Source organism: Pristiophorus japonicus, chromosome 10, assembly GCF_044704955.1.
Source record: "Pristiophorus japonicus isolate sPriJap1 chromosome 10, sPriJap1.hap1, whole genome shotgun sequence".
NCBI classification, from domain to species: Eukaryota; Metazoa; Chordata; class Chondrichthyes; family Pristiophoridae; genus Pristiophorus; species Pristiophorus japonicus.
In genome coordinates, this window is record NC_091986.1 from 121931148 (window position 1) to 122075326 (window position 144179).

Below are 144179 nucleotides of genomic sequence, written 5' to 3' on the forward strand. Positions count from 1 at the left end.
ACCAGTGGTCTACTCCTCCAGGATACTCACGGACGTGGAGAAGGGCTACTCCAACTATGAGAGGCACCTCCTAGCCACTCACTGGGCTGTGAAAAGATCATTGACCTTTACAGGCGGGGTCCCCTATCACACTCCTTACCCACCATATGCCCACCCAAATGCTCCTGGAAGGGAGAATCAAGGACGGGACAGTGAGCAGTGCCTGCATTGCTCGCTGGACCCTATGCCTCCCAGATGGACCTAATGGTAAAAGGTCTCTGCGAGCCAAGGCTCGCAGCCAACATGATCTATCCAGGGACAGCCCACCGGTGTTCCGTAGAATAGGTATGGGAAGTTAACATAGGCTTTCGGGCTGGGTTACATCCCACAGGCTGAGACATCTATGTAGATGGTTCAAGCACAGTATCTGCAGGTGAACGACTCACAGGCTGCGGAGTTTATGACCCAGAGGCAGGCATTGCCCTGGCAATTAAACTCCCCAGTACCATGAGTGCCCAGCATGCTGAACTGTCGGCGGTGGTGTACATGGTCACACACCCCGAAGAATTCCCTACCCCGTACACAATTTGCTCAGATAGTATGTTCACATAAAATTTGTGTACGGAATACCTGGCTATCTGGTCCTGTCGTGGATACACATCTGCAGACGGGAGACCCCTGGCAATTAAGCCTTGACTGGAAAAGATCATGGCAGCCGTAGGGGAGGAAGGGAAGGTCTATATAGACAAAGTGAAGGCACATTCAACCACCGAACCCTGTAGCGAGGGAAACCAACAGGCTGACATGTTGGCCAAGCAAGGTGCTCACACGGGCAAGCTCTGGGACCTGTACAGCCCAAGCCCCATTGCAGCGGTTAGAGGTGGGATTGGGATGACGGAGGGCAGGGGTAGCATTGCCCCCGGACCTGAAAACGGTTCAGACCCAAGACCCCGTCCTCAAAACTGTCCTGAACACGCTGGCTAAAGGGGAAAAGGTAGACGGCCCGTACGGCACCGCAGCAATTGCCATTAAAGAAGGCATGCTGTTCAGTGGGGAGCAATGGGTAGTACTGCAACAACACCGGAGAGACTTCCTCCAGCTGGCCCATGAGAGTCCAGGAGCAGGACACCCGGGACCTGAAACCACCTTGCAATGGGTTGAACAGGCAGGGTGGTGACCGGGACTCAGGGAAGATGTCTGCGAGTTCTGCGCCGGCTGTCTGGTGTGCACTGTCAACAACCCTGACCCCCAGAAAAGGATGATGTCTATGGAACATATCAGGAGGGCAGAGGGACCCTGGCAGTCGATCCAGGTCGATTACATCAGGCCCCTATCCACTGCCCAAGGAGGCTACAAGTACTGCCTAGTGTTGGTGGATGTGTTCACTAAGTGGGTGGAAGCCTTCACATGCCGTACAGCTACTGCATTGGGAACAGCTAGGATCTTGGTCAGGGAAGTGTTCTCCAGATGGGGTCCAACCAAGCTAGTCACTTCACTGGGCAGGTGATGCAGGAGACCCTTAAGGTGTTCGGCATCAAGGGGAAAATGACATGCCGCCCACAACCCGCAGTCATCCGGGCCTGTGGAGCGTTTAAACCGCACTATTAAAGAAAGGTTACGAAAAGAGATGGAAGTGGGTGGAAGTCTTGCCATTGGTCCTCATGGGGATCCGGGCCAGCCAGTCAAAGAGCACGGGGTACTCCCCGTACGAGCTCATGACCGGCTGAGCTATGCGTACCTCCACCCATATACTAGCCCCTGTGCTCACAGAAAGTCAGCTCAGGGAAGCGAGCCGGGACAGCTTTGTCAGGAATCTGTTTGAACACCTTAAACAGATTCACTGGCAGGCCGCTAACAGCATCGGAGCAACCGACTGCTGCTAGATCCCCGCAAACACCACGAGTGGGAGATAGGGGACAAGGTTATGGTACGGCACTACGCTCAAGTAGGAGCTTTTGAGGCATTGTACATGGGACTGTACCACATTGTCATCAAGGCAAGCCCCATGGTCTATGCCATAAAGATGCCCCACCATACAAAGTGGTTCCACAGAAACCAGTGTAAACTGTTTAACCCCAGGATAGCTGCTAAGTGCAAGAGGCAGCCAGGAACAGTGAATCATTCTAGGAACAGGGATCCTCAGCCAGCAGTCTCTGACTGTGGAAAGCCCATAGGGGATGTTGCAGACTCACAGATTGTACCGATAGGGGCGGTGAACTGTATTACTAGAGCATCTAGCCCCTCAATCATTTGGGACTTGGATGCACCCCCAGTAGCCAGAGCCTTAAGAAGAACTTCCCGCACACCATGGCCTAAGACACCGTGGTTACCAGCATCCCAGTTTCAGTGGTTCAGCCCCGGGAGGTTTGCCATCGGTAAAAGAATGCCCAAGATGAGGGATCAGTCAATGGACAGGGACCCCAGCCAGCAGTCTTCGGCGGTGAGGGACTCACGGGAGAGGCAGTGGTGGACCAGCCACCAACTGAGAATCCCGAGCCGTCAGTCTCCGGTTGCGCAGAACCCACAGAAAATGAAATGAACTCAGCAGCTACACCTAAAGGGGCAGTGTACTGTAGTACCGGAGGGGCCATTCCCCCGATACTGTGGGACTCAGACACATCTCCGGTTAGAACACTCCGGGTCCTGCGGTACAGGCCGCCTTGCCATCAGCCATTCAAGCAGCCCAGAGGCCGCAAAAGGAAGGAGAAGAACAGGGATTAACCTGGCCACCCGGAGATGGGTGGCAGATGTATATAACGGTACGATACGAGTTTAAGAATGTTTCAGGTTTGATTATCTTTAAGAGTTTTCGTTTAAGTTAAAATTTTAGGAATTTCAGGTCACCACGACCTCAAGAAGAAACCATGTGTAAAGAAATAGTGAGACGAATAAAAATCGGTATGAGGATGTTTTGGCCGGCAGCTGATGTTCAACTGGTGACCTGGACCTGGTAGTATTTGGGGGTATGAAAGAACCCATCTTTGCAGTTATTAGAGGAGGCACTACAAAGACGAAAAAATTGCTATGCCATACTCTATTAAAATTCTGGACAAAGCTACAGTGCCGATTATGAAGCTAACTGACCAAGAGACAGAAGTTAAAACAGACATCAGTTCCAATGTAGAAACTGGGATGAAGACAGCTCAGTTCATTAAAGACTTTATTAAGTTTCCATGAAGAAATCATGGGCTTTTTATGAAATAAGCTTAAGTTGGAACTCGATCACCTTTTGTCGAGCCGGAGAGCTTTTCTCAGGGTTGGGCTATCTGTTTTACATGTCCCTACAGGAAAGAAATCGACATGAAAAGGGTCCTGCGCTTGCTCGCCCTGATGGGGGTGAACATCAGTGACCAAGGTGACGTGGAAGAATCTCTCATTTATGGGTGCTCGGGAGAGAGAGCACCGATTGTAACTGCAGTGGGTGGCACACCGGGTGTGGAAGAGCTTGCCGTTTATTTCCACAAGGAAAGGTGGCCAGGGTAGCTGGGGTCTAACTCCACTCGATACTCCAGCCAGGAAGGGTTTACCTACAGGGAAGCTTCCATCCCATGCCCCAGGATGTGGATCGTTGCTGCGCGGGTCAGTGTTACGGAAGGAAAACGTGTGTGTTTGACTTGTAAAGGATAGATTCCCCTGGATAGATGGTGGTGGCTCAGGAAGCTGAGCAAGGACACGGGGGACCAAGGAACTGACTGGGAACGACTTGGTAATGATACTTACTGGACCATCACGGGAACACAGGGAGGAGTGAGGGTGTGTTGGAACAAGTGGTGGGACTTACGTATGCATGTGGGGATCAGAGAGGATCTATCCCGCAGGCATATTGATCGCCTTTGCCAGGCAATGGCAAGATGTCGGGAAGGAGATGGGGTGGAATTCCAACCGACACACGTGTCCGGTCCCACATTCCCCGCTCCCAATCAATGCCACCGAACTTGTAGCACGCATTAAAAAACCCCTGCCCACGACCCCGACAGTACAGACAGTAATAGAGACATGTCCTACCACCACCAAGGGACCAGGGAATGGATTAGTATTGGTACCGATCGAAAAGGTGTTATATCAGGGGGTACACTATCCAGTAGCTTCAGCTATTTTAAACCTTACCGAGGTGCACTTACCTGACTTGTGCCTGAAGGAAACAGAGCAGCTATATCAGGCCCTACTCAGAGAAATGTTCAAGAAATTTTACGAGTTAGATTTCGGCAACGTAGACAAAGCAGATTTATACACCCTATATGCTGGGAACACTATGGGCACGGGGAGACAAAGAAGGGGAACCTGGAACGACATTTTTACTGCATATAATACAGGATCCTCTGTGATAAATAGTATGGACGATATAGAAATGCAAACGCAAATAAATGGTCTAAAGAATCAACTATGAAAGATGCTAAAAGAGGAAAACACAGTGGTAGGCTAAGAGCTACATGAGGACCAGGCTATGATGGTCCATTTAAAAGAGATTATTGCTGAGCTGGAAAGGCACGCCCAAACGGTGAATGCACTCATATGGGAGGATAGGAATGCTTCAGACCAGACTGCACAGAATGAGGTGTGTGTGCTGTACGGGGCATGGTTGTTGGGCAAGGACCTTAACAACCTGGAGGATTTAAAACAAGGTTTAGTCCCCTCCTGGATCAGCAACAAGCACATCACAGCTCCTCGTATAGTCATTCACTAAGCCCGTGTCAGCTCCGTCTCGCTTCTGAAGCCTACCCTATCCCAGTGGATTGCAGGCGTTCTAACCACACCATCATGGGGATAGTACAAAAGATGCCGGTCATGGGTGGGACAGCCCGACCCGCACCAGTATACAGGGTGGAGAACATTGGAGTTATTCAAGGGGGTGCACATGTTTGTTTCACAGCGGTCCCATCCTATGTCATAAAGTGGGAGCACGCTGTGACGGGTACTGACCTCTCCGGGTGCCAGAGCCAGGGTGCACACACAATACTGTGTCCCCAGCACTTGAATGCCTATTCTAAACCACAGTGTGGGTTTAAAGCTGCTGGTGCACAGTCTATCAACTGTACCATGGAGGTAATGACACAAGACCAAGTCCCTCCACAGGTAGCACACAGGGGGTGGGACATATTGTGTCACCACCAGTGCACCCCACTACCAGCATGGACAACACATTTGGTGTCCGGTGAGTGACAGTAGTTTCTGTTTTAAACCTGAGGCAGAAGTTCAAGTGGCCCAGGAACGGATTGTCCCCATTCCCAAACACTCCACTGTTCACCTTTACTGTAAGTGAAAACATCACAAACCTGCAAGATTATGCTGCACATTTTGGCTACGAAATCCCCCCTCTACCCAAACATCTTACCATTCTACTGAAAGCTGTAGTAATCTCACAGAAATATTTCTACACTCTAGAACAGAAAGCAATTGAGATAGGGAGGAAAATTCACTGTGGTGGGACATTTTCAGAAACATAGAAGTCCCAACCGGGGTCAGAATAGCTTTCCATATTTTAATTGTCTGTCAACTCGCGATTATTCTTTACTTGTGGTGTTTCACTTGGCAATTGAGAGGCTGAGGCCATCGGTACTGGCATCAAAGGGTGCTAAACGTTCCCTTGCTAAACTTGGGATCGCATCAGGAAGGGAAACACCATATTGTAATGTCTGTTGTGTTTTTCTGTGAATTTACCTGCTGTAAAAATGCAGAGATCAAGTGTTGTAAGAGTTTTACTTGTGTGTTTTGACAGTGTACTTTATTTTTCTGTAAAACCAGAATAATGGAGGGGTGTTGGGCCCCCTCCATGCTGTAATGTAATTGTAATGACTCTATTTGCCTGTAAACTGCATTACATTGCAAAAGGGGAATGTATGTTAAGTTTTAGCTAGGTAAATACAGGGGAAGGTTGGCTCTCGGGAATGAAGAATTTTGCTCACTTAACATGACACTCTACCATGTAGAGTATCACAGGGGGACTGTAAACCTTGAAGTTTTCTCAAAATTCGAAGTTTCCCCCTCTGTAAGAAGAAACCCTAAGGAAGGGTCATTTTGGACTCGCTTAAGATGAACTTTGGGATTTTAAAAGATACATGGGTCTGCAAGGGAAAAGGGCTGTAAAACCAGGGGACTACTAACCCCTGAAAAGACCAGTTTTTGGGTATTGGAGCTGTCTGGGATATTAGAGCTAAACAAATTGTCGGGAACTGTGTAAACTAAAAAACTCTGCTCCTTAGGAGACATTAATACTTCAACAATTGACCCAGAGATAGCCAGCTATAGCTCTAAGCATGAAACCCATCCAGCACATGCATAATGTTAATCACTTTTCCGGCCTGCATGGAAAATCCAGGCCTAGGCAGACAACGTAAACATCAAAACTAATTTTTACAATTATAACTTGAATCCAACAGATCGACATATCCTAAACAAGTTATCGTTAAGGAGCCCGCCAAAATTTAACAAAGAATTTTCAAGCCCGCCAAAACTAAGACAAAGAATCGGGTTTGAGTTGGCGTGCAGATTAGAAAGGCTCTCAAAGTATAGTTGAGGCCCTGTTTTACGGGTTAATCAGCCTTCTGATGAGCCTTCTGAGCAACTAGAGCCTTCACTGCACTATCGGCTCCATCAGCGTCTTCGGCCTCGACGGCACTCCTGGGTTACACTGCTCTGTTACCGAAAGAAGAAGGAAGAACATCATCAAAGCGGCAGAAAAAAGCAGTTCCCAGTGACTTCGGACATCACCAACTCATCGCGGCAACAACTGGCCAAAGCCAACATGGTATCATCGAACCACCGCAATCGACGAATCCTAAGAAAGAAACTACTCGAGAAGAAACCGAAGATTTGAATATTTTCCACTCTACAATCTTCCTGTCTTACAATTGGTGAAACATTACCTAAAGTAACCCAAAGCCCTACTCCTACAAGAAGAAAGTGGGTACTCACCCCATAAATCAAAACCGTACCTTACCGCATTAGCGGACTCAACCCAACTGAAGACTATGCAGCAAGAAATCTTCCACGACATTCGGGGTACGGCAAGCAGAACCTACGGAGTCCAGAAAATCCCAAAACTGCAAACCACAGCTAATTGTCAATAAGAGGATTGGTGAGCATTATCTCTGTTGCCTTAGAATTTAACCTAGTCAGATTTATGCATTGGGAGGTGGGAGGTGTATTATTTTCTGTAACCCCTTTTGTATGTGTAATAAAGTTTTCATTATTCTAGAGATTGTAAGTTTTGACATTGTACTTTTCTTTTCCTGAATAAAATCAAAGTTTCTTGCACTAATACCAGTTGTCTGCTGCACTTTGTCACATCCCCAAATAAATCCAAAGTCTAGAACCCAGGGAGAGGGAGCGATTCGAACCGCTCAGAAGGTCAGAAGTGAACCTGACCTCCACAACACTCCCGACACACTCTTCACATGCACGTGGAAGGTGGTAGCCTCCCCATTCCCTCTCATTCATAGAAACAAAGAAACATAGAAAATAGGTGCAGGAGTAGGCCATTCGGCCTCTCAAGCCTGCACCACCATTCAATAAGATCATGGCTGATCATTCACCTCAGTACCTCTTTCCTGCTTTCTCTCCATACCCCTTGATCCCTTTAGCCGTAATGGCCATATCTAACTCTCTCTTGAATATATCCAACGAACTGGCATCAACAACTCTCTGCGGTATGGAATTCCACAGGTTAACAACTCTCTGAGTGAAGAAGTTCCTCCTCATCTCAGTCCTAAATGGCTTACCTCTTATCCTTAGACTGTGTCGCCTGGTTCTGGACTTCCTCAACATCGGGAACATTCTTCCTGCCTCTAACTTGTCCAGTCCTGGCAGAATTTTATATGTTTTTATGAGATCCCCTCTCATTCTTCTGAACTCCAGTGAATACAGGCCCAGTCGATCCAGTCTCTCCTCATATGTCGGACCTGCCATCCCGGGAATCAGTCTGGTGAACCTTCGCTGTGTTCCCTCAATAGCAAGAACATCAAGCATTGGCAAACTAAGGACATGCAGCTAATCTAAGTTTCTTTTACCTCTGAAGACTCTCATACTTTAACATGTACTCAACTATATGACACTTGGGACAGACTGATAGAAGAACACTAACTCTGATGTTCTCTTTAATCTTGCAGGCCAAGTTCGTCTACAATCAAAGGGAGCAGATGAGGACCTGACCTCCAGCCCATTGAAGGAACGCATCTCGGCCCTGATGGGCGCACATGTTGGTGCGATGTGGGTGGGCGAGGTCGAAACCCCTTGGAACAGTGACGGGTATGTTGAGTTCCTTTGCAATGTTTAGCAGGCCATTTCGCCTTGACACCACAATCCTTCAGCTCTTTCCATGAGACTGGCATTTCCAAATGGCTTTCCCGGTCCTGGCCCCGTCTCCTGCAGGTAACCACACTTCTCTGGCTTTGTGCTTTCAGATGATCAACCAGATGGACCAGAGCCTGCACGTCAGCCTTCAACTGTGAGAGATGTTGCACAGGAGGAGGAGGCCACCTCTATGGAGGTCACACAGGAGACAGTGGCCTCAGAGTGTGGGGCCAGCAGCTTTTGGGAGGAAGGCATGGTTGGGGAGCTGGAGGTGGATGATGTTCCGGGATCCAGTGACCTGCAGCAATGCCATGGAGGAGGGGAAGTCCAGGGGCCAGCTCCCTGAAGGGAGAGTGCGTGCCTGTGTGATGCTCAGCAGCACTCTGATGATGAGGTTGAATTATGGGTTGTCGCAAGACAATCATTGCTGTTGCACCACGATCTGCTTGGTGCACTGGCAAGGGTGCCCGAGAGTCTCGGTGCACAAATTGTGAGGATGGAGGAGTCTGCCTCAAGTTTTGCTCCTGCCTCTCAGCAACCCACCAAACCCATCCTTCACAGAGACCAACGGATGTTGGATGCAACAAGTGACCATGGGGTCTCCAATTGCACGAACTATGGCTGACGCAGCAGTCACTGAGCACCAGGCCGATGCTATTGGAAACTTGCATAATGTAATGTCATCAGTGCGAGGTGGCATCAATCAGCTCTGTGGTGTGCTGCTGTGTTAATGTAGAGGCAAATTGATGCCACGGCACTTTGACCATTGCCATCGTGTCTGGGGCCCTATCAGTTCAATGAGGACTGTTGCCATTTTGGGCAGATCAGCAGTGCGATTGTTGCCTGTGCTTGCTAGAAAAATGGTAATGAAGCAGATCGTGACATCAATTAGTGTGCAATGCTGATTTGACGCACGAGCTGCCATTTTGGAAGTCACCGCTCCATTCAACGTTCTCTCCAAAACATGAACAGCTGAATGTGTGTTCAGCTGCACAAGGGATCAGCAACAACTTACAGGTAACTTGCTTTTTGATTTCTACTGGCTCTGTGTAAGTTTGTGCATGGGTTTGGTGCTTTCTACAGTTATTTAAAGTTGGTGAGGTGACAGGGCATGATGCCGCATTTGGAGAAGGCCTTGCTTCTGATTTCAAGGGTTCTGTTCACACCACTTGCTCCCAGTCATGGGGGCTCTACTTGCAGCCCCATTGTGCTGGAGCATGGCAGGGAAATGGAGCAGAGGCATCAAAGTAGAGGATAAGCTGCTCGCAGAGGGAGGAGGAGGAGGAGGGGCAGGACGGATCTCAGCAGGAGGCCTTACCCACCTAAGGTCTTCCGAGAGCACTTTTCCGACCTGCACTTAAGCCAGTGTATTAGGAAGCTCTGCTTCACCAAGGAGGTGCTCACAGAACTCTGCCACCTCCTGCAATCAGCCATGCATAATTAGAGCAGGACGATGATGGCACTGCCAGTGGCCCTCAAGGTGACCGTGACCTTCAATTTCTTTGCCACGGACCCTTCCAGGCTAGCAACAGGATAGAGAACTAACATCTCCCAGTTCCCATCCATTGCTGCTGACAGGAGGTCACAGAGGCTCTGTACTCCAGGAGAAGGGACTTCATTGTCTTCTCTCTGAACTGAAAGAACCTCATAGAGTAGAACATTGGGGTGCTAACGCAATGGTTCTGTTGCCTTGACCGCACGGGAGGAGCCTTCCAGTACATGCTGGAGCAGGTGTCCCAATTTGTAGTGGTCTACTTCATCCTCCACAACTTGGCCATCATGATGGTGCAGCGCTTGCTTCCATGGGTTCTGCAACCACCTTAGGAGGAGGAGGAAGGGAGGAGGAAGAAGGGAGGAGGCAGGCATCAGATTCCCATCCGGACGGACTGTCCATGAGCACCTTATCAGAATCCGGTTCCCCTGAAGGAAACCGCGGATCCCTGATGGTCAGCATTTCCCCACCTTACCATTCCTCTGTCACAGAACATTACAGTGTTCTCTTGGGCACAAAGCTGAAATGAGAGCTACCACAAAACAAACATTCCAAACATAAGTCATCAATGAATTAATGGAAAACTACGCAACAATGTCAACTAATCACCCTCAGCATTTGTCTTTTGTGTTCCTTTGCCTACTCTAGTGCCCCTATGCAGTGCTACCCCAGTGTATGAGGGCAGTCTGAGCAGTCTGCTACAGGCAGAGGATGAGCTTCCTCAACATGACTGAGCAGCAGTGCTTCAGGAGGCTCAGGATATCACGCCAGGTCATCGCAGACATTTGTAGCTTCCTGGAACAAGACCTGCTGCCCAGAAGTCCTGGTAGACACTCCTTACCAGTGCCTGTCAAAATCACTACCGCCCTCAACCTCTTTGCCTCAGGCTCTTTCCAGTGATCTGCCGCAGACATTTGCAGGAACTCGCAGTCATCTGTCCACAGATGCATCACCCAGATGATCGATGCCATGTTTTACAAGTCAGCCAATTATATCAACTTTGCCACTGATGAAGCCAATGTTACTGAGCGGGGACTCAGCTATGCGGTTCTGGCTGGCTTCCTACACATGTAGGGTATCATCGACTGCACACATGTGGCCATCAAAGGCACCCAGGTCACCCAGGAGTGTTTATGAACCACAACGGCTTCCACTCCTTCCATGTGCAGCTGGTCTGCAACATACTAAGATGATTATGCACGTGTGCGCCAGATTTCCTGGCAGCTGTCAATACTCTTTCGTGATGGCCAGTCCACGCCTCTCAGCTGTTCGCCCCTTCAAATGGATTTACCAGCTGGCTGCTTGGAGACAAATCATCATCATAGGCAGTCCCTCGGAATCGAGGAAGACTTGCTTCCACTCCTAATGTGAGTTCTTTGGTGGCTGAACAGTCCTATACGAGAGCCACAGACCCTGTCACAGGTGGGACAGACATTTGTCGGGGGAAGGGGGTGGGGTGGGACTGATTTGCTGCACGCTTCTTCCGCTGCCTGCGCCTGACATGTTCACGCTTACAGCGTTGCGATTCGAAGAGCTCAACGCCCTCCCGGCTGCACTTTCTCCACCTAGGGCGGTCTTTGGCCAGGGACTCCCAGGTGTCAGTGGCGATGTCGCACTTTATCAGGGAGGCTTTGAGGGTGTCCTTGTAACGTTTCCGCTGCCCATCATTGGCTCGTTTGCCGGGAAGGAGTTCCGCATAGAGCAATTGCTTACGGAGTCTCGTGTCAGGCATGCGAACTATGTGGCCTGCCCAGCGATGCTGATCGAGTGTGGTCAGTGCTTCAATGCTGGGGATGTTAGCCTGCACGAGGACACTGATGTTGGTGCGCCTGTCCTCACAGGGGAGTTGCAGGATCTTGCGGAGACATCATTAGAGATATATCTCCAGTGACTTGAGGTGTCTTCTGTACAACATCCATGCCTCTGATCCATACAGGAGGGCGGTTATTACTACAGCCCTGTAGACCATGAGCTTGGTAGTATATTTGAGGGCCTGGTCTTCGAACTGAAGATGTGGCTCGTGACACCGCAGAGGAGATCAAGCACTGAGGCCGAGGAGCAATATGAGGGCCACATCTTCAACAGATGTATCATAGAACAAGTATTATGTATGCTGAAGATGCACTTCAGATGCCTTGACAGATCTGGAGGAGCACTTTAGTACGCACCAGCCAGGGTCTCCAGGATCATAGTCGTCTGCTGTGTGATGCACAATATAACGCACCAGCAAGGTTTGGAGCTGCTATAGGAGCAAGACGCAGAGTGCACAGCCTCTTCAGAGGAGGAGAAGCAGGGAGAAGAGATGGAAGATGAGCAGGAGGAGGAGGAGTGACCTGAGATGTAGATGGCAGCAGCAGCGGCGCATATTGCTGTCTTGGAGGCCTAGGATGGCCTCATCCTGACCAGATTTATTTAACTTTATTTTACCAATGCAGCCACATTTCTGCCACATGCTGTACTAAGTCCCCCCCATCCACCCGCCACCAACAACACCATAAGGTATCCCTATAATGACCAAGTCATTCCTCTCACCGAGATGTTGTACAGCTTTCTTACTCTTTTCGCTTCGTTGCTTTAAACGTCGAATTATACACATACTCAGATGTAGTAATAGCAGGGTCAGGTCTTTTATTTAGACATTCATATTAAACAAACCCAGTATGAATGCTACTGAGACATAAACACTTCACAAGCCAACTTTCTGCTTGTTCCAATTTCCACTGGCTGCTTGTGAGGCACACACCTTCCGAATGTCCAGTGTCTAATGTGTGTGTGTCAAACTCTCATCTTTTTACCAAAAAAGCCTTTGACTTCTTATTTCCTTGCACAGTGCATTTAGACAATTAACATGCAGACAATGTAGAATCAAAATGGCATTATCCTGAAATCACGACTAACTGCTTTTTGAACTACTATACACAAACCAGATCATTTCCTCGCATAGTAACAAAGGTACATTCAAATACTTAACATACAGATAAATGACCAGCTACTCATTATCCTGAAGTCAAGTCTCACTACCATAAATCGACTCCACCATGAAGTACTGTAAACACACAGATGATCAGATAGACACATTTCAATGCTTTGAGAATTAACTAACAGAGAACAGAGAGTGAGGATAAATGGTTCATTCTCTGGTTGGCAACCAGTAACTAGTGGGGTGCCGCAGGGATCAGTGTTGGGATCCCAACTATTTACAATCAAAATTAACGACTTGGAAGAAGGGATTGAGTGTAACGTAGCCAAATTTGCTGACAATACAAAGATGGGAGGAAAAGCAATGTGTGAGGAGGGCACAAAAAAATCTGCAAAAGGACATAGACAGGCTAAGTGAGTGGGCAAAAATTTGGTAGATGGAGTATAATGTTGGAAGGTGTAAGGTCATGCACTTTGGCAGAAAAAAATCAACGAGCATGTTATTATTTAAATGGAGAAAAATTGCAAAGTGCCGCAGTGCAGCGGGACTGTGATAAAACACCAAGGGACAGCAAGTGATCAGGAAGACCAATGGTATCTTGGCCTTTATTGCAAAGGAGATTGTTTTGGATCGATAATAATAGATCCAGGTTCGGGATCTGGATGAATGTTAAATAAGAGACAAGACAAATGAAGTAAAGAATAAAATACCGTTTACTGAGAGAAAAGAAACATAATAATAGTTTACGAAGAAAAGAGAAGTGTGATAAGATGCAACAATGCTCACGCCCTTCAACCCGTCGGGAACTCCACAACGACGGCTGGTCTGGAGTATTGGGAGTCCCGGCACCGCTCGCGAATCACGGTCCAAGGTGAAGTTCAAAGAGCTACGGGACAGTGCTGCTCCTTTATACTATTAAACAAACATACTATTGAACAAAACATGGGTGCATGTGGCTTAAGGCCAATTCCTAATCTGTAAGGCCCCAGCTGTTTGTCCACAAATCATGAGATCTCGAGGCGCCGACCGTCTCATAACAAGCTGATGTGCGTCCCAAGGTCACTTCCCTCTCTCTCTATAGCAACAACATTCTACGGGGCATGGGACAGAGACACACTGTAAATGACTAAATATCATAATTAACAGTATGTGATTAACCCCATACAATACAACCCACCCTTGATATTTAGACATTCTAAGTAATACAATCAAATTGAAGGCGTAATGCATCAGTTACACGTTGAGTATGTGCAAGCAACGCCCGCAATCTACACCAAAGAATACATACAAGCAGTAATATCAGTAATAACGCGACGAGTAAAACAACAATAGGATGTATTAACAGCTTCAAAGCGGCGGATGTTTTTGGGGATCATCTGTAAAAGATGTCCCACCAATGGTGTACCGTAAGGTCGGTGACTGTTGTCACAACTCGGACCAAGGCGCCTTCACTGTAACTCGTAGCAACATGCAGAGTATGAAGAGTACGCTCTTGTTTGCTCAATTTATCAGTGACCTTTTGATTAGCTTTTAGAAATTGAGCTAAACGAGTTAGGTCTACAGTGGGAGGAAGGTTAGTAATACCTAGGACGGTGCGATGGCGCACAACATTTTTCCATTGTCCCAATCGATATGACCTTTTCGAATGTGGTGTACACATCTTTAAAAGCAAGCATTTAGAGGAGGATCTTTACGGGCGCCGTCAAGATAAATGGGACAGACACGAGTAATACAAACATGATTCTGTCCGATTTCATGTAAAATTGTATCATTGTATGGTGCAAGTGTCCAAATACATGTTCCCGCTGTACGCTGTACAGGTGTGTGTAAAGGACATACCATACCGAAAGGCCATAATTTGACAATCTTGAGCTTGGTGAGTTCTATTGCTAGCATCAATCCATCCACCCTTGAACTCGGGTACCCACAGATTTTGGCCATACAGGTAGGGAAGCACTATAAACTGGCACCAAATGTTGGTTTTTGTGATATTGACTATTCTCATAGTAAAGTTACACACCTGGTCATCACAAAGTGTATGTTTCATATCAGGTTTTACCCCTAGATTTCTATTGCCGAAGTGGAATATTTTGCTCCAACTATCTGCATGCCCTGACATGGCAATATGTTCAAATCGGCCGGGTTACTTCTTCAAACATGCATTGTGTGTGATGACCTAATTCTTGTTTTCACCCGGTGACACTCCCTATCTCTTGAGTAGTTTTATCCATGTGTTCCCATTGCATTACGTCCGACAGCCAACTCGAAAACATCTGTTCTGTGAGACCTCTGTCCCATGCATTTCGCAATCGAATTGCATCTCCAGTGAGTCTCCCTACCTTTTGTATTTTGTTTTGTAAGGTCTCGATATCCATAGAGTTTAATGCTCCTATCCCTGTTCCTACGCCTCCTAATATTGTGGCTAATATATCACGCCTTTGTCTCACTAACTTTTTCAGATTTGATTTAATTGTTGTTATATTACAAGTCCGCATACCGGACTTGGAGTGTGAGATTTAGTATGGGTGGGGATGTAAGCACAGGTGTACATGTAGACTGTAGTCATTGCAAATCATCCATGGAGCTCTTAGAATGCTTAGCTACACGCATTGACCAAAAGTGGCCCATAATCCCCCTACCAGTGATTACGGAGGCATTTGTACATCCATACCATAGAGATGCATTGAACTTAATTTTGCCTGATATAGTGTCTGTCATTGCTTGACGGAACGCTGCGGGCCCAACTCCTTAACCACGTGACGTTGTGCAATAACGACACAATGGGGTGCACATTGCATAATCATTGTTACATCTTTTTGCCACTTGATTGATAACGTGATGCTGGCCCCCGTGCTTACTGTTAATAGCACCTGTCCTGGGCCTCCCCAGTACCCGCATGCATCACAAGTGACGCTCCAGTGTCCTGTAGTGCAGGCTTGCCCGGAAGGACAGGTAAAATTGTCTTGCGTACGATCAGTGTTAGCTAACCGCCACCCTATACGGCCATCCCATGCTGTGTTTGGGGATGGAAGTAGCACAGTCACAGATAACGAGACACAGAGACTGGCCAGCATGAGTTGGTAAGTCGCCATTATGGGCAGAATTCCTGTGGGAGGAAACATAAGTATATTAATTTCAGCCTTGTTTAGTCAATTTACACTTGTCAACACAGAGAGGAATATCTTGACCAGTCAGTAGCACACAATAAGTGTTTCCTTCTCCTTTCGCTAAGATTTCCCCTGCTTGTAATGGTTTCTGGGGGTACTGCACCCACACTTTGCCTCCTTCACAAACTGTGTCCTGAGTCTGATTTTCTTTTTCAATAGTAGGGACACTAACTTTGCCTAACATGTGGCTTATGGGAGTTCCCCCCCGCAATGGTCGGTGATTCAGATTGCGCACTGCTTGTGGTAAGACCTTTAACCACCCTTGCAATGTGTTAGTGGGAGTTAATATTTTAATCTGTTGCTTAAGTAGTCCATTCATGCGTTCTATTAACCCTGCAGCTTGCGGATAGTAAGGTATGTGAAACATCCAATAGATCCCGTTGTCTACTGCCCACTGTTGCACTGTTTGACCTGTGAATTACGACCCATTATCGGACTGTACTTCTGCTGGCTCACCGTAGTATGTGATTAAATTCTCTAGTCCTTTAATCGTATTTTGTTGATTCACTTTAGTCACTGGATAAGCTATCAAAAGTCCAGAATAGGTATCAACAGCAGTGAGCAAATATTGGAACCGTTGTTGCAATGGTAAAGGTCCTACATAATCAACTTGCCATATTTGTGCTGGTTGAGTCCCTCTCTTAATATGGGCACCGGTTTGTCATTGTAGGGGAAAATACTTCACCTTTTAACAAATTTCATAGGTGTTTATGATATGTTTAACACCGTCTGTAGTCAAATGTAACCCATTATTTTGTGCCCATTGTACTCTGAATGCCCAAATGTCCAGATTTGTGGTGGGCCCAATTGCCTATGCCATATTCTTCCTCTTCCGCCTCTTTGACAGCCCGTACCCAGGTTCTATTATCAATGGTGTTATTATATTCAGAGGTCTTTGAAGTGTTTTTCATGTGAGCGTCCACATGATATACAGTTATTTTCATCTTCTGGGCTTTGGACCATATTTGTTCCCATAGGTGCTTTCCCCACAAATCTTTCCCAGTTATTTACCAGTTATGTTCATGCCAGTTTCGCATCCAGTTCACCATGCAATTAGCTACTGCCCATGAATCAGTATATATGTGTACTTGTTGCTGTTCCTCTTCTAACGCAAGGACTACAGCTGCTAGTTCTGCTAGCTGGCTGGAGCCTCCCACGCCCTCATCATGCACAATTGTCTGGGTTTTTGGATTTAAGGCAGCGGCTCGCTATCGCCGAAGGCCGTTTTACCAGACCGCTGAGCCACCTGTGAACCAGGCATGGCTTCGTTCTTCAGGTGTTAACTGTTCAAAAGACACGCCCCAGAGATCGGTGACTCCTGGGTTAAACTGACAGATGACTGCGTAAGTTCACTCTCAGCTTTTTGTGGGTATTCAGCCACATGCTCATGTAGTTGGGTGATTCCTTCTTTTCATTTACTTGCTCTGTCTGCGATATACCATTTGCAGCGCACAATGGAGCTTTGCTGCGCTCGCCCGACCTTTTGTGTCTCATTTTCTGAGAGAACCCAGGGTAATATGGGTAGGTCTGGTCTTAAACTGACTTTGTCGTCCCCTGTCTGTCCTTCTGCTTCTGTTAGGGCCCAATAACATGCTAATAATTGTTTCTCAAATGGAGTGTAACGAGTAGCAGCATCTGTCAATTTTCTAGACTAGAACCCTAACAGTATACGAGTGCCATGTTGAACCTGCCACAAACTCCATACTGCAGTATCATTGGTAATGGATACCTGTAGCTCAAAAGGCTGCCCAGGCAGTCGCGGGGCTAGGGGTAAAGCTTGAGCTGCGGCTTCTTTGGCTGCATCAAAAGCCACCTGCTGTTCCTTTCCTCACTCAAAGTGGGCCTTTTTTTGTGTTACGGCATACAGTGGTTTTAATAACATCGTGAGGTGAGGTATGTGTCTCCTCCAGTAACCCAATAGTCCCACGAACCGTTGTGTCTCAGTTTTATTCGTGGGGGTAGCCATTTCTTGAATTTTATTCTTCACCGGCTCGGGTCTGATGCGCTCATCCCGAGACCATTGGATCCCCAGAAACTGGACAGTCTGGCTATGGCCCTGCACCTCCTTCGGATTTATCTCCCAGCCCATATCTCGCATGTATTGGACTAAAGTAGCTAGGGCTTCTGACACCACTGCCTTGGTGGGATCCCTTATTAGTAGTGTGCCAGTGAGACATTAGGAGCCAACATGCACATGTCCAGGTCCCGGGCCACCAATCCGTGGCATAGGGTAGGGCTATGTAGGCAACCTTGAGGTCGGCGTTTAAACGTGTATTGCCTCCCTTCCCAAGTGAATGCAAACTGGTCCTGGGATTCTTCCGCTATTGGAATGGAGAAAAAGGCATTGGCCAGGTCGATTACCGCATACCACTCCGCACCTTCTTCAGACAGCCGCTCTGTTATATTTACTACATCTGGGACAGCGGTTGCTAGGGGAGGGGCAAATTTGTTCAGTTGTCGGTAGTCCACAGTCATCCTCCAACTTTCGTCGGGTTTAGAAACATAGAAACATAGAAAATAGGTGCAGCAGTAGGCCATTCAGCCCTTCTAGCCTGCACCGCCATTCAATGAGTTCATGGCTGAACATGCAACTTCAGTACATCCTTCCTGGTTTCTCACCATACCCCTTGATCCCCCTAGTAGTAAGGACTTCATCTAACTCCCTTTTGAATATATTTAGTGAATTGGCCTCAACTAATTTCTGTGGTAGAGAATTCCACAGGTTCACCACTCTCTGGGTGAAGAAGTTTCTCCTCATCTCGGTCCTAAGTGGCTTACCCCTTATTTTTAGACTGTGACCCCTGGTTCTGGACTTCCCCAACATTGGGAACATTCTTCCTGCATCTAACCTGTCTAAACCCGTCAGAATTTTAAACATTCTTCTGAACTCCAGTGAATACAAGCCCAGTTGATCCAGTCTTTCTTGATAGGTCAGTCCCACCATCCCGGGAATCAGTCTGGTGGATCTTCGCTGCACTCCCTCAGTAGCAAGAATGTCCTTCCTCAAGTTAGGGGACCAAAACTGTACACAATACTCCAGGTGTGGCCTCACCAAGGCCCTGTACAACTGTAGCAACACCTCCCTGCCCCTGTACTCAAATCCCCTCACTATGAAGGCCAACATGCCATTTGCTTTCTTAACCGCCTGCTGTACCTGCATGCCAACCTTCAATGACTGATGTACCATGACACCCAGGTCTCGTTGCACCTCCCCTTTTCCTAATCTGTCACCATTCAGATAATAGTCTGTCTCTCTGTTTTTACCACCAAAGTGGATAACCTCACATTTATCCAGATTATACTTCATCGGCCATGCATTTACCCACTCACCAAACCGATCCAAGTCACTCTGCAGCCTCATAGCATCCTCCTCACAGCTCACACTGCCACCCAACTTAGTGTTATCCGCAAATTTGGAGATACTACATTTAATCCCCTCATCTAAATCATTAATGTACAATGTAAACAGCTGGGGCCCCAGCACAGAACCTTGCGGTACGCCACTAGTCACTGCCTGCCATTCTGAAAAGTACCCATTTACTCCTACTCTTTGCTTCCTGTCTGACAACCAGTTCTCAATCCACGTCAGCACACTAGCCCCAATCCCATGTGCTTTAACTTTGCACATTAATCTCTTGTGTGGGACCTTGTCGAAAGCCTTCTGAAAGTCCAAATATACCACATCAACTGGTTCTCCCTTGTCCACTTTACTGGAAACATCCTCAAAAAATTCCAGAAGATTTGTCAAGCATGATTTCCCTTTCACAAATCCATGCTGACTTGGACCTATCATGTTTTCCAAATGCGCTGCTATGACATCCTTAATAATTGATTCCATCATTTTACCCACTACTGAGGTCAGGCTGACCGGTCTATAATTCCCTGTTTTCTCTCTCCCTCCTTTTTTAAAAAGTGGGGTTACATTGGCTACCCTCCACTCGATAGGAACTGATCCAGAATCAATGGAATGTTGGAAAATGACTGTTAATGCATCCACTATTTCCAAGGCCACCTCCTTAAGTACTCTGGGATGCAGTCCATCAGGCCCTGGGGATTTATCGGCCTTCAATCCCACAGGCCAAACAGGGCTATTGTAGGGGGACATTGCATGTCGAATGATAGCCGCCTCCAAGAGCCCTTGTATGGTTTCCCCTATTTCTTTGTGCCCCCAGGTATTCGGTACTGTTTCATAGTCACTATACGCGATGGCCGTGGTATTACCACTGGTTCCCACTTTGCTTCCCCTGCAATTACAGTGATCGCCCGTATCCCAAATGAGAATCGCCCGCACGAGGTGTTGTGTGTGGTTCCCTTTAAAAGGTCCATCCCAATAATATGTTCCTTTACTGCCGATATTAAGACCATTACCCAGCGCGGAGGCCCATTTCCCAACACGTTTCTGCCCCTCCGAACTCATTAACCATCATACGGGTCCCTGTGTGTTTCCTAGGATTTCCATGGATAATAGTAACTTCTGCCCCTGTGTCTAGTAAAGCCACATCTCTTTGTATGTTCCCTCCACCGCCAATGTATCATAATCGGAATGTGTGGCCTCAGATCCCTGGGAGCTTGGGTTGATGTGGTTCTAACAGGGGGTACTCCCGGAACCCGGCCACACCCCTAGTCGAGGGGATTACTAGCCTTCCACAGCTCTTCTACGTTGGGGTATAGGCTAGCGGGAGGTGGTTTCTCCGCATCCACAGACTTATCACTATCCGACTTACTCTCTCTTACCTCCCTCCTTTCACTCTTCCCTGTTCCCGGGACGCAGTGTTGCTTCCACATAGAATACATTGCTCCTGTTGGGATTCCATCAATTTTTCCCTTGGAGACCCCTGCCTTTAGTAAAGCCGCGAACATCTCCCTCCGCGTAATTCTTTTTTTTGTCTTTCCTGACCCTGTACCTTTCCCAGAGGTCGAACCTTGTTGCTGTTCCCGATCCCCCTCCACATTAGCCGTTCTCGACTCTCGCACACTATCTTCTGCATCCTCTAACTGTCCTAACAATAGGCAGGGGTGCCCCATCCACTGCCCTTGGGCTGGTCCCAATAATGCGAGTAGCGCACCCCTCATCATAGGAGGGCCACTCTTCATCAGCCTGCTCCACATTCCTGCCGTAAAGAGCTCCTGATCTGGCCCCCCATATGGTTGGTGATATATTCCTCCCTGTGTTGCCATGTTGCGCAACTGTATCGCACCCTCTGCCATAGTATTCCAAGGTTTTACCTCCCCTTCCCAATCAACGGCAGAGGGATATTTTTGCCGGACCCCTATAGTAACCATGTCCCAAAGCGAACTTGTGCCCTGGACATTCCGTAGCACTGCTGTGATATGGTGGTCCATAGTCATAGTCCCCATTTTTGTTAACTCTTTGGGGTTAAGTATTACGCCTCTGATGCTCCCTGGTCCCAAATCCAGGTTAGCCATTCTGACATTGATTCCCCGGGTTTTTGACGAAATCGAGACCCTATTTCTTGTAACTCACTTGTGGTGAAGTCACACATCCCTCTCGTGGTTACCAACTGTTCCCCATCTTGCTGTTTCATCTTATTTGTCATAAGGGGTCTAGCTTCTGTGCTCGGAGCGTATGGGGGAGGGTTTTTAATTTCCTCCCGTTCTGCCCCCTCTCCATCTGTCCACTCATATTCTGAGTCAGAGGAGTACCAGATGTCTCCGTCCCAACGAGCCGGATCCCAAGTGGGTCCAGCTACCAATGCAAGTACCTTTGACCGATCTATCTGTAATTTCCGTCGTCTGGCTTTCTTTTTATTTTGTACTGTCGCCAGACGGCATATTAAAGTTTCTGATTGTTCATTGACCTTGTCCGCCCGCTCTTGTGCAGTGCGGACCGCTTCAGTCAGGGTCGAGTTTTGACTTTCCAAAACCTTAACAGCTGTTTTTAACTGTCGGTTTTCTGCCTCACTTTCCTTAAGTTGTTTACACATCGCCCTTAAGGCTGTCAACAAAATCCATCCCATTTGTGGGAGACTATTTTTCTCCTGTGGGAAGCCCGTTTCCTCCAGGAGAGACAGTACCGCGTGGGGTACGGCTCTATCTTTGTTCTGTTCCAATAACGGCATATCCCCATGTTGCGAGTGTTCAATCCGGGCCAGCACATTGGCAAGAGAACCAAAACCCTTATCCCTCGTGCTCCACCCTGGTATTCTATACTTCTCTTCCGCAGGAGAAGACTGCTTCTTGTCTTTTCTCTTAAACATTTTACCAGATCCTGTTCGTGACGCCAAAATGTTTTGGATCGATAATAATAGACCCAGGTTCGGGATCTGGATGAATGTTAAATAAGAGACAAGACAAATGAAGTAAGGAATAAAACACCATTTACTGAGAGAAAAGAAACATAATAATACAGTTTACGAAGAAAAAAGAAGTATGATAAGATGCAACAAACCTCACGGCCTCCAGCACGTCGGGAACTACACAACGACGGCTGGTCTGGAGCATTGGGGGTCCCGGCACCGCTCGCGAATCACGGTCCAAGGTGAAGTTCAAAGAGCTACGGGACAGTGCCGCTCCTTTATGCTATTAAACAAACATACTATTGAACAAAACATGGGTGCGTGTGGCTTATGGCCAACTCCTAATCTGTAAGGCCCCAGCTGCTCGTCCACAAAGCATGAGATCTCGAGGCGCCGACCGTCTCATAACAAGCTGGTGTGCGTCCCAAGGTCGCTTCCCTCTCTCTCTCTCTCTCTAGCAACAACATTCCACAGGGCATGGGACAGAGACACATTGTAAATATCTAAATATCATAATTAACCCTATGTGATTAACCCCATACAATACAGAGATGGAGTATAAAAGCAGGGAAGTCTTACTACAGTTAGATAAGGTGAGGCCACACCTGGAATATTGCGTGCAGTTTTGTTTTCCATATTTACGAAGGATATACTTGCTTTGGAGGCTGTTCAGAGAAGGTTCACGAGGTTGATTCCGAGGATGAGGGGGTTGACTTATGAGGAAAGGTTGAGTAGGTTCGGCTTCTATTCATTGGAATTCAGAAGAATGAGAGGTGATCTTATCGAAATGTATACGATTATGAGGGGGCGTGACCAGGATGTTCCAACTGATGGAGGAGACTAGAACTAGAGGGCACGATCTTAGAATAAGGGGCCGCCCATTTAAAAGAGAGATGAGGAGAAATTTCTTCTCTCAGATGGTTGTAAATCTGTGGAATTCGCTGCCTCAGAGAGCTGTGGAAGCTGGGACATTCAATAAATCTAAGACAGAAATAGACAGTTTTCTAAACGATAAAGGGTTATGGGGAACAGGCGGGGAAGTGGAGCTAAGTCCATGATCAGATCAGCCATGATCTTATTGAATGGCGGGGCAGGCTCGAGGGGCCATATGGCCTACTCCTGTTCCTATTTCTTATGTTCTTATGTTCTTATTAAGAGCCCTTACTTCCATGTCCCCTCTCACCATCATCCCTCTCATGGGCCACCTGCACTATCCTGCTAGCAAGGAGCTGGCGAGTACCTTGCTGCACTGCAGTGGGGCGATGAAGGCCCATGTCAACGTTTACATCCTTCCTTGGGAGGTAGTCTATGTGCGCCTGCCAACTGTTGTCCACAGATAGCTTGTGTTCATGTGAGTGGTGCATTCGGTGTTCCATACAGATGGCCATCATTTCCATGGATGAGTCCACAGTCATCAACGTCTTTGACATGGTGGTGCTCATGTTGGAGATGGACTCCTCCATTCTCTGAACATGTGCAGACATACTGGCTGCAAAAAATGCCAAAGACTCATGCAATTGTTGCTGCCCCGCCAAGATCAACCTCTTTCTCGATGGCCCCTGAAGGTTCAGTGCCTGCATGCAGCTCTGCAGAGCTTGGAGTGTCCTGTGCCCTCCAGCAAGGAGTCGCCACTGCTGTTCCTGTCGACTCCACCTGCTCTTGCTCATTTGTGAATTGTGAGACACCAGGTGACAACTCTATCTCCCACAAGACCAACTGAGATGTGAGTATCTGCGCTGGCACCGGGTGCACATGGTTCTGCTGACGATGCACCTTCAGAGACTGGAGCTTCCTCTGAGGAGTCGTCTTCCTCCTCCAGCTGGACAGTGGGGAGGGGATAGTTGATGCATCTGTGGAAGAGTAAAGAGATGAATTCAAACTGCTGTGATGAGAATGGGTAATGTTATCATTATGCACATGATGGCATTTCACTGGCTGTTGACATCGATCACCATATGGGTGACTGTTGTATGTCATGTGGCTACATGACATGTGATTCTGTTCGCATGTTGCTGGGCTGTCCTCCTCTCTCCATCTCCCACCGCCAGCGTCTCTCAAAGTCTCAACATTTCCAGAGCTGTCTCCTCTACTGCTGTAAGATGTGCAATTACTGGAGTGCCACCTCTGGTTCTCTGATTCTTCCTGTTGTTGTGGGCTTTCTTCTCCTGCAAGGTGGGAAAGAAGAGAAGTTTGAATGAGAGTGATGGAATGAGTGTAAGGAATGGATGGGTTAGATCTGTTGAGGGTGACTATGAGACAGTGGGGTGCCAATGCTGTAATGCCTGTAGCTCCACACTGTGGATGTGGACGTATTGTGTCACTTCAACCAAAGAGAATAAACAATCAACTTACAAGAACCAGGAAGTTCCGGAGACTTCTGAAGCTGCATCCATTTTAGAAAGACCTGTGTGTGCAGTGCTCTGTGAATATATCACATTTGGTGGCGAGAAGGGATTTTGAAGCTGAAATTTTGTTGGTGAAGGATTCAGCCAGCCGACAGAGAGACTTTGGAAGCTTCTCTGTCTTTGGAAATAACTACAAAATCAGAGGTAAAAAAACAAGCACATTAGTTTAAACTGCAGAGTCAAAAATAGCTGCACCCAGAGCAGTAATGGGACACTTAGATGAATATAAACGTGACCAGGAAAGGTTGAAAGCGTATGTGGATTGGCTAGAAATGTATTTCACTGCAAATAACATAATCGAAGTTCCAGAGAATACTGATTAGAACTGGGCTGTGTTGGAACAGAAGCGAGCTGTCTTCTTATCGGAAGCAGGTCCTGAATTGTATGAAACCCTGGTAAATCTGCTTATGCCTGACAAGCCAAAGGACACAACGCTTAAAGAGATTTTAATGAAGCTGGAGCAGCACTACAATCCGGTAATGTTAGAAATTGCTGAAAGCAATCATTTCGGTATACAAAATCAAAAGACTGATGAAAATATCAGTGAGTACATTGTAGCATTAAAAAAGCTATCTATTCACTGTAATTTTGGAACTTTTCAAAACCGAGCATTGTGGGACCATTTTGTTTGTGAGGTGAAAAATGATGCAATCAGAAGAAAGTTATTGATGACGGATGACTTGACTTTTGATATCGCTTGTCAGACAGCGAGGTCGATGGGCATGGCCGACCAATATTTCCGAGAATTTCCTAATAATTACAGCCTGCAGACAACCAAGGTGAATTGCCTGCAGTTTCAAAGTAAAAGGCGGTGGGGGCCCAAAGTCTGAGAAACTGGAAATTCTAACAGAGCATTGAAGTTGTGCTATAGGTGCTTGGGACAACACATTGCGCAAAGTTGTCCATATGTGAAAGCAGAGTGTTTCTTTTGCAGAAAGACTGGGCATCTTGCGAAGGCATGCCGACTGAAGGGTAAACCAGCTTTCAAAGCTATGAGATCAGCTTTAAAAGCTATGAGTAGAAATCCCCAGAGACTACATTGCATGGAAGAACAACAGGATGAGGAGATGTTAGAGTTACACGTCATCAGGAGCACGCGGTTAACGGACAGGGATTCGAAAAGTATCAAAATCCATACAGAGGTTATGGGATTCAAGATACCAATGGAAATTGACACTAGTGCATCCGTGAGTGTAGTACCAGAGTCGCTGTACCTCGACAAATTGCGTGATTTCCCATTGGAGAAATCCAAGATGGAGCTGCGAGGCTGCTTGGGAGAGAAAATTCCTGTGGTAGATCGTATCACCATACCGGTGAAATACAAGGATCAATTTCAGAAGTTGCCTCTAATAGTAGTGGCAGGAGACAAGCCTGCCTTACTAGGAAGAAATTGGTTGAGATGACTGAAGCTGGATTGGAGTGATATTTTTCGTGTTGGAACGAGATTTGCATCAAAGAATGATGTTATCAAGAGTTATCTGAAGGTGTTCTACGAAACGGGCAGTCCGATCCAAGGCTTCAAGGCGAGTGTCAGGGTATAGAAGGATACTAGATCGGTTTACTGCAAGCCACGTTTCATACCATATGCACTCAAGGAGAAAGTTGAGCAAGAACTCAAAAGAGTAGAGACTGAGAACATTATTTCTAAGATAGATCGATGTAATTGGGCTACACCCATTGTTGTTTTACCTAAGTCCGATGTAAAGTAAGATTGTGTGGTGATTATAAAGTAACCGTAAACCAGATTCTCGAGGGTAATGTCCCCAATACATTGCCAAATATGGAAGATTTGTTCACAACACTGACAGGTGGTCAGATTTTCTGAAAACTGGATCTTACGAATGCCTAGTTACAGCTTGAACTAGATGAGGAGTCCAAGTCATGTTTGACTATAAATACTCATCCAGGCCTATATCAATTTAATAGGCTACTGTTAGGAATGTCTTCTGTTCCTGCCATATTCCAAGGAGTGATGAACCAGATTTTGCAAGGTATTGAAGGGGTAGTATGTTATTTAGATGACATACTAATTTCAGCACCAAATTCATAATAACATGTTGAATGAGGTCCTCAAATGGCTAGAGAAGCACAGAGTATGAGTGTCTCATAAGTCTGAGTTATTTTAAAACTCAGTGGAGTACTTAGGGTACAGAGTAGACAAAGATGGTTTACATCCAACCATGGGAAAGCTGGATGCGATCAGAAATGTACCCACTCCCAGGAATGTCACTGAACTTCGTTCATTCTTGGGTCTTTTGAACTATTATGGGAAGTTCATAGCAAATTTGGCTACAGTATTACATCCACTGAATGAACTATTGAAAAAACAGGTCCATTGGAAGTGGTCAAAAGAATGCGATACAGCATTCAAGGAGTGTAAAAGCAAATTGGTAGAGAGCACCATGTTAGTCCACTATGACGTATCTAAGGAGATTAAGCTAGCATGTGATGCCTCTCCGTGTGAAGTTGGGGCAGTACTCTCTCATGTATTACGTAGTGAGGAGGAGAGACCAATTATTTTTGCTTCACACACTCTCAGTGCCAGTGAGAGTAATTATGCACAAATCGAAAGAGAAGATTTGGCATTAATTTTTGGGGTCAATTTTTGTATGGTCATAAGTTTAATATCATTACGGACCATAAGCCTTGCAGCAATCTTATAGAAACATTTAAAATAATGAAAGGGATAGACAAGATAGAGGCAGGGAGGTTGTTTCCACTGGTCGGGGAGACTAGAACTAGGGGGCACAGCCTCAAAATACGGGGGAGCCAATTTAAAGCCGAGTTGAGAAGGAATTTATTTTCCCAGAGGGTTGTGAATCTGTGGAATTCTCTGACCAAGGAAGCAGTTGAGGCGAGCTCATTGAATGTATTCAAATCACAGATAGATAGATTTTTTAACCAATAAGGGAATTAAGGGTTACGGGGAGCGGGCGGGTAAGTGGAGCTGAGTCCACAGCCAGATCAGCCATGATCTTGTTGAATGGCGGAGCAGGCTTGAGGGGCTAGATGGCCTACCCCTGTTCCTATTTCTTATGTTCTTATGTTCTAATCCTCCATCCAAAGTCTCCAGTTCCAACATTAGCTGCAGCCCGAATGCAAAGATGGGCTTTGATTTTGTCAGCATATACATATGATATTGAATACAGATGATCAGCTGATCACAGTAATGCTGATGCAATGTCTAGATTGCCTTCCCCATCACAAGTGTTCTATTTTTCATACATTGATGAGCTGCCAGTCACAGCTGAAAATTGGTAGTGCAACCAAACATGACCGAGTGATGTCAAAGGTGTATGATTATATTGCAAATGGATGGCCAAACCATGTAACAGACAAAGATATTCATCCATTCTTCATTCGAAGGAATGAATTATCAGTCGATAAAGGTTGTATCATGTGGGGTGCAAGATTGGTTACACCAAATAAATTCAGGTGCAACTTATTAGCACACCTCCATGACCAGCACCTGGGAATGTGCTTGACCAAGAGCTGTAAATATATCACAAGTGCCAAATAACCTCCTTCTGTGGTGTTACTTGCTATGATTGCATCAGGATGAGGGTGAGTGTGAGGGGTGGTTCGACAGATGGAAATGTGAGAAATAACATAGAGAGGGATGGGTGGATGTACAAGGTATGTTGGTGTGAGGAATGATGTGTAGGAGTAGGCTTGGGAAGGCAGAGTGATGGGGTTGTGTTGCTAGCCACTTCAGGATGAGGGTAAGTGTGGCATTGCACTCAGCTTTTCTGACATCATGAAAATATTGAAGCATTTCCTGCACTGTATCCTGGTCCTCCTGACCACATCCCTGCTACCGACTTTCTCAGCTGCATCCAGCCCGGCGCTCTTTGTTGCTTGTGATGGTCTCCTTTGACTATTAGCAGGGAAGAGGACCTCCCTGCATGTTCCGACAGCCTTCACCAGCGAATACAGCAATGAATCATAGAAGTATGGTGCAGCCCTCTGCCTTTGGCTGTACATTTTTCCAAAGTTATAATAGTACTGTGGCCTTTCTTTGTCACCTTCCAATTTCCTCTGGCAACCTTCAAATGAGTTGATTGCAACGCTGCTTTAAATATGTGCGCTGGAAACGAGTCATCGATGATGTCATCAGACCTGCACTATTTAATAGGGCTGGGAAACACGCATGAGTCTTTCAATTGGGGCCATTAAGTGAAAGTCACTCGGAACATCCGCTTTGCTCAGAACATCGCATTTCTGAACCGCTGCACGCACCCAACCTGACGCAAAGGTAAAAATTTTGGCCTTAGGTTACAAAAGCAAGGAAGTTATGCTAAACATTTATAAAACACTGGTTAGGCTGGAATATTGTGGCGAGTTCTGGGCACCACACTATAAGAAGGTTGTCAAAGTGTTGGAGAGGCTGAGGAGGAGATTTACTAAAGGAGATACCAGGGATGAAGGACTTCAGTTACGTGGAGACACTCGGTAAACTGTGGCTGTTCTCCTTAGAGCAGAGAATGTTAAGGGAAGATTTGATATCGGTATTCAAAATCTTGAAGGGTTTTGACAGAGTAAATAGGGAGGTACTGTTTCCAATGGCAGTAGGGTCGTTAACCAGACAACACAGGTTTAAGGTCATTGGCAAAAGAATTCGAAGCAACATGAGGAAAAACATTTTTACGCAGTGAGCTGTATGATCTGGAGTGCACTGCCTGAAAGGATGGAGGAAGTAGATTCAATAATAAATTTCAAAAGGGAACTGGATAAGTATTTCAAAAGGAAAAATTTGCACTGCTATGGGGAAGGAGCAGGCGATTGGGACTAATTGTTATTTTTCTCAAAGAGCCAGCTCAGTCACAATGGTGCTCCATCAAAGAAGAAGCACAGGCACAATGGGCCGAATGGTCTCCTTCTGTGCTGTATCATTCAATGATTCTATGAATGTGGAGGCTGGTGGGGTTGAAAGATGATGACAGGATTGACCTTATCGTGGTTCTGGGAGAGAGGGGAACAGGTGAGGCCAGAAATATGGGAAACCTAGCTCAATAAAAGTGCAGGCTTGGGGACTAAATATTCCTGGATATAAGGTGCTCAGGAAAGAAAGGAGGTGGGGTGACAGTATTGATTAAGGAGAATGTTACAGTGCTGGAGAGAAAGGATAGAAACATAGAAACATAGAAAATAGGTGCAAGAGTAGGCCATTCGCCCCTTCGAGCCTGCACCGCCATTCAATGAGTTCATGGCTGAACATGCAACTTCAGTACCCCATTCCTGCTTTCTCGCCATACCCCTTGATCCCACTAGTAGTAAGGACTATATCGAATTCCTTTTTGAATATATTTAGTGAATTGGCCTCAACAACTTCCTGTGGCAGAGAATTCCACAGGTTCACAATACTCTGAGTGAAGAAGTTTCTCCTCATCTCGGTACTAAATGGCTTACCCCTTATCCTTAGACTGTGACCCCTGGTTCTGGACTTCCCCAACATTGGGAACATTCTTCCTGCAAGTAATCTGTCTAAACCCGTCAGAATTTTAAATGTTTCTATAAGATCCCCTCTCATTCTTCTGAACTCCAGTGAATACAAGCCCAGTTGATCCAGTCTTTCTTGATATGTCAGTCCCGCCATCCCGGGAATCAGTCTGGTGAACCTTCGCTGCACTCCCTCAATAGCAAGAATGTCCTTCCTCAAGTTAGGAGACCAAAACTGTACACAATACTCCAGGTGTGGCCTCACCAAGGCCCTGTACAACTGTAGCAACACCTCCCTGCCCCTGTACTCAAATCCCCTCGCTATGAAAGCCAACATGCCATTTGCTTTCTTAACCGCCTGCTGTACCTGCATGCCAACCTTCAATGACTGATGTATCATGACATCCAGGTCTCGTTGCATCTCCCCTTTTCCTAACCTGTCACCATTCAGATAATAGTCTGTCTCTCTGTTTTTACCACCAAAGTGGATAACCTCACATTTATCCACATTATACTTCATCTGCCATGCATTTGCCCACTCACCTAACCTATCCAAGTCACTCTGCAGCCTCATAGCATCCTCCTTGCAGCTCACACTGCCACCCAACTTAGTGTCATCCGCAAATTTGGAGATACTACATTTAATCCCCTTGTCTAAATCATTAATGTCAAGGACAGAATCTATTTGGTTAGAGTTAAGAAACAATAGAGGTGCCATTATACTACTGAGTGTATTCTATAAGCCACCAACTTGTGGGAAGGATATAGAAGAGCAAATTTGCTGGGAAATTACAGAGAGCTGCAAGAACTACAGAGTAGTGATCATGGTGGACTTTAATTATCTTAATATGGACTGGAATCGTACTAGTGTAAAGGGAAGAGAGAGGGGTAGAATTTCTGAAATGTATTCAGGAGAATTTTCTTGATCAGTATGTTTACGGCCCAATGCGGAAAGAGGCATTGCTGGATCAGGTTCTGGGAAATGAGGTGGATCACGTGGAGCAAGTGCCAATAGGGGAACATTTAGGGAAAAGTGATTATAGCATCATAAGGTTTCAATAAACTACAGAAAAGGACAAGGAACAATCGAGAGTAAAACTACTTAATTGGAGGAGGGACAATTTCAGTGGGTTGAGAACAGATCTGGGGAGCATAACGGAGATCTACACATGGAGGCAGAGGGTGTGGCTGAGGTACTAAGTAAGTACTTCGCATCTGTCGTTAACAAGGAAGAAGATGCTGCCAAAGTCATACTAAAAGAGGAGGCAATTGAGATACTAGATGGGATAAAAATTGATAAAGGGGAGATACTAGAAAGGGTGGCTGTACTTAAAGAAATTAAGTCACCAGAATCAGATGGGATGCATACTTGGATGCTGAGGGAGGTAAGGCTGGAAATTGCGGAGGTACTGACCATAATCTTCCAATCCTCCTTAGATATGGGGGTGATGCCAGAGGACTGGAAAATTGCTAATGTTACACCCTTATTCAAAAAAGGATGTAAGGATAAATCCAGCAACCACAGACCAATCAGTTTAACCTTAGCAGTGGGGATGCTTATAGAAACGATAATGCGGGACAAAATTAACAGTTACTTGAACAAGTGTGAATTCATTAAGGAAAGCCAGCATGGATTTGTCAAAGGCAAATCATGTTTAACTAACTTGATCTAGTTTTTTGAAGAGGTAACAGAGCGGATTGATGAGGGCAATGCGATTGCTGTGGTGTACATGGACTTCCAAAAGGCGTTTGATAAAGTGCCACATAATAGGTTTTCCAGCAAAGTTGAAGCCCATGGAATAAAAGGGACAGTGGCAGCATGGATAAGAAATTGGCTAAGTGACAGGAAACAGAGAGTAGTGGTGAACGGTTGTTTTTCGGACTGGAGGAAGGTATACAGTGGTGTTCCCCAGGGGTCGGTACTAGGACCACTGCTTTTCCTGATATATATTAATGACTTGGATTTGGTTGTGCAGGGCACAATTTCAAATTTTCCAGATGACACAAACCTTCAAATTATAGTGAAAAGTGAGGAGGATAGTGATAGACTTAAAGAGGACATAGACAGTCTGGTGGAATGGGCAGACACAGAGCAGATGAAATTTAATGCAGAAAAGTGCAAAGTGATACATTTTGGTCGGACGAACGAGGAGGGGCATTATAAACTGAAGGGTATAATTCTAAAGAAGATGCAGGAACAGAGAGATCTGGAGGTATATGTGCACAAATCGTTTAAGGTGACAGGACAGGTTGACAAAGTGGTTACAAAAGCATACGAGATCCTGGGCTTCATTAATAGAGGCACAGAGTACAAAAGCAAGGAAGTTATGATGAACTTTTACAAAATACTGGTTCGGCCCCAACTGGAGCGCTGTATCCAATTCTGTGCACCGCACTTTAGGAAGAATTTGAAGGCCTTAGAGAGGGTGCAGAAAAGATTTATATGAAAATTCCAGGGATGAGGGACTTCAGTTACGTGGATAGACTGGAGAAGCTGAGATTGTTCTTCTTAGAGCAGAGAAGGTTGAGAGGAGATTTGATAAAGGTGTTCAAAATCACGAGGAGTCTAGATGGAGTAAATAGAGAGAAACTGTTTCCATTGGTGGAAGGGTCAGGAACCAAAGGACACAGATTTAAGGTGATTGGTAGAAGAACCAAAGGCGACATGAAGAAAAGCTTTTTTTACGCAGCGAGTGTTTATGATCAAGGTTGCATTGCTTGAAAGGTTGGTGGAGGCAGATTCAATCGTGGCTTTCAAAAGGGAATTGGATAAGTATCTGAAGGAAATACATTTTCAGGATCAGGATAAAGGGCAGGGGAGTGGGACTAGCTGAAGTACTCTTGCAGAGAGCCAGCCTGGGCTTAATGCGCCAAATAGCCTCCTTCTGCGCTGCAACCATTCTAAGATTCGATGAAATGGGATGTACATGGTCGAGGGCTCTGTCAACCACAGTAGGGGGGAATCCTCAGTTGAGTAAAAAGGATGACCTATCGGAAGCACTAATGTGGAAGGTGGCATTGTGGAACAGACACGATGGAGACTAAGAAACTGGGAGAATGGAATAGAGTCCTTACAGAAATTGGGGTGGAGGAAGTGTAATTGAGGTAGCTGTGGGAGTTAGTGGGCTAATAGTAGATATTGGTGGAGAGCCTATCACCAGAAATGGAGATAGAGAATTCGCAAAGAGAAGGGAAGAGTTGGAGTTGGATCATGTGAAGGTGAAGGAGGGGCACTTAGTATTGTTAGCTGCAAACCTCTCTGTCCCTTTCGAACTGATTGTCTGTTTCTTTACTATCTTTTAAAAAAAGAAGGATTTAATTAATGCTTATGGTAAGTAAGGAATCTAAGTACAAGTATTACATATGAGGAAGGGAAAAAAGTAGACCATGTTGATGTTCACAATCTACTCCTTAATGAAACAGAATTACAAGATAATAGAATTATAGGAATGGCGAGTCACCAGGGTCTCATTAGTAAAACTGGTGTAACTATTCATTAATATTATAGAAATCCTTACCCTTCACCCTCCTCGTCAGTTAAAAAAAAACTGAGAAATCAATTGATTTGACTTTCAGATTAACACTAAACGAACTTCAAAACCTTTGGGAGCTCTATAGAATATAGGTTGAGATTGTGATGAGCTGAATTCAGTGATTGTAGCCACACAAGAGATATCCAATGGAAAATGGAGAGATGAGTAGCAGGAATTTTTAAGTGGAGCTGCAAGAGATAAAAATATATCAACAACCATCAAGAAGAAAAAGGCCCAGTAATTATATTGTTGGATACTAGCAGATGAATGGTTAATGTGATTGTCTGAAATTTATCTCTCCACTATTTTAGAAGATGTGCTAACCTATTTATTTTAAATCTACTAACATATTGCAATAATAAGTCAGTCACCCACCTGACCTTTACTGCATTGACTATACTTTAATTTGACAAGTGCTGTTCTCCAGGGATCTGGGGCCTCATTTTTTCACAATATTTATTAATGACTTGGATGAATGAATAGGGAGTTGAAAATTCAAGTTTCCAGATAACACTAAGTTAGGAGAGTCAGTAAGTAGTGCATATTGGAGCAGGGAGTTGCAAAGGGACGTAAGCAAATTAAGTGAGTGTGCAAAACTATGGGAAATGGAGTTCAATGTGAAAAAATATGAAGACCAAAGAAAGATAATTTGGAGAATTTTCTAAATAATGAGAAACTCAGAAATGTAGAGGAACAAAGCGATTTGGGAGTTGAGGAACAAAAAGCATTTAAAGCTCGTAGACAGGTATAAAAAGTAACCATAAAGGCTAATGGAATGCTGGCCTTTATCTCAGGGGGGCTGGAATACTAAAGGGAGGTAGTTGTGTAGAGCCTTGGTCAGGTCCCATTTGGAGTACTGTTTACAGGTTTGGGCATCACAGCTCAGCAGGGATATTGGAGAGAGTGCAGCGCAGACTTATCAGAATCGTATTGGATCTTAAAAAAGAAAATAATAAATACTTGCATTTATACAAAAGCAAAATACTGCAGAAACTGGAATCTGGAATAAAAACAGAAAATGCTGGAAATCTCAGCAGGTCAGGCAGCATCTGTGGAGAGGAAGCAGAGTAAACATTTCAGGTCGATGACCCTTCGTCAGAACTGGAGACTGTTCGTAAAGAATAGATTTGTAACAAGCACTGAAAGGGGGAGAGGAAGAAAGAACAAAAGGGAAGGTCTGTGATAGATTGGAAGACAGGAGAGATTAGAGAAACAAAAGGGATGATGGCCTCAATTCAAATAGTAATGACAGGAATTAAAAAATCATTAGTCAAGATAGGGTGTGAATGGCGGGATAATGACCAACTGCCATTAAAGACAAGGAGAAAAAAAGAAAGAAAGAAACAGGCTCGGGGGGGGGGGGGGGGGGGCGGAAAGGGAGCCAAAGATTGGAAGTGGTTACGCTCTGAAATTTTTGAACTCGATGTTGAGTCCAGAAGGCTATAAAGTGCCTAAACGAAAGATGAGATGCTGTTCCTCGAGCTTGTGTTGAGCTTCGTCGGAACAGCGCAGGAGACCGAGGTCAGTGAGGTCAGAGTGGGAATACAGTAGAGAATTAAAGTGACAGGTGACCAGAAGCTCAGGGTCACGCTTGCGGACTGAACGGAGGTGCTCCACAAAGCGGTCACCCAATCTTCGCTTGGTCTCCCCAGTGTAGAGGAGACCACATCGTGAGCAGCCAATACAGTATACCAAATTGAAAGAAGTACAAATAAATTGCTGTTTCACCTGGAAGGAGTATTTTGGGCCCTGGATAGTGGGAAGGGAGGAGGTAAAAGGGCAGGTGTTGCACTTGCACGGAAAGGTGCCGTGGGAAGGGGATGTGGTGCTCGGGGTGAGTGCGAAATGAACCAGGATTACGTGGAGGGAGCGGTCCCTGCAGAATGCTGGGAGGGGAGGGGAAGGGAAGATGCAATTGGTGGTGGGATCATGCTGGAGGTGGCGGAAATGGCGGAGGATGATCCCTTGGACGTGGAGGCTGGTGGGGTGAAAGATGAGGACAAGGGGAACCCTGTCATGGTTCTGAGAAGGAACGGAAGGGGTGAGAGCAGAGGTGCGGGAAATAGAACAAACATGGTCGAGGGCCATGTTAACCACGGTGGAGGGGTATCCTCTGTTGAGGAAAAGGAAGACATGTCAGAGGCACTTGTATGAAAGGTGGCGGGGTCAGAGCAGATGCGACGGAGACGCAGAAACTGGAAGAATGGAATGGAGTCCTTACAGGATGCGGGGTGGGAGGAAGTGTAGTCCAGATAGCTGTGGGAATCAGTGGGCATATAGTGGATACTGGTCAAAAGCCCAGAGAGGAAGAAGTCGAGGAAGGGAAGGGAAGAGTCGGAGATGGAGAAGGTGAGGGAAGGGTGGTAATTGGATGCAAAATAAATGAAATTTTCGAGTTCAAGGTGAGAGCAGGAAACTGCACCGATACAGTTATTACTGTACTGGAAAAAAGAGGTGAGGGAGGGGACCCAAGTAGGACTGGAACAAAGAATGTTCCACATATCCCACGAAAAGGCAGGACCCATGTGGGTTCCCATAGCAACACCTTTAATTTGGAGGAAGTGAGTGGAATTAAAGGAGAAATTGTTCAATGTGAGAACAAGTTCAGCCAGGTGGAGGAGGGTGATGGTGGATGGGGACAGGTTGGGTCTCTGCTCAAGGAAGGAACGGAGCGCCCTCCAGCCATCCTGGTGGGGGATAGAAGTGTAGAGGGATTGGATGTCCATGGTGAAAAGGAGACGGTTGGGGCCGGGAAACTGGAAACTGTTAAAGTGACGGAGGGCGTCGGAGGAGTCATGGATGTAGGTGGGAAGAGAGTGGACAACGGGAGAAAAAATAGAGTTGAGATAGGAAGAAATAAGTTCTGTGGGGCAAGAACAGGCTGAAACGATGGGTCTACCGGGGCAGTCCTGTTTGTGGATTTTGGGAAGGAGGTAGAAGCAGGCTGTGCGGGGTTGGGGAACTATGAGGTTAGTGGCTGTGGAGTGAAGATCTCCAGAGGAGATGAGGTCAGTGACGGTCTGGGAAATTATGGCTTGATGTTCAGTATATAAAGGCATTTATATAGTGCCTTTTACAACCTCAGGACATCCCAAAGTGTTTTACAGCCAGTGCAGTTCTAATGCAGGAAATATGACAGCCAATTAGTGCACAGCAAACTCCCACAAACAGAATTGTGATAATGACCAGATAATCTGTTTTCTTTCTTAAAGGGTTAAATTATGAGGACAGGTTGCGTAAACTTGACTTGTATTCCCTTGAGTTTGGAGATTGCGCGGTAATCTGATTGAAGTGATTAAAATGTTAAAAGGATTTAATAGGGTAAATATGGAGAAACTATTTCCTCTGGTGAGGGAATCAAGATCAAAGGGAGATAATCTTAAAGTTAGAGCTGGGCCGTTCAGGAGTGAAACCAGGAAATACTTTTTCACACAAAGGAAAGTGGAAATGTGGATCTCTCTACCCCAAAAGGCTATGGATTTTAGGACAATTTGAGCTTTCAAGACTGACATAGATAGATTTTTGTCAGGTAAGAGTATCAAGAGATATAGAGTAAAGGCAGTAAAATAAATTTGAGGTGCAGATGATCTAATTGAATAGCGGAGAGAAGTTAAATGGCCTACTCCTGTTCCTAATGTTCATATTTCACGGCAATCTTCAATAACATAATGGAGATGAGATCTCATCACTGTGAGCGCCAGTTGCATTGTCGAATATAAGATTCTTAAAGGGGCAGCCCGCAGAGTTTGTGACTTTACTAGGCAACAAGTTTCTTCAGTGGTTCTCAATACCTGCAAGAATTTCAAGTTGATACCTTGCTTACCATAATAATTAATAACTGTTTTGTCCTTTTTCAGAAAGCAGATGAAACAGACCATTTGGTCTGAGGCTAGCTGCTTGAGGACACGAGGCTCATGACACCTGTCAGGGACAGCGTGCAGATGCAGAGTAGCGATAACATCAGAATCACGCCTCTACGTGAACTCTGATTGAGCAAACCATCAGCATCCTGAAAGAGAAGATCACTGCTTGGATCGGTCTGGAGGTGTCCTGCAATATAGCCATAGTTTGCTGCATACTCCATAAGTTTGCCCTCCAAAGGGGCCAGCCCTGGAGACCCCCGTGGATAAAGATGCAGGAACAGGATGATTAGCAGGGCATCGAGGATGCTGAGGAGAAGCAATTGCCACTAATCTAGCCGGCTACTGGACTGATAAGCCAACAGATCATTGAAGAAAGCTTTGACTGAATCATCCATTCTGTCCCTGCACCAATAACCTCCCACCAGTCCCAGCCCTCCCACCCTCCAAATGAATGCCCTCAACTTAAACAACAGGATGCATATTTTTATCATATCACGTGGCATAGTCAATAAACACCAGTCTAAAGAAACAAGAATTTAGTGCAGAACAGTTTAACTTGAGTCGGGGGGTATGTTGCATTCGCATCTTATAAACCCTAGATGTACATGATATAAATCTGATCTAGTCTGTACGTATGCGGGAAGAGAAAGAACAAAGATTAGTCCAACCCAATATCAGAAGTTCTGATAGTATATTTCATATGCACCTTTACTTATAATCATGGATTGTACAATTACAACTGAAAAAGCATTGCAATAAATGTTTTACTATTTTCTATACAACAAAGTTAACGGATTTTGAAATAAAAATGTATTTTCCTTTCTTACATATATATCGCGCAAGAGTATAGAAGCTGCTGGATAACAAATAGTTGAATATCGAATTGTGTCCGATAATAGTTGTGCATCACCTGTTTTAAATTGTGATATTCTGCCGTTCTTCTTATACCAAACTGCAATATATATATATATATATATATATGTTAATTATGTTCACGTCATTTGTTGTCTTGTTATGTGCATTCTTTATTCCTCTGTTGATTTTTCTTTCATCTGCTGCTTGAAAAGCAAATGCTTTTATATATTGTCTCCCAACGAACTGGAAAATGGAACACACCAAATGTATGTCATACTCTGTGGGCGTAACTTTCAACTTCAGCTGGGGTGTAAAACGAGCAGAGGCGGATCAGTTGCTCATTAGACAGCCATCTCAAATTTCCTTTCCATTTGTAAGATTCTTGGACTCGACACCAATCTTGGTTGCAAATCATCTTTATTGAGTTCGACCGAGTCTTGACATATTCAATGCGTTGAGCAATAATCCCACAGAGAAATGAATTATATTACCCGCTTTTACTCTGGATATAGATTTGTAACTATCGTCAATTCTTTCATTCTTGTCTCTCTCTATGAATTGTAGAGCAAAGCTTAAGATTTTTATAGGGCTCTAGTCAAGTACATCCATTCCTTGTAACCTTGATCATGATGACGTGTTAAGAGTTGTTTTTCAGTTTTCGTAACTAATCTGTTGCTCATTGTCTTGTTTTTTGTGATATCGGCTACCTTCTTATCTGGAAGACCATTGACCCCTTATTTAAATATTCCTTGCTAACAAAAGACCTCTCCTCGCTGACAAAGTGTTTTTCTTGCTAAATTTCATCCATACCCTGAAGCATTCTGTGAATGAGCAAATTGACCATTTTATTATTTCTAACTACAGTAAAAGTCCACAGCTATTTATAAATGAAAAGAAAGCAAAAATCTTAATCTTACGAGATTAAACCAAATCCTAATCTTGCGTACATATGTATATAATCGGGTATCTTACACATTGATGTCGATGGAAAGTGAAATCGGGCAGGACATATAATGGGTGGCCATTCAACAACTGCCCGTTTTATACCCCCACCATGGTTAAAATTTCTGCTCTGTGTCACTCTTTATCAAAACAATGATAATCTTGAGGAATTTTGGTCAGTTGCGTAATGAGAATATATGCTCACTAATTTCTCAGCAGTTATTCTTTCCTTATGCAGCAAAGAAATCACTTTGGTTGTTTTTTGTATGTCGTGTTTTGGTGAGGAATGGGTTCATTTCTGCATCGGCCATAATTTCTTTTGTTTTACATAGTTAAAAGATAAGAGCATAGGAATGTACAGGACCGAAAAAGACCATCACAACCCATCTCGCTGGTCCAATACCAAGGAATATCATATCCCATCATATGCCTCATACCCACCTCATCAAAGTTATTTCCAGGGAATTACCCAATTCTCTCTCGAATTTTTTGATACAATCAGCCCCCACTGACTTACTCAGCAATTCAGTCCAAATATTCACCACCTTTTGCATGAAGTAAATCTAAGCTGTCTTTTCACATAATTTTAACACTTCTATTCAATCTTTTATCCTTCTCTGCTCTAATGAAAAGAGTCCTGATTTGTCTGCAGATCCCTTCCTCCTTTTATTCATGGTTCCTGTGGAGTGTAGGATATGGTGAGAGAAAAAAACAAGCAGCAGATAACAAGATACAACACCATAATTCTATCGTGTGTAGCATCCGGCCTACAATTAAAATCTTAAAACTGCACCAAATTATAGGCATATATTCCAGGACTATAGTACAGCAAACTGCACACAAGTTCTTCGAAGTCTAGGAAAAGATACAGAAAGGAAGAGATAGAAAGAATCAGCTCTTAAAAGAATAGTGTCAAAATGCAACATGGACAAGAGGTTTACTGTGTTTCTACAGTTGTACGAGGAGGTTGCCAACCAAAGGTCACTGAGTGGTACTGCCTACCAGGCACAATACCAGTCTCCCAGGAGCCCCTGCATCCTATATGTAATTTCTCTGCCTTGTTTATGTTCCAAACTCCCATTATAATAGCCCATGTAACCACCTATTATATTGATAGCCAGGCTGTTTCTTGCTTACCAATTGTTTTTACTGGGAATATTCTATTCCCAGGTGCAAAGCAGAGGAAAAATTGGAGAAAGACTGATGCTGGCTCTTTAAATAACCTGGGGCTAGACTTTCCTCTTTATTTTTGATGGTTTTCTCGGCGGTACCGCTCGTTTTCAGCAGAAAACCACCCAGCCAAAGTTTCCACTTCATTTTTTAAAGAGTTCCGCCTGCATTTTCAAAATACCACTGGGGAGCAGACTGCCCACGTGCACCTGCGTGCACACCGAGAAACTGCCACCGCCCAAGTATTGGCTCAGCGGTGACCCGAAGGAAAGATCGAAAAAAACGGTCACGAAAAGCAGCCGGAGCTAGCCGGTAGGTAAATACCCCTGCAAAGAAAAGTAGTTAAAGTTTTTTTTTATAATTCTTTTACAATGATTAAGTTAAAAAGGGTCTTAAGAATGTATTCAGAATTTTTATTTTTTGTTTCATTGAAAAAATATTTTTTGAGTGTACCCCTGCTCAACCGCAGCCTCAGTCTAAATTTGAGTACTTACTGCCCATTTTGGTTAAGAACCGTCGAATTTGCCCAGGATCACGTTTAACCGCTGAGAATCTACGTGTAAGATCCATTTTCTCGCCGGGCAGTATTTTTTCCCTTTTTTATGCAAATATTCACCAGCATTATTTGAAGAATCTTAGCGGTCTTTTTGGGTGGCAATCTAGCAGTGGGGGGCTTTAGGGAAAGTCTAGCCCTGGGTGTTCCAGGGTTTGTGCCAAGGGAGTTGATCGCTTACAGGAAATGAGAACAGATTGGCCGAACTGCACCTCTCACCTTGGTTTCCTCGGGGAACACAAGTTGGATGCCTGTTCTGATGGGTGTGTGAAGAAACTGTTGCTAGCTCTTGCACCTGGCCACTCTCAAATTGGAGCATCTGAAAAGGGCAGGCAGCAAACTGAAGAAGATTTAAATAAGCAAGCAGTCTTTTCTTCCCACAGGGACCAATTAAATCCTCAGGATTGGAGGATTCCACTGCAATTTTGGCCAGTAGCCACAAAACCCTGCAGGCAGCAGCCATTGCTCTCAACCCTGCAGCAGAAGCTGGCTTTCTGCCTCAATTCTAATCTTAGGCCATTGTCATACGATGGGCCTATGCAGGGAGCACATTTGGCAAAGCTAATGATCTAAACCCACAATTACATGGAGGTCCAGCCCAGGTCAGGTGCAGAATAATTCAGGTTTGCTAGAATTGCGGCATTTATCTTGTTTTGTAAGTAAAGTAAAGCATAAGCTGGTTCCATAGAAACATAGAAACATAGAAAATAGGTGCAGGAGTAGGCCATTCGGCCCTTCGAGCCTGCACCACAATTCAATAAGATCATGGCTGATCATTCCCTCAGTACCCCTTTTCTGTTTTCTCTCCATACCCCTTTATCCTCTGCACCATAAGGGCCATATCTAACTCGCTCTTGAATATATCCAACAAACTGGCATCAACAACTCTCTGCGGCAGGGAATTCCACAGGTTAACAACTCTCTGAGTGAAGAAGTTTCTCCTCATCTCAGTCCTAAATGGTCTACCCCTTATCCTAAGACTGTGTCCCCTGGTTCTGGACTTCCCCAACATCGGAAACATTCTACCCGCATCGAACCTGTCCCGTCCCGTCAGAATCCTATATGTTTCTATGAGATCCCCTCTCATCCTTCTAAACTCCAGGTATAAAGGCCCAGTTGATCCAGTCTCTCCTCATATGTCAGTCCAGCCATCCCAGGAATCAGTCTGGTGAACCTTCGCTGCACTCCCTCAATAGCAAGAACATCCGTCCTCAGATTAGGAGACCAAACTGAACATAATATTCCAGGTGAGGCCTCACCAAGGCCCTGCACAACGGCAGTAAAACCTCCCTGCTCCGATACTCAAATCCCCTAATGATGAAGGCTAACATACCATTTGCCTTATTCACCGCTTGCTGTACCTGTATGCCAACTTTCAATGACTAATGAACCATGCCACCCAGGTCTCGTTGCACCTCCCCTTTTCCTAATATGCCGCCATTCAGATAATATTCTGTTTTCATGTTTTTACCCCAAAGTGGATAACCTCACATTTATCCACATTATACTGCATCTGCCATGTATTTGCCCACTCACCTAACCTGTCCACATCACCCTGCAGCCTCTTAGCATCCCCCTCGCAGCTCACACCACCACCCAGTTTAGTGTCATCTGCAAACTTGGAGATATTACACTCAATTCCTTCATCTAAATCATTGATGTATATTGTAAAGAGCTGCGGTCCCAGCACTGAGCCCTGCAGCACTCCACTAGTCACTGCCTGCCATTCTGAAAAGGACCCGATTATCCCGACTCTCTGCTTCCTGTCTGCCAACCAGTTCTCTATCCACATCAGTACATTACCCCCAATACAATGTGCTTTGATTTTGCACACCAATCTCTTGTGTGGGACCTTGTAAAAAGCCTTTTGAAAGTCCAAATACACCACATCCACTGGTTCTCCCTTGTCCACTCTACCAGTTACATCCTCAAAAAATTCCAGAAGATTTGTCAAGCATGATTTCCCTTTCATAAATCCATGCTGACTTGGACCGATCCTCTCATTGCTTTCCAAATGTACTGCGATTTCATCCTTAATAATTGATTCTAACATTTTTCCCACTACTGATGTCAGGCTAACCGGTCTATAATTATCTGCTTTCTTTCTCCCTCCCTTTTTAAAAAGTGGTGTTACATTAGCTACCCTCCAGTCCATAGGAACTGATCCAGAGTCGATAGACTGTTGGAAAATGATCACCAATGCATCCACTATTTTTAGGGCCACTTCGTAAGTACTCTGGGATGCAGACTATCAGGCCACGGGGATTAATCGGGCTTCAATCTCATCAATTTCCCTAACACAATTTCCCGCCTAATAAGGATATCCTTCAGTTCCTCCTTCTCACTAGACCCTCCGTCCCCTCGTACTTCCGGAAGGTTATTTGTGTCTGTCTTCGTGAAGACAGAACCAAAGTATTTGTTTAATTGGTCTGCCATTTCTTTGTTCCCCATCATAAATCCACCTGAATCCGACTGCAAGGGACCTACGTTTGTCTTCACTAATCTTTTTCTCTTCACATATCAATGGAAGCTTTTGCAGTCAGTTTTTATGTTCCCGGCAAGCTTCTTCTTGTACTCTATTTTTCCCCTCTTAATTAAACTCTTTGTCCTCCTCTGCTGAATTCTAAATTTCTCCCAGTCCTCAGGCTTGCTGCTTTTTCTGGCCAATTTGTATGCCTCTTCCTTGGATTTAACACTATCCTTAACTTCCCTTGTTCGCCACGGTTGAGCCACCTTCCCCATTTTATTTTTACTCCAGACAAGGATGTACAATTGCTGAATTCATCCATGCGTTCGTTAAATGTTTGCCATTGCTTTTCCATTGTCAACCCTTTAAGTATCATTTGCCAGTCTATTCTAGCCAATTCACATCTCAAACCATCGAAGTTACCTTTCCTTAAGTTCAGGACCCTAGTTTCTGAATTAACTGTGTCACTCTCCATCTTAATAAAGAATTCTACCATGTTATGGTCACTCTTCCCCAAGGGGCCTCGCACAACAAGATTGCTAATTAGTCCTTTCTCATTACACACCACCCAGTCGAGGATGGCCAGCTCCCTAATTGGTTCCTTGAGATATTGGTCTGGAAAACCATCCCTAATACACTCCAGGAAATCCTCCTCCACCGCATTGCTACTAGTTTGGTTTGCCCAATCAATATGCAGATTAAAGTCACCCATGATAACTGCTGTACCTTTATTGCATGCATCCCTAATTTCTTGTTTGATGCTGTCCCCAACCTCACTACTACTGTTTGGTGGTCTGTACACAACTCTCACTAGCGTTTTCTGCCCCTTGGTATTCTGTAGCTCCACCCATACCGATTCTACATCATCCAAGCTAATGTCCTTTCTTACTATTGCATTAATTTCCTCTTGAACCAGCAATGCCACCCCACCTCCTTTTCCTTTCTGTCTATCCTTCCTAAATGTTGAATACCCCTGGATGTTGAGTTCCCTGCCTTGGTCACCCTGGAGACATGTCTCTGTGATGCCAATTACATCATACCTGTTAACTGCTATCTGCACAGTTAATTCGTCCACCTTATTGCAAATACTCCTCGCATTGAGGCACAGACCCTTCAGGCTTGTCTTTCTAACACACTTTGCCTCTTTAGAATTTGGCTGTAATGTGGCCCTTTTTGCTTTTTGCCTTAGGATTCTCTGCCCTCCACTTTTCCTTTTCTTCTTCCTATCTTTTGCTTTTGCCCCCATTCTACTTCCCTCTGTCTCCCTGCATAGGTTCCCATTCCCCTGCCATATTAGTTTAACTCCTCCCCAACAGCACTAGAAAACACTCCCCCTAGGACATTTGTTCCTGCCCTGCTCAGGTGCAGACTGTTCGGTTTGTACTGGTCCCACCACCCCCAGAACCGATTCCAATGTCCCAGCAATTTGAATCTCTCCCTTCTGCACCACTCCTCAAGCCACATATTCATCTGATCTATCCTGCGATTCCTACTCTGACTAGCACTTGGCACTGGGAGCAATCCTGAGATTACTACTTTTGAGGTCCTACTTTTTAATTTAGCTCCTAGCTCCCTAAATTCATCTTGTAGGACCTCTTCCAGTTTTTTACCTATATCGTTGGTACCTATATGCACCACGACAGCTGGCTGTTCACCCTCCCTTTCCAGAATGCCCTGCACCAGCTCCGAGACATCCTTGACCCTTGCACTAGGGAGACAACATACCATCCTGGAGTCTCGGTTGCGGCCGCAGAAACATCTATCTATTCCCCTTACAATTGAATCCCCTATCACTTAGCTCTCCCACTCTTTTTCCTGCCCTCCTGTGCAGCAGAGCCTCCCACGGTGCCATGAACTTGGCTGCTGTTGCCCTCCCCTGATGAGTCATCCCCCCCAACAGTACCCAAAGTGATGTATCTGTTTTGCAGGTGGATGAGCGCAGGGGACCCCTGCACTACCTTCCTTGCACTGCTCTTCCTGTTGGTCACCCATTCCCTATCTGGCTGTGTACCCTTTACCTGCAGTAAGACCAACTCACTAAACATGCTGTTCACATCATTCTCAGCATCGTGGATGCTCCAGAGTTCATCCACCCACAGCTGCAGTGCCGCAATGCGATCCGTCAGGAGCTGCAGGCGGATGCACTTCCCGCACACGTAGTCGTCAGGGACACCGGAAACGTCAATTACTTCCCACATAGCACAGGAGGAGCATAACACGTGTTCGTGCTCTCCTGCCATGACTTAACCCTCAGATAAACTTAATTTGGTAACAACAATCCTAAAAGGTGACTTCCTGATAAAGAAAACAAAAAGAAAAACTACTTACCAATCACCAGCCAATCACTTACCCCCTTGGCTGTGACATCACATTTCGATTTCTTTCTACTTCTTTTTTGCCTTCTCTCCCTGCTGCACCAGCTGGCCTCTCCGACGTTGGGCCTCTTGTAGGCCTCCGCCAATCTCCCTGCTCCGCCTCCTAACGATGCTCGAACTCCCGAGCTTCTCCGACGTTGGGCGTCTTGTAGGCCTCCGCCAATCTCCCTGCTCTGCCTTCCGACGACGCTCAAATTCCTGAGCTTCTCTGACGTTGGGCCTCTTGTAGGCCTCCGCCGGTCTCCCTGCTCCGCCTCCTAACGATGCTCGAACTCCCGAGCTTCTCCGACGTTGGGCCTCTTGTCGGCCTCTGCCAATCTCCCTGTTCCGCCTCCTGACGACGAACTACCGAGCCTCTCCAACATTGGGCCTCTAGTAGGCCTTCGCCGACCTCCCTGCTCCGCCTCCCGACGACGGGTTTTCTACCCCACAATTGATCGTCTCGAACAGATACATGACTTTTGCCCCTTCCCATGATCTGTCCATGAGTCCCAAGTGAATTCATTTACATTAATTAGAATAGAAATTAGAGTGCAGCCTTTATAAAGACAGTTCCGGATGGACACTTCAGCAACAGACTGGGGGACAAGTAGGCAAGCATGAGGTAATTGTTATTAAACCTGCTGACAAGGGTGGCACTATTGTTGTTTGGCGAACAGACCTTTACTTTGCTGAGGCTGATCGCCAACTCTCTGACACCTCCTCCTACCTCCCCCTGGAATATGACCCTAATATCAAACATCAAGCTATCATTTCCCAGACTGACACTGACCTCATCTCCTCTGGAGATCTTCCCTCCACAGCCACCAATCTCATAGTTCCCCAACCTCGCATAGCCCGCTTCTACCTCCTTTCCAAGATCCACAAACAGGACTACCCCGATAGACTCATTGTTTCAGCCTGTTCTTGCCCAACGAAACTTAATTCTTCCTATCTCAACTCTATTTTACCTCCCCTTGTCCAGTCTCTACCCACCTACATCCGCGACTCCTCCGATGCCCTCCACCACTTTAATAGATTCCAGTGTCCTGGCACCAACTGTCTCCTTTTCACCATGGACATCCAATCCCTCTACACTACCATCCCCCACCAGGATGGCCTGAGGGTGCTCCGCTTCTTCCTTGAGCTGAGGCCCAACCTGTCCCCATCCACCATCTTCCTGTATCTGGCTGAACTTGTTCTCACATTGAATAACTTCTCCTTTAACTCCACTCACTTCCTCCAAATTAAAGGTGTTGCTATGGGCACCCGCATGGGTCCTGGCTATGCCTGCCTTTTCATGAGATATGTGGAACATTCTTTGTTCCAGTCCTACTCGGGTCCCCTCCCTCACCTCTTTTTCTGGTACATTGATGACTGTATCGGTGCCGTTTCCTGCTCTCGCCCTGAACTAGAACGTGTCATTCACTTTCCATCTAATTGCCACCCTTCCCTCACTTTCACATGGTCCATCTCAGACCCTTCCCTTCCCTTCCTCGACTTCTCTGTCTCCATTTCCAGGGATAATCGATTGATAAACATTCACTATGAGCCCACTGACTCCCACAGTTATCTGGACTACGCTTCCTCCCACCCCGCATCCTGTAAGGACTCCATTCCATTCTCCCAGTTTCTCTGTTTCCGTCGCATCTGCTCTGCCAATTTTTAACTGCTCATTATGAAGTAGGTTACTGTTGTGTATCTGTAAAGCATGCACTCCCATGTTCCGCCACCAGGGAGCTCATCCCCTGAAGTCCCAAAGGATCCCAGCATCCCTTGGGAGCACTGTATATAAGCGGGCCCACAAGGCCTGTTCCTCACTCTGGAGTGTCCTACTAAAGACTGAGGTCACTGTTACTTTAACCTCCCTGTGTGCAGCCTCATCTGTATCAGGAACACAATAACTGGCGACAAGAATGCGAATCCAACACAAAGATGCAGCAAACTGTGGGCATCCTGGAGAAGTTCTCGGAGGGTGAGGACTGGGAAGCCGATGTCAAATGGCTAGACCAGTACTTTGTAGCCAAAGAGCTGGACGGAGAAGGAAGCGCTGCAAAAAGGAGAGCGGTCCTCCTCACAGTCTGCAGGGCACCGACCTACAGCCTCATGAAGAATCTTCTGGCTCCGGTGAAACCCACAGATAAATCGTACACTGGTTTACGAGCATCTTGACCTGAGAGAGAGCATGCTGATGGCGAGGTATCGGTTCTACACGTGCCAGCGATCTGAAGGCCAGGAAATTGTGAGCTACGTCGCCGAGCTAAGGCGACTTGCAGGATAATGTGAGTTTGATGGCTACCTGGAGCAAATGCTCAGAGACTTTTTTGTACTGGGCATTGGCCACGAGACGATCCTACGAAACTTTTGACTGTAGAGACACCGACCCTCAGTAAGGCCATTGCGATAGCACAGGCGTTTATGTCCACTAGTGATAACACCAAACAAATCTCTCAGCACACAAGTGCTAGCAATGCTCATAAATAAACTGGAACTATGTTTGTGAGCAGAAATGTACAGGGCAGAACTACGAGTCTGCAACTGCCAGCAGGGCTCAGGTGACCCAAATGACTCAGAGTCCCCAACAAAGGATGAATGCAAGGCAATTCACACCTTGTTGGCGTTGTGGAGGCTTCCATTCAGCCTATGCATGCCGCTTCAAAGGGTATGTTTGCAAGAGCTGTGGAACAATGGGGCACCTCCAACGAGCTTGCAAACGAGCTGCAAGCTCTGCAAAACCTGCTAACCACCATGTGGCAAAGGAAGATCGGTCCATGGAGGCTCAAAGCAATTTCGAGCCTCAGAGAGTGGAGGCAGATGCTGAAGTACGCGGGGTGCACATATTTTTGATGAAATGTCCACCTATAATGCTAAACGTAAAATTGAATGGCTTACCCGTAGCCATGGAACTGGACATTGGCGCTAGCCAATTCACCATGAGTAAAAAGATGTTTGAGAGACTGTGGTGCAACAAGGCATTCAGACCAGCCCTGAGCCCCATCCACACGAAACTGAGAATATACACCAAAGAGCTTATCACTGTCCTGGGCAGTGCCATGGTCAAGGTCACCTACGAGGGCACGGTGCACGAACGGCCACTCTGGATTGTCCCGGGCAATGGCCCCACACTGCTTGGAAGGAGCTGGCTGGGCAAAATCCGCTGGAATTGGGATGACATCCGAGCGCTATCACATGTCAATGAGGCCTCATGTACCCAGGTTCTTAAATAATTTCCTTCCTTTTTTGAGCCAGGCATTGGAAACATTTCCGGGGCAAAGGTGCGGATCCACTTGGTCCCAGAGGCATGACGCATTCACCACAAGGCGCGAGCGGTACCGCACATGTTGAGGGAGAGTGTGGAAATCGAGCTGGACAGGCTGCAACGTGAGGACATCATCTCCCCAGTGGAATTCAGTGAGCGGGCCAGCCTGATTGTTCCAGCACTCAAAAGTGATGGCACGGTCAGGATTTGCGGCGATTATAAAGTAACTATTAATTGATTCTCGCTACAGGACCAATACCCACTACCTAAGGCAGACAATCTATTTGCGACGCTGGCAGGAGGCAAGATGTTCACCAAGCTCGACCTGACTTCGGCCGACATGACGCAAGAGCTGGAGGAGTCTTCGATGGGCCTCACCTGCATCAACACGCACAAGGGACTGTTCATCTACAACAGATGCCTGTTTGGAATTCGGTCGGCTGCAGCGATCTTCCAGAGAAACATGGAGAGCCTACTCAAGTCGGTACCACGCACGGTGGTTTTTCAGGACGACATATTGGTCACGGGTCGGGACACCGCCGAGCACCTACAAAACCTGGAGGAGGTCCTCCAGCGACTGGATCGCGTAGGGCTGCGGCTGAAGCGGTCGAAATGCATCTTCATGGCAACAGAAATTGAGTTTTTGGGGGAGAAAGATCGTGGTGGTTGGCATTCGGCCTACTGACGCCAAGACAGAGGCTATCATGAATGCGCCCAGGCCACAGAACGTCACAGAGCTGCGGTCGTTCCTGGGACTCCTCAACTATTTTGGTAACTTCCTACCGGGGTTAAGCACCCTTTTAGAGCCCCTACATGTGTTATTGCACAAAGGTGAGAACTGGGTATGGGGAAAAAAACAACTAATTGCTTTTGAGAAAGCCAGAAACATTTTATGTTCAAACAAGCTGCTTGTATTGTATAACCCGTGTAAAAAACATGTGCTAACATGTGACGCGTCGTCATACGGAGTCGGGTGTGTATTACATCAAGCTAACATTGCGGGGACGTTGCAATCCATCATCTATGCTTCCAGGAGCTTATCTAAGTCCGAGAGGGTCTACAGTATGATTGAGAAAGAGGCATTAGTGTCTGTGTTTGGGGTAAAGAAAATGCATCACTACCTGTTTGGCCTCAAATTTGAGCTGGAAACCGATCACAAGCCCCTCATATCCCTGTTCGCTGAAAACAAGGGGATAAATACTAATGCCTCAGCCTGCATACAAAGGTAGGCACTCGCGCTATCAGCGTTTAACTATATCATCCGTCACAGGCCAGGCACCGAGAACTGTGCGGATGCTCTCAGTCGGTTACCATTGCCCACCACAGGGGTGGAAATGGCGCAGCCTGCAAACTTGTTGATGGTGGCGCAGCCCGCAGACTTGTTGATGGTCATGGAAGCGTTTGAAAATGATAAATCACCTGTTACGGCCTGCCAGATTAGGACTTGGACCAGCCAAGATCCTCTGCTGTCCCGAGTAAAAAATTGTGGACTGCATGGTAGCTGGACCAGCATCCCCGTTGAAATGCAATAACCAATCAAGCCTTTCCAGCGGCGAAAGGACAAGCTGTCCATTCAGGCTGACTGCCTGTTGTGGGGTAACCGCGTAGTGCTACCAAAAAAGGGCAGGGAGACGTTCATCTCGGATCGCCACAGCACACACCCGGGTATAGTAATGATGAAAGCGATAGCCAGATCCCACGTGTGGTGGCCCGGTATCGACTCTGACTTCGTGTCCTGTGTACGGCAATGCAGCGTATGTGCTCTGTTGAGCAACGCGCCCAGAGAGCACCACTAAGTTTGTGGTCCTGGCCCTCCAGACCATGGTCAAGGATCCATGTCGACTATGCGGACCCGTTTCTCGGTAAAATGTTCCTGGTGGTGGTGGATGCTTTTTCAAAATGGATTGAATGTGAAATAATGTCAGGAAGCAACACCACCGCCACTATTGAAAGCCTGAGGACCATGTTTGCCACCGACGGCCTGCCTGACATACTGGTCAATGACAACGGGCCATGTTTCACCAGTGCCGAATTTAAAGAATTCATGACCGGCAATGGGATCAAACATGTCATCTTGGTCCCGTTTAAACCAACCTCCAATGGGCAGGCAGAGCAGGCAGTACAAACCATCAAACAGAGCCTTAAACGAGTCACAGAAGGCTCACTCCAAATCCGCCTGTCCCGAGTACTGCTCAGCTACCGCACGAAACCCCACTCACTCACACGGGTGCCCCCAGCTGAGATACTCATGATAAGGACACTTAAAAGCTGACTCTCGCTGGTTCACCCCAACCTGCATGATCAGGTGGAAAGCAGGCGGTAGCAACAAAATGTAAACGATGGTCGTGCCACTGTGTCACGGGAAATTGATCTGAATGACTCTGTGTATGTGCTAAACTATAGACATGATCCCAAGTGGATCGCGGGCACGGTGATAGCTAAAGAAGGGAATAGGGTGTTTGTAGTCAAACTAGACAATGGACAAATTTGCAGAAAGCACCTGGATCAAACGAGGCTGCAGTTTACAGACTGCCCTGAACAACCCACAGCAGACACCACCTTTTTCGAGCCCACAAAACACACCCAATACCTAAAGGATCAACGACACCATGCCGGATCAGGAAATCAAATCCATCATGCCCAACAGCCCAGCAAGGCCAGGCTCACCTAGCAGCCCTACAAGGTCAACAACATGCCAGCCCAGCGAGGGCACAGCCAACACACCAGAACAAACATTTGTACCGAGGTGGTCCACCAGGGAAAGAAAGGTTCCCGACAGCCTCACCTTGTAAATAGTTTTCACTTTGACTTTGGAGGGGGGAGTGATGTTGTGTATCTGTAAAGCATGCACTCCCATGTTCCACCACCAGGGAGCTCATCCCCTGAAGTCACAAGGGATCCCAGCATCCCTTGGGAGCGCTGTATATAAACCGGCCCCCAAGGCCTCTTCCTCTGGAGTGTCCTATTAAAAACTGAAGTCACTGTTACTTTAACCTCCCTGTGTGCAGCCTCATCTGTGTTAGGAACACAAAAGTTAGATCATCTTGAACAATGCAATATTCCACTATAGTGCCTCTGACATGTTTTCCTTTTTCCTCAAACAAGGATTCCCCTCCACCATGGTTAGCATGGCCCTCGACCGTGTCCGTTCTATTTCCCGCACATCTGCTCTCATCCCTTCCCCTCTGTCCCAGAACATGACAGGGTTCCCAATGTCCTCTCCTTTCACTGCACCAGCCTCCACGTTCAACTGATCATCCTCCGCTATATCCGTCCCCTCCAGCGAGATCCCACCACCAATCACATCTTCGCCTCACCTTCCCTCTTAGCATTCTGAAGGGACCGCTCCTTCCGCGACACCCTGGTTCACTCCCCAATCACCCCCAGCATCTTCTCCCCTTCCCACGGCACCTTCCCGTGCAAGCGCAGGATGCAACACCTGCCCTTTTACCTCCTCCTTTCCCATGGTCTAGGATCCGAAACATTCCTTCCAGATGAAACAATGATTTACTTGTACTTCTTTCAATTTAGTATACTGTATTGGCTGTACACGATGTGGTCTCCTCTACAATGGGGAGACCAAATGGAGATTGTGTGACTGCTGTGCAGAACATTTCCATTCAGTCTGTAAGCATGGCCCCAGGCATCCGGTCTCCTGTCACTTTAATTCTCCGCTCCACTCCCACTCTGACTTCTCCATCCTCGGCCTCCGACACTGTTCCAATGAAGCTCAATGCAAGCTCGAGGAACAGCACCTCATCTTTCGTTTAGGTACTTTACAGCCTTCTGGACTCAACGTCGAGTTCTACAATTTCGGACTATAAATTCTGCCCAGATCTTTTTCCCTTTTCTCCCTTTTTTTTTACAAACCCTGTCTTTTTTTCTCTTTCTCATGGCAGCTAGTGATGATTCCACCCTCCACACCCCATCGAGACTCATCTTTTGTTTCCTAACTTGTGCCATTACCATCTCATTTTTGCCCGTCATCCCTTTTGTCTCTTAAATCACTCCCACCTTTCACCCTATCACAGACCTTCCCTTTTGTTCCTTCCTACCCTCCCCCTTTCAGTGCCCCTGCACTTCCTTAAGAATCTGTTACATCTCAAACTTTTCCAGCTCTGGTGAAAGGTTACAGACCTGAAACGTTAACTCTGTTCTTCTCCACAGATGCTGCCTGACCTGCTGAGATTTCTTGCATTTTCTGTTTTTATTTCAGACTCCAGCATCTGCAGTATTTGTAGGTATGGTGTAGTGCGTGGCTCACTTGACTCTCAAATAGCAGCAATCCATATCTCCTGAATCTTTTCTTCCAGTTTTCAAAAATTTCTACTACAGGTGCACCTGGTACATGCAGCCAAACAAGGTGGCAGAGCCTTGCACCAAGGCAGAGAAGAAGATGCCATAGTAGTTTGACCTGCCAGTTCTATGTGAGGAAATTAACATCAGGAAACAAATACACCAGGTATCTGTGGCAGCAAACTTACCAGAAATTTAAGTTGTGCCATGTGGAAAGAGGTGGCATTGGACTGAGTGTCAACTCACTCACACCAGGACTGCAGACCAGTGCTGCAAGAAGTTCAATGACTTTACCAGGGAAGTGCCTTCTTATGGCACCTTGGCATCAGTAGACCCTTCACCCTCTAAAAGTCCTTGTACAACTATCCTTCACAATGTACTTTGTTTAAGGCTGGCTACAACTCAAGACCTTGCACGTAACTAACCAGTTCCCATCATAGCAATTACTTACATGAACAACCGTAAAACTCCTTCCTCCACTTTAGCAGGCTAATACCTCACTTCTCTTACTTCAGCTCTCCCATGACACTAGGCACACACTGTTCAACTGCTAATCTTCCCCTTATTTGCGAAAATTTCTTGCTGGAGAATTTAGTGCACAATGCCCATCAGAGGCAAATAACTGGAGGGGCATCCCTTCCTTTAAATACCTCATAGTCTATGAGGAGAAGGCCGTGGAACTCATGGGGAGACATTTTGCTCTTGGGGACATGATGTATCAGTGGCATGTTGCCTGTCCCTGGTTAGTGACTAAACACCTACACTGTCATCGTGGGATCCCTGTGAAACAAAACAAAGATTCCATCTTCTATCCCCTTTTCTGTCCCCTTAATCCTTAGTGTGTTATGCTCACCCATCTTAGCTACTTGTTTTGTTTCCTGTAGATTTACCACAGCAATGACAAGCACAGGAGGAGGAAGCTGATGATGATGATGAGGAAGAGCAGAGTCACAACTATCTTCCAGTTAAGCATGATGATGATGGGAAGACTAGATGGGAGATGAAGTCGAACTAAAGCCAATCCATGAGTTCTAGCAGAGACCTCCTGCACCATGTGCCTTTACCACATGTTCCTCCGCCCCAACCTCCTCAAATTCAACACTGAATCATTTGATTTTTCATTCTGCAATACTTTCATCCAAGGGAAGTAGATAGCGTTATTGAGTATATGGTGCTGGGTAATCCACAGAGCATTGAGAAGCTGGAAGATTGGCAAGTGGGTGAGGATGTCCCACCTTCCCAATGGAGTCCGAGGAAAATGCTGCATGTGGCCTCGGAATTGTGGGACCAAGAACTCATGGGTATTCACCTGAAAATAGGGATATTGGAGAAATCGTACCTATGTACAAGCTCTCAGGTCAACATCAAAACATGTGCGGCAACTGACAAACTTGGTTCTTGAATCCACAGCTCTTATTGGCTGCAACATCAGGGAGATTCATTAGAATCTGGAGCCGACCCCCAGCTAAGAAATGGTTAGAGACCAGTCGGTGTTTCCATCTCCACAGAAACATATTTTGCAGCTCTGGTGGCAGTAGGAGAGAGAATAGACTGGTCCGCAACCCTGGGCGATACAAGTTGGGGGCAGTCATTTGGAGCAGTCAAAGGGATCCTAATTTTCTGTCAGGTAAAGTTCTTTGGAGACAATTTTCTGCCACTCGCTTGTGGGTTTTCCAACTTAATGGCTCTGAACTCATGTTGGCTGCTCCAAAGTGTTGCTTCCCTCTGCTCCCTACCAAAAGTACACTTGCTAGAAGGCCCTTGATGAGCAGCAGCATTGACTGATTTCATGCCCCCAAACTATTCAGCCCCTGTGGGGAACACATCGAGCACATGTTAATCAGTGCGACCCAGAAATGCACATGGGTTGTCTACTAATTCAAAATGTGTGCATTGGGCTTTGTCCACTGCCTGTCTGTTTACCACATGGACACGAACATTGGCACCATATACTGAAGCTAGCTGACAGGCAAGTGAGTGAACCAACATAAGAACATAAGAACATAAGAATTAGGAACAGGAGTAGGCCATCTAGCCCCTCAAGCCTACTCCGCCATTCAACAAGATCATGGCTTGTTCCTGATTGCCCAGCTAGCTGCTGCAATCTTCAACCAGAACTGTCTTCACTCTAATGTCCACGCAACCCAGTAGATTACTTCCAATTTGGGTTTTACACGAATCACTGCTCCAATGGATTTGCAAATCAGCTGACATAGAAACATAGAAACATAGAAAATAGGTGCAGGAGTAGGCCATTCGGCCCTTCGAGCCTGCACCGGCATTCAACAAGATCATGGCTGATCACCCACCCCAGCACCTCCACCGCACGCCCCCTCCACACACCCCCGACCCCCCCAGCCCCAAGGACCACATCCAGCTCCCTCCCGAACACATCCAATGAACTGGCATCAACAACTCTCCACGGCAGGGAACTCCGCAGGCCAACAACTCCCAGAGTGAAGAAGTCTCTCCCAATCCCAGCCCCAAACAGCCCACCCCCCATCCCAAGAATGTGCCACCCCCCGGCTCCGGACCCACCCAACACCGGGAACACTCCCCCCGCACCCAACCCGCCCCGTCCTGTCAGAATCCTTCCCAAATGCCGAACACCCCCGGATGTCGAGCCCCCAGCCCCGGTCATCCCGGAGCCACGCCCCCGCGACGCCAACCACACCACATCCACCAACCGCCATCTGCGCAGTCAACCCGTCCACCCCACTCTGTACACTCCCCGCACCGAGGCACAGAGCCCCCAGGCCCGCCCCTCCAACACACTTCGCCCCCCCAGATCTTCGCTGCAATGTGGCCCCTCCGGTCCCCCACCCTCGGTTTCTTTGCCCCCCACCTCCACCACTCTCCCCTCCATCCCCCGCCCCCGTCTCCCATCATCTTCCCTCTGCCTCCTCGCACAGGCTCCCATCTTGAGGGCGGTAACCTTCTGGGGCAGGGAATTTTAGCCCCCAGCGTGGAAGTCCTGCTCCCGCCGCAGAATTGGCCTTACCACTCCTCAATGGAAGCGGAATGCAATTTCCCACACTCCATTTCCTTTGGGGGCAGTTACCGGGGCACGACTGGATGCTCCTGTGACAGTTTGAACTGGTGATCTCCACTCTCTGTCCTGTGACAGTTGGAACTGACCCAGGAAACTGTCATATAACTACCTCTCCAGAGCTAATGCTAAAATGTTTCCATTGTTGTAAAAGCGATGCACCTCACTGCATGGAAATTTAGGGCATACACTTCTGACAGTGGAGCCCTTGCTCATTGCTGCAATACTTATGTGAGGCACTCACATCCTGGAGTGGGGCTTAAAACCACAACCTTCTGGCTTAGAACCCAGGGGGCGATTAACTAAGCCATGCTGATGATTCGGGGATGCAATTCTTCATATTTAAATGAAAGAAGTGAACAGATTTTAACATACAGCTGTAATTCAACGATTCTCTGTATTCAAAACTGAAGATTCAAGGAGGCATTGTTTTTGTGTTAAATGAGAGCCACATATAGAATTCTGCTCTACTGAATCCTCTTGTGGGCATTTGTTCACAAAATTCTGATTACAACTTCAAAAACACTGACACTAATAATGTTGTCAGGACAAAACCTGCCCAAAAACTTATCCATTAAAATTCATTTTTGTTTATTGAAATGCTATTTACAGCTGTTACTTCATGACTATGGGAGAAAATGAAATGTCCTCCCTATCTTATTTCATGTGACTCAAAGCCTGCAACTCATTAGACTGATTACAGTAAGTGCATTTCAACATCACTTCGTATCACTAGTAGGTGGGTTTATTCTTCCAGAGCAAGACCTCTGCTCACCCCTCCCTGGTGGGATCCTGGCAGCATTCCCACTGTCAAGAGAGAGCCTGGCGGAAAAATCCCAGTGATGCTGCAATGGGACTCCATTTTCAGATAGAAAGATTGAAACAATGACCAAATTATATTATACTGTTATGGTTAATAACACAAAGGTTTAGTGCAAGTTTACTGCTGAGATCATAACGTTAGACTGTTAGAGAATTCAGGATGACCAAGGCTGGGAACTCAACATTCAGGGGTATTCAACATTCACGAAGGATAGACAGAAAGGAAAAGGAGGTGGGGTGGCGTTGCTGGTTAAAGAGGAAATTAACGCAATAGTAAGGACATTAGCCTGGATGATGTGGAATCGGTATGGGTGGAGCTACGGAATACCAAAGGGCAAAAAACGCTAGTGAGAGTTGTGTACAGACCACCAAACAGCAGTAGTGAGGTTGGGGACAGCATCAAACAAGAAATTAGGGATGCGTGCAATAAAGGTACAGCAGTTATCATGGTGACTTTAATCTACATATGGATTGGGCTAACCAAACTGATAGCAATGCGGTGGAGGAGGATGTCCGGAGTGTATTAGGGATGGTTTTTTAGACCAATATGTCGAGGAACCAACTAGAGGGCTGGCCATCCTAGACTGGGTGGTGTGTAATGAGAAAGGACTAATTACAATCTTGTTGTGCGAGGCCCCTTGTGGAAGAGTGACCATAATGGTAGAATTCTTTATTAAGATGGAGAGTGACACAGTTAATTCAGAGACAAGGGTCCTGAACTTAAGGAAAGGTATCTTCAATGGTATGAGACATGAATTGGCTAGAATAGACTGGCGAGTGATACTTAAAGTGTTGACGGTGGATAGGCAATGGCAAACATTTAAAGATCACATGGATGAGCTTCAACAATTGTACATCCCTGTATGGAGTAAAAATGAAATGGGGAAGGTGGCTCAACCGTGGCTAACAAGGGAAATTAAGGATAATGTTAAATCCAAGGAAAAGGCATATAAATTGGCCTGAAAAAGCAGCAAACCTGAGGACTAGGAGAATTTTATAATTCAGCAGAGAAGGACAAAGGGGTTAATTAGGAGGGGAAAATAGTATGAGAGGAAGCTTGCTATGAATATAAAAACTGACTGCAAAAGCTTCTATAGATATGTGAAGAGAAAAAGATTAGTGAAGACAAATGTAGGTCCCTTGCAGTCAGATTCAGGTGAATTTATAATGGGGAACAAAGAAATGGTGGACCAGTTAAACAAATACTTTGGTTCTGTCTTCACGAAGGAAGACACAAATAACCTTCCCGAAATACTAGGGGACCGAGGGTCCAGTGAGAAGGAGGAACTGAAAGAAATCCTTAATAGGCGGGAAATTGTGTTCGGTAAATTGATGGGATTGAAGGCCAATAAATCCCCGGGGCCTGATAGTCTGCATCCCAGAGTACGTAAGGAAGTGGCCCGAGAAATAGTGGATGCATTGGTGATCATTTTCCAACAGTCTATCGACTCTGGAACAGTCTGGATCAGTTCCTATGGACTGGAGGGTAGCTAATGTAATACCACTTTTTAAGAAAGGAGGAAGAGAGAAAATGGGTAATGATAGACCGGTTAGCCTGACATCAGTAGTGGGGAAAATGTTGGAATCAATTTGTAAAGATGAAATAGCAGCGCATTTGGAAAGCAGTGACGGGATTGGTCCAAGTCAGCATGGATTTATGAAAGGAAATCATGCTTGACAAATCTTCTGGAATTTTTTGAGGATGTAACTGGTAGAGTGGACAAGGGAGAACCAGTGGATGTGTTGTATTTGGACTTTCAAAAGGCTTTTGACAAGGTCCCACACAAGAGATTGGTGTGCAAAATTAAAGCACATGGTATTGGGGGTAATGTACTGATGTGGATAGAGAATTGGTTGGCAGACAGGAAGCAGAGAGTCAGGATAAATGGGTCCTTTTCAGAATGGCAGGCAGTGACTAGTGGGGTGCCGCAGGGCTCAGTGCTGGGACCCTAGCTATTTAAAATATACATTAATGATTTAGATGACGGAATTGAGTGTAATATCTCCAAGTTTGCAGATGACACTAAGCTGGGTGATGGTGTGAGCTGTGAGTGGGACGTTAAGATGCTGCAGGGTGACTTGGACAGGTTAGGTGAGTGGGAAAACGCATGGCAGATGCAGTATAATGTGGATAAATGTCAGGTTATCCACTTTGATGGCAAAAGCACGAAGGCAGAATATTCTCTGAATGGCGGCAGATTAGTAAAGGGGGAGGTGCAACGAGACCTGGGTGTCATGGTACATCATTCATTGTAAGTTTGCATGCAGGTACAGCAGGCGGTGAAGAAGGCAAATGGTATGTTGGCCTTCATAGCTAGGGGATTTGAGTATAGAAGCAGGGAGGTATCACTGCAGTTGTACAGCGCCTTAGTGAGGCCTCACCTGGAATATTGTGTTCAGTTTTGGTCTCCTAAACTGAGGAAGGACGTTCTTGCTATTGTGGGAGTGCAGTGAAGGTTCACCAGACTGATTCCCAGGATGGCAGGACTGATATATGATGAGAGACTGGATCGTCTGGGCCTGTATTCGCTGGACTTTAGAAGGATGAGAGGGGATCTCATAGAATCATATATAGAATGAATCCTTTGACTCATTTTTACCGAGAGGGTAATTGATACCAGCTGTAATGCCTCAACTACATCAGTTAAATTCAGAGGTGCAAATTTATTAGAACCTCTTTAATTTGAATTTCAGTGAATTGTCATAATCTATCAATAGAAAACCTGATAATCTTACATTTGTTATAATGGAAGGGAAGTTCCTCAGCCACTCCATCAGACTCCTGGATTAAATGGAGCAAGAGTCTGGAGAACTATTTTCTAATTTCACAGAATTATTGCATTGGTGAAAATACATTAAATGATGCAACTGTTATGAAATGGAATGCTTCAATCACAGATTAACCTTTTATTTCATTAAATAGTGGCAATACACCATAAAGTTGCTGCATTTAAGATATTCAAGTCTCCTTATATATTGGACATAGACCAATCTGTTTAAACCTGCAGTAGAACAACTTTCATTAACGTATACCTTGGGATTAGATTGGATCTAAGCACATTTATGCTGAACTATACAGCACTGAAACATATCAGCAGAGATATCAGAACAACTAATTTTTTGAAATATACTGTGTGAGAGAGCAGCATTAAAATATAATTATTAATATTTATATTATTATTTTGAAAAAGAGCAAAGAGACAGACTGAGGTGGCTAGTAAATGAGCAACCAGATACTTGAGTCGAATTGACTCCTCCATAGATTACTTAAAGGGGCAGCTCTTTAATTGAGGGCACAACGAGTAAAAAGTTATTTTACATTCATCCTGATAGCCATGTTCCTAAAGGTCTTTGTACAAAAAACTTTGCTTTCATTTTCAATTTTTTTAAACTGGGAAATTATCCACGGCAAAGGTAAATTTGGAGGGGGAAGGGAGGGTACCGGAGCCAATCGTGTGGGGGAGGGGAGTCCAAAGCAGGAGAAGCCTTGGTTTATTTTGGGGGCCTGGCCCACAAGGAGACGTTTAAAAAATAAAAATAACTTACCATCTCAGCCTATATCTGGGTCTGCTGTTCCTTGGCGCCGGGTTTCCTGGTGAAGTTGGCACAAGGCGCCAACCTCATAACACAAAAACCTTTCGATTTCCAAGTCTCCATTTAATTTTTGATGGTCCTTTGTATTTTCCCCCAAGGTCTCTAAATAATACGAGCAAATAAATGTCAGGTCAATTTTTAGCTTCTGACTTTTCTGCATTGTGAAATTCTTAATTCGTCATTCCTGCAAGATTGGAAGGTACTCACTTTTCTGCTCATCTTTAGCATCCGCTAATCATACTTGCAGGTACTCCTCCAAATTGTAAATTTCTCCTATGTGAACCTGATCAATCAGCACGTACTTGGACTGATCATTAGTTTCATACTTTGCAAGCAGCTAACGTGCTCCTCCCCCACGCACCCCACCCCGCCGCCTCCCCCTCCCACCCCCCCACCGCATTGTTACCTCTGGAGTCCCCCAATAATCTCTCCTTGGCTCCCTCCTATTTCTCTCCTACTTGTTGCCCCTTGGCGACATCATTCGAAAATACAGCGGCAGTTTCCATATGTACACTGATGACATCTAGCTCTACCTCAATACCACTTTTTTTGACCCGTCCACGGTTTCTAAATTGTCAGACTGCTTGTCCAACATCCAGTTCTGGATGAGCATAAATTTTCTCCAATTGAATATTGGGAAGACCGAAGCCATTGTTTTCAGTTGCCACCTCAAACTCCATTTCCTAGCCACTGACTCCATCCCTCTCCCTAACTTCTGTTTGAGACTGAACCAGACTATTCGCAACCTTGGTGTCATATTTGATCTCGAAATGAGCTTTCGACCACATAGCCGCAGCATAACTAAGACTGCCTATTTCCACCTCTGTAACATCACCAGTCTCCACCCTTGCCTCAGCTCATCTGCTGCTGAAGCCATCATCCATGCCTTTGTTACCTCTAGACTTGACTATTCCAATGCACTCTTGACTGGTCTTCCACATTCTACCCTACATAGAAACATAGAAACATAGAAAATAGGTGCAGGAGTAGGCCATTCGGCCTTTCGAGCCTGCACCGCCATTCAATGAGTTCATGGCTGAACATGCAACTTCAGTACCCCATTCCTGCTTTCTCGCCATATCCCTTGATCCCTCTAGTAGTAAGGACTACATCTAACTCCTTTTTGAATATATTTAGTGAATTGGCCTCAACAGCTTTCTGTGGTAGAGAATTCCACAGGTTCACCACTCTCTGGGTGAAGAAGTTTCTCCTCATCTCGGTCCTAAATGGCTTACCACTTATCCTTAGACTGTGATCCCTGGTTCTGGACTTCCCCAACATTGGGAACATTCTTCCTGCATCTAACCTGTCTAAACCCATCAGAATTTTCAACGTTTCTATGAGATCCCCTCTCATTCTTCTGAACTCCAGTGAATACAAGCCCAGTTGATCCAATCTTTCTTGATATGTCAGTCCCACCATCCCGGGAATCAGTCTGGTGAACCTGCGCTGCACTCCCTCAATAGCAAGAATGTCCTTCCTCAAGTTAGGAGACCAAAACTGTACACAATACTCCAGGTGTGGCCTCACCAAGGCCCTGTACAACTGTAGTAACACCTCCTTGCCCCTGTACTCAAATCCCCTCGCTATGAAGGCCAACATGCCATTTGCTTTCTTAACCGTCTGCTGTACCTGCATGCCCACCTTCAATGACTGATATACCATGACACCCAGATCTCGTTGCACCTCCCCTTTTCCTAATCTGTCACCATTCAGATAATAGTCTGTCTCTCTGTTTTTACCACCAAAGTGGATAACCTCACATTTATCCACATTATACTTCATCTGCCATGCTTTTGCCCACTCACCTAACCTATCCAAGTCACTCTGCAGCCTCATAGCATCGTCCTCGCAGCTCACACTGCCACCCAACTTAGTGTCATCCGCAAATTTGGAGATACTACATTTAATCCCCTTGTCTAAATCATTAATGTACAATGTAACTAGAGGTGATTCAAAACTCGGCTGCACGTGTCCTAACTCGCACCAAGTCCCATTCACCCATCACCCCTGTGCTCACTGACCTACATTGGCTCCCGGTTAAGCCACGCCTCGATTTCCAAATTCTCATCCTTATTTTCAAATCCCTCTATGGCCTCGCCCCTCCCTATCTCTGTAATCTCCTCCAGCCACACAACCCCCGCGATATCTGTGCTCCCCTAATTCTGGCCTCTTGAGCATCCCTGATTATAATCGCTCAACCATTGTTCGCCGTGCCTTCTGTTGCCTCGGCCCAAGCTCTTGAACTGCCTGCCTAAACCTCTCCGCCTCTATACCTTTCTTTCCTCCTTCAAGACGCTCCTTAAAACCTACCTCTTTGACCAAGTTTTTGATCACCTGTGCTAATTTCTACTTATGGAGCTCGATGTCAAATTTTTTATCTCATAATCCTCCTGTGAAGCACCTTGGGACATTTCACCACATTAAATGAGCTATATAAATACAAGTTGTTGTTGTTGTTTATTGCAAATTGGCCATAATTCCAGTTGTGCAACAAGGAAATCAGAAGGCTCCAGCATCGGTTGGGCATATTGAAAACAAATCCTAGTTTTCAGGCCACGTCGGCCTGTTTAATAAGTAGGATGACATTTCCAGGACAAGAGGATGACCCACTAATCAAGCCTGCTGTCCTGCTGCCTGGCTGCCAAATTGCTATGTACATGGCTCAGAAATACCAAGGACTTGGAAGGACATCAAGGAAAAATTCCATGACTTGAGAAAGACTGAAAAGGTAAGGTACCCATGGAACTGCAAATTCCGCCCACATTAATATGGACTGCAAAGCCCAATTTGCATATGACAACCTAAAGCAATGCAAAATAGATGCTGTATTCACACAGAACACGGATATCCTACGGAATATTTTAAAAAGTTGTCTCATGACATTTGCATGCCATAGCAGTATTGAGAACCTAATGTAGCATGACTTTTGCTGAACTCAGCCTCTGCTAATGCTCATTCATGTCATATTTTTCCAGAAAAAAACAATTTGCAACCTGAGGGGTATTACAGTAATCTGAGCATGGAATCCATTAAAAAGTAGTTATAGGTAATTGTCAGAAAATTATGTCTATTCTGTCCTTTGTGAGATCAGGGGCATCCTGAGGAGGTGCCCTTCAGTAGTACCCTGCTTCCAGAGGCACAAGAGCAGTTGAATGACAAAAATGTAGGTGAAAGCTGTGATCCAACACCAGGCCTCGAACATGGGCTTCTATGTTCACCTCAAAAATCAGACACCCTGGCAACTCTCAAAAAAGCATAATCCTGGCATGGATGGAGGTACATCAGGGGTAGTCACAACTCCAGCCAAGTGGCACTCGGAATAAGAACATCAGAACATAAGACATAGGAGCAGTAGTAGGCCATACAGCCCCTTGAGTCTGCTCTGCCAGTCAATAAGATCGTGGTTGTTCCTCGACCTCAATCCCACTTTCCCGCCCTATCCCCATAATTCCCTTAGTATCCAAAAATCTATTGACCGCTGTCTTGAATACACTCAACTTCTGAGCATTCAAAGCCCTCTGTGGTAAAGAATTCGAAAGATTCACAACCCTCTGAGTGAAGAAATGTATCCTCTGCTTAGTCCTAAATCGCCGAAGCATTATCCTGAGACTATGTCCCCTAGTTCTTGACTTTCTAGCCAGGGGAAACAGCCTCTCAGCACCTATCCTGTCAACTCCTCTCAGAAACATTTGGCCGAGAAATTCATGGGACTCAGCGGCCATTATTTTAGCGAGGGCTTTGGCCTTATATATGTAAATCAGCAGAGCAAGGTGTCAATTGGGGTGCAATGCTGACTTGATGCCACAACTGCAAACTTCAACCTCTTTGCTGACTTTAACACTGGGTCCTAAGCATGCTCAGAAAAGTGAGCATGCAGCAGACTTCAGAGATGCTGTCAGCGCATCTTAAAGGGACATCTTTCAGCTAAGTTTGCATTTAAGCTTTTGGACTGTATTTTTAAATATTTTATTGAAGTATGGCTGGAGCTGCGGAATACCAAAGGGCAGAAAACGCTAGTGGGAGTTGTGTAAAGACCAACAAACAGTAGTAGTGAGGTTGGAGACAGCATCAAACCGGAAATTAAGGATGTGTGCAATAAAGGTACAGCAGTTATCATGGGCGACTATAGATTGGGCTAACCAAACTCGTAGCAATGCGGTGGAGGAGGATTTCCTGGAGTGTATTAGGGATGGTTTTCTAGACCAATATGTCGAGCAACCAAAGAGAGGGCTGGCCATCCTAGACTGGGTGATGTGTAATGAGAAAGGACTAATTAGCAATTTTGTTGTGCGAAGCCCTTTGGGGAAGAATGACCATAATATGATTGAATTCTTTATTAAGATGGAGAGTGACACAGTTAATTCAGAGACTAGGGTCCTGAACTTAAGGAAAGGTAACTTCGATGATATGAGACCTGAAGTGACTAGAATAGACTGGCGAATGATACTTAAAGGGTTGACGGTGGATAGGCAATGGCAAACATTTAAAGATCACATGGATGAACTTCAACAATTGTACATCCCTGTCTGGAGTAAAAATGAAATGGGGAAGGTGGCTCAACCATGGCTAACAAGGGAAATTAGAGATAGTGTTAAATCCAAGGAAGAGGCATATAAATTGGCCAGAAAAATCAGCATACCTGAGGACTGGGAGAAATTTAGAAATCACAAAGGAGGACAAAGGGTTTAATTAGGAGGGGGAAATAGAGCATGAGAGGAAACTTGCTGGGAACATAAAAACTGACTGCAAAAGCTTCTATAGATATGTGAAGAGAAAAAGATTAGTGAAGACAAACGTAGGTCCCTTGCAGTCAGATTCAGGTGAATTTATGATGGGGAACAAAGAAATGGCAGACCAGTTGAACAAATACTTTGGTTCTGTCTTCACGAAGGAAGACAAAAATAACCTTCCGGAAATACTAGGGGACCGAGGGTCTAGTGAGAAGGAGGAACTGAAGAAAATCCTTATTAGGTGGGAAATTGTGTTAGGGAAATTGATGGGATTGAAGGCCAATAAATCCCTAGGGCCTTATAGTCTGCATCCCAGAATACTTAAGGAGGTGGCCCTAGAAATAGTGGATGCATTGGTGATCATTTTCCAAAACTCTATTGACTCTGGATCAGTTCCTATGGACTGGAGGGTACTTAATGTAACACCACCTTTTAAGAAAGGAGGAAGAGAGAAAATGGAGCAGGGAGGTCTTACTACAGCTGTTCAGGGCCTTGGTGAGTCTCACCTGGAATATTGTGTTCAGTTTTGGTCTCCTAATCTGAGGAAGGACGTTCTTGCTATTGAGGGAGTACAGCGAAAGTTCACCAGATTGATTCCCGGGATGGCAGGACCCCAAATGAGGAGAGACTGGATCGACTGGGCCTATATTCAGTGGAGTTTAGAAGGATGAGAGGGGATCTCATGGAAACATATACAATTCTGATGGGACTGGACAGGGTAGATGCAGGAAGAATGTTCCCAATGTTGGGGAAGTCCAGAACCAGGGGACTCAGTCTAAGGATAATGGGTGAGCTATTTTGGACTGAGATGAGGAGAAACTTCTTCACTCAGAGAGTTGTTAACCTGTGGAATTTTCTACTGCAGAGGGTTGTTGATGCCAGTTCATTGGATATACTCAAGAGGGAGTTAGATATGGCCCTTTTGGTGAAAGGGATCAAGGGGTATGGAGAGAAAGCAGGAAAGGGGTACTGAGGTGAATGATCAGCCATGATCTTATTGAATGGTGGTGCAGGCTCGAAGGGCCGAATGGCCTACTCCTGCACCTATTTTCTATGTGTCTATGTTTCTAGTGGTTGAGTGCAGTAGATGTTAAATGTTTTTAATATATGCAATAAGTGCAGAGAGTGCTGCTGGATGCTTGCAAGGCTTCGGATGGCAAAGGAAGGATTCTGAGAAGACAGAAAATGTTGGAAATACTCAGCAAGTCAATGGACAACATCCGTGGAGCGAGAAGCTGACTTCACGTCTCAGCTGAGTATTTGCAGCATTTTTTTACATTTTTTTTCAGTTTTCCAGCTTCCGCTTGTCGAAGGAAGTGGAAGATGCAGAAGAGGAAGATGCAGAAAGGAAGAAGCAGAAGAAGAGTAAGTGGAAGGAAGGATGCAAACCAGAGAGGCCCTTTATGCCCGTGATATCCGAGATTGAATTATTCACCTGTCGCACCAGTGGCCATGCAATGAGCAGTGTGCGAGGCTAGTGGTGCAGTTGGTAGGAGACAGCTTTTGAAGGTACATTCACTGTCATTGACCATTGGTCTGAGGTGATGAAGCTTCTTTGGGCACTGGAGCCAGGTCCTGTGGGCAAAACTGCTGACAGTGACTGCTTCGGTGATCTGGTTCCACACCCTTCTTTCTGGAGGGTCTCCTGGTCCCTGTGGGTAAAGGACCTCTCCTGCAGTGTTGATCCCCTGCACAAGTCTGGAGTGCTGTGTATAAGATCCTGGGTGCCCCTTCCCTGGCCTGATGAGCCATTTGTGTTATTTTTAGGTGCGGAAGGCAATTCAGCTTTAAGAGCTGAAGATTGCCATTTTGGAATTATTTTTTAAATTTTTTTTTCAGAAAGCAGTTGAGCTCTAAGGACTAAAAATTGCCAATTTTAAAATGATTTTTTATTATTTTTAATTTTAGAAGGCAGCTTCCCTTTAAGGGACTGACACTCCTTTCTAAACTGACAGCCTTGCTTTAAGACAATGCTGTTCTTGCTTTGCGAACACAATGAACATGCTACATTGTTCCAGCTGCTGAGAGCTGTGCCAGAAAAAGGGGGCTGCATGGTAAGTTTAGCGCTGTGCTAATTTAAATTAGCACTCAGTACCAATATTCCATTCTAATGTATTTGTTTCATGGGTTCTTTGCTTAAGAATTCATAGCAACATATTGCTATTAAGAACAAGTTGGTTTATTCACAAAAGTTTAATAATCACACTACACATTACCAGTTCATCCACTAGGCTCACAACTGCATACCTCATCGTGGTTGACCTAGACCCAACTGACTGGGGTTTTACTGAGTCTTGTGAACATCACGTTACTGGCTAAGCCACTCATAATGCAACAGCTCTACAAATCTGTGAGCATACTCACAGGCGCATACATTACACTGCTTCCTCTTTTTTTAGAAGCAAGGTATCTACACTTCAGAACATAAGAACTTAAGAAATAGGATCAGGAGTAGGCCATTTGGCCCCTCGAGCCTGCTCCACCATTCAATAAGATCATGGCTGACCTGATGATAGGTTCAGCTCCAATTTCCTGCCCGCTCCCCATAACCCTTTTTGCTCGAAAATCTGTCTATCTCCTCCTTAAATATATTCAATGTCCCAGCTTCCAAAGCACTATGGAGCAGAGAATTCCACAGATTTACAACTCTCAGAGAAGAAATTCCTCCTCATCTCAGTTTTAAATAGGCAATCCTTATTCTAAAACTATGCCTCCTAGCTCTAGATTCCCCCATGAGTGGAAACATCCTCTCTGAATCTACTTTGTCGAGCCCCCTCAATGTATTATATGTCTCAATAAGCTTACCTTTCATTCTTCTGAATTCCAATGAGTAGAGGCCCAATCTCCTCAACCTTTCCTCATAAGTCAGGACTTCCCTGCTTTTATACTCCATCCTTTTTGCAATAAAGGCTAACATTCCATTAAATTCCAATAAAGCCTTCCTGATTAATTGCCGTACCTGCATATTAACTTTTTGTGCTTCATGTACAAGGACCCCTAGGTCCCTCTGTATTGCAGCATTTTATGATCTCTCTCAACTTAAATAATAATTTGCTTTTTTATTTATTCTGCCAAAGTGGATAATCTCACACTTTCCCACATTATACTCCATCTGGCAAATTTTTGCCCACTCACTTAGCCTGTCTATATCCTTTTGCAGATATTTTGTGTCCTCCTCATAATTTGCTTTCCCACCCATCTTTGTATCATCAGCAAACTTGGCTACATTACACTCGGTCCCTTCATCCAAATCATTAATATAGATTGTAAATAATTGGGGCTCCAACACCGATCCCTGTGGCACCCCACTAGTCACTGTTTTCCAACTGAAAATATTTCAAAATTTCAATAATACAATATTTCAAAAGATTACTTGTCATGATTACAATTTTACAAATTTGTCTGCGGAGCCTGAGCATCTTGAAAGCTTTTAGCAGACTCTTGCTCCAACCTCCATTTCTTTGCAGTTGGTTGGCTGTGCCATATTCTATATTCTTATTTGACTCAGGAGGTCATGTTGGGGAATTTCTGTTTTCGGAGCATGTAGCCCAGGAGTCCTGACTTCTATCTTCCTGTGTCCTCTTGAGTTTCCTTGAAACACTTACATCAGTCCTAGTGTTCGCTTTCTTCCGAAGATCTTGATATTCACAATTATCAATATCCTGTCTAGTTGCTTTGTGTTTTCTCATTGATCTTCTCAACTGAACCCAAACTCCAGCTCCCCCCTTCTGAAGATACAGAGCCTCTGCGAGATTGTCCCATATCCGCAGAACCCTCTTCAGTCAGCTACATCTGAGTTGGTGGGGATATGGACATTGTGACCATTGTATTCGCTGAAGTATTTAGACTTGCAACTCACACTGATCATCATCCAAGTCAGGCTCATAATCATTTACTCGTGGTACCGAAGGTGCATCACTCGCTAGAAACATTTGATCCACATGAACCTTCCTGATGTATTCACCAATTTTGACCAGGTACTGCTTGGCGCCACATACCCGAATAATTGTACCAATGTCCCATTTGCATGGACTTGCCAATGCAAGAATTCTGACCTGATCATCCTTCTGAAAGTACCACTCTTTAATACCGGAATGATAATGACGTTTCTGTACCAATTGTGCCTTCTCTACCTTATCAGACATATTTGCTTGCAATAAGCTGAGACGTGTCCTCATCTTACGCATCATCAATAATTCAGCAGGTGAGTACACTGTTGTAGAATGAGGTGCAGTTCTGTATTTGAAAAGAAAATGTGCTAACCTGTGCTTCATGCTCACCGATGACCCAGTCTGTAAAACTTATTTCCACAAGGCCTCCTTGATAATCCTGACCAACCTTTATGGTGAGTAATGACTTGATACAAGAGGGAAACTTAGTGGATGGATATAAACCTTTGGTGTCTGTTAACTGTCAGATACTGCTGACTATCCTTGTCAACGTAGAGTTGAGCATAGGCGTGGGAGAGATCCAGTTTTGTGAAGACTTTGGCTCCCATCTTTGCAGCATACAGGTCCTGTGATGTCGGTAAAGGGTACTGTTCATCATCAACTGCTCTGTCATGTATCTCACATTATTGTATATAACTGTATCCTAACATGCTATACATGACTGTAATAAGATATGACCTGTAACCACCAGCATACCTTACCACCAGGGGTGCACTTGCAAGAGACAGGTATATAAGGACAGGTCTCAGGCAAGTGCAGCATTCCAGAGCTGTGAAATAAAGGTGCAGGTCCAGAGTGACCTTGACTTCACTACATGCTTCGTGTGAATCTGTACTGAGGGGACAGGACTTTACAGTGGCGACGAGTTACGGGATTACAGAATCCACAGAATGGCGAACAACGGATCAGATGAAAAGTACAATGCGGGAGACAATTGGGAGGACTTTATAGAAAGGCTCCAGCAAAGCTTTGTATCCAAAGACTGGTTAGGCGACGACAATGCAGACAAGAGAAGAGCCCATCTCTTGACCAGCTGTGGATCGAAAACATACGCTTTAATGAAGGATCTGTTGGCACCCGAGAAACCAGCAAGCAAGTTGTTTGAAGAATTGAGCATACTGGTAAGAGACCACCTGAAGCCAGCGAGCAGCCTACACATGGCCAGACACAGGTTCTACAACTACAGATGCTGTGTGGGCCAGAGCATACCCGACTTCGTGGCGGAACTTCGGAGGTTGGCTAGTTTATGTGAGTTCTCCGATGAACTGAGGAGAGAAATGCTGAGAGACTTTTTCATTGAAGGAATAGGCCATGCAGGCATATTCCAAAAGCTCATAGAGACCAAGAACCTGACCTTAGAGGCAATAGATATTCTTGGTAGGGGAAGAAGAAACGAGGTTGATTTACATTGCAGGTACGACAACTAACGAAATATCGGAACAAGAAGTTCACAGCACTAAACAAGCTGCTACCACCACACACAGACAAAACCGGGAGAACAGGCTCTCAACAGCAGGCAGAAGCCATCAAGGGCCACAGGAATGGCCGTTCACACCTCATCAACCCACAATGCGAGCAATCAACTACAAACTGAGAGAAGCTCAAGAGAGATCACCCAGACGCAGCTCATTCTTTGGGAACACTTTGAACAATGGAACAGGTCTGTGCTGGAGGTGTGGGGGTGGGCACTCGTCAAGGGGATGTCAATTTCAGCAGACTGTTAGCAGAAATTGTGAATGTACAGGACATTTGGCCCGCATGTGCAAAAAAACGGCAGCTCGGCTGGTATATGAATCGGATGGGTCGGAAAGCGGACCCAGAAGATGCTGGGGACAGTACCCGGGACACCGATGTACAGCGGGTCAACACGATCAATGGCCACTGCTCCTACAACAGGACGCCTCCTATAATGATGAGGGTCCTACTCAACGGGATATCTGTCAACATGGAGCTGGATACGGGAGCGAGTCAATCTCTCATGGGTGCTCAACAATTTGAACAACTGTGGCCGCATAAAAGAGACAGACCAAAACTCACAAGGATCGACACCAAACTAAGGACCTATACCAAAGAAATCATACCAGTCCTCAGCAGCGCCATGCTCTCTGTCACACACAAAGGGACAGTGAACCGACTTCCCCTATGGATTGTCCCCGGAGACCCCTCAGCACTGCTGGGGAGCAGCTGGCTGGCAAAACTAAACTGGAAATGGGATGATGTCCATACCATGTCATTAGAGGAACGGACCTCCTGCTCAACAGTTACAAAGCAATTTGAACATCTCTTTCAGCCAGGTGTGGGCACTTTCAAAAGGGCCAAAGTCAAAATCTACATCACACAGGATGCTAGACCAGTCCATCACAAGGCCAGAGCTGTACCCTATGTGATGAGGGAAAAGATTGAACACGAACTAGACAGGCTTCTGCGGGAAGGCATTACATCACCTGTGGAATTTAGCGACTGGGCAAGTCCCATCGTCCCAGTCATGAAGCCTGATGGATCCTTACGAATCTGTGGGGAATACAAATCTACCATAAACAGAGTCTCCCAAAAGGACCAGTACCCGCTTCCCAGAGCGGAGGACTTATTTGCCACATTGAATGGAGGGAAACTTTTCTCAAAATTAGACCTCACATCTGCGTATATGACGCAAGAATTGACCGAGGAATCCAAGCTACTCACCACCATCAACACACATCGAGGCCTTTTCTTGTACAATCGATGCCCATTTGGCATCAGGTCGGCAGCTGCCATATTCCAGCGCAACATGGAGAGTCTGCTCAAGTCCATCCCGGGGACGGTTGTATTTCAAGACGACATACTTATCACGGGCAGGGACACCGACTCCCATCTCCGTAATTTGGAGGAAGTACTAAAGCGGTTGGATCGGGTAGGCCTACGAGTCAAGGAATCCAAGTGCCTGTTTCTCGCACCCGAGGTTAAATTTTTGGGCAGAAGGATTGCCACTGATGGAATCCGCCCAACAGAGTCCAAAACAGAAGCAATTCGCCTGGCACCCAGGCCCCGGAATGTCTCAGAAGTGCGCTCCTTTCTCGGGCTACTCAATTACTTTTGGAAATTTATGCAGACCTTAAGCACGCTGCTGGAGCCTCTCCATTGCTACTCAGGAAGGGGTGTGATTGGTTTTGGGGGGACGCCCAGGAACGCGCCTTCAATAAGGCACGCAACCGTCTGTGTTCCAACAGTGTTTTGACTTTCTTTGACCCACGTAAAAAGCTCGTTCTCATATGCGATGCGTCAGCATATGGGGTCGGGTGCGTTTTGCAACATGTCAATAGTGCGGGCAAATTACAACCCATAGCTTATGCCTCCAGGTCACTTTCGCGGGCGGAGCGCAGGTACGGAATGGTAGAGAAGGAAGTGCTCGCGTGCGTGTATGGTGTCAAAAAGATGCACCAATACATTTTCAGGGCCAAGTTCGCATTAGAAACTGACCACAAGCCCCTCACATCCCTCCTATCCAAGAGCAAGGCAATAAACGCCAACGCCTCAGCGCAAATTCAATGGTGGGCACTCATGCTGGCACCCTACGACTATACCATAAGGCACAGACCAGGCACAGACAACTGTGCCGATGCGCTCAGCAGGCTACCCCTGGCCACCACGGAAGGGTCTGACGAACAGGTCTATGAGATAGTCATGGCAATTAATGCCTTTGAGTCCACAGGTTCGTCCATGACGGCTCGCCAAATCAGAGCCTGGACAGCCAGCGACCCCACGTTATCTCGAGTAAAAAGATGTGTCCTAACCGGTGACTGGGCAGAGGCTCGCGATGCCTGCCCCGAGGAATTAAAACCCTTTCACAGGCACATGCATGAGCTATCACTTCAAGCAGACTGCCTGATGTGGGGCAGCCGAGTAGTCATGCCTCTGCAAGGCAGAGAGGCATTTGGCCGGCAGCTCCACCGCGAGTACCCGGGGATCATTCTCATGAAGGCCATTGCCAGATCCCACATCTGGTGGCCTGGTATTGACGTGGACTTGGAGCTCTGCGTCCGAAGGTGCACCATTTGTGCCCAACTCAACATTGCCCCCAGGGAGACTCCACTGAGCCCCTGGCCCTGGCCTACCAAACCGTGGTCGTGGATGCACGTAGACTATGCGGGCCCATTCATGGGCAAAATGTTCCTCGTAGTTATAGATGCATTTTCAAAGTGGATCGAATGCACCATTTTAAACTCGAGCACAACCTCCACCACTGTGGAGAGCCTCGCAACCATGTTTGCAACGCACGGAATCCCTGACATATTGGTCAGTGACAATGGTCCGTGCTTCACCAGTGCAGAATTCCAAGATTTTATAATTGACCACGCCATAAATCACGTCAAGACGGCACCGTTCAAACCGGCCTACAACGGCCAGGCGGAGATTAGCAGTGCAAATCATTAAACAATGCATGCTTAAAATCCAAGGTCCCACGCTGCAGGGTCGCCTGTCGCCTGTCGCTGGCATACAGATCTCGTCCGCACTCACTGACTGAGATCCCCCTCTGCGCAACTGTTGATGAAAAGGACTTTAAAAACAAGGCTCTCATTAATCCTCCCAGACATGCACGAAATCGTTGAGGCAAAGCGCCGTAAGATAACTGAGTACCATGACAGAAATTCGAGGGGGAGATGGAATGAGATAGGGGACAAAGTGTTTGTACTAAACTATGGCAGGGGTCCCAAATGGCTTGCAGGGACAGTAATGGGCAAGGAAGGAAACAGGCTACTGGTAGTACAAATGGACAATGGCAAAACCTGCCAGAGGCATGTAGACCAAGTAAAAAGCAGATTTACCAACAACACTGCGGAACCAGAGGCAGACTACAATGTGGAACTCACACCACACCTGGTGGACAGACAGAGGGGACAACCTGTGGAAAGGGCAATCCCAACAGACAGCCCAGGCGAGTCAACAACAATCACACCAATCGAAACAGACAGCCCAGGCGAGATACCAGCAACCACACCCAAAGAAAAACAGACACCAAGGCAAACAACTGAATCACAACTCAGACGCTCCACGCGAGAGCGTAGACCACCTGAGAGACTGAACCTATAAATACAATAAGAACTTGGGGGAGGGTGATATCATGTATCTTACATTATTATATATAACTGTATCCTAACATGCTATACATGACTGTAATAAGATATGACCTGTAACCACCAGCATATCTTACCACCAGGGGTGCACTTGCAAGAGACAGGTATATAAGGACAGGTCTCAGGCAAGTGCAGCATTCCAGAGCTGTGAAATAAAGGTGCAGGTCCAGAGTGACCTTGACTTCACTACATGCCTCGTGTGAATCTGTACCGAGGGGACAGGACCTTACATGCTCGATTCAGGGTAATTTTATAATCTCCACAGAGCCGTACTGTTTTTTCTGCCTTCGGAACTACAACTAATGGGGTGGCCCAGTCACTCCTTTCAGTCTTCACTAAAATTCATTTTTTCTCCAACTTATCAAACTCTTGTTCAACCTGTGATTTTAATTAATACAGTATCGGCCTTGGTCTACAAAAATAGGTTTGACATCTGACCTAATCCGAATATGTGCATTGTATCCCTTCATGCCCTCGTTCAAAGATCTCCTTAACCGAGACTCTGCCATCGATGCAAGTGTTCTCGACTGCATCACACAGCATGCAACCCGCCACCACCTCAGCACAACCCCAGCCCGGCATGAAAAGGCTATCCAACAACTGAAGAACAACAAGGCCTCAGGAGCAGATGGAATCCCCGCCGAAGCACTAAAACAAGGCACAGAAGCACTATTGGTGCGAATACATGAACTAATTTCTCTTATTTGGAAGGAGGAGAGCATGCCAGGGGATCTCAGAGATGCCATAATCATGACCATCTTCAAGAAAGGGGACAAGCCTGATTGTGATAATTACAGAGGAGTTTCCCTGCTGTCTGCCACAGAGAAAGTCATCGCAAGAATCCTTCTCAATCGCCTTCTCCCAGTGGCTGAAGAGCTCCTCGCAGAGTCGCAATGCGTATTCTACCCACTAAGGGGCACAATTGACATGATCTTCAATGCGTGTCAAATTCAAGAGAAATGCAGGGAATAACACAAACCTCTGTACATGGCCTTCTTTGTCATCACAAAGGCCTTCGACAGTGTCAACCGTGAAGGGTTATGGAGTGTCCTCCTCAAGTTTGGCTGCCCTCACAAAGTTGTCACCATCCTCCGCCTGCTTCACAATGACATGCAAGCCATGATCCTGACCAATGGATCCACCACAAACCCAATTTACATACGATCGGCGTCAAGCAAGGCTGTGTCATCGCACCAATGCTCTTCTCAATCTTCTTTTGTGGCAGTACTCCATCTCACCCTCAGTAAGCTCCCCGCTCAAGTGGAGCTAATCTATAGAACACATGGGAAACTGTTCAACCTCCATCGTCTCCAGTCCAGATTTAAGGTCGTCCCATCCTCTGTCATTGAATTATAGTATGCAGACGACACTTGCGTCTACGCACACTCGGATGCCAAACTCCAAATCATCGTCAACACCTTACAGAAGCGTACGAGAGCTTACACGAAACATCTGTAAGACAGTGGTCCTCTACCAACCTGTCCCCGCTGCACAGTACTGCCCACCGATTATCAAATTCCACGACGAGGCCTTGGACAACGTGGACTATTTTCCATACCTCGGGAGTCTACTGTCAACAAGGGCAGATGTCAATGACAAAGTCCAACACGGCCTTCAATGTGCCAGTGCAGCCTTTGGTCACCTGAGGAAAAGAGTGTTTGAAGATCAGGTCCTCAAATCTGGCACCAAGCTCATGATCTACAGAGCAGTATTGATAGCTGCCCTCCTATATGCTTCAGAGACAAGGAATATGTACAGCAGACACCTCAAAGCACTGGAGAAGTACCATCACGCTGCCTCCGCAAGATCCTGCAAATCCACTGGCAAGATAGGTGCGCCAACTTCGGTATTCTCGCTCAAGCGAACAACACAAGCATCGAAGCATTGACCACACTCGATCAGCTCGAATAGATGGGCCACATCGTCCGCATGCCCGATACAGACTCCCAAAACAAACGCTCTATTCGGAGCTCCGACACGGCAAGCGAGCCCCAGGTGGGCAGAGGAAACACTTCAAGGACACCCACAAGCCTCCTTGAAAAAGTGTAACAACCCCACCGACACCTGAGAACCGCTGACCCAAACCCGCTCAAAGTGGAGGAGAAGCATTCAGGAAGGTGCCGAACACCTTGAGTCTCTTCACCGGGAGCAAGCGGAGGCCAACGCAAACAGCAGAAGGAGCGCACAACAACGCAAGCACCCCACCCACCCATCCCTTCAACCAACAGCCCTTCAACCACCGTCTGCCCCACCTGTGACAGAAACTGTAGGTCCCGCAGTGGACTGATCAGTCACCTGAGAACTAATTTTTAGTGTGGAAGCAAGTTATCCTCGACTCCGAGGGACTGCTTAAGAAGAAGAAGAAGAAGAAGAATAGCTGCCATCATCTGATTTATGACCAGCGCTCAACCCCTGTAGGACAGCACTCAGAGCAGTCCTGTCCAGCGCCCTAGTCGAGCAGTGACTTTGGCCTCCAGCTCTTGCCAGTTGGCTGGCCAGGCTTCCTCGGCAGGGCTAAAGTAGACTCCCAGGTAGAGGAGATGAGTGGTGCTTCATCAGCTCTACAGACCTGTCAGCATCCTCACAGGTGCATAAATTGCAACCGGTGCAGTCTGCGCTATGAATTCAGGCAGTCGTTATGGTGGTACCAGCAGTTTTCTGCCGTACTGGAATTTCTAGGCCTATATGTTTCAATGAATTTACCTGTCATTCTTCTAAACTTTAGTGAGTATAGGCCCAATTTATTCAATCGCTCCTCATAGGAAAACCCTTTCTTCCCAGGAATCAATCCAGTGAACCCGCTTTGTACCTCATGAGGCCACAGAACGTGACGGAGTCGTTTCTAGGACTCCTGAACTACTTTGGTAACTTCTTACCAGGTCTCGGCACACTGTTAGAATCACTGCACGCCTTACTGCGCAAAGGAGATGAATGGGTATGGGGTAAAAGCCTTTGTAAAATCTAGAAAATTGCTGTGCTCAAACAAATTGCTTGTGTTGTATGATCCATGTAAGCGTTTGGTACTAGCATGTGATGCGTTGTCATATGGTGTCGTGTGTGTATTGCATCAAGCGAATGAATCTGGGAAATTGCAACCAGTTGCTTATGCATCCAGGAGTCTGTCAAAGGCTGAGAGCGCCTCCAGCATGATTGAAAACGAAGCGTTAATGTAAAGTCCTTACTCAATGGCACAAAACCCACACGAGGCACATTCTATGGACAAGTCACTCTATGACCTGAACCTTTATTCACAGGACCAAGCAGTGATAACTCTGCGTGGGACCTCCCTTTATATACCTGGATGACCAGGTAAGGAGTGTCTCGCACAAGTTCACCCCCTGTGGTCAAGGTGTGCATTGCTTAAGGATATACAGTCTTTCAGTGGTGTAACATAGAGGTTCCATAAATGACAACGAGCATGTGCCAATGGGGTAAAGAAAATGCATCAATATCTGTTTGGGCTAAAATTTGAATTGGAAACAGACCATAAGCCACTAATTTCACTGTTTTCTGACAGTAAGGGGATAAATACGAATGCATCGGCCTGCATCCAGAGATAGGTGCTCACGTTGTCCGCATACAACTACGCCATCCGCCACAGGCCAGGCACAGAAAACTACACTGATGCTCTCAGTAGCTGCCAGTGCCCACCACGGGGGTGGAAATGGCGCAGCCTGCAGATTTAGTCATGGTTATGGAAGCATTTGAGAATGAGCAATCACCCGTCACAGCCTGACAGATTAGAACCTGGATGATCCGGGACCCCTTACTGTCCCTAGTAAAAAAATTGTGTGCTTCAGGGGAGCTGGTCCAGTGTCCCTGTGGAAATGCAGGAAGAGATAAAACCGTACCAGCAGCACAAAGATGAAATGTCTATATAGGCAGATGCCTTCTGTGGGGCAATCGGGTAGTGGTCCCCAAGAAGGGCAGAGATACTTTTATCAGTGACCTCCACAGTACCCACCCAGGCATCGTAATGATGAAAACGATAGCCAGATCCCACATGTGGTGGCCCGGTATCGATGCAGACTTCGAGCCCTACATGCACAGATGTAACACATGCTCGCAGTTAAGCAATGCACCCAGGGAGGCGCCAAACCGTGGTCCAGGGTCCATGTCGACTATGCAGGCCTATTTTGGGGTAAAATGTTGCTTGTGGTTGTAGATGCGTGCTCCAAATGGATTGAATGTGAGATAATGTCAGCAAGCACGTCCGCTGCCACCACTGAAAGCCTGCGGGCCATGTTTGCCACACATGGACTACCTGATGTCCTTGTGAGCGACAACAGGCCATGTTTTACCAGTGCCGAGTTCAAAGAGTTTATGACATGTAATGGGATCAAACATGTTACTTCTGCCCTGTTGAAACCAGCATCCAATGGTCAGGCAGAGAGAGCAGTGTAAACTATCAAGCAGGGCATGAAGAGGGTAACTGAAGGCTCACTGCAGACTCGCCTATCCCGAGTCCTGCTTCGCTACCGCATGAGACCCCACTTGCTCACTGAGATTTCACCTGCTGACCTGCTCATGAAAAGGGCACTTAATACAAGACTCTCGTTAGTTCACCCTGATCGACATGAACAGGTAGAGAGCAAGTGGCTTCAACAAAGTACATATAATGATAGCGCTAATGTGTCACACGAAATTGAAATCAATGATCCTGTATTTGTATTGAATTATGGACAAGGTCCCAAGTGGCTTCCCGGCACTATTGTGGCCAAAGACAGGAGCAGGGTGTTTTGGGTCAAACTTTCAAACTAACTTTTTGGAATTCATGCACAAGGACCCCCAGGTTCCTCTGCACCGCAGCATGTTGTAATTTCTCCCCATTCAAATAATATTCCCTTTTACTGTTTTTTTTTCCAAGGTGGATGACCTCACATTTTCCGACATTGTATTCCATCTGCCAAACCTTAACCCATTTGCTTAACCTATCTAAATCTCTTTGCAGCCTCTCTGTGTCCACTACACAACCCGCTTTCCCACTAATCTTTGTGTCATCTGCAAATTTTGTTACACTACACTCTGTCCCCTCTTCCAGGTCATCTATGTATATTGTAAACAGTTGTGGTCCCAGCACCGATCCCTGTGGCACACCACTAACCATCGATTTCCAACCCGAAAAGGACCCATTTATCCCGAATCTCTGCTTTCTGTGAGCCAGCCAATTCTCTATCCATGCTAATACATTTCCACTGACTCTGCATACCTTTATCTTCTGCAGTAACCTTTTGTGTGGCACCTTATCGAATGCCCTTTGAAAATCTAAATACACCACATCCATCGGTACACCTCTATCCACCATGCTCATTATATCCTCAAAGAATTCCAGTAAATTAGTCAAACATGATTTCCAATTCATGAATCCATGCTGCGTCTGCTTGATTGCACTATTCCTATCTAGATGTCCCGCTATTTCTTCCTTAATGATAGTTTCAAGCATTTTCCCCACTACAGATGTTAAACTAACCGGCCTATAGTTACCTGCCTTTTGTCTGCCCCCTTTTTTAAACAGAGGCATTAAATTAGCTGCTTTCCAATCCGCTGGTACCTCCCCAGAGTCCAGAGAATTTTGGTAGATTATAACCAATGCATCTGCTATAACTTCCACCATCTCTTTTAATACCCTGGGATGCATTTCATCAGGACCAGGGGACTTGTCTACCTTGAGTCCCATTAGCCTGTCCAGCACTACCTCCCGAGTGATAGTGATTGTCTCAAAGTCCTCCCTTCCCACATTCCCGTGACCAGCAATTTTTGGCATGGTTTTTGTGTCTTCCACTGTGAAGACCGAAGCAAAATAATTGTTTAAGGTCTCAGCCATTTCCACATTTCCCATTATTAAATTCTCCTTCTCATCTTCTAATGGACCAACAATTACTTTAGTCACTCTTTTCCGTTTTATATATAGGTAAAAGCTTTTACTATCTGTTTTTATGTTTTGCGCAAGTTTACTTTCATAATCTATTTTTCCTTTCTTTGTTGCTTTCTTAGTCATTCTTTGCTATCGTTTAAAATTTTCCCAATCTTCTAGTTTCCCACTAACCTTGGCCACCTTATACGCATTGGTTTTTAATTTGATATTCTCCTTTATTTCCTTGGTTATCCACGGCTGGTTATCACTTCTCTTACCACCCTTCTTTTTCACTGGAATATATTTTTGTTGAGCACTATGAAAGAGCTCCTTAAAAGTCCTCGACTGTTCCTCAATTGTGCCACCGTTTAGTCTGTGTTTCCAGTCTACTTTAGCCAACTCTGCCCTCATCCCACTGTAGTCCCCTTTGTTTAAGCATAGTACGCTCGTTTGAGACACTACTTCCTCACCCTCAATCTGTATTACAAATTCAACCATATTGTGATCACTCATTCCGAGAGGATCTTTTACTAAGAGATCGTTTATTATTCCTGTCTCATTACACAGGACCAGATCTAAGATAGCTTGCTCCCTTGTAGGTTCTGTAACATACTGTTCTAAGAAACAATCCCGTATACATTCTATGAATTCCTCCTCAAGGCTACCCCGTGCGATTTGATTTGACCAATCAATATGGAGGTTAAAATCCCCCATGATTACGCCGTTCCTTTTTCACATGCCTCCATTATTCCCTTGATTATTGCCTGCCCCACCATGACGTTATTATTTGGGGGCCTATAAACTACGCCCACCAGTGACTTTTTCCCTTTACTATCTCTAATCTCCACCCACAATGATTCAACATTTTGTTCATTAGAGCCAATATCGTCTCTCACAACTGCCCTGATATCATCCTTTATTAACAAAGCTACCCCACCTCCTTTCCCTTCTTGTCTATCTTTCCGAATTGTCAGATACCCCTGTATGTTTAATTCCCAGTTTTGGCCACCCTGCAAACACGTTTCTGTAATGGCCACCAAATCATACCCATTTGTAATGATTTGTGTCGTCAACTCATTTACTTTATTTCGAATGCTGCTTGCTTTTAGGTAGAGTGTTTTAATACTAGTTTTTAAACCTTGCTAATGGCAGAGCGACGCAAATCATTTAGCAATTTGTGGCGATTTGCAGCGCACGTGGTACCTCTTCCTCACCAAAACAATTTACACACTAATAATGGCGTGCATAGTAAACTCACCTGAGAACTCATTTTTGGAGTGGAAGCAAGTCTTCCTCGATTTTGAGGGACTGTCTATGATGATGATGATATTTGCCAGTAAATTCTGACCCACTGATTTAGTTTGGACTGATCAATTTACAGCAGTGCCTCTATTTTTAGGTCATGCACTAAAGCTGAATGAACATTGCAGATTACTGCTTAATCACAGGCACATTTCTTATTAATCAGTTACATTAATGACGACCGTGGAGGAGTTCGTCCCAATTAACAGAAAATGTCTGTCGAAAAATGAAAATTTAAAAAGTCAATACTCTGTTTATCTTAAAAAAAAGCTTAAGAGCCGTAGAATGGTTTCTACGATATAATGTGGGCCAAGATTTAGAAGCATTGTTTGTGTGGAAGTTGAATTAGCTTGTGTCTTCAGCTCTCTTAACTCAATCAGGTGTACAGTTGCACATTGGTGCATGATAGATTTCAGGCTTTGAACTTTTTTGTATAGAAGGGTCTAGGTTAAGACAAATGAGTTCATGTGTTATCAGTGAAAGCAATTTAAAAGCAGCAGTTAATGATAACAGAGTCCAGCACATTTATCTGTTAAACAGAAGGAATCAATAAAGTTGACAAATTACCATCGTTTGCGATATCAATGTCTTCAGCTTCCTCAGTTACTTCTCTATATCCCCTTTGTCTTTCTACAGTTAAACGTGTCATTGAACTGTTTGAAACTTCGAACAAGATCTTCTAACAGGGCATAAATCTGCACTTTTAATTGTCTCTTTCAATGACCTGATTATATAGTACCAAGATAGATGTTAATGTTGAAGGCTTAAGATCTGTTCCTGTAAAGAGCACCATCAATAGCCATACCTGATAGCTAATGAATTTCTTTGAACTTTACAAAAAATTGGTAAGCATCAAAAGCAACATTAATTCGCTACATTCGAGAAAAAATACAAAACAGGTCATTAAACATGAACTAACTTGACAGGCTGTTGTGCACGGGTGGACTTTAAAGCAGATGCAAATGGAACTTGTGTCAGATAATTGGGTTTTGCTTATCTTTGAGATGTCATGTTACGTTCATGCAAATTTTCTTTGATAAAGAATAACATGAAATTAATTTTAACCTTTTAATTTTAAGACTTGCTTCCACATCCTTTGCTTAACGAACATCTTGGAATTATTTGTTACATCCACAATGGATTTCAGCTTCACTTCAGCATCCCATTGATCTGATATTCAACAACAGAGAAACATAGAAAAAGAGAAAATAGGTGCAGGAGTAGGCCATTCGGCCCTTCAAGCCTGCATGACCATTCAATAAGATCATGGCTGATCATTCACCTCAGTACCCCTTTCTTGCTTTCTCTCCATATCCCTTGATCCCTTTAGCCGTAAGGGCCATATCTAACTCCCTCTTGAATATATCCAATGAACTGGCATCAACAACTCTCTGTGGTAGAGAATTCCACAGGTTAACAACTCTCTGAGTGAAGAAGTTTCTCCTCATCTCAGTCCTAAATAGCTTACCACTTATCCTTAGACTGTGTCCCCTGGTTCTGGACTTCCTCAACATCGGGAACATTCTTCCTGCATCTAACCTGTCCAGTCCCATCAGAATTTTATATGTTTCTATGAGATCCCCTCTCATCCTTCTAAACTCCAGTGAATACAGGCCCAGTCGATCCAGTCTCTCCTCATATGTCAGTCCTACCATCCCGGGAATCAGTCTGATGAATCTTCGCTTCACTCCCTCAATAGCAAGAATGTCCTTCCTCAGATTAGGAGACCAAAACTGAACATAATATTCCAGGTGAGGCCTCACCAAGGTCCTGTACAACTGCAGTAAGACCTCTCTGCTCCTATACTCAAATCCCCTAGCTATGAAGGCCAAAATAGCATTTGACTTCTTCACCGCCTGCTGTAACTGCATGCCAACTTTCAGTGACTGATGTACCATGAGACCCAGGTCTCATTGCACCTCCCCTTTTCCTAATCTGTCGCCATTCAGATAATATTCTGCCTTCGAGTTTTTGCCACCAAAGTAGATAACCTCACATTTATCCATGTTATACTGCATCTGCCATGCATTTGCCCACTTACCTCACCTGTCGAAGTCACCCTGCGTCCTACTCACAGCTCACACCACCACCCAGATTAGTGCCATCTGCAAACTTGAAGGTATTACACTCAATTCCTTCATCAAAATCATTAATGTATATAGTAAATATCTGGGGTCCCAGCACTGAGCCCTGTGGCACCCCACTAGTCACTGCCTGCCATTCTGAAAAGGACCCGTTTATCTCGACTCTCTGTTCGCTGTCTGCCAACCAGTTCTCTATCCACGTCAGTACATTACCCCCAATACCATGTGATTAAATTTTGCACACCAATCTCTTGTGTGGAACCATGTCAAAAGCCTTATGAAAGTCCAAATACACCACATCCACTGTTTTTCCCTTGTCCACTCTACTTGTTACATCCTCAAAAAATTCTAGAAGATTTGTCAAACATGATTTCCCCTTCATAAATCCATGCTGACTTGGACCGATCCTGTCACTGCTTTCCAAATGTGCTGCTATTTCATCTTTAATAATTGATTCCAACATGTTCCCCACTATAGATGTCAGGCTAACCAGTCTATAATTACCCGTTTTCTCTCTCCCTCCTTTTTAAAAAGTGGTGTTACATTAGCTACCCTCCAGTCCATAGGAACTGCTCCAGAGTCGATAGACTGTTGGAAAATGATCACCAATGCATCCACTATTTCTAGGGCCACTTCCTTAAGTACTCTGGGATGCAGACTATCAGGCCATGGGGATTTATTGGCCTTCAATCCCATCAATTTCCCTAACACAATTTTCTGACTAATAAGGATTTCCTTCAGTTCCTCCTTCTCACTAGACTCTTGGTCCCCTTGTATTTCCGGTAGGTTATTTGTGTCTTCCTTCATGAAGACAGAACCATAGTATTTGTTCAACTAGTCTGCCATTTCTTTGTTCCCCATTATAAATTTATCTGAATCTTACTACAAGGGACCTATGTTTGTCTTCACTAATCTTTTTCTCTTCACGTATCTATAGAAGCTTTTGCAGTCAATTTTTATGTTCCCAGCAAGCTTCCTCTCATACTCTATTTTCCCCTTCCTAATTAAACCCTTTGTCCTCCTCTGCTGAATTCTAAATTTCTCCCAGTCCTCAGATTTGCTGCTTTTTTTGGCCAATTTATATGCCTCTTCCTTGGATTTAACACTATCCTTAATTTCCCTTGTTAGCCATGGTTGAGCCACCTTCCCCATTTTATTTTTACTCCAGACAGGGATGTACAATTGTTGAAGTTCATCTATGTGATCTTTAAATGTTTTGTTGATAAGCCAACTTGGAATTTGTTTATGCTGCACTGAGGCTGTTTCTTTTATTTCATACTGCTACTATTTGCGATGTAATCTGACCATTGGGAATTTTGCTCAGAACAACATTTAACCACAATTAATCTCTGCTTGTTGTGCTCCAGAGTGAAATGTGATAGATTTGCATTCACAGAGGACAAGTTAAGAGATCTACTGCAGTTCAGGACAGAAAAACATTAAAACCAATTTAACCAGAAAATCGGACACGGAAGTGGAGACACAGCCAAAATTAATGAAAAGCACAGAAAAGGGCAGGGTTTAGATGCTCCATGATCTGGATGGTGAAAACATACCTGAATGGTTCATAATAAATTACACAGTATGTTCATTTTGCAGTTGAAATCAGCAAACCACAGGATTGCATCTTCTGTAATTCGGCTTAACAGGGTAGACTTACCAAGGGGTAACTAATGCTTTTTGGTCGTAAAGTAGGTGTCATTGATTGGAAAATGAAGCAAAGAACCGTAATGCTGGATCTCCATTTTATGCATCATGCACTTTTCTGGTTCCAGATTACAAGGCAGCAGGAAAGTCCCACTCGGAAGTTAAGTCCTTATGACATTATTTCGATGAAAATGTGATTTTCTCGCGTTCCCATCCAAATAGCGTAGATTCATGTTCCATTCCATTGAAAATGGGTGCCCGCGAATGCTAAGCACAGAATTAAATGGAAATAGACTTTAAGGCCCCAAGTTTCCCGAATAAAAATAATTGTGCTCACTTACCTGGAAGCCCGATTTTTTTTAGCCCCTCAGCGCTGAAAATAAAAATCCTAAGTTTTCTCCCACCATGTGCACCTTCTGGTGCCGGTGCTACTCGAGCTGATCTCGCAGGGCGGGGCTTCTAGTGTGCGCCGGAACCGCACAGTGCATGCGCTAAAAAAAAAATTCTGTCTGCAGACCTTCGGCCGGGGGCTAGCAGTGGGCCGCGTAGCTGGAGGACCTTCAGCCAGGGGCTAACAGCAGCTGCAGTCGACGTCGAGGAGAATCGGGAGAAGGCTGTACTGGATGGCAAACGAAGAAGACTCCAATTTGTCAGCTGCTTTTTCAAACTTGGAGATTTTAAAAGGTTTCCCTGCATTTTTGGACGATTTTGGGCAGTGAGAACATTGCTGGAAAAAAGTAAAGATTTTTCCTTTTTTTGCTACGCATTGATTTATTATTGCAAGAGCATCAGTTTTGGTAAGTTTATATTTATTTTTATTTTTATACCTGCATATGGTTAATATTCGCTTTTTAAATTATCTTAAAGTTTATTTATGAGAGACAGGGAGTCCCTTCGGCCGGCGACAGGAGTGGGCCAGCACAGATTTCTCTAACTGCAGGTAAGGGTTTTTCCTACGGTGCTTCAAGAGTCTATGCGCCGGTTGAAAGAATGTTGTTGGTGGGGAAAGTTTGTCTATGTACAGAAATGGCGTGCAATCTTGTTTTACACGTACACCAGCGCCAGAATGTATGGCGCCAAACATTCTGCCGCTGGTAGTAGACGCCGGCACCCCAAGACTGGGGAATTTTTGAACTGGGCTTAGGTGCCAAAAAATTCACTATACGCTGAAAAAACGGCGCCCAGTGATGGGCAAACTTGGGGCCTAAGAACCTTGCCTGAAATTTGCTGTGTGCATTTTCAGAGAATTTTTAACTTTTTATCTTACTGCATGTTTTTCTGTTGTTCTGATTTATGTGATCAGGATACATTAATGCAATTGTTGTGGCACAGCTACTTTTTGCCAATGATAGCAGTAGTGTCACAGGTTTTCCCTATACTTGTACTTTTTGGGAAAAGAAGAAAAGGTCCAATGAAGGGATGTCAGGCAGGTGAAGATGCACCAGAGCTGTTCTGCAGCCACACATTTGTACCATCAATGCATATAAATCTTGCTTCCTTTGAGTATTAGTGATAGTGGAGGCTCCAATTCCCAAGTAAAACCATGACAGCAGACTTGATGGCACAATTGTACAATATGAAGGCCTAAGGCTGGATAGTTCTTCAGAAGCACTCCCATCACTGTATTTCATACTATAAGTGACATTGGACGAATGAAGGCATGTCAGAGTGATCAATGTTCAACAGAGACTGATTAGCTTCACCCACCATGGTACCACCAAATATTATCTGCAGGGCATTGCACATAAACATGGCAAGAACCAGGAGGAATTGGCTTCACAAGCTGCAAGTCAGCAGAGAGTCAGATACCATGTCATCTGCAGCAAAGACACCTCGAGCTAACATGTGAAAATTGAGCTGGCAAAACCAATGACAGTAACAGTCTCAAATCTACTTCTGTTTTTTCCAGGTATGCTGCAATACTCACATAAATGGATGGTGTCATGGGATGGCTCGCATGCCACTCTTCTTGCAATCACCTCACGTAGCAGCACCTCCACTTTGTTAGCCGTTAAAAAGAGCGTTGGATGCTGGGCTACTGTACAGCTGTCTACACACTTTCCTTTCACTCTTTTTTTCACCTGTCACTTCTTCCCCTTCTACCCCCTCACCCTTGGCAAAGCTGTCATGGGTTGAAATGTTTATTGATTTTTCTAAATGCTCTAAAACTTTTTGCTCCCCCATGCTGACACATCCCTTTAAATGCTACTCGAAACACAATTTTTCAGTCCCCCATTAGGCTACTTCTCTGCAAGAAGGTAGAATAATTTTGCTAATAAGCCGACCATTCAAAATGTATGCAATCACCATACTGCACTTCATCCTCTGTATCCTCGACTCTGAGGGACTACCTATGATGATGCACTTCTGATCAACTTTGCGCTCATATCTCGACATTAGGGACTGAACTTTACTTGAATATAGATTGCAAAGGGATTGGAGTTTCTTTCTCAAGTATGATTAAGGTTTGGTGTCATTGTCACGTGGCCTGACTTTATTGTTGTATTGAAATTTAATTTAATCAAAGCTAATGGGTGACGTAATCTCCAAGGAAGATGCTTGAACGTGAAAGGTGAAACTTGTTCATATAATCCATGGACATTCTCATGGTCTTTAATTTTTTTTATTCATCTGGCCTCTGTGTTAAAAGGAAGGGGGGATTTGAATCTTAATAATGAGAATATTACATAAATTCCACAGGGGTATAATTCAACTTCAGAGTGGGCACAAAATGAGTGGTAGTGGATTGGCCACCCATTATACATCCTGCCGGATTTTCATTTCCATTGAAGCGATGTTTCCGAGAATATGACAAGAGAAGTTGAAAGAAGCGTAGTCTCTCTTTAGTCAATTATCAACGACATTGTTGTGTTGTACAAGTCTCATTATTATACTATATAGTGTAACTTTGATTAAGAAAGAATTTGCATTTAAATCATGCATTTCATGACCTCAAGATGTCTCAAAACATTTTACAGCCAATTAAGTACTTTTGAAGTGTAGTAATGCAGGAAATGCGGCAAATAATTTGCACACAGCAAGGTCCCACAAACAACAATGTGAAAATGCCCAGATAATCTGTTTTTTAGTGAAGTTGGTTGAGGAATAAATACTGGCCAGGACACCAAGGAGAACTCCTCTGCTCTTTTTCGAAATAGTGCCATGGGATCTTTTATGTATACTTAAGAAGGCAGACAGAGCCTCATGCAATAGACACCACCTGGGACAGGGCAGCACTCCATAAGTACTGTACTGCAGTGGCGGCCTAGGTTTTGGAGTGAGACTTGAACCCATGACTTTCTGACTCAGAGGAGAGAGTGCTTCCACTGAGTCATGGATGAGAGTTTAATTATTGTACTATATGCAGTCTGTATGTGATGTAAGTTTAATGATTGCACTATATGAGTTCTAATTATTGTATTATGTGCAGTCTGTATGCAGTCTAGCGGTGTGATAATTTTTGCTGTCTGCATTTAGAATCAAGATGGCTCCTGGGGTAGAAGTTCCTTTCTGACCTGTTTAACTGTATCCGTGATCATCCATGGCCATCCATTGCTATTCTTCCCAAAATCTCCTTTCTTCCCCAAATCTCCTTTTGTCCACTGCTTTAAGTTATCTTGCCTCTGATAGTGAAGGCATTTCAGCCCAAACTACAATTTCAACCTTCAAGTTTAAAGCTACAAGTCAAGTTCAAAGCCTGCAGAGCCCATTGCCCATCCCCCGCGTTCCTTTTTTCTTTGTCTCAGCGCTTGCAACGCCTTGATCTTTGAAGAAACTTGATTTCCTTCACTTGCGAACAGGACTTTGTTGCTCTATCGACTACACTGTTTGACTCATCGACTGTGGCTCTGCTCTGCTTTCAGTCGCTTCAAGTCTTTTCCTGAATTCCTTATCAAATTGATTTTTGATCTCCTGGTCTTTGGTGGACTATGTTTCTGCACTGGACCACACTTGATTATTCTGTAAGACTTTCTGCTCTTTCTCTATCTCTGCTGTGAAAGTTTATTTTTCCTTTGAACTGCAGCTGTGTCTCTGCTGAACTGGTGAACTTTGCTGTCTGCTGGCTATGGTCTCATGGCAATCTACAAACTTGTGCCAACGACGCCATCATCTTTCTGCACCGCTACTGCCTCTCCTTCCTACAGCACATCCTCAATCTCTCTACACTTCAAATAGCTTCTGGACTTCACTCGCCTGCTTTGGACAGCGGTTCGTCGATGTTTCGTGTTGGCCCCATCCTGCTCATGTTGGCTTTGTCCTTCTCTGGGACCTTTGACTTTGGTCTCCCTACTATTGTATCCCATGAATTACTACATTTAAACAGGCCTATGTAACCTGAGCTATTCCCATGTCCAACTGCGTGCACACTTTGGTTGCCGCTCCGGACCCGAACCATTCAAAATATTTTCACTTTTTACCCCTCTTTCCTTTTCTCTTGCTCCCTCCCTGACCATTCTCCTGTGCTGTCATGCCTCCTTTCATCCCTCCTCACTTGGATACTCTGCCCTTCCAAATCCCTACCCCGATCCTTTATTACTCTTTGACCTGCCGCTGTCCCAGACTTGACTCCCTCCTCGATAAGCCTACAGCTTCTCTCTGTGCCTCTCTTGGCATCCTACAAAGGGCCCATCGAGGAAATTGTCGCTGCCTCCTTATGGACAATAACCTCAACTGTCCCATCCTACTCTCTTGTCGAACTTCCTACCCATCTCACCCACTGGGGGCTAATCTTGCCAATCTCCTCCCCGTTCAACTCACTTTCTCCACCCCCCTTCCCCCACCCCCAGCGCTGACCCTTTTGACACTGACAGTGGGGCAGCCACCTCCGACCCTCTCTGCATCTCCCTCCAGAATGTCCATTCGCTTGTGAACTGGCCCTTCCCATCCATGAGCTGATCATGGATGATGGCATCGACATCATGGCCCTGACGGAAACCTGGTCGAGGGGCGATGACACCTCACCCTTAAATGAAGTTTCCCTGCCTGGCTATACCTTTCACCACTTGTCCTACTCAGACTGCTGTGGTGGCAGTGTGGCTCTCATCTGCAAATCACAACTTGGTGTGTTCCCCTACTCCTCTGGAAATTTCTCTTCCTTTCAGCATCTCACCTTATTCCATCCCTCTTCCCTCTCATTTAAAATTCTCTTTCTCTACCACCCAACCAAGTACCATAAAAATGTTATTACCAATATTTCTTCACTATTTTCCACCCTCTGCCTCTGCACCAAACAACTTCTCATCCTCGGTGATTTCTGTTGTTATCTGTAAAGCATGCACTCCCATGTTCCGCCACCAGGGAGCGCATTCCCTGAAGACCCAAGGGATCCCAGCATCCCTTGGGAGCACTGTTTATAAGCTGGCCCCTAAGGCCTGTTACTCACTCTGGAATGTCTTAATAAAGACTGAGGTCACTGTTACTTTAATCTCCCTGTGTGCAGCCTCATCTGTGTTAGGAACACAACAACTGGCGACAAGTACACAAATCCAACACAAAGATGCAGCAAACTGTGGGCATCCTGGAGAATACTCGGAGAGTAAGGACTGGGAAGCGTATGTTGAACGGCTAGACCAGTACTTTGTAGCCAACGAGCTGGACGGAGAAGGAAGCGCTGCAAAAAGTAGAGCGGTCCTCCTCACGGTCTGCGGGGCACCGACCTACAGCCTCATGAAGAATCTTCTGGCTCTGGTGAAACCCACAGATAAGTCAAATGAGGAGCTGTGTACACTGGTTCGGGAACATCTTAACCCGAGGGAGAGCGTGCTGACGACGAGGTATCGGTTCTATACGTACCAGCGACCAGAGGGTCAGCAAGTGGCGAGCTATGTCGCCGAGCTAAGGTGACTTGCAGGACAATGTGAGTTTGATGGCTACCTGGAGCAAATGCTCAGAGACTTTTTTGTACTGGGCATTGGCCACGGGACCATCCTACGAAAACTTTTGACTGTAGAGACACCGACCCTCAGAGAGATAGACGATTATCTGAATGGTGACAGATTAGGAAAAGGGGAGGTGCAACGAGACCTGGGTGTCATGGTACATCAGTCATTGGAGGTTGACATGCAGGTACAGCAGGCGGTTAAGAAAGCAAATGGCATGTTGACCTTCATAGCGAGGGGATTTGAGTACAGGGGCAGGGAGGTGTTGCTACAGTTGTACAGGGCCTTGGTGAGGCCACACCTGGAGTATTGTGTACAGTTTTGGTCTCCTAACTTGAGGAAGGACATTCTTGCTATTGAGGGAGTGCAGCGAAGATTCACCAGACTGATTCCCGGGATGGTGGGACTGACCTATCAAGAAAGACTGTATCAACTGGGCTTGTATTCACTGGAGTTCAGAAGAATGAGACGGGACCTCATAGAAACGTTTAAAATTCTGACGGGTTTAGACAGGTTAGATGCAGGAAGAATGTTCCCAATGTTGGAGAAGTCCAGAACCAGGGGTCACAGTCTAAGGATAAGGGGTAAGCCATTTAGGACCGAGATGAGGAGAAACTTCTTCACCCAGAGAGTGGTGAACCTGTGGAATTCTCTACCACAGAAAGTAGTTGAGGCCAATTCACTAAATATATTCAAAAGGGAGTTAGATGAAATCCTTACTACTAGGGGGATCAAGGGGTATGGCGAGAAAGCAGGAAGGGGGTACTGAAGTAGCATGTTCAGCCATGAACTCATTGAATGGCAGTGCAGGCTAGAAGAGCTGAATGGCCTACTCCTGCACCTATTTTCTATGTTTCTATGTAAGGCCATTGTGATAGCACAGGCATCTATGTCCACCAGTGATAACACCAAACAAATCTCTCAGCACACAAGTGCTAGCAATGTTCATAAATAAACCGGAACTGTGTTTGCGAGCAGAAATGTACAGGGCAGACACCACGAGTCTGCAACTGCCAGCAGGCCTCAGGTGACCCAGATGAATCAGAGACCCCAACAAAGGATGAATGCAAGGCAATTAACACCTTGTTGGTGTTGTGGAGGCTTCCTTTCAGCCTATTCATGCCGCTTCAAAGGATATGTTTGCAAGAGCTGTGGAACAATGGGGCACCTCCAATGAGCTTGCAAATGAGCTGCAAGCTCTGCAAAACCTGCTAACTACCACGTGGCAGAGGAAGATCGGTCCATGGTGGATCAAAGCAATTTCGAGCCTCAGAGAGTGGAGGCAGATGCTGAAGTACACGGGGTGCATACATTTTTGACGAAATGTCCACCTATAATGCTAAATGTAAAATTGAATGGCTTACCCATAGCCATGGAACTGGACACTGGCGCAAGCCAATCCATCATGAGTAAAAAGATGTTTGAGAGACTGTGGTGCAACAAGGCACTCAGACCAGCCCTGAGCCCCATCCACACGAAACTGAGAACGTGCACCAAAGAGCTCATCACTGTCCTGGGCAGAGCCATGGTCAAGGTCACCTACGAGGGCACAGTGCACGAACTGCCACTCTGGTTTGTCCCGGGCGATGGCCCCACACTGCTTGGAAAGAGCTGGCTGGGCAAAAACCGCTGGAACTGGGATGACATCCGAGTGCTATCACATGTCGATGAGGCCTCATGTACCCAGGTTCTTAACAAATTTCCTTTCCTTTTTGAGTCAGGCATTGGAAACTTTTCCGGGGCGAAGGTGCGGATCCACTTGATCTCAGAGGCACGGCCCATTCACCACAAGACACGAACGGTACCTCACATGATGAGGGAGAGAGTGGAAATCGAGCTGGACAGGCTGCAACGTGAGAGCATGATCTCCCCAGTGGAATTCAGCGAGTGAGCCAGCCCCATTGTTCCAGTCCTCAAATGTGATGGCACGGTCAGTATTTTCCGCGATTATAAAGTAACTATTAATCGTTTCTCGCCACAGGATCAATACCCGCTACCTAAGGCAGTCGACCTATTTGCGATGCTGGCAGGAAGCAAGACCTTCACCAAACTCGACCTGACTTTGGCCTACATGATGCAGGAGCTGGAGGAGTCTTCAAAGAGCCTCACCTGCATCAACACGCACAAGGGACTGTTCATCTACAACAGATGCCCGTTTGGAATTCGGCCGGCTGCAGCGATCTTCCAGAGAAACACGGAGAGCCGACTCAAGTCGGTACCACGCACGGTGGTTTTGCAGGATGCCATATTGATCACGGGTCGGGGTCCTCCAGTGACTGGATCGTGTAGGGTTGTGGCTGAAGAGGTCGAAATGCGTCTCCATGGCAACAGAAGTGGAGTTTTTGGGGAGAAAGATTGCGGCGGATGGCATTCGGCCCACAGACGCCAAGACAGTCGGGTGTGTATTACAACAAGCTTATGTTGCGGGGAGGTTGCAACCTGTCGCCTATGCTTCCAGGAGCTTGTCTAAGTCCGAGAGGCCAACAGCATTGTGATATCTTCACAGAGCACACACACACAGCTCCTAACATGGAGGCTGCTCAGTCCGGAAGCTACTGGAAGCTGCCTGTCCGTTTATTATAACTCTGCAACTGCAATACACAATACGTCCACATCCACAGTATGGAGCTACAAGCATTACAAGCTTACAGCACTTACAGACATCACATTTCTCCCTCCTAATGAAAAAAACCATCATAACAAACATCATAAATAACTTCATTTTTATACATAGTTACAAATGTAACTTTACGAATTGTTTTCTGTTTCGAAGAGGATACCTTCGCTCTCGAACAGAACCTTCCAAACATGGTGTTGATTTCCCACTCATTTCACATGATACAATCTTTATCTGCTGATAATTCATTCCTACGAATGAAGAATGGATGTGTATCTTTGTCTGTTACCTGGATTGGCCATCCAGTTGCAATATACTCATACACCTTTGACATCACGGGGTCACGTTTGGTTGCTCTACCAATCTCTTCAGCTGCGACTGGTAGTTCATCAATGTATGAAAAATAAAACACTTCTTCCCTATCGGGTGTACCCTGTGATGGAGAAGGCAATCTAGACATTGCATCAGCATTACTGTGATCAGCTGATCATCTGTATTCAATATCATATGTATATGCTGACAAAATCAAAGCCCATCTCTGCATTTGGGCTGCAGCTAATGTTGGAACTGAGGACTTTGGATGGAGGATTGCTGTTAGGAGCTTATGGTCTGTAACGATGGTAAACTTACGACTATACCAGTATTTGTAAAACTTCTTGACCCCAAAAATTAATGCCAAAGTTCCCTTTCAATTTGCGCATAATTTCTCTCACTGACACTGAGAGTGCGTGAAGCAAAAGCAATTGGTCTCTCCTCCCCACTACTTAATACATGAGAGGTTACTGCCCAACTCCATACGGAGAGGCATCACATGCTCGTTTAATCTCCTTAGATATGTCGTAGTGAACTGACATGGTGCTCTCTACCAATTTGTATTTACACTCCTTGAATGCTGTTTCGCATTCTTTTGACCACTTCCACTGGACCTGTTTTTTCAAAAGTTCATTCAGTGGATGTAATGCGGTAGGAACTTCCCATAATAGTTCAAACGACTCAAGAATGAACGAAGTTCAGTGACATTCCTGGGAGTGGGTACATTTCTAATTGCATCCAATTTTTCCTTGGTCGGATATAAACAATCTTTGTCTAATCTGTACCCTAAGTACTCCACTGAGTTTTTAAATAAGTCACACTTACGAGCAGACACTCGTACTCTGTGCTTCTCTAGCCATTTGAGGACTTCATTCAATATCTCATTGTGAATTTGCATATTTGGTGCTGAAATTAGTATGTCATCCAAATAACATACTACCCCTTCAATACCTTGCAAAATCTGGTTCATCAGCCCTTGGAATATGACAGAGGCAGTTGACACTCCAATTAAATTGATATAGGCCGAGATGAGTATTTATAGTCAAACATGACTTGGACTCCTCATCCAGTTCAAGCTGTAAGTAGGCATTCGTAAGATCCAGTTTTGAGAAGATCTGACCACCTGTCAGTGTTGTGAACAAATCTTCTATATTCGGCAATGTATTGGGGACATTACCCTCTGGAACCTGGTTTACGGTTACCTTATAATCACCACATAATGGGCCCAAGTTACCTGGACGCCCGTTTTTCGCGCCAGAAAGGGCGCCTAAAAAAAACTTACCTATTCTCCGGCTCCCTGGAGGCCCTCTGGAGCTGGGCCCAGTGCAGCACGAGCTGTAGGGGGTGGAGCCAGGTCCCTGCGCTGAAATCAGTGCCGGGACCTCTGCACATGCGCGCTACAGTGGGGGCGCATGTGCATTAGCTCCAGGTGCCCAAAACTCTGTGGGAGGGGCCCGAAGCACGCAACCCCTAGCCCTGGCCAAATGGCCTCACTGCAGCTGCGTGCATAAGGCTCCTCCCACCCGACCCGACCTCTGCTTCCCCCCGCCCGGACCTCCGCGACTCTCTCTCTACCCCACCCCCCTGACCTCCGCGACTCTTCCCCCCCACCCACCGCGGACCTCCGCGACTCTCCCCACCGCCCCCCACCCCCCACCCCCGGACCCCCGAGACCCGACGCCACCTACCTGTAAATCCAGCCCGAGGTCTTGGGCCCGGCCGTTCAGCCTCCTTCTCTCCCTCCCCCACCACCCTCTCTCCTTCCCTCCCTCCCTCCTCCCTCCTTCCCTCCCTCCTCTCTCCTTCCCTCCCTCCTCTCTCCTTCCCTCCCTCCCTCCCTCCACTCTCCTTCCCTCCCTCCCTCCTCTCTCCTTCCCTCCCTCCCTCACTCCTCTCTCCTTCCCTTCCTCCCTCCTCTTTCCTTTCCTCCCTCCCTCCTCTCTCCTTCCCTCCCTCCCTCCTCTCTACTTCTCTCCCTCCCTCCTCTCTCCTTCCCTCCCTCCTCTCTCCTTCCCTCCCTCCCTCCCTCCACTCTCCTTCCCTCCCTCCCTCCTCTCTCCTTCACTCCTCTCTCCTTCCCTTCCTCCCTCCTCTTTCCTTCCCTCCCTCCCTCCTCTCTTCTTCCCTCCCTCCCTCCCTCCTCTCTCCTTCCCTTCCCTCCCTCTCTCCTTCCCTCCCTCCCTCCTCTCTCCTTCCCTCCCTCCCTCCCTCCACTCTTCTTCCCTCCCTCCCTCTCTCCTCTCTCCTTCCCTCCCTCCATCCCTCCTCTCTCCTTCCCTCCCTCCCTCCTCTTTCCTTCCCTCCCTCCCTCCCTCCCTCCCTCCTCTCTCCTTCCCTCCCTCCCTCCTTCCCTCCTCTCTCCTTCCCTCGCTCCCTCCCTCCACTCTCCTTCCCTCCCTCCTCTCTCCCTTCTCCCCCTCCCCCTCCTCCACCACCACCCCCCTTCTCCCCCTCCCCTCGCTGTCAGAAACACAGACACTGACAGACAGAGAGTGAGAGACACACACAGAGATAGAGACACTGACAGAGACACACTGGGGGGGTCATCCCAGCACGCTGTTGGAGGACTCCCGGTGCTGCAGTCGGTCAGTAAAAAATGTTTTATTTATTGATTTTTAAAATTTTTTATTAATTTTTTTTGATTGATTTATTGGTTGATTTATTGATGTATTTATCATTTATTATTGATGATGGCTCTTTATTTGTAAAACTGAAGTGTTTAATGTTTGTAAACTTCCCTTTAACCCCTGCTCCCCCCCCCCCCCCCGCCATTCCCTACGCCTAATTTGTAACCTATGCCTGATTTTCTAAAGTGTAGACAAGATTTTTTCGAATGTACAAAAATCTTCACTTACTCCATTCTAAGTTAGTTTGGAGTAAGGTTTCACTGCATAAACTTTGAAAACAGGCGTAAGTGGCCGGACACGCCCCCTTTTGAAAAAAAAATTCTGTTCCAAAGTGAAACTGTTCTAACTGACTAGAACTGGAGCAAACTAAATGCCGAGAATTCAAATTTCTAAGATAATCCATTCTAAACCAGTTGCTCCAAAAAAACAGGAGCAACTCAGGCCGAAACTTGGCCTCAATCTTACTTTACCATCAGACTTAAGTACAACAACAAAGGGTGTAGCCCAATTACATTGATCGATCTTAAAAATAATGTTCTCAGTCTCTAGTCTTTTGAGTTCTTGCTCAACTTTCTCTTTGAGTGCATATGGTACGGAACGTGGCTTGCAGTAAACCGACCTAGCGTCCTTCTGTACCCTGACACTCGCCTTGAAGCCTTGGATCCGACCGCCTGTTTCGCAGAACACCTTCGGATACTGTTTGCTAACCTCATCCGTTGATGAAAATTTCTCTTCCACAGAGAAGATCTTACTCCAATCCAGTTTCAATGAGCTTAACCAATTTCTTCCCAGTAAAGCAGTGTTGTCACCTTTCACTATTATTAGAGGCAAGTTCTGAAATTGATCTTTATATATCACCGGTGCGGTGATACGGCCTAATATAGGAATTTTCTCTCCCGAGTAGCCTCGCCGCTCTATCTTGGATTTCTCCAGTTCTAAATCACGCAATTTGTCGCGGTACAGTGACTCCGGTATGACACTCATGGAGGCACCCGTGTCAATTTCCATTGGTATCTTGAATCCCGCAACATCTATGTGGATTTTGATGCTTTCCGAATCGCTGTCCGTTAACCTCGTGCTCCTGATGACATGAAATTCCATCATCTCCTCGTCCTGCTGTTGTTCTTCCAAGCCTTGCAGTCTCTTTGGATTTCTACTCATAGCTTTGAACGCTGGACTCATAGCTTTAAAAGCTGGTTTACCCTTCAGTCACATGCCTTCGCAAGATGCCCAGTCTTTCTGCAGAAGAAAGACTCTGCCTTCATGTATGGACAACTTTTAGCAATGTATTGTCCCAGGCACCTAGAGCACGACTTCGACGTTCTGTTAGAATTTCTAGTTTTTGAGACTTTGGGTCCCCACCGTCTTTTACTTTGACCCTGCAGGTGATTTACCTTGGTTGACTGACGACCATAATCATTATTTAATTCTCGGGAAAATTGTTCGGCCATGCTCATCGACCTCGCTGTCTGACAAACAATCTCAAAAGTCAAGTCATCCGTCGTTAATAACTTCGTTCTGATCGCATAATTTTTCACCCCACAAACAAAACAATCCCGTAATGCTCGATTTTGAAAGTTCCCAAAATTCCAGTGCAGCGATAGCTTTTTTAATGCTATGATGTAATCAGAGATACTTTCATCAATCTTTTGATTCCATATCCCGAAACGATAGCTTGCAGCAATTTCTAACGGTTTGCGGTTATAGTGCTGCTCCAGCTTCGTTAAAATCTCTTTAAGCGTTGTGTCCTTTGGCTCGTCAGGCACAAGCAGATTTACAAGGGTTTCGTACAATGTCGGACCTGCCACGGATAAGAAAATCGCTTTCTTCCTTCCAATACAGCCTGGTTCTGGACTGCATTGTCTGGAACTTCGATTATGTTATTTGCAGTGAAATACATTTCTAGCCGATCCACACACGTTTTAAAACGTTCCTGCTCGTGTCTATATTCCCCCAAATATCCGATTACACCTGCCATGTTTAATCTCTAGCTGTTCTCACTGTGTGCTGTAGTTTACCTCAGATTTTGTAGCTTTTTTTTCAAAGACAGAAACTTCCAAAGTCTTCTGTCGGCTGGCTGAATCCTTCACCAACAAAATTTAAGCTTTAAACATCCGAAAAATTTCCATCCTCAGTCGTCAACTGTGATATCTTCACAGAGCACACACACACAGCTCCTAGCATGGAGGCTGCTCAGTCCGGAAGCTACCGGAAGCTGCCTGTCTGTTTATTATAACTCTGCAGCTGCAGTACACAATACGTCCACATCCACAGTATGGAGCTACAAGCATTACAAGCTTACAGCACTGACAGACGTCACAAGCATGATTGAGAAAGAGGCATTAGCGTGTGTGTTCGCTGTAAAGAAAATGCATCACTACCTGTTTGGCCTCAAATTTGAGCTGGAAATCGATCACAAGCCCCTCATATTCCTGTTCGCTGAAAACAAGGGGATAAATACTATTGCCTCAGCCCGTATACAAAGGTGGGCACTCGCGCTATCAGCGTATAACTATACCATCCACCACAGGCCAGGAACCGACAACTGTGCGAATGCTCTCAGTCAGCTACCATTGCCCACCATGGGGGTGGAAATGGCGCAGCCTGCAAACTTGTTGATGGTGGCGCAGCCCGCAGATTTGTTGATGGTCATAGAAACATAGAAACATAGAAAATAGGTGCAGGAGTAGGCCATTCGGCCCTTCTAGCCTGCACCACCATTCAATGAGTTCATGGCTGAACATTCAACTTCAGTACCCCATTCCTGCTTTCTCGCCATACCCCTTGATCCCCCTAGTAGTAAGGACCTCATCTAACTCCTTTTTGAATATATTTAGTGAATTGGTCTCAACAACTTTCTGTGGTAGAGAATTCCACAGGTTCACCACTCTCTGGGTGAAGAAGTTCCTCCGCATCTCGGTCCTAAATGGCTTACCCCTTATCCTTAGACTGTGACCTCTGGTTCTGGACTTCCCCAACATTGGGAACATTCTTCCTGCATCTAACCTGTCTAACCCCGTCAGAATTTTAAATGTTTCTATGAGGTCCCCTCTCATTCTTCTGAACTCCAGTGAATACAAGCCCAGTTGATCCAGTCTTTCTTGATAGGTCAGTCCCGCCATCCCGGGAATCAGTCTGGTGAACCTTCGCTGCACTCCCTCAATAGCAAGAATGTCCTTCCTCAGGTTAGGACACCAAAACTGTACACAATACTCCAGGTGTGGCCTCACCAATGCCCTGTACAACTGTAGCAACACCTCCCTGCCCCTGTACTCAAATCCCCTTGCTATGAAGGCCAACATGCCATTTGCTTTCTTAACCGCCTGCTGCACCTGCATGCCAACCTTCAATGACTGATGTACCATGACACCCAGGTCTCTTTGCACCTCCCCTTTTCCTAATCTGTCACCATTCAGATAATAGTCTGTCTCTCTGTTTTTACCACCAAAGTGGATAACCTCACATTTATCCACATTATACTTCATCTGCCATGCATTTGCCCACTCACCTAACCTATCCAAGTCGCTCTGCAGCCTCACAGCATCCTCCTCGCAGCTCACACTGCCACCCAACTTAGTGTCATCCGCAAATTTGGAGATACTACATTTAATCCCCTCATCTAAATCATTAATGTACAGTGTAAACAGCTGGGGCCCCAGCACAGAACCTTGCGGTACCCCACTAGTCACTGCCTGCCATTCTGAAAAGTACCCATTTACTCCTACTCTTTGCTTCCTGTCTGACAACCAGTTCTCAATCCATGTCAGTACACTACCCCCAATCCCATGTGCTCTATCTTTGCACATCAATCTCTTGTGTGGGACCTTGTCGAACGCCTTCTGAAAGTCCAAATCTACCACATCAACTGGTTCTCCCTTATCCACTCTACTGGAAACATCCTCAAAAAATTCCAGAAGATTTGTCAAGCATGATTTCCCTTTCACAAATCCATGCTGACTTGGACCTATCATGTCACCATTTTCCAAATGCACTGCTATGACATCCTTAATAATTGATTCCATCATTTTACCCACTACCGATGTCAGGCTGTCTATAATTCCCTGTTTTCTCTCTCCCTCCTTTTTTAAAAAGTGGGGTTACATTGGCTACCCTCCACTCCATAGGAACTGATCCAGAGTCAATGGAATGTTGGAAAATGACTGTCAACGCATCCACTATTTCCAAGGCCACCTCCTTAAGTACTCTGGGATGCAGTCCATCAGGCCCTGGGGATTTATCGGCCTTCAATCCCATCAATTTCCCCAACACAATTTCCCGGCTAATAAGGATTTCCCTCAGTTCCTCCTCCTTACTAGACCCCCCGACCCCTTTTATAACCGGAAGGTTGTTCGTGTCCTCCTTCGTGAATACCGAACCAAAGTACTTGTTCAATTGGTCCGCCATTTCTTTGTTCCCCGTTATGACTTCCCCTGATTCTGACTGCAGGGGACCTACGTTTGTCTTTACTAACCTTTTTCTCTTTACATATCTATAGAAACTTTTGCAATCCGTCTTAATGTTCCCTGCAAGCTTCTTCTCATACTCCATTTTCCCTGCCCTAATCAAACCCTTGGTCCTCCTCTGCTGAGTTCTAAATTTCTCCCAGTCCCCAGGTTCGCTGCTATTTCTGGCCAATTTGTATGCCACTTCCTTGGCTTTAATACTATCCCTGATTTCCCTTGATAGCCACGGTTGAGCCACCTTCCCTTTTTTATTTCTATGCCAGACAGGAATGTACAATTGTTGTAGTTCATCCATGCGGTCTCTAAATGTCTGCCATTGCCCATCCACAGTCAACCCCTTAAGTATCATTCGCCAATCCATCCCAGCCAATTCACGCCTCATACCTTCAAAGTTAGCCTTCTTTAAGTTCTGGACCATGGTCTCTGAATTAACTGTTTCATTCTCCATCCCAATGCAGAATTCCACCATATTATGGTCACTCTTTCCCAAGGGGCCTCGCACAACGAGATTGCTAATTAATCCTCTCTCATTACATAACACCCAGTCTAAGATGGCCTCCCCCCTAGTTGGTTCCTCGACATATTGGTCTAAAAAACCATCCCTTATGCACTCCAGAAAATCCTCCTCCACCGTATTGCTTCCAGTTTGGTTAGCCCAATCTATGTGCATATTAAAGTCACCTATTATAACTGCTGCACCTTTATTGCACGCACCCCTAATTTCCTGTTTGATGCCCTCCCCAACATCACTACTACTATTTGGAGGTCTGTACACAACTCCCACTAACGTTTTTTGCCCTTTGGTGTTCTGCAGCTCTACCCATATAGATTCCACATCATCCAAGCTAATGTCCTTCCTAACTATTGCCTTAATCTCCTCCTTAACCAGCAATGCTACCCCACCTCCTTTTCCTTTTATTCTATCCTTCCTGAATGTTGAATACCCCTGGATGTTGAGTTCCCAGCCCTGCTCATCCTGGAGCCACGTCTCCGTAATCCCAATCACATCATATTTGTTAACATCTATTTGCACAGTTAATTCATCCACCTTATTGCGGATACTCCTTGCATTAAGACACAAAGCCTTTAGGCTTGTTTTTTTAACACCCTCTGTCCTTTTAGAATTTTGCTGTACAATGGCCCTTTTTGTTCTTTGCCTTGGGTTTTTCTGCCCTCCACTTTTCCTCATCTCCTTTCTGTCTTTTGTTTTTGCCTCCTTTTTGTTTCCCTCTATATCCCTGCATTGGTTCCCATCCCCCTGCCATATTAGTTTAACTCCTCCCCAACAGCACTAGCAAACACTCCCCCGAGGACATTGGTTCCGATTCTGCCCAGGTGCAGACCGTCCGGATTGTACTGGTCCCACCTCCCCCAGAACCGGTTCCAATGCCCCAGGAATTTGAATCCCTCCCTGCTGCACCATTGCTCAAGCCACGTATTCATCTGATCTATCCTGCGATTCCTACTCTGACTAGCACGTGGCACTGGTAGCAATCCTGAGATTACTACTTTTGAGGTCCTACTTTTTAATTTAGCTCTTAGCTCCTTAAATTCATTTCGTAGGAACTCATCCCTTTTTTTACCTATGTCATTGGTACCAACGTGCACCACGACAACTGGCTGTTCTCCCTCCCTTTTTAGAATGTCCTGCACCCGCTCCGAGACATCCTTGACCCTTGCACCAGGGAGGCAACATACCATCCTGGAGTCTCAGTTGTGGCCGCAGAAACGCCTATCTATTCCCCTTACAATTGAATCCCCTATCACTATCGCTCGCCCACTCTTTTTCCTGCCCTCCTGTGCAACAGAGCCAGAGTCATGGAAGCGTTTGAAAATGATAAATCACCTGTCATGGCCCACCAGATTAGGACTTGGACCAGCCAAGATCCTCTGTTGTCCCGAGTAAAAAAACTGTGTACTGCATGGGAGCTGGACCAGCATCCCCATTGAAATGCAAGAGTTAATCAAGCCATTCCAGTGGCGAAAGGACGAGCTGTCCATTCAGGCAGACTGCCTGTTGTGGGGTAACCGCGTAGTGCTACCAAAAAAGGGCAGGCAGACGTTCATCTCGGATCTCCACAGCACACACCCGGGTATAGTAATGATGAAAGCGATAGCCAGATCCCACGTGTGGTGGCTCGGTATCGACTCTGACTTAAAGTCCGGTGTACGGCAATGCAGCGTGTGTGCTCAGTTGAGCAACGCGCCCAGAGAGGCACCACTAAGTTTGTGGTCCTGGCCCTCCAGACCATGGTCGAGGATCCATGGGCCTGTTTCTCGGTAAAATGTTCCTGGTGGTGGTGGATGCTTTTTCAAAATGGATTGAATGTGAAATAATGTCGGGAAGCACCACCACCACCACCATTGAAAGCCTGAGGGCCTTGTTTGCCACCCACGGCCTGCCTGACATACTGGTCAGTGACAACGGGCCATGTTTCACCAGTGCCGAATTTAAAGAATTCATGACCCGCAATGGAATCAAACATGTCACCTCGGCCCCGTTTAAACCAGCCTCCAATGGGCAGGCAGAGCAGGCAGTACAAACCATCAAACAGAGCCTTAAACGAGTCACAGAAGACTCACTCCAAATCTGCCTGTCCCGAGTACTGCTCAGCTACCACATGAAACCCCTCTCACTCACAGGGGTGTCACCGGCTGAGCTACTCATGAAAAGGACACTTAAAACCAGACTCTAGCTGGTTCACCCCAACCTGCATGATCAGGTAGAGAGCAGGCGGTAGCAACAAAATGTAAACGATTGTCGCGCCACTGTGTCACGGGAAATTGATCTGAATGACCCTGTGTATGTGCTAAACTATGGACATGGTCCCAAGTGGATCGCGGGCACAGTGATAGCTAAAGAAGGGAGTCGGGTGTTTGTCGTCAAACTGGACAATGTACAAATTTAAAGAAAGCACCTGGACCAAACGAGGCTGCGGTTCACAGACTGCCCTGAACAACCCACAGCAGACACCAGCTTTTTCGAGCCCACTACACACACCCAAATGATCAACGACACCATGCCGTACCAGGAAATTGAACCCATCATGCCCAACAGCCCAGAAAGGCCAAGCTCACCCAGCAGCCCTGCAGGGCCAACAACACGCCAGCCCAGTGAGGGCACAGCCAACACACCAGAACAGACATTTGTACCGAGGCGGCCCACCAGGGAAAGAAAGGCTCCCGACCGCCTCACCTTGTAAATAGTTTTCACTTTGATTTTGTGCGGGGCGTGATGTTGTGTATCTGTAAAGCATGCACTCCTATGTTCCGCCACCAGGGAGTGCATCCCCTGAAGTCCCAAAGGATCCCAGCATCCCTTGGGAGCACTGTATATAAGGCAGGCCTGTTACTCACTCTGGAGTGTCTTAATAAAGACTGAGGTCACTGTTACTTTAATCTCCCTGTGTGCAGTCTCATCTGTGTTAGGAACACAACAATTTCAACCTCCATCTCAATTCACCATGCTCTCCTCTGAGTTCACTAGCCTCCCTTAATCTCTCCCTCCATGTAAACTCCCTAACCCATATTCACGACCACCCCCTCGACCTTGTCATCTCTTGTGGCCTCGCTACTCCCTTCATGTCAATCGCAGATTAAACCATCTCTGACCACTTCCTCATATCGCTCTCCACACACATCTCCCGCGCCCCCAGACCTACCTCCTCTGTGTCCGCCCCTGGAAAAAACTCACTCCTGACTGTCTTACAACTGCACTCCCAACAGTCCAGACTTTGGCCCTCCATTCAGCATGATATTTCTGCTCAATCAGACCCACCCCACCACCTTTGATGCCCTAGTCCCTATTAAAACAATTACTCTCTCTCAGCCTGGCCGTTCCCCCTGGTACAGCCCTGATTTTCACTCCGTTATATCCAAGGGACGCAGGGCTAGAACTTCCACTTTTTTTGCATGTTTAACGCCCACTTAAAACATATTTTATCGCTGAAATGACGTATATCGCCCATTTAGCCACAAAATGGAAGCATACGGGCATTTTTTGGAAATTTATCGCCGTGCGTTACTTTCCCCGTGTGCTTAACGCCGGGAAAAAATAATACCACCCGCCCACTTTTTTGGGGCGGAATTATCAGAATGGGCGAAATCAACGCCCATAATATCGCCCAGCGTTAATTTCTGCACTGATTTAACGCCGAGATTCAATAATACCACCTGCCCACTTTTTTTTGTCATAAAGAGCATATTTACCGAAACTAGCAGCCATGAGGTCACCTCGCACACATATCGCCCACAATATCGCTCGCCCAAAAAAACACCCAGAAAAAGTGGAACTTAAAGCGTTATGGACGCCATGTTCTACATCACATGTCGCATCCTTTAAAAGGCTGCTGTGCTTCAACCTCAGGGGAGATCGGATGTACTCTGGAGGTCGCTGGAGTCAATGTGAATATCTCGACAAACATCTTGACCATACTGTGACCGATTGGAATTTAATAGGTGTCTTCGTCGGGACATTCATTGTTTGTGACCAATCGGTGGAAAACGGAGAGCTACTGCAATGGGGCCTGTCCTTTCTCAGCCTCTTTGGTGACCAATTACATGCAGCAGAGATCGTTGAAGGTATGCTCCACAGCATTATATGCCCAATGTAAGACATGCCAGACTGATGAAGAGGACCAGACGTTACACCGCCCGCAAGTACAGGGAGAAGCAATCTTACCTCGACTTGCCCGATACCACCTGCCTTCGGAGACTGCGCTTCCACAAAGAGGTTATCACTGAGGTGTGCCAGCTGATAAGGGCAGATCTGCAGTCTGCCAGCGCCATCAGTACTGCACTATTTGTCGAGGTCAAAGTCACTGTGGCACTGTCGTTCTAGGCCTTGGGTTCTTTTCAGGCCACAGCTGGCGACATTTGCGGACTTTCTCAGCATGCCACACATTGCTGCATTAGACAGGTCACTGAAGTCCTGTAAGCACACAGGAGGGACTTGATCAGCTTCCCTATGACCATGGAGGCCCAGAGTGAGAGGGCTCTAGGATTCTCCAGAATTACAAACTTCTGTTTGCAGGGAGCAGTAGACTGCACGCACATCGCAATACGGCCACCTTTTCAGGATACAGAGGTTTTCAGGAACCGCAAGGGATTCCACTCCCTGAATGTCCAGCTGGTTTTCGACCACCAGCAAATTACACTGGCAGTGAATGCTCAATTTATGGGCAGCATCCATGATGCTAACATCCTGCATGAGAGCCCTGTATCTGACTTGTTTAACAATCAACCACAAGGTCAATGCTGGATGCTTGTTGACAAAGGATACGGCCTCGCCACCTGGCTGATGACCCACCTGCGTGACACCCACAGCGAAGCCGAGAGGCGATACAACAAGAGCCACAGAGCCACTCGCAATATCGCGGAGAAAACCATTGGAGTGCTTAAGCAGCGCTTAGATGCCTGGACCACTCAGGAGGCGAGCTCCAATACCACCCTAGGCAGGTAGCTCAATTCGTGGTGGTGTGCTCCATGCTGCAGAACTTGGCTATCAGGAGGGTACAAGAATTGCCTGATGAGTCTGACAGTCCACCTCACCAGAGAGAGGAAGAGGATGAGGAGGCGGACGCTGACATCGGCCCAGACAATCAGGCTGATGCTGAAGCCATGCTCCCGCCTCCTGTAGACCGCATGAAAGGGCCCATGGTGGCATGATAGCTGCAAGAGCCTCACATCAGGAGCTCATCAATAATCGCTTTGCCTGAAAGAACATTGGTGTTATTTACAAGGCTGACACACTGCTGGGTGTGCAGGTCATACATCAATGGTGGACATCACCTTGGTGACTGTTAAAGTTTAAGTTCATTGAAGTTAAGTATCATTATACCCTTTGATGTTAAGGAATCATCAGCGTGTAATGATGCAGCTATCTGAGCCAATGTGTAACAAGGTTTCGTTGAATAAAAAACATTTAAACCGAACATTTATCTGAATTCAACAGTATTCCTGTAAAAAACAACCTTTCCCCCCACCGCCCCCCGCTTCTCTTCCCCACATCTACCCCTTCCCCTTCCCCTCCTGAATCCAAGCTGCCTGGCCGAAGAGCTCCTCAGGTGCTGCTTCATGGTGGGGTTGGGGTGGAGGGAGGGGCGGATGATGGCCAAAAGGCTGCTTGGACGGATACGGGAGAGGATGGTCCCGAGGTGGGAACATGCTCCGAGCCAGAAACAAGATGATGCTGCTGACTCTTATGTGTGGTTAGTAATCGGGGTGCGGCACCTTGGGGTGCAGTACTGCACTCCAGGACCACTGGGAGCCCTCTGGCACCAGTGTTCCTGGCTACCAGCTCCAGGGTTTCCACCATCCCTTCCATGTTACATCTTACTTGTTGGACAAAAATTCAGTGCCAACTATGTTCTTGGTGCTTAGTAGGCTTTTTGCTGTTGGTGAATCTCCCTTGTGCCTCCCACAACAGGCAAACAAGCACACACCATAGCCACACATGCCTTCAGTCCCTCTGAGCTCCCTCTCTGTCTCCTCTTCTGTGCATGTCATGATGACCCTTGACCTCCTGAATTGTGGGACTCGAGTGTTGCCATGCCTTTGCTAAGGACGGTGACTCTTTACGGCAGAAGGTCAGCGAGATTTAACGCTACTGCCCATTTCATATCCCTCGCGGTAATGCCCATTTTAAAAAATGGAGACTGGGTGCTTTGAGAATGGGTGAGAAGCCGGCAATCTGAAAACCCTTTTTTATCGCCCACACTGGAAATAACGCCCATTTTTAGGCAATAAGCACAAAAGTGGAAAATCTAGCCCGCAGACTTGAACGGATATAGCGGACAACTGGTTTAGCGTCATTCGTCATTCACCATCAGATCTGGCTGAACCATATAAAGTATTACTGGGTCCTGCTTCGCCTGCCAAAATTTCTAACTATTCCAGAATCATTCTGGAACATAAAGTATACCCTGGCGTCTATTCTCCACTGCTAACCGTCTTTTTAAAGCCCTCTCCCCAGTCTCCATCATCACCTCTGCCAATAAGTGTGAGGAGCTCATGGACTTCTTTGTCTCTAAGATTGAGACCATCCGTTCGACTGCCTCTGCCTCTTCCTTTCTTTCCATTAGCTCACTGGGTCAAACTTCTTCAAAGGAACCCCCTTGCCCTCGCCCTGACCTCACATCTTTCTCCAGTTTCACTCCGATCTCCCTTCATGACCTTTCTGAGTTCATCCTGTCCATGAGACCCACTTCCTGCTCCCTCGACCCTATTCTCACCAAATTGCTGACCACTCAACTTCCTTTCTGGATCCCATGTTAGCTGACATTGCTAACGGTTCTCTCTCCTCAGGTACTGTCCCCCTCTCCCTCAAATCTGCTGTCACCCTCTGTTCAAAAACACAAACCTTGGACCCTGCGTCCTTGCAAACTACTGCCCCATCTCCAACCTCCCTTTCCTCTCAAGTCCTTGAATGTATTATCACCTCCCAAAAGCATGCCTGTCTTTCCTGCAATTTCTGCGCCTGCCACAGTAATGAAACAGCTCTCATCAAAGTCACAAATTACATCCTTTGTGACTGTGACAAAAGCAAACTATCCCTCCTCACCTTTCTTGTCTTGTCAGCAGCCTTTGACATGGTTGACCACTCTATCCTTCTCCAATGCCTCACCACCATTGTCCAGCTGGGTGGGACTGCACTCTCCTGGTTCCATTTTTATCTATCTAATGGTAGCCTGGGAATCACCTGCAATGGCTTCTCTTCCCGCCCCTGCATCATTATGGCTGGTGCCCCCCAAGGATCTATCCTTGGCCCCCTCCTATTTCTCATCTATAGATTAATCAAGGACAGTCAGCATGAATTTGGTTAAGGGAAGGTCGTGTCTGACTAACTTGATTGAATTTTTTGAGGAGGTAACCAGGAGAGTCGATGAGGGCAGTATGTATGATGTAGTGTATATGTACTTTAGCAAGGCTTTTGATAAGGTCCCACATAGCAGACTGGTCATGAAAGTAATAGCCCATGGGATCCAAGGTAAAGTAACAAATTAGATCCAAAATTGGTTCAGAGACAGGAAGCAAAGGGTAATGGTTGATGTGTGTTTTTGTGACTGGAAGCTGTTTCCAGTGGGGTTTCGTTGGGCTCAGTGCTGGGTCCCTTACTTGGATTTGAATGTTCGGGGTATGATTAAGAAGTTTACAGATGACAGTAAAATAGGCTGTGTGGTTGAAAATGAAGAAGAAAGCTGCGGACTGCAGAAAGATATCAATGTATTGGTCGGGTGGGCAGAACAGCGGCAAATGGAATTCAATCCGGATAAGTGTGAGGTAATGCATTTGGGGACATCTAACAAGGTAAGGGAATACACATTAAATGTAACGACACTGAAAAGTGTAGAGGAACAAAGGCGTGAGTCCGGGGTCGGAGGCCTATAAAAGGCCGTGAGAGGCGTCGGGAGTTCGTTGGTGAGGCGTGAGTCCGGGGTCGGAGGCCTATAAAAGGCCGCGAGAGGCGTCGGGAGTTCGTTGGTGAGGCGTACTTGTGCAGCTACAGGGAGAAGGCAAAAAAGAAATAGAAAGAAACAGAAAGGTGACGTCACAGCCTAGGGGGTAAGTGATTGGCTGGTGATTGGTGAGTAGTTTTTCTTTTTCTTTTTATATCAGTCAGTAACTTTTAACATTGTTGTTGCCAATTTTAGTGTATCTAAGGGTTAAGTCATGGCAGGAGAGCTAGGTCGGGTGTTATGCTCCTCCTGTACCATGTGGGAACTCAGGGACACTTCCGGTGTCCCTGACGACTACGTGTGCGGGATGTGTATCTGCCTCGAGCTCCTGACGGTCCGCGTTGCGGAGTTGGAGCTGAGGGTGGATTCACTCTGGAGCATCCACGAAGCTGAGAATGACGTGAGTAGCACGTGTAGTGAGTTGGTCTTACCGCAGGAGAAGGGTCCACAGCCAGATAGGGAATGGAAGACCAGCAGGAAGATTAGTGCAAGGAAGGTAGTGCAGGGGTCCCCTGTGGTCATCCCCCTGCAAAACAGATACACCGCTTTGAGTACTGTTGGGGGGAATGACTCATCAGGGGAGGGCAGCAGCAGCCAAGTTCATGGCACCGTGGCTGGCTCTGTTGCACAGAAGGGCAGGAAAGAGTGGGAGAGCGATAGTGATAGGGGATTCAATGGTGAGGGGAATAGATAGGCTTTTCTGCGGCCGCAACCAAGACTCCAGGATGGTATGTTGCCTCCCTGGTGCAAGGGTCAAGGATGTCTCGGAGCGGATGCAGGACATTCTGAAAAGGGAGGGAGAACAGCCAGTTGTCGTGGTGCACATTGGTACCAACGACATAGGTAAAAAAAGGGATGAGGTCCTACAAAATGAATTTAAGGAGCTAAGAGCTAAATTAAAAAGTAGGACCTCAAAAGTAGTAATCTCAGGATTGCTACCAGTGCCACGTGCTAGTCAGAGTAGGAATCGCAGGATAGTGCAGGTGAATACGTGGCTTGAGCAGTGGTGCAGCAGGGAGGGATTCAAATTCCTGGGGCATTGGAACCGGTTCTGGGGGAGGTGGGACCAGTACAAACCGGACGGTCTGCACCTAGGCAGGACCGGAACCAATGTCCGAGGGGGAGTGTTTGCTAGTGCTTTTAGGGAGGAGTTAAACTAATATGGCAGGGGGATGGGAACCAATGCAGGGAGACCGAGGGAGACGAAAAGGAGGCAAAAGCAAAAGACAGAAAGGAGATGAGGAAAAGTGGAGGGCAGAGAAACCCAAGACAAAGAACAAAAAGGGCCACTGTACAGCAAAATTCTAAAAGGACAAAGGGTGTTAAAAAAACAAGCCTGAAGGCTTTGTGTCTTAATGCAAGGAGTATCCACAATAAGGTGGATGAATTAACTGTGCAAATAGATGTTAACAAATATGATGTGATTGGGATTACGGAGACAGGCTCCAGGATGATCAGGGCTGGGAACTCAACATCCAGGGGTATTCAATATTCAGGAAGGATAGAATAAAAGGAAGAGGAGGTGGGATAGCATTGCTGCTTAAAGAGACGATTAATGCAATAGTTAGGAAGGACATTAGCTTGGATGATGTGGAATCTATATGGGTAGAGCTGCAGAATACCAAAGGGCAAAAAACGTTAGTGGGAGTTGTGTACAGTAGTAGTGATGTTGGGGAGGGTATCAAACAGGAAATTAGGGGTGCATGCAATAAAGATGCACCAGTTATAATGGGTGACTTTAATATGCACATAGATTGGGCGAGCCAAACTGGAAGCAATACGGTGGAGGAGGATTTCCTGGAGTGCATAAGGGATGGTTTTCTAGACCAATATGTCGAGGAACCAACTCGGGGGGAGGCCATCTTAGACTGGGTGTTGTGTAATGAGAGAGGATTAATTAGCAATCTCATTGTGCGAGGCCCCTTGGGGAGGAATGACCATAATATGGTGGAATTCTGCATTGGAATGGAGAATGAAACAGTTAATTCAGAGACCATGGTCCAGAACTTAAAGAAGGGTAACTTTGAAGGTATGAGGCGTGAATTGGCTAGGATAGATTGGCGAATGATACTTAAGGGGTTGACTGTGGATGGGCAATGGCAGACATTTAGAGACCGCATGGATGAACTACAACAATTGTACATTCCTGTCTGGCGTAAAAATAAAAAAGAGAAGGTGGCTCAACCGTGGCTATCAAGGGAAATCAGGGATAGTATTAAAGCCAAGGAAGTGGCATACAAATTGGCCAGAAATAGCAGTGAACCCGGGGACTGGGAGAAATTTAGAACTCAGCAGAGGAGGACAAAGGGTTTAATTAGGGCAGGGAAAATGGAGTACGAGAAGAAGCTTGCAGGGAACATTAAGGCGGATTGCAAAAGTTTCTATAGGTATGTAAAGAGAAAAAGGTTAGTAAAGAGAAACGTAGGTCCCCTGCAGTCAGAATCAGGGGAAGTCATAACTGGGAACAAAGAAATGGCAGACCAATTGAACAAGTACTTTGGTTCGGTATTCATTGAGGAGGACACAAACAACCTTCCGGATATAAAAGGGGTCAGAGGGTCTAGTAAGGAGGAGGAACTGAGGGAAATCTTTATTAGTCAGGAAATTGTGTTGGGGAAATTGATGGGATTGAAGGCCGATAAATCCCCAGGGCCTGATGGACTGCATCCCAGAGTACTTAAGGAGGTGGCCTTGGAAATAGTGGATGCATTGACAGTCATTCTCCAACATTCCATTGACTCTGGATCAGTTCCTATCGAGTGGAGGGTAGCCAATGTAACCCCACTTTTTAAAAAAGGAGGGAGAGAGAAAACAGGGAATTATAGACCGGTCAGCCTGACCTCAGTCGTGGGTAAAATGATGGAATCAATTATTAAGGATGTCATAGCAGTGCATTTGGAAAATGGTGACATGATAGGTCCAAGTCATCATGGATTTGTGAAAGGGAAATCATGCTTGACAAACCTTATGGAATTTTTTGAGGATGTTTCCAGTAAAGTGGACAAGGGAGAATCAGTTGATGTGGTATATTTGGACTTTCAGAAGGCTTTCGACAAGGTCCCACACAAGAGATTAATGTGCAAAGTTAAAGCACATGGGATTGGGGGTAGTGTGCTGACGAGGATTGAGAACTGGTTGTCAGACAGGAAGCAAAGATTAGGAGTAAATGGGTACTTTTCAGAATGGCAGGCAGTGACTAGTGGGGTACCGCAAGGTTCTGTGCTGGGGCCCCAGCTGTTTACATTGTACATTAATGATTTAGACGAGGGGATTAAATGTAGTATCTCCAAATTTGCGGATGACACTAAGTTGGGTGGCAGTGTGAGCTGCAAGGAGGATGCTATGAGGCTGCAGAGTGACTTGGATAGGTTAAGTGAGTGGGCAAATGCATGGCAGATGAAGTATATTGTGGATAAATGTGAGGTTATCCACTTTGGTGGTAAAAACAGAGAGATAGACTATTATCTGAATGGTGACAGATTAGGAAAAGGGGAGGTGCAACGAGACCTGGGTGTCATGGTTCATCAGTCATTGAAAGTTGGCATGCAGGTACAGCAGGCGGTTAAGAAAGCAAATGGCATGTTGGCCTTCATAGCGAGGGGATTTGAGTACAGGGGCAGGGAGGTGTTGCTACAGTTGTACAGGGCCTTGGTGAGGCCACACCTGGAGTATTGTGTACAGTTTTGGTCTCCTAACTTGAGGAAGGACATTCTTGCTATTGAGGGAGTGCAGCGAAGATTCACCAGACTGATTCCCGGGATGGTGGAACTGACCTATCAAGAAAGACTGGATCAACTGTGCTTGTATTCACTGGAGTTCAGAAGAATGAGAGGGGACCTCATAGAAACGTTTAAAATTCTGACGGGTTGAGACAGGTTAGATGCATGAAGAATATTCCCAATGTTGGGGAAGTCCAGAACCAGGGGTCACAGTCTAAGGATAAGGGGTAAGCCATTTAGGACCGAGATGAGGAGAAACATCTTTACCCAGAGAGTGGTGAACTTGTGGAATTCTCTGCCACAGAAAGTAGTTGAGGCCAATTCACTAAATATATTCAAAAGGGAGTTAGGTGAAGTCCTTACTACTCAGGGGATCAAAGGGTATGGCGAGAAAGCAGGAAGTGGGTACTGAAGTGCATGTTCAGCCATGAACTCATTGAATGGCGGTGCAGGCTAGAGGGGCTGAATGGCCTACTCCTGCACCTATTTTCTATGTTTCTATGTTTCTATGACCTTGGAGTGCAGTTCCACATATCCCTGCAGGTAGCAGGCCAGGGAGATAAGGTGGTTAAGAAGACATATAGAATAATTGCATTTATTAGTCGAGCCATGGAATACAAGAGCTTGAACTGTATAAAATTATGCTTGAACTGTATAAAACATTGGTTAGTCCGCAGCTGGAATACTGTGTGAAGTTCTGGTCTCCACATTGCAGGAAAAATGTGATTGCTCTGGAAAGGTTGCAGAGGAGATTTACAACAATGTTGCCTGGACTGGAGAATTTTGGCTATGAGGAAAGATTGGAGATGCTGCGTCTGTTTGCTTTGGAACAGAGAAGGCTGAGGGGATACTTGATTGAGGTGCATAACATTATGAGGGGCCTGGATAGAGTGGATAGGAAGGACATGTTTCCCTTGGCAGAGGGGTCAACAATAAGGGGACAGAGATTTAAAGTAATTGCGAGGCGGTTTAGAGGAGATATGAGGGGAAATGTCTTCACCCAGATGGTGGTAGTGATGGAGTGGAGCGAACTTACAGGACAAACGGGAATATGTTCAACATCCGCCGCCTCCAGACCAGATCCAAGGTCGTCCCATCCACCATCATTGAATTACAGTGCGCAGATGATGCTTGCATCTGCGCACACTCAGAGGCCGAACTCCAAGCCATCATCAACAGCTTCATCGAGGTGTACGAGAGCATGGGCCTTAGACTAAACATCTGTAAGACAAAGGTCCTCTACCAACTGCCCCCGCCACACAGCACTACCCCGCCTCCGGTTGTCAAAATCCATGACGAGGCCTTGGACAACGTAAACAATTTTCCATACCTAGGGAACCAACTGTCAACAAGGACAGACATCGACGATGAGGTCCAACACCACCTTCAGTTTGCCAATGCAGCCTTCGGTCGCCTGAGGAAGAGAGTGTTTGAAGACCAGGACCTCAAACCCGGCACCAAGCTCATGGTCTACAGAGCAGTAGTGATACCTGCCCTCCTATAGGGCCCAATTTTCCCCAACCCCTTTTTTCGGCACCAACTTTGCGCGCTGGAAACGGGAAAAAAAGGGGCCCCATCTTGCCCACTCTGCCGACTCTCCGGTGTCCCAGCATGACGTAGCTTGTGAAGTGGGGGGGCGGAGCAACAGGCCAGTGCAGAAAGCACTGCCGTCAGCTGTGCGCATGCTCCTGCCCTCCCAGCATGTCCTGCGGGCTGTGAGCAGGACCCGATGATCACAGCCCCTATCACCAGCTGAAGGGAAACACCAATCTTCGCCACACCTTATCCCCAGCCGAGTGGCCTCCTGCACCAGTCAACCGGCCCACTGAGTTCCCGGTCACGACGTATTTATTGATGGTTGTGCTTGAGAATTTTGATTGGGCGGGGTGGGGTGGGGGTGAGAGGAAAAGTGTTTTGATGGCGGGGGTGGGGGAATGTTAAAAAAAAACTTGGTTCTGGCATAAAGGTTGGACTTCTATTTTTTATTTGTTATTGATTGATTGCTTGTTACTTTTTGTGGTTTGGTTAGTGCTTTGTAAGTCTTGGTGCAGGTCCTTAGCTGCCTTCTATTTTTTATTTGTTATTGAATGCTTATTTTTGTGCTTTGTTTAGTGCTTTGTAAGTTTGGTGCTTTAAATGTACTAACCTGTGCCGATTTCTTAGCTGGCTATATACACTGACCGAAGTCTATTTGGAGTAAGTTTTCGCTGGCCAAAACTGGCGTAAATGTCTGGGAACGCCCCCTTTTGGAAAAAAAATCTGAACTCAAAAAAATCGTTCCTAAATGACTTACTCTGGAGCAAATTATTGGGGGAAAATGGCATTTTTTAACTTACACCAGAAACAATAACTTGCTCCAAAAAAATTGATGCAAGTCATGGCCAAAATTGGGCCTTTAATCACGAAGGAGGTGGTGCGCAGTAAGATAATGGGACGAAAGGCATATAAATCCCCTGGACCTGATGACTTGCAGAGAAGTAATAGCAGAGATAGTGGATGCTTTGATTGTAATTTACCAAAATTCCCTGGAGTCTGGGGAGGTCCCAACAGATTGGAAAACTGCAAATGTATCACCCCTATTTAAAATAAGAGGCAGACAAAAAGCAGGAAACTATAGACCAGTTAGCCTAACATCTGTGGCTGGGAAGATGTTGGAGTCCATTCTTAAAGAAGCAGTAGCAGGACATTTGGAAAAACATAATTCAGTCAGGCAGGGTCAGCATGGATTTATGAAAGGAAAGTCATATTTGACAAATTTGCTGGAATTCTTTGAGGATGTAACCAACGGGGTGGATAAAGGGGTACCAGTGGATGTGGTATATTTGGACTTCCAGAAGGCATTTGACAAGGTGCCACATAAAAGGTTACTGCACAAGATCAAAGTTCATGGAGTTGGGGGTAATATATTAGCATGGATAGAGGATTGGCTAATTAACAGAAAACAGAGAGTCGGGATAAATGGTTCATTCTCGGTTTGGGATTGCCACATGGATGAACTTCAACAATTGTACATCCCTGTCTGGAGTAAAAATAAAACAGAGAAGGTGGCTCAACCGTGGCTAACAAGGGAAATTAGGGATAGTGTTAAATCCAAGGAAGAGGCATATAAATTGGCTAGAACATGCAGCAAACCTGAGGACTGGGAGAAATTTAGAATCCAGCAGAGGAGGACAAAGTGTTTAATTAGGAAGGGGAAAATAGAGTATGAGAGGAAGCTTGATGGGAACATAAAAACTGACTGCGAAAGCTTCTATAGATATGTGAAGAGAAAGAGATTAGTGAAAACAAACGTAGGTCCCATGCAGTCTGAAACAGGTGAATTTATAATGGGGGACAGAGAAATGGCAGACCAATTGAAAAAATACTTTGGTTCTGTCTTCATGAAGACACAAATAACCTTCCGGAAATACTTGGGGACAGAGGATATCGCGAGAAGGAGGAACTGAAGGAAATCCTTATTAGTCAGGAAATTGTGTGAGGGAAATTGATGGGATTGAAGGCCAATAAATCCCCAGTGCCTGATAGTCTGCATCCCAGAGTACTTAAGGAAGTGGCCCTAGAAATAGTGGATGCATTGGTGATCATTTTCCAACAGTCTATCGACTCTGGATCAGTTCCTATGGACTGGAGGGTAGCTAACGTAACACCACTTTTTAAAAAAGGAGGGAGAGAGAAAACGGGTAATTACAGACCGGTTAGCCTGACATCAGTAGTGGGGAAAATGTTGGAATCAATTATTAAAGATGAAATAGCAGCGCATTTGGAAAGCAGTGACAGGATCGGTCCAATCAGCATGGATTTATGAAAGGAAAATCATGCTTGAAAAATCTTCTCGAATTTTTTGAGGATGTAACTAGTAGAGTGGACAAGGGAGAACCAGTGGATGTGGTGTTTTTGGACTTTCAAAAAGCTTTCGACAAGGTCCCACACAAGAGATTGTTGTGCAAAATTAAAGCACATGATATTGGGGGTAATGTATTGATGTGGATAGAGAACTGGTTGGCAGACAGAAGCAGAGAGTCGAGTTAGATGGGTCCTTTTCAAAATGGCAGGCAGTGACTATTGAGGTGCCACAGGGCTCAGTGCTGGGACCCCAGCTCATTACAATATACATCAATGATTTAGATGAAGGAATTGAGTGTAATATCTCCAAGTTTGCAGATGACACTAAGCTGGGTGGCAGTGTGAGTTGTGAGGAGGACGCTAAGAGGCTGTAGGGTGACTTGGACAGGTTAGGTGAGTGGGCAAATGCATGGCAGATGCAGTATAATGTGGATAAATGTGAGGTTATCCACTTTGGTGACAAAATCATGAAGGCAGAATATTATCTGAATGGCGGCAGATTCGGAAAAGGGGAGGTGCAACGAGACCTGGGTGTCATGGTACATCAGTCATTGAAAGTTGGCATGCAGGTACAGCAGGCGGTAACGAAAGCAAATGGCATGTTGGCCTTCATAGCAAGGGGATTTGAGTTTAGGAGCAGGGAGGTCTTATTGCAGTTGTATAGGGCCTAGGTGAGGCCTCACCTGGAATATTGTGTTCAGTTTTTGTCTCCTAATCCGAGGAAGGACATTCTTGTTATTGAGGGAGTGCAGCGAAGGTTTACCAAACTGATTCCGGGATGGCAGGACTGACATATGAGGATAGGCTGGATCGACTGGGCCTGTATTCACTGGAGTTTAGAAGAATGAGAGGTGATCTCATAGAAACATATAAAATTCTGATGGGACTGGACAGGTTAGACGCAGGAAGAATGTTCCCAATGTTGGGGAAGTCCAGAACCAGGGGTCACAGTCTAAGGATAAGCGGTAAGCCATTTAGGACCGAGATGAGGAGAAACCTCTTTGCTCAGAGAGTTGTGAACCTGTGGAATTCTCTACCACAGAGAGTTGTTAATGCCAGTTCGTTAGATATATCCAAGAGGGAGTTAGATATGCCCTTACGGCTAAAGGGATCAAGAGGTATGGAGAGAATGCAGGAAAGGGGTGCTGAGGTGAATGATCTGTCATGATCTTATTGAATGGTGGTGGAGGCTCGAAGGGCCGAATGCCCTACTCCTGCACCTATTTTTTATGTTTCTATGTTAGTGGGATACCGCAGGGATCAGTGCTGGTACCCGAACTATTTATAATCTATATTAACAACTTGGAAGAAGGGACCGAGTGTAACGTAGCCAAGTTTGCTGACGATACAAAAATGGGAGGGAAAGCAATGTGTGAGGAGGACACAAAAAATCTGCAAAAGGACATAGACAGGCTTAGTGAGTGGGCAAAAAATTGGCAGATGGAGTACAATGTTGGAAAGTGTGAGGTTATGCAGTTTGGCAGAAAAAATCAAAAAGCAAGTTATTATTTAAATGGAGAAAAATAGCAAAGTGCTGCAGTACAGCGGGACCTGGGGTTACTTGTGCATGAAACACAAAAGGATAGTGTTGTATATGGAGAAAGAGTCAGACTGAACACTGTGAGCTCAAAGTAAAGTGTGACCTTAGACTTTTATTGCAGATTTCCAGAGTGCCTCTCCAACCTGTGAAGCCTCCTTAAATACCTGTGCTCCCAAGGGATTATGGGATCCCTTGGGACTCCAGGGGATGAGCCCTCTGGTGGCTGGACAGATTAAATATAAGTAGACATATATAACAGATAGTATGCAGGTACAGCAAGTGATCAGGAAGGCCAATGGAATCTTGGCCTTTACTGCAAATGGGATGGAGTATAAAAACAAGGAAGTCTTGCCACAGTTATATAGGGTATTGATGAGGCCACACCTGGAATACTGCATACAGTTTTAGTTTCCATATTTTAGAAAAGCTATACTTGCTTTGGAAGCAGTTCAGAGAAGGTTCACTAGGTTGATTCCGGAGATGAGGGGGTTGACTTATGAGGAAAGGTTGAGTACGTTGGGCCTCTACTCATTGGAATTCAAAAGGATGAGAGGTGATCATATCAAAATGTATAAGATGATTACGGGGCTTGACAAGGTGGATGCAGAGAGGATGTTACCACTGATAGGGGAGACTAGAACTGGGGCCGCCATTTAAAACTGAGATGAGGAGGAATTTCTTCTCTCAGATGGTTGTAAATCTATGGAATTCGTTGCCTCAGAGAGCTTTGGAAGCTGGGTCACTGAATAAATTTAAGACAGAGATAGACACTTTCTTAACTGATAAGGGAATAAGGGGTTATGGGGAGCGGGCAGGGTAGTGGACTTGAGTTCATGATCGGATCAGCCATGATCGTATTAAATGGTGGAGCAGGCTCGAGGGGCTGTATGGCCTACTCCTGCTCTTATTTCTTATGTTCTTTTGTATATGGTTCAGAGACATGGACTATGTACATCAGGCACCTCAAAACACCGGAGGAGTACCACCAATGCTGCCTCTGTAAGACCCTGCATATCCATTGGCAGGATAGGTGCATCAACGTCAGTGTTCTCGCTCAGGCCAACATCTCCAGCATCGAACCTTTGACCATGTTTGACCAGCTCCATTGGATGGGCCACATCGTCCGCATGCCTGACACGAGACTCCCAAAACAAGTGCTCTACTTGGAGCTTCAACACGGCACGTTAGCCCCAGGTGGGCAGAGGAAATGTTCCAAGGACACCCTCAAAGCCTATTTGAAAAAGCGCAACATCCCCACCGACACCTGGGAAACCCTGGCCCAAGACCACTCATAGTGGAGGAAAACCATCCGGGGAGGCACTGAACCCCTCGAGTCTCTTCGCTAAGAGTAAGCTGAAGTCAAGCATAGACAGTGGAAGAAGCGCATGGCAACCCAGGTACCTCACCCACCCGTTCCTTCAACCACCATCTGCCCCACCTGTGACAGAGACTAAATCCCGCATTGGAGTCTTCAGTCACCTGACAACTCATTTTTAGTGTGGAAGCAAGTCATCCTCACCTCCGAGCGACTGTCTAAGAAGAAGAAGAAGAAGAAGGTGGGGCTCTTGAACTCACTGCCTTTAAAAAATACTTGGAAGTGTACTTAAAGTGCCATAACCAACAGGACCAAGAGCTGGAATGTGAGATTAGGCTGGATAGTTCTTGGTCAGCCAGCGCCGACACGATGAGCTGAAATGGCCTCCTTCCGTGCTGTAAATTTCTATGATACTATGATTCCATCTACATGTTGCCTCTTGGCGACATCATCCAAAAACTCAGCGTCAGTTTTCACATGTACACTGATGAAACCAAGCTCTGCCTCACTACCACTTCTTTCGACCCCTCCTCGGTCTCTAAATTGTCAGACTCCTTGTCTGACATCCAATTCTGGATGAGCAGAAATTTTTTCCAATTGAATATCAGGAACACCGAAGCCATTGTTTTTGTCCCTGCCACAAACTCAGTTGACTAGCCACTGACTCCATCGCTCTCCCCAACTTCTGTCTGAGGTGAACCAGACAGTTCACAACCTTGGTGTCATATATGACCCTGCAATGAGCTTTCGATCACATATCCGCAGCATTACTAAGACCTCTTATTTCCACCTCCGTAAAAACACCCGTCTCCGCCCTTGCCTCAGCTCATCCGCTGCTGAAGCCCTCATCCATGCCTTTATTATCTCTAGACTTGACTATTCGAATGCACTCCTGCCTGGCCTCCCACATTCTACCCAACGTAAACTAAAGGTGATCCAAAACTCAGCTGCCCGTGTCCTAACTCACACCAAGTCTTGCTCACCCACCAGCCCTGTGCTCAATGACCTACATTGATTCCTGGTTAAGCAACGCTGCAAGACTTTTTTCTGCAGGTTTCAGACAGCAAGGGGATGAAATTGTCCCCTGCCCGAAGCGGGGCGCACACACACCGTTTCTACTGTTTTTACCACTGTGGTGGTTGAGGTGGCCTCTTGAGCGATATTCCGCTCTTTGCCTTTTTTTTTCAGGCAGACCGGAAGCTGCTTATAATGGGGGCGGAAGTGGGGTGGTGAGTACACTAGAGTGGCAGCTGTTAGGGTCGAGCGGAACGGCCACCGCTGTCAGTCATCGGCGTAGGATGAGTTTTTAATTCTATGTCTTGTACAATCACACTCTTGTTCTTGTATCCCTTGATATAATGGATGGTTACAGTGATTACCACTGAAATGTACCCTGGTCCATTACCCTCGGCCACCCTACTTCTACCATTCATTATATGTCTTTTACTATGTCGTGGGGTTAGAGGGATTTGTGGAGCTTGTCTGTGGGCAGGAAGTGGTTCCGAATCTGGGCCCAGGAAGGTTCTTACAGCTCCTGTGACCTGTCCACCTTAATTTGGATCATACTGTACCTGATTGGGTGGGGGTATCCCATCGGGAACCCCTTCCTCCTCATACCACTGGAGAGGATGAATCTGGCTCACCACGTTCATAATCGTTCCTTGTCACCTCGGTGACCTGCTTGTGCGCTGAAAAAGCTTCATCTGGTTAATATGAAACCATTTAATATGTTCCCTTGTACAGGGGTTCAAACACTCCCACCCTTGCATAATTTTGTTCCATTACCTGGCTTCCCACTTCCCACTCCTGAGATTTACTCAGGGCCAGGTGCAGTCGGTTACATTGGTGTGCCCTCCCGATATCCGTCAGGCACATTCCACTAACCCCCTTTAAACAGCATACCTTCCCTGATCGCTACGTTATTGGCACTTTAGGGTCCTTCCACAGATTGACCTGCTTCTTTCTCCTTCAGGACAGCTTTTAGCACTATATCCTTCAGTTGTATCTTTTTAAGATCTAGGGGAAGCGGATTTGCAGTAGCCACCGGGATCATGGCGGCCACCATTCCTGATTAGTCCAGATCCCACGTGTCATGTATATAACCTTCATGTAACTGTTACTTTCATAACAACACTGCATACTGTATACACCTAAGAAATGCACATCTTGACCACAGAGGGTGAACTTGTGGGAGACACTCCTCACCTGCTCATCCAGGTATATGAAGGGAGGTCCCACGCAGGGTCATCACTTCTTGGTCCTGTGAATAAAGGTTCAGGTCACAGAGTGACCTTGTCTGCAGAATGTACCTCGTGTGAATTTATAGTAGTGTGTAAGGACATTACATTTGGCGACAAGAAACGGGAATCAACGACTCACGAGAATGGCCACCGTTAGCACAGAGGAACGGTACTGTGTTGGTGAGGACTGGGATGATTTCGTTGAGAGGCTCCAACAGAGCTTTGTCACAAAGGACTGGCTAGGAGATGCAGCGGCTGAGAAGCGAAGGGTGCATCTACTGACCAGCTGTGGACCGAAGACGTACGCGCTGATGAAAGACCTGCTCGCACCCGAGCAGCCGGCAAACAAAACCTTTGAAGAACTCAGCAAACTGATCGGTGAGCACCTCAAACCGGCGAGCAGTATACACATGGCCCAACACTGATTCTATACACACCGACATCGGGAATGACAGAGCATACCGGACTTCGTTGCGGACCTTCGGCACTTGACCAGCCTCTGTAAGTTCACAGACACCTGCAGGGGGGGATGTGTTAAGGGATTTCTTTATTGAGGGCATTGGTCAGGCCGGGATTTTCAGAAAGCTAATTGAGACTAAGGGCTTGACCTTGGAAGAGGCGGCGTTTATGGCTCAGATCTTCATGGCGGGGGAGGAGGAAACCAAGATAATATACGCGCGCAACTCTGCTTCCAACGTGGCGAGGGATCAGGGAGTTAACATTGTAAATGCGCCTCAGAACCCCGCAGGCAGGCAAGGGCAATTCGACACCACCCAGGCAGCAACAGACTCTAGAGTGGGTCCTCAACAGAGACAATGGCAGGTTGAACAGACGTTTACGCCATCACGGTGGACAATGCATCCCGAGATGGGACCATTTACACCCATTAACAGAGTGCTCAAGAGTAATCAAAGAGACAATCAGAGAGGAATGCCTGGTAACAGCTCTTTTGTTCACAACGATTTCAGCTCATACTGGAGGTGCGGGGGCAGACATGCTGCAAAAACCTGTAGGTTTCAGCAGTTTATCTGTAGAAATTGTAGCTTCAGTGGACATTTAGCCTGAATGAGCAGGAAGCCCGCAGCGAGGCTAATTTACGAAGCAGATGAACCAGAAGAGGGGTCTGCAAGGCAGGTTGATGCTTGGGACAAAGCAATGGACGCTGAAGTTCAGCGGGTTTATGTGGCAAACATCCACAGCTCATATACCAAAACCCCGTCAATGATGATGAAAGTCCTATTAAACGGCATCCCCGGTACACATGGAGCTGGACACAGGGGGCAGCCAGTCACTTATGAGTGTCCAACAATTCGAGAAACTATGGCCACTCAGAGCTAGCAGACTCAAACTCCAACGCATTGACACGCAATTACGAACGTACACCAAAGAGATCATCCCAGTGCTAGGCAGTGCAATGTTGGTGGTCACACATAATGGATCAGAGAACCAGTTGCCACTCTGGATTGTCCCGGGAAATGATCCCGCGCTTTTGGGGAGGAGTTGGCTAGCCAAGATGAACTGGAAATGGGGGGATGTGCACACCATTTCATCTGTGGAGCGAAGTTCATGCTCACAGGTCCTACAGAAATTTGAGTCGCTATTTCAACCTGGTGTGACCACCAACATTGCACTGCCTAGCACTGGGATGACCTCTTTGGTGTACGTTCGTAATTGTGTGTCAATGCGTTCTAGTTTGGGTCTGCTAACTCTGAGTGGCCATAGTTTCTCGAATTGTTCGGCACTCATAAGTGACTGGTTGGCCCCTGTGTCCAGCTCCATGTGTACAGGGATGCCGTTTAATAGGACTTTCATCATCAAAGGCGGCGTTTTGATATATGAGCTGTGGATGTTTGCCACATGAACCTGCTGAACTTCAGCGTCCATTGTTTTGTCCCAAGCATCAACTTGCCTTGCAGACCCCTCTTCTGGTTCATCTGCCTCATAAATTAGCCTCGCTGCGGGCTTCCTGCACATTCATGACAGTCGGGACTTTCAAAGGTACCAAAGTAGTGACATGCATCACCCCGGACGCCAGACCAATGCACCACAAAGCCAGAGCTGTGCCGCATGTGATGTGGGAGAAAATTGCGAGTGAGTTGGACAGGTTGCTAAGAGAGGGCATAATTTTGCCTGTTGAAGTCAGCGACTGGGCAAGCCCCATCGTCCCTGTCCTAAATACGGATGGCTCAGGATCTGTGGCGACTACAAGGCCACGATCAACCAAGTGTCACGACAAGACCAATACCCGCTTCTGAGAGAGGAGGATCTTTTTGCCACGCTGGCAGGCGGCAAGCTGTTCACCAAGTTGGACCTCACTTCAGCCTACATGATCCAGGAACTGGCCGAAGAATCCAAGCTACTGACCACCATCACCACGCACAAGGGGCTGTTTGTCTACAACAGGTGTCCATTTGGCATTCGATCAGCGGTTGTTATCTTTCAAAGGAACATGGAAAGCCTGCTCAAATGCATCTCTGGAACAATCATATTTCAGGACGACATCCTTATCATGGATCGAGACACCGAGGAACACCTCCACAACCTGGAGGAATTGCTACGCCAACTGGACCGGGTAGGCCTGTGACTAAAGAAGTCCAAGTGTGTGTTTTTGGCCCCAGAGGTTGAGTCTTTGGGCAGGAGGGTTGCCGCAGACGGAATCCAGCCTACCGAATCCAAAACGGAGGCAATTCGTCGTGTGCCCAGGCCCGGCAACACATCGGAGATGCGTTCATTTCTAGGACTCTTGAACTATTTCGGGAACTTTCTGCCAAACTTAAGCACATTGTTGGACCCACTACATGTGCTCATGCGTAAGGGTTGTGATTGGTTTTGGGGGGACTGTCGGGAACGGGCTTTCAATCAGGCGCGGAACCTGCTTTGTTCTAATAAGCTGTTGACTCTGTACAACCCCTGTAAGAAATTGGTTTTGACATGTGATGCATCATCCTATGGGGTTGGGTGCGTGTTGCAGCAGAGTAATGATGAGGGCCAACTCCAACCTGTGGCTTATGCCTCCAGGTCACTCTCCCAAGCAGAACGGGGATATGGGATGATTGAAAAGGAAGCACTCGCATGTGTCCACGGGGTGAAAAAGATGCACCAGTACCTTTTTGGCAGAAGGTTCGAGTTAGAAACGGACCACAAGCCATTAACATCCCTGTTGTCAGACAGCAAAGCTGTCAATGCCAATGTGTCAGCTCGCATACAGCGATGGGCTCTCACGCTGGCTGCGGAAGACTACACCATACGGCACCGGCCAGGCACCGAAAATTGCGCGAACGCGCTCAGCAGGCTTCCACTGGCCACCACTGAGGGGGCAGTGGAGCAAAGCGCTGAGATGGTCATGGTCATTGAAGCCTTTGACAGCCCAGGCTCCCCCATCACAGCCCGCCAGATCAAAATCTGGACCAACAGAGATCCCCTCCTATCCTTGATTAAGAAATGTGTCCTGACTGGGGATTGGGCTCCCGCACACGGAACATGCCCCAAGGAGGTCAGACCATTTCACAGACGGATAGATGAGCTCACCATCCAAGCCGACTGCCTACTATGGGGCAGCCGGGTAGTCATGCCCCAGAAGGGAAGGGAAGCATTCATCAGGGAACTCCACAGCGAGCACCCAGGCATCGTGCTAATGAAGGCCATTGCCCGGTCACATGTATGGTGGCTGGGAATTGACTCAGACCTGGAACACTGTGTTCGCAGGTTCACGATGTGTACCCAGCTGGGCAATGCCCCCAGGAAGGCCCCACTCAGCCCGTGGCCCTGGCCCACCAGGCCATGATCACGTATTCACGTAGACTACGTGGGCCCATTCATGGAAAAAATGTTCCTCATTGTTGTTGATGCCGACTCGAAATGGATCGAGTGCATCATTTTGAATTCATGCACGACATCCACCACTGTGGCGAGCCTGTGACCTACGGCTTGCCGGACATCCTGGTTAGCGACAACGGCCCGTGTTTCACTAGCGATGAATTCCGGGAGTTCATGTCGGGTAATGGCTTCAAACATGTCAGGACGGCACCGTTCACGCCGGCTTCCAATGGCCAGGCGGAACGTGCGGTCCAAGTCTTAAAACAGGGCATGCTCCGGATTCATGACCCTCCCTTCAATGCTGCCTATCACGCCTCCTGCTGGCCTATAGGTCCCGACCGCATTCGCTCACGGTAGTCCTGCCCGCGAAACTATTCATGAAACGTACACTTAAAACTTGGCTGTCCCTCATTCATCCTGTCCTGTCAGACATTGTTGAGGGCAAGTGCCAGTCCCAAAATGAGCGCCATGACCATAACTCAAAGGGGAGATGTATAGAAATCGATGACCCTGTATTTGTTCTTAATCAGACTTTGGAGCCCAAGTGGCTTGAGGGTACTGTAATTGGCAAAGAGGGGAATAGGATCATAGTGGTCAGACTTAACAATGGACAGATATGTCGCAAGCATCTGGACCAAGTAAAAAAAAGGTTCAGCATGGGCACTGAGGAACCTGAGGAAGATCATGAGATGTTGCCCACACCACCGCCAGTGAACGAGCAACAATAACATTCAGCAGCATGCACAGTCCCTGCGGCCAGCCTGGATAAACTGGAATCACCACAGGTGACAGAGATACATACCAAGGCTCAACTACCAGAGACCCAACCGCGGCGCTTCACGAGAGAGCGTCGACCGCCTGAAAGACTTAATCTTTGACCCCACAAGACGTTGCGGGGGGAGATGATGTCATGTATGTAACCTTCATGTAACTGTAACCTTCATAACAACACTGCATACTGTATACACCTAAGAAATGCACACCTTGACCATGGGGGTGAATTTGTGGGAGACACTCCTCACCTGGTCATCCAGGTATATAAAGGGAGCTCCCATGCAGGGTCATCACTTCTTGGTCCTGTGAATAAAGGTTCAGGTCACAGAGTGACCTTGTCTGCAGAATGTGCCTCATGTGAATTTATAGTAGTGTGTAAGGACATTATACCACAGGACCCCCTTTTCTCTGCCTCCATTCTGGCTAGTTCATTTACTTTTCTGTTACCCTCCCATTTAGGCTCAGTCTTAGAATGTACTTTTACTTTGTGTAAGTGATCATCTTCACCCTCTTTTTCTTACAGCTTCCACAATCGTTGCCAACATTCCAGGAATTACAGGTGAACATCGCCAATTCCACTCCTTCCCGATGGTCACCTATTTGGAAAGTAAAGGAAACAGCGAATCCATTGTGACTCTGCTTAAGAGCCCAAGGGATTAATTTGTCAAATCATCAAGTTCCTTCTACCCCATGGGGCAAATATTCACTTAATTTCTTTTTAAAACCCTTCATTTAATAATATCCAATTGGCTGGATTTTAGGCTTTTTTGTTTTGGGGGCGAAAACGGAGGCGGGTGAGAAAGTTACCGTCGGGAATAGTTTGCGCTTTAGTAAGGATGTTTTGGCATCTGGGCTTTGTGTCAGGAGGGTGCAGTGCTAAAGGGGGCATTGTACACTTTTCGTGCGCAAAGATGGGAAACTTGAGACAGTCATTTTCCAACATTCCATTGACTCTGGATCAGTTCCTATCGAGTGGAGGGTAGCCAATGTAACCCCACTTTTTAAAAAAGGAGGGAGAGAGAAAGCAGGGAATTATAGACCGGTCAGCCTGACCTCAGTAGTGGGTAAAATGATGGAATCAATTATTAAGGATGTCATAGCAGCGCATTTGGAAAATGGTGACATGATAGGTCCAAGTCAGCATGGATTTGTGAAAGGGAGATCATGCTTGACAAATCTTCTGGAATTTTTTGAGGATGTTTCCAGTAAAGTGGACAAAGGAGAACCAGTTGATGTGGTATATTTGGACTTTCAGAAGGCTTTCGACAAGATCCCACACAAGAGATTAATGTGCAAAGTTAAAGCACATGGGATTGGGGGTAGTGTGCTGACGTGGATTGAGAACTGGTTGTCAGACAGGAAGCAAAGAGTAGGAGTAAATGGGTACTTTTCAGAATGGCAGGCAGTGACTAGTGGGGTACCGCAAGGTTCTGTGCTGGGGCCCCAGCTGTTTACATTGTACATTAATGATTTAGACGAGGGGATTAAATGTCGTATCTCCAAATTTGCGGATGACACTAAGTTGGGTGGCAGTGTGAGCTGCGAGGAGGATGCTATGAGGCTGCAGAGTGACTTGGATAGGTTAGGTGAGTGGGCAAATGAATGGCAGATGAAGTATAATGTGGATAAATGTGAGGTTATCCACTTTGGTGGTAAAAACAGAGAGACAGACTATTATCTGAATGGTGACAGATTAGGAAAAGGGAAGGTGCAATGAGACCTGGGTGTCATGATACATCAGTCATTGAAGGTTGGCATGCAGGTACAGCAGGCGGTTAAGAAAGCAAATGGCATGTTGGCCTTCATAGCGAGGGGATTTGAGTACAGGGGCAGGGAGGTGTTGCTACAGTTGTACAGGGCCTTGGTGAGGCCACATCTGGAGTTTTGTGTACAGTTTTGGTCTCCTAACTTGAGGAAGGACATTCTTGCTATTGAGGGATTGCAGCGAAGATTCACCAGACTGATTCCCGGGATGGTGGGACTGACCTATCAAGAAAGACTGGATCAACTGGGCTTGTATTCACTGGAGTTCAGAAGAATGAGAGGGGACCTCATAGAAATGTTTAAAATTCTGACGGGTTTAGACAGGTTAGATGCAGGAAGAATGTTCCCAATGTTGGAGAAGTCCAGAACCAGTGGTCACAGTCTAAGGATAAGGGGTAAGCCATTTAGGACCGAGATGAGGAGAAACTTCTTCACCCAGAGAGTGGTGAACCTGTGGAATTCTCTACCATAGAAAGTAGTTGAGGCCAATTCACTAAATATATTCAAAAGGGAGTTAGATGAAGTCCTTACTACTTGGGGGATCAAGGGGTATGGCGAGAAAGCAGGAAGGGGGTACTGAAGTTTCATGTTCAGCCATGAACTCATTGAATGGTGGTGCAAGCTAGAAGGGCTGAATGGCCTGCTCCTGCAACTATTTTCTATGTTTCTATGTTAACTAAAGTGCCGGGCCATGTGCACTCCGAGAAAGGAATGTGGGGGGGTGTGCTGGGGGGGAGGCGGGAACTTGAAAAAGAAAACATTCACAAAACATTGGCCATGCCTCCACAACACAAATCGCTGAAAAAATTTAAAGAACAAACACTCGCACTTACCTTTGGAGTTCTTTACCTTCCTCTGCCGCCAGCTATGCTGGACCACACTGATGTCCCAGGCAGTCATTGTGGGCGCACTTCTGGGCAGATGGGTCAGGTAAAATTCCAAACTACTGTCAGTGTTTAAACCAGAGGCGTTGCACACCCGGCACAGCTCTTCCCGGCGATGCTGCTCAGCGGCGCTGCAAAACCGGACTGGAGGATCACAATGGGGCACAGGAAACCTGAAGGCCACCTTTCACGCCTTGCGGGGGAAGCCCGAAGCGAGAAAGGACTGAAAATTCAGCCCAGTGGAGGGGCCGAAATTGCCCCATTTACTTCGCACCGACTAGGCGGAGAGTCATTACTGACCCATTGCCGCCACTTTGAGCCGTGACCATCTCAAAGCGGCGGCCATGGGTCAGTAATGACTCTCCGCCTAGTCGGTGCGGAGTGAAGACCTATTTTGAAATTGCCCTGCCTGGGTTTTCCAGCGGTAATTGCTACCGTTCCGACCATGCTCCTGCCCCATTGGGCACACGCGCACCCCCTCACCAAAATGCGACCACTTTTCCGATCCGCCCACGTGGAAAAGAGCCCCACGGGAGCGGCGCAGCCACCTGATCAGTGCCACTAACAGATTTCCCCTGCGGGAAACTGTGTGTGCCTGGGCAACGTGTCTGCTCTTAAAGGGGAGGGCGTACTGTTGCAAATGCCATGTTATTTTATTTGTCGGTCGACGACCAAATCAGTTCGGCAATGATGCCCCTCTTTGGTGCCAGGCTGCTGGCTTGACCAAAACCCCCTCTGGTGGCCCAGAGGACCTAACTTAAAAGAATGCAGAGTTCAGAGCTGTTCTCTCCTTTAACTGAACCGCACCCGCCCGGAACACTGCTCCGCTTAACAAAAATTCCAAATGCTGAAATTGAAAGGTCGGTAAGTGCACCCCATTTGGGGTTGGGTGGAATTTCAGCACAGGAAGTCTTCCTTTTTTCCCTTTTCCCCTCAATGTGAACGTCTCATGTCCAGAACTGGAGACATGCACGATTTAAGATAACCAGAATTTCACTGTGGCCACAATGAAAGTTGGGTTTTCATAGGTTAATTCACCTCAATAACTTCAATTTAATTATATCAGTGCAACTAACCACAATACCCATAAAACAAAATTTCATCCAACATGCTGTCAAAAAGAACAAAGACTCCCCTTTTTTAAATTCCTTTTGGTACCATTCCAGATGGCTGTAGAAACACTGCAAAGATAACTGTATACACATTGTTATTCACATTTTAAAGGGACACCTTTCTTTCTGCAACCAAAACCTGTTGCCTCCTACACAGTTTTTTTTAACACTTTCCTCTGGTGTATGCTTACAATTCCCATACTTACCTTTCCACTGAAAATTTCATTTATATTACTTCTCACTTGTCAAAACTTAGTGCGTGGGTGTCTAGGACTTTCTGTAACCAAATTGATAAGACTTTGTTACGATTCAAATTTTTGACTTGAATTAAAATCATAAGGCAATAGAATTTTTTAAAAATCCAATCAATAACAAATTACTTTGTCTGGTTCTCTTTTTAAATGGTCAAACTTCTTTTCTGTTTTTTTAAAATCAGCCACCATAGCAACTTACATCAGGGCTGAATCTTATCTTTTGCAAAACAAAGTTCTGTGCATTCCATCGCTCCGTAAATCATAAACAAAATAAATCTGCACCTGCGTTTCTAACTTAAAATGAAATTTTCAATTCTAAGTACACAATGAACATTTTAACACTCAACTTATTCACACTTTCTTAAAACTTCCAACATCCACGAGAAAATGACAAAGGTTATACAGCTTTTGGACAGAAAAAAAAGGTGGAGCTAAAAAAACCAGAACAGCCACTTCCTTTTAAAGACAGACTTTCAAACAAACAAAAAATTCTTCCACTCCCCAAACATGCACGGCTGGTAAGTTTCATTCTAAGCACACATTTTTCATACAAACTGAAAACTTTTGCAACATTCCTTCAAGATACTTTCACTCAATGAAAATCCTATGTTTTTAATGCTTTTTTGGCACAAATGCTGGCAGCTTAAGTGTCAGTTTCAACTTTAGGTTTATTTTTCTTTTGTCTCTTGAACAAACGTCTCAGCAACTTGATTCTATCCTGTCTATCTCTCCCAGACCAGGTATTGCCTCTCTGAACCCATAACTTATCTTCCAATACCCTAATCTGTTTCTGAACGACCCTAAACACAGTTTTCAGGTCTTCATCGGTTCTGAGACTGTCCATTCCTCCAGAAACTTGAAGTGCTTCTGAGCAAGTTTCTTCCACTGCTTTAATCTCTGACTGTCTATCCTCCAACTCCTTTCCAACATCCCCTCGAGCTTTTCCTTCTCTCTCATTTTTACCCTGTTGTTATCTGATTCCCTTCAGTAAGCCATCCAACCGTGAATATATTTCACTATCAATTAATCTCCCATGTTCAGCATTCTTAGCTTGGTTTCTTTTGTGGTCACCATTTCTGTAAAACCTTTTCCTACGGGTTTTAAACACCGAAACTTATAAGAGCACTGAGACGCAACAAAGTTTTGAATTTCCCCAATACAATGGACTTTATTAAAGATACCAAAAGTTCACGGATTTAAAATTCCTTCCCTCGCAATAAATATGCTCCTGATTTAACTGGTATATGTACAATCCTTCTCGAGTGATCGGTTTGAGTTCGTGAGTCGACTGTCTGGGTCAGCACCTCCCTTGGTTCGTTCTTAAGACTTGTGCCTTAGCAATCCTTTGTTCTGTTCCTATATACTGCATAGCATGCTTCTTCCACGTAATAGCCTGCTGTCCAGTTTCTTTTTGGCCAGAGATTACATATTCCTTTTGCTGGTTGCCCTATTCTGATGTCATAGGCATGTTGTTTGCCTGTCCAGATGCCATTACCAAGGTTTTTGCATTCATTACCAAGGTTTTTGCATTCATTACCAAGGTTTTTGCATTCATTACCAAGGTTTTTGCACTCGTTACCAAGGTTTTTGCACTCATTCAAAACAATGTTCTCTGCACATCTTCCTGAGGTTTGCACATCATTTTATTGCCCCCTTTTCCTCAGCAGTCTCGAGCACAAGCCTTCAATAGCTCGATTTCAAAATTCTCATCCTTGTTTTCAAGTCCCTCCATGGCCTCATCCCTCCCTATCTCTGTAATCTCCTCCAGCCCCACAACCCCCTGTGATGTCTGTACTGCCCTAATTCTGCCCTTTTGAGCATCCCTGATTATAATCGCTCAATCATTGGTGGCCATGCCTTCTGTTGCCTAGGCCCTAAGCTCTGGAACTCCCTGCCTAAACCTTTCCATCTCTCTACCTATCTTTCCTCCTTCAAGACACTCCTTAAAACGTAACTCTGACCAAGCTTTTGGTCACCTGCCCTAATTTCTCCTTATATGGCTCAGTGTCAATTTAAAAAATCTTATAATACTCCTGTGGGATGTTTCACTGCGTTAAAGGTGGTGTATAAATACAAGTTGTTGTTGTGGTTGAAGTGACAGGAGAAAATGGTGGTTTTCCCACATATCCTTCAGCAAGTAATTTACCACAATTCAGATTTATTAGATCACACACAGTAAAAAATGTATACCCGCAGGTTTGGTTCACAAAGGATTTGGTTTGCTTAAGGAAACTGTCATCAAGTCATAAGTGTGAGAAAAAGAAGTTGGGAAAAGCCTAAACTATTACGAAAAAACTATTACAACAGAATTGCCAGTGCGTCAGCCACTACATTCCATAGTCCTTGAGTTCGTATTTTTATTCAAAATGTTAAAGAGTACACTGATTATAAAGCCACGTATCCTTGTTGGCCCAGAAATCCCGGCCTCCCAGGTCCATACAGAGTGTGTATAGACTCAGGACGCCATCACAAAAGTCGATTTTCAGCGCACAATGCGCATGCGCTGAAAACCGGCTTTTCCGATCTGTCAAGCTTGACAGATCCTCCGCATCTCGGCAGCAAGATTGCAGCATTTACCCATATCTTGCCCAGCAAATGTCCTGAAAATTCTTGCGCCTGATAAAAGCAGGCACACAGTCTACTTTTACAGGCGTAAGAGTTTTAAAACACACAAAAACATAATAAAATAAAATTTAAAAAACAAATTTTAGGGTAAGTTTATTATAAAAACTTTTTTTTAAATTGGAATTTTTTTTTCTAAGACGTTTATTAACTTTCATTTCAATTAATTTTAATTATGTGAGTTGTGTTTTTTATTTTTTATGATGGTGTTTAGTGTGTTTGTTTTTTTTTTCTCTAATAGATACAGAGTTCTCATTGCTTTTAATGAGAATGCTGTGGAATACGGTACCTGATTGGTTGTGCAGTCACACGTGGAGGACGGGAGCACACTTCACAGTGCAGAGAAGAGAAGGTCTCCCCACTGCAATCGCAGGCACCCCCGGGACCACCAGGTACTTTCATAAAAATTCTCCGGTCGGAAAGAAGCCTCCAACTGGAACTTCAGGGCTATTGGGCCCAAATTTGCCAAAACGGCTCCCAGTGAATTCTTTGGTGCTAAAGCTTACTCCAAACCTTCCCCAGTGTTGGGGCGCCGGTGTCTACTACCAACGGCAGAATGTTTGGTGCCATACATTCTGGCGCTGGTGTACCTGTAAAACAAGCTTCCGCGCCATTTTCACATTAAGTCAAACTTTCCCCACCAAAATGTTTTTTTAAATCAGTGCACAGACCCTAGAAACACCGAAAGAAAAATCCTTACCTGCAGTTAGAGAATCCACACTGGCCCACTGCTATCCCTGGCCGAAGAGACTTTCATTTAGTCTACAATGTAACTTACCTTACAGTATAAGACAAAATTTAAACTATAAGCAAGGTCTAAATATAAAATAAATAAAAACTCACCCATATTGATGATCTTGCGATGAAAAAGGAATGATGGCAAAAAAAAAGAAAATTCCGTACCTTTTGCGATAGATGTCCTCAAAATAATCCCAAAAGTCCAAGGAAAACATTAAAATGTTCCAAAAATGCATAATCATCATACAAGTCCTCCTCTTCTTCTTCTGGGATCCAGTGCAGCCTTCGCCCTACTCTCCTCCACGTCGAATGGAGCCGCTGCTGGCCCAGGCCGAAGGTCTGCACACAATGGGCAGTGCAAGACACTCCAGGCTCGAAGGCAAGCAGCAGTGATCTTTAGTAAAGGTGGAACTTTCATTTAAAAATAAAACTTAATCCCACCACAAATATTTTAGGTTTTTATGGAGTGTTGGGTACTGAAGTTTCATGTTCAGCCATGAACTCATTGAATGGCGGTGCAGGCTAGAAGGGCTGAATGGCCTGCTCCTGCACCTATTTTCTATGTTTCTATGTTTCTATGTTTCTATGTTTCTATGTTTCTAAGTGGAATATATATAATTTATATTAAATGTTACCACCATAAATTTTTTATGTTTCAAGGGAGTGTTGGGAGTGCTTACGTGGGCATCACATAATGGCTATTAAATATTCCCACCACAAATCTTTTACGTTTTAAAGGAGTGTTGGAGTGCTTAGATGGACATAACCTTATGTTTACTAAATATTCCCATCACAAATCTTGAATGTTTAACTGGAGCCTGGGTGTGTTGGAGTGCTTAGGCGGACAATAAGACTAAGTTGTTCATGGATCCAGACTAGGTGATGGTCACTGATATATGCACCATGGTACTTCGTTGCATGCATCAGTGACCAAGAGCAAAGCAGGATCCATGAACACCTGAGTACTGGAACCTGCCCCTGCACCATTTAAACCAATAGGTTGCAAGGGTGATGCACTTTTTACAATTAATGTCCGGTTATCCTGCAATATTTATTCGTGTAGCATTAAAAAATGAAGTGCAGGAGTCCAAAATTAAAATGTTTATTAAACAATTGTACAGCACAGGTGTGATTAGCGTGACTTTACTTATGTTTAAATCTTCAAAACTTTATTCTGAGCCGTGACAAACTTTACAAATAATCAACGAAATCAGCCCAAAAACAATTATTCTATCCTCTTCATTAGCGATGTGCGCTAATCCTGCCCCAGTAGATGCCTCCACCCCTGTGCGTGCCTGTAGTTGCAGACTTCTGCTTCCTTGGCCACCCCCATACCCCCAGGTGTAGTCTGTTCCATTTCTGGCATGGCATTTCTTGATGCTGGGCTATGACAGAGACAATGCCAAAATGTGTAATTGCGGAATACCCGGGTACCTCTTTGTCGTCAACCTCATCCTCAGGATCAACCCTTGCATTTGGTGTAGTGTGGAAAGTGCTCCTTGCATTAAGGACAGCTTGGGTGAGCTCCCCTATTGGGATTGCCAATGCAACCATGTCCAACCGTCCCGAAAGTCTCCTCAACTCTGCCCTCACCCCACCAACGGCTTCCAGGAGCAATCGAGATTACTCAATGTTCTCCCCGCTCATCCCCACAAGCTGTCTTAAGTTCTCAGAGTCCATTATTTCTGGATCAGGTATGGAGTTCACCCCCACTACAACGTCTCGCAGGTGTGGCTTGCTGTAACACACATGTACCCGCAGCCTCAGACGTCACACCTAGAAAAGTCCTCTCACTTGATTCGCTCATGAAAGGACTGAATCCTCGAAGGGTTCAGCACCTCCAAATCCAGGGTGACCATCATCACGTCGTCCATGATTTCTTGCTGCCCATCATTGTCCTGAGTTGGAATATCTGGCGTGCCGTTTACATGAACATTCTCCCCTTCAGCTTCAGGTGCACCTTCGGTCTCCTTCTAATGTTCACCCTCTGCGAAACAAAAGATAGATGCTTGGTTAGCAGCATTGAGGAAAGAGAAGCGTAGGAACCACACGTAGTATGTAACATTCAGCCAACCCAGACTATGCAATTTTCAGGGCTTACCCTCCAGTGGAAAACTGGGCCCAGCTTGCGCATTAATTGTTGGCATTTAATCATTGACGCTATTGTCTGTTCCAGGGCTGTAAGTTGGAGCCTACTTGACGGACCTCCTCCAGTTTGTGACCGTTCATGTTGATCTGTGACACCATCTTTTGCAAAGGTGCGAATGCAACTTTTTAAAGAGAGGTTCCTTGTGAACACACCCACTCACACACACTCACGCACATGGATCACATTTACAGATGTTATTGCAGTGCATAACTATACATATATTTTAAAGCCCAAATAAATGTAAGTTTATCATATTACTTACCGTCATTGCTTGTCCGAGGTCCTGCCATTTCTTTTTCAGCTGCGCACGGGATCTCAGGGTCATGGACATTCCATTAAACTCGACTGTGACCTGGTCCCAAACTTTTGCGAGTGCAGATGGTTTAAGCTTATTTTTCCAAAGCTACCCTTGTTCTCAAGAACTCCCCATCCACTCTCGATTAAGTATACCAGGCACTCAATTTCATCCGCACAAAATCTCTTCACCCTTACGGTTTCCCTTTCTCCGTCCCTGGCCCTTTCACCTTCTCTGTGCCCTTCCATTACAATCATTTTGTGAACGAAGCTGTATTTTCTACCTGCGAAACTACCTCTGCCACCAATGGATTCGCAATGGTGATCTACACAGTCCCCACACATGCTGTTTTTTTTATACATTGCACTGCGCATGTGCAGATGGGACCATGTTTTGGTGCGCATGCGCAGTGTGATCACAAAACATTTTTTTTACATTTGTGCACATGCGCAACGCGCATGCCAGTTGGTTAGATTTTTTTTTCTCGCATGCGCTGTCATTTCAGCGCACATTGGAGGCTCCGCCCTGCAGAGTCGAATTGGGTAGTGCCAGAGGGTGAGCACGTGGTGGACAAAATACAACTTTAAGTTTTCAGCGCTGAGGGGCCTAAAAAAAACGGGGGTCCAGGTAAGTTAAGGGCATTTTTTTTCTTTGGGGAAACTTTAGATTTTTATGTTGGTAAGTGTTTTGCATATACCGAGTTTAAATTGCCATGAAGCAAGTTGATTCAAGCAGGCCTTTGATTATATAAGTATAAATCTTCACATGGAAGATTAAGTGTATTGTGTACTTAAAGTCCATATTTTCAATATTTGTCAAAAATAAATTAAATAGTTAGATTTCATCACAATGTACACCTACAACAAAATCATGTGGCTGCTTGCTTTTAAAGTGTGCATTTCCTAAAGGTGAAGTTACGTTTGTAGCAACAATAGCAGCTAATTACTTCCATCTGTAACAATGAAGATGTTACCTCTGTGTGTATAGCAGAATCTGTGGGCCGAAATTTTGGCTTTCCCACAGAACGGCGCACCTCCGAGAGGCATGCCTATTTTCTAGAGCATAAAATGTGCCTATTACCAACCTCTGTATTCGCCGATATTTTTCGGGCCCTTTCCAGGTTGGCGGCGCACAGCAGGAGCTGCTGGGGACGGGGTCAAGGCATTGCGCCAAAGAACTGCAGGCGGGGGGGGGGGGGGCTAGGTCCCAGCATCATTTTTAGTGCCGGAAGCCTTGCGCATGCGTGCTGGAGCGTACGTGCATGTGCAGTGGCACACAAACATTGGCACTCGGCCATTTTTAAAGATATATGAAGAACAGTGATTTTTGCTTTTGTGGGGCTGTGCAAAGGCTTCTGACTGATTTTTTGTGCCTGAAGGAGTGCTTTTAGCAGTACTGTGGAAGAAATCACCTGCTGGAATCAGTGAGTGCTGTTTGTTGCTGCTAAACTTCCAGAACAAGTGCTGCATAGGTGCATGCAAAATAAGTACTGTGTGTTTTGAAAAATCAGAGTGTCAATTCAATACAGCAATGGAACAACGTCCACCAAGAATAAAGAATTTCTTGCATGAAGAAGTGGAAACACGAGTGAATGTCATTGAGCAGAGATGGCAGGAGCGAGATGCCAGCAACAGAGGTCGCACAAAAGTGCCACCCAAAGAAATGAAGATACGCTGGAACCAATTTGCAGAAGATTACTGCGCAGTGGTACCAGGAGATCTGGAAGCCAGTGTAAAAAGAAATGGCACGACCTTGGTCAAGTAGTTAGTGTAAGTAATATTTTCATTTTTCAATGGAATCTAAATTGTAAATGTGACCATCTGTATATGACCCACCCTGCAGAAAGACGCACTCTATAAAAAGTTTTATTTTAATCGTCGCAGAAGAAATTGGCCCATAACAAAAGGGAAAGAACTCGAACAGGAGTAGGCGTGCCAAATCTACATTCACTGACACCCTTGGAACAGAGAGTCTCTGCTTTGATGAGTCGTACATGGAGAAAAGCAATCAGGAATAAATAGAAGTTTCTGCGGCCGCAATTGAGACTCCAGGATGGTATGTTGCCTCCCTGGTGCAAGGGTCAAGGATGTCTTTGAGTGGCTGCAGAGCATTCTGGAGAGGGAGTGTGAACAGCCAGTTGTCGTGGTACATGTCGGTACCAACGATACAGGTAAGAAGCGGGAAGAGGTCCTGCAAGATGAATTTAGGGAGCTAGGAGTTAAATTAAAAAGTAGGACCTCAAAGGTAGGAATCTCCGGATTGCTACCAATGCCACATGCTAATCAGAGTAGAGGGAGCAGGATAGTTAGAATAAATATGTGGCTTGAGCAGTGGTGCAAGAGGGAGGGATTCAAATTCCTGGGACATTGGATCCAGTTCTGGGGGAAGTGGGACCTGTACAAAAGGGACGGTCTGCACTTGGGTAGGGCTGGAACTGATGTCCTAGGGGTAACGTTTGCGAATGCAGTTCGGGAGTGTTTAAACTAATATGGCAGGGGGATGGGAACCTATGCAGCGAGACAGGGCGAAGTAATATGGACTCAGAAACAGATGGTCGAAAGGTAAAAAGCAACAGTGGAAGGCCGAGGAAACAAAGGCAAGAAACAAAAAGGGCCACACTACATTATAATTCTAAAAGGACAAAGGGTGTTAAAAAAACAAACCTGAAGGCTTTGTGTCTTAATGCAAGGAATATCCGTAATAAGGTGGATGAATTAACTGTGCAAATAGATGTTAACAGATATGATGTGATTGGGATTACAGAGACGTGGCTCCAGGATGATCAGGGCTGGGAAATCAACATACAAGGATATTCAACATTCAGGAAGGATAGAATAAAAGGAAAAGGAGGTGGGGTAGCATTGCTGGTTGAAGAGGAGATTAATGCAATAGTTAGGAAGGACATTAGCTTGGATGATGTGGAGTCTATATGGGTAGAGCTACAGAACACCAAAGGGCAAAAAACATTAGTGGGGGTTGTGTACAGACCTCCAAACAGTAGTAGTGATGTTGGGGAGGGCATCAAACAGGAAATTAGGGGTGCATGCAATAAAGGTGCAGCAGTTATCATGGATGGCTTTAATATGCATATAGATTGGGCTAACCAAACTGGAAGCAATATGGTGGAGGAGGATTTCCTGGAGTGCATAAGGGATGGTTTTCGAGACCAATATGTCGAGGAACCAACAAGGGGGGAGGCCATCTTAAACTGGGTATTGTGTAATGAGAGAGGATTAATTAGCAATCTCATTGTGCGAGGCCCCTTGGGGAAGAGTGACCATAATATGGTGGAATTCTACATTTGGATGGAGAATGAAACAGTTAATTCAGAGACCATGATCCAGAACTTAAAGAAGGGTAACTTTGAAGGTATGAGGCGTGAATTGGCTAGGATAGATTGGCAAATGATACTTAAGGGGTTGACTGTGGATGGGCAATGGCAGACATTTAGAGACCGCATGGATGAATTACAACAATTGTACATCCCTGTCTGGTGTAAAAATAAAAAAGGGAAGGTGGCTCAACCGTGGCTATCAAGAGAAATCAGGGTTAGTATTAAAGACAAGGAAGTGGCTTACAAATTGGCCAGAAATAGCAGCGAACCCAGGGACTGGGAGAAATGTAGAACTCAGCAGAGGAGGACAAAGGATTTGATTAGGGCAGGGAAAATAGAGTACGAGAGGAAGCTTGCAGGGAACATTAAGACGGATTGCAAAAGCTTCTATAGATATGTAAAGAGAAAAAGGTTAGTAAAGACAAACGTAGGTCCCCTGCAGTCAGAATCAGGGGAAGTCATAATGGGGAACAAAGAAATGGCAGACCAATTGAACAAGTACTTTGGTTCGGTATTCACTAAGGAGGACACAAACAACCTTCCGGATATAAAAGGGGTCAGAGGGTCTAGTAAGAAGGAGGAACTGAGGGAAATCCTTATTGATCGGGAAATTGTGTTCGGGAAATTGATGGGATTGAAAGCCGATAAATCCCCAGGGCCTGATGGTCTGTATCATAGAGTACTTAAAGAGGGAGCCTTGGAAACAGCGGATGCTATGACAGTCATTTTCCAACATTCCATAGACTCTGGATCAATTCGTATGGAGTGGAGGGTAGCCAATATAACCCCACTTTTTAAAAAAGGAGGGAGAGAGAAAAGCCTGACATCGCTAGTGGGTAAAATGATGGAATCAATTATTATTTATGAGCCCACATCAATGGACATCAGTGTTTCAAACCCTTGCATAGGTTCTGGTTGCACATTCTATGGTTTTACAGATTATGATGTTGCGGATCCCAATGGTGCTGCTGGTGTAATGCAGCAGTTTACACCCACTGTTCCACCGTCCCAGCCTGCGCCTCCCACTTCCATAGGTTCTGGTTCCACATTCTATGCTTTCACAGATTCCGAAGTTCCGTGTCCCAGTGGTGCTGCTGGTATAATGCAGCAGTTTACACCCACTGCCCCACCGTCCCAGCCTGCTATTCCCACTGGAGTGGTGCCGCATGCAACACCCAGGGCCCCACCGTCCCAGACTGTGCTTCCCACTGGAGTGGTGACGCGAGGCAGACCCAGGCAGAGGAGAAGGAGATTCGAAACACGCTTCCTGAGATGCAGTGTGCAACAGATGTGGCTCAGGTTGTGGCATTGGGTGTGGAGAGCAATGAGCTTACCCGATCACTCGTGGGCAGAGTCAGTGCAGTGGGTGAAGAGGTAACCGTACTGATGGGAGAAGTAGCAGTAATGACACGGGAAATGAGGGAGGGAATGTCAGAGAGAGTGCAAGTGATGGCACAGGCCATCAGGGAGGGCATGCAAGTGACGGCACAGGCTGTCAGGGAGGGCCTGGGTGAGGTATCTGCTGCAATAAGGGCACGCTGCCCGGCCAATCAAATGACACCCCAATGAAGAAGTGAACATTCACTGAGATGTGGATAAGAGATGGTTGCAGCCCTCCTCCGACCTCGTGCTCCGGCATCAGGCATTTGCATGCTTTCCTGATCGTCGTCATCATCCTCATCCTGCCCTTCCAAATTATTATCATCAGGCACTGGCCTCTCATGTGGGTCTTCTGGTTCCACTACCAACTCCTGCTGACACATGATAGCTAAGTTATGCAGCATGCAGCACAGAACAGTGAACTGACCGACAATCTTAGGAGAGTATTACAAGTGGCCTCCGGAATGGTCCAGCATCGAAAACGTTTCAATATGCCAATGGTCCTCTCTACGAAGTTGCGTGTCGCAATATGCAACATGTTGTATTGATGGTCAGCTTTCGTCCGTATTACGTGTAGGGGCGTCATGAGCCAGGTGGCGAGGCCGTATCCTTTGTCTCCCAGTAGCCAGCTCTGCCCTTCTGGCTGCTGCTGAAACATGTCAGATATAACGCTGTCGCATAGGATGAACACATCATGGGTGCTGCCAGGGTAGCTTGCATCGACTGACATGATGCACTGCTTGTCGTCACACACGAGCTGCACATTAATGGAGTGGAAACCTTTTCTATTCCTATACTGCTCGGAATCCTCCACAGGTGCTCGCAAGGCAATGTAGGTACAATCAATGCAGCCCTGTACCTTTGGGAAGCCAACAATCCTGGAGAAGCCCACAGCCCTGTCATGCATTTCTTGGCCAGTCATTGGGAACTTGATGAAGTAATTCCTCACACCCCAACACTGGGACCCACAGCCTGGGATGGTCGGGCCCTGGGTGTGCCTTGTTGCATCACACCAATGGGACTGGCAACCTCGGAAGGTGGGGCCCTGGGTGTGCCTTGCTGCAGCACACCACTGGGACCCGCAACCTCATAAGGTGTGAAACCGTGAAATATCCCATCAGCACTCAAAGCACTAGTCACAGAAGGGGCTGTCACCTCCATGAGCGGCACCTCCTCTGAAGTCAGTGCAATAGTGGGAGCATCATCCAGCTCCATCCCCTCCCCCTCACCCCCATGTTCTTGGTCTGGAGGGTTGGATTGGAAGATGTTCTCCTTTTCAGGTTCATCCTCATTTGAATCTTCTTCAGCCTCGTCAGAGTTGGCCTCAAATTCTTCAAAATATAACAGAACATACAAATGGTTAGCAGCAGAGGAGGGGGCAGGATGGGTGGCATGAGTAGGCTCACACAGCACAGGCAAGGCACCAGATTGATTTGAAGAACCATGATGAATATGCAGGATTACCCTCTCCCTCGAGTGTGGACCCAACTTGTGCAGTTCTGATTGCTTTTTTCCAGGCAGTGTAGGATGTTTGTTTTACACTCTACCTTGATTCGTAGACCTTGGGAATTACAGGAAAAAGGACTACACGTGACGCAAAGTTTAGGCTTAAACCAGTGTCAGTTTTATTATGCAAAAACTACATAACTAAACTTCTGAATGAATTGACTGAAGCCATACAATCACCCGTCCCAGTTCATAACTGTAATTGTAGATTGTAGGTTCGTGGTCCTTGGTTCTGTGACTGGTTGTTCCCTCTTCTGGTCATTCTCTTCAGTTCTGTTCTTTCCCATTTGCTTCCGTACTTCACTTCTGAGCTGCTTCTAGCTCATATACTTATTTCCATTTTATGAACAATAACCCCGCTGAGCTGTGGTTTCCGATAATGTATTTGGATCGATACATTGTTTGTGATGATGCGTCTGACTGACTGTGATAATGGAGCTGGATGTCCCCAATTTTTACATGGAATCTACAGGGCAAAACATAACTCCTTATCTTAAGTACACCATTCTTTAAAAATGTACACCTTGTGGGGTCCCTTTGTTGTTCAGGTTCCTTGCAGATTTGGAGTCACCAGAGAGAATTATTTTTCCCCCTCTGGCCGATCAGTTCAGGGGCTCTTCTGTAGGTTTATGTTAAAGCTATCAAACTCATTGTTTCGATGCATAAAACCAGTCTGGTTCTCAACTGCAGAAATTGTCCTTAATTGGTGATCAGTCACCACCTGCCCCAGGCTGGCACCCTTTTTCTCCCTTTGTCCAGTCAATCCCAAAAGCTTGTATTAAATCATTGTGATCATTTTTTTGTTTGAGGCCTCTTTCTGTGCCTTCTGGAAAAGTGTTTAACCTTACACTCCCCCCTTTAATGTCTCTTAATATCAACTCAGAGACATTACTCTTGGTGATTTCTTCTTTTTCATGAGCCTTTTTGGGTGTAATGCAGCCTTCAGTCAAAACTCCAGATTACATTCCTTTTTACAACAAAACAGTACTTTTCCCGACAAAGTAATGCTTTTTACAACAACACAATGTTCGGCCTTGATCTGACTTCCGTTTTATATACAAACACTTTGGCCTTGGTTCATTTTAATAACCCTTCAAGATTTCCTTCCTTCATTTTCTGTTTTAACTTACAGGATAATATAAATAGGTACAACA

At 46.0% G+C, this 144179-nt stretch overlaps 1 long non-coding RNA gene across 1 annotated transcript; it reads right to left on the reverse strand.

Moving 5' to 3' along the window:
* Nucleotides 1-38766: 38766 nt before the first annotated feature.
* LOC139274791 (uncharacterized) lies at nt 38767-85811 on the reverse strand. Its single transcript, XR_011595606.1, has 3 exons — nt 85728-85811; nt 60658-60807; nt 38767-39020 (listed from the first exon to the last, which is right to left on the reverse strand). It is a non-coding gene; the product is annotated as an uncharacterized lncRNA (long non-coding RNA).
* Nucleotides 85812-144179: the final 58368 nt, after the last annotated feature.